Genomic DNA, 144,179 nt, shown 5'->3' with positions numbered 1-144,179 from the left:
GATATTGGGCACCCCTGCCATGTCCCTTTTTCAATAGGTAATCCATCAGTAACCACATTATTTACAATTAACGTTGCCTTTTGTTCAGAGTAAATTGCACTTATACCATTTTCAAACTTTTGGCCTACCCCCATCCCATGGAGATTCTTCTTCATAAATTTCCAAGAAATATTGTCAAAGGCTTTCTCCGCATCTACAAAAATTAAAACTGCTTTTGTGTTCTTGTTCACTGTCAGCATTTCTATGATATCAATTATATTCCTTACATTAGTTGATAAATGTCTACCCGGGAGAAAGCCTGCCTGATCTTTATGAATCTCCTCCAGCAACACCCTCTTCAATCTTTTTGCCAAAATGTCTGCAAATATTTTGTAATCCACATTGAGTAATGATATAGGGCGGTAGTTCTTAATTTGTTTTTTATCAACTTCAGTCTTTGGTATAAATGTAATGAAAGCTTCTTTCCACGATTCAGGTGCCTTTTTCCCTTCTAATATTTCATTGCATACCTCCTTAAGCGGCTGCATTAACCAGTCCTTCAAAGCTTTGTAGTATCTGGAGGTTAATCCATCTGGTCCTGGGGATTTCCCCAATTGCATATTTTGAATGGCACCCTCTATTTCTTGCTCAGTTATTTTCTCATTCAAAACCAACATACTTTGTTGCGAAATTTTTTGTAATCCGTGTTTCTTAAGGAACTCTTCCATTTCTTCTTCGTTTTCCGGCCCTTGTGTGTATAATCTTCTGAAATAACTCTGAAAGCAGTTACTGATCTCATTTGGTCTAGAAATGTTCTTTCCGTCCACCTCCAAGCTAGTAACTGTATTCAATTTCTGTCTCTTCTTCAATTGCCATGATAGAAGTTTCCCACATTTGTCTGCCGATTCAAATGTCCTTTGTCTCATTTACTTGATTTTCCATTCAATCTCCTGGTTCATCAGTTCCATATATTGCTTCTGATAAAGCTTAATTTCTCTCAAAATCTCATGAGACTTTGGTTTAGATCTCAATTTCTTTTCACTTTCTAGGACTTGGGAAAAGTTGGCCACTGTGTAAGATGGAAATAGGGTAAAACACAGTGGCCTGACTACTCACAGGAGCAGGTTACTGGCAACATGCACTGAGAGTGCTGCATGGGGTGCTTACTTGCTACTAGGCTGGGTTCAAGGTTATTGTGTTTTGGGTGGTTTCCTGTGACCCTTAGGTTTGGTAGGTCTTTAGCAGAGGTGGTGCTGTGGGTTAAAGCCTCAGCGCCTAGGACTTGCCGATCGAAAGGTCGGCGGTTCGAATCCCTGCGGCGGGGTGCGCTCCCGCTGTTCGGTCCCAGCGCCTGCCAACCTAGCAGTTTGAAAGCACCTCCAGGTGCAAGTAGATAAATAGGGACCGCTTACCAGCGGGAAGGTAAACGGCGTTTCCGTGTGCGGCTCTGGCTCGCCAGAGCAGTGATGTCACGCTGGCCACGTGACCCGGAAGTGTCTCCGGACAGCGCTGGCCCCTGGCCTCTTGAGTGAGATGGGCGCACAACCCCAGAGTCTGTCAAGACTGGCCCATACGGGCAGGGGTACCTTACCTTTACCTTTAAGCTTTTAGTGTGGCAGACCTTGCCCTTGAGGAAATCCTAGCCAAAAGAAGTTCAACCAGAGTTATCCCTGCTTTCTTTTAGATATCTTTTAAAAGTTGTATTGTTCAGACAGAATGTGATTTTAGAATATGATTTTTGTTCATATGTTAATCATGTTTTCCTTGTTGCTACTGTAGTACAGTGGTACCTCGGGTTAAGAACTCAATTTGTTCCGTAGGTCCGTTCTTAACCTGAAACTGTTCTTAACCTGAGGTACCACTTTAGCTAATGGGGCCTCCCACTGCCACTGCGCTACTGCCGCCCAATTTCTGTTCTCATCCTGAAGCAAAGTTCTTAACCTGAGGTACTATTTCTGGGTTAGTGGAGCCTGTAACCTGAAGCGTCTGTAACCTGAGGTACCACTGTAGTGTGTTTTTAGGCTGTACCCAACCTTGTTATATCTTCTGTTTAAGTATGGTTTAAAAATGTAAAGAAAGAAAGCTGCTTTTACTGAGCTTCTCCAGCTTGGACTTTGGAGATCTTTCCCTCCATTTTGTCTTTTCCTATAGAGAGGAGGAAGGAAGAACCTGAGGTATTGACCTAATGTTTTCTAATCATCCTACAGAAGGCTCCTATCAATGATCGGAGTATGACTTGCACCCCCCCAGTTAAGCAATTGGTACAGACTGAAGCAGAGGAGGCTCACCCCCAGCTCAGAGGCCTGATCTGTCTCCCCCTAGACATCCCTGTCCCTCCCAAGACTCCAGCAACCTTGGCATCTTTATCATACCCCCTCCTGTGAGGATTCAAACTGCCATCATGACAACCCTCCTGTCCTGGTCATTCTTAACAACTCTGTGCTGTGGTCTAAACCACTGAGCCTCTTGGGCTTGCTGATCAGAAGGTCGGCAGTTCGAATCCGCACAATGGGGTGAGCTCCCACTTCTCAGCCCCAGTTCGGAAGCATGCCGGTGCAAGTAGATAAGTAGGTACTGCGGTGGCACAAAGGTAAACAACATTTCTGTGTGCTCTGGTTTCTGTCACAGTGTTCCGCTGCACCAGAAGCAGTTTAGTAATGCTGGCCACATGAATTGGAAAACATTCTGTGGACAAACTTCGGCTCCCTTGGCCTGAAAGTGAGATGAGCACCACAACCCCATAGTCGCCTTTGACTGGACTTAACCATCCAGGGGTCCTTTACCTTACCTGGACAAAATCTCAAAAACTCTGCTCCTGGAGTTGATCAGGGTTGGGACATTGCTTAACAAGGTCAAGATACCCAGAACTACTGTTGGAATTCTGGCCCGTTCAAAGGTATGTGCCTATCTGTTCAGGCACCGGCTGAATTCCTTAGACCTCCCTCCGGCGACTCCCGGCAGGAAAAACATACGAGGTCCGTTCCGGCGATTTTCCTCAGGCTGTGAGAAAAACACACCAACTGCTTCTCCTCCTTCTCCTCCTTGCATATCCCCAGGGAGGGGAATCAGACACAGACAGAAATGTAACTACATGCTTTTATTCCTGTCTTTAGCAGTCATACAGTAAAAGATGTCTGCTCTCTTCAACTAACAGAGAGAAACTTCAAAACTCCACCCATGTACATCCTGTACAGGTCATATGACACACCCACTGAGCTAACATCCGGTGCTCAGTACAGAATGGACTGCCCCTTTGTTCCCATGGCAACAGTCACATACTTCCTGTTTGGCTTTCCAGCCACAAGCAGCAGACTGAGCTGCTAGAGCCTTTGCTTGCTGCAGCATTGCTGCTTTAGAATAACAAACTCCCCCTAAAGTATCAATGCGTGCTGCGAGCAAAGCGTCATCCAGAGAAGAAAACAAACAGTTGTTATACTTATAACATTTCCCTGTTGTTTCAGTTCCACCCTTGGAACTACCCGCCACTGGTTTTACCAATGTACCTCTCTGGTTGTGTGACTTCCAAGGAATGAGTGCTTCTGCATTACCTTGGTTAACAACTCTCTGTTGTGCCTTTGTCTCTGACTCAGACACAGCTTCAATTTGACCTTGGTCGTTTACAACAGCAACAGCTAAGTTAGCAAACTCTTGTGAATACCTCTTGGGTGGTACACCCTTTGTTGCTCTCTCAGACCTACGTAAGAGGTGCTGCTCTTCTTTGCTTTCTGGTTCAACCTTTGGACTCTTTGGAGAACCAGTACCAATTGTAAACAGTGGTTCATCCTCCTCTTCTGAGGGTCTAGTCATTATGTGAGATTTCCTCTCAATGACTGTGACAACTGAGCTGTCTGAGCTATCGCTGTCATCATCAGTACTACTGAACTCAATAAAATCAACATCATCATCATCATCAGAATCATCATCATCACCTGTGGGAAATGTGTGAACAATCACTCTCTCCTGTTCAGGAGCACTCTCTAGAAATTTTGTGAGAATCACCTTACCAGATTCAGACAAAATTACTCTGTAGAGACCCTTTTCATAACCCACAAAAATGCCTCTGGCATTCTTTACTCCACCTGGAGCTTCTGTCCTCACATGAGACCCAAAAACCTTGAAATGGGCAACAGAAGGTTTTCTGTGGAACAGTTTCTCAAAAGGAGAACTTCCCAACTCTTTTGAAAACTTTCTCAACCACGTATAACAAAATGATATCAGCGACTCAGCCCAGTACTCATGTGGCAGATGTGAACTAAGCAATTGCGCATGCATTCCCTTTTGCAATTCTTTGTTCACCCTAACACAGACACATCTGTTCCAAGCTTCTTCGGAACTAGCAATTTTGTGTCTTATCCCTTTCTTCTTCAGGAACCTCTGGAAATCCTGTGAAAGAAAAATTGGCTTCTCATCTGTGCAAAGACAATTTATGTCAGCATCATGCATATTTTTGACCTTGTCACAAAACTCTTTAAACCTTTCTAAGGCTTCTTGCGGTCTCTCCAAAAGATAAATCCAGACAAAACCTGTAAAAGAATCAACACATATTAGGTAATACTCTGCATTGCCTCTAGATGGTGCTAAAGGACCAATCACATCAGCATACACCCGCTGAAATGCCCTGTTGATTCTCGAGGTCACCTTCTTGGTGTTCTCCTTGGCTACACCTGCAAAAGAAATCGTGTTAGAATCACAAGAATTACATTCCATGTAATCACTTTGATCAAAAGTCAACAAATACAGTCCATCTTTCTCTTTGGCAGAAAGATACAACTCTCCATCTTTGTAGATCTCGCAGTGTTGATCATCATAGGACAGTTTTAGTCCCTTCTTGGCAATCTGCGAAACGCTGAGCAGATTGTACTTCAACTCTGGAACCAAATATACATTGTTTATAGTCAAGTTCAGACTTTCAAGATACACAGTCCCAATTCCGGTGGCTTCCAGCTCTTGACCGTTGGCCTGTTGTACCGCGAAGCTTTGCTTCTTAAACGTCGAAAATAGTCCTCTGTGTCGACACATATGCTGCGTACATCCGGTGTCTAGGACAAAGAAATTTCCTGCTTCTGGTGTGGCTTTTAGGGACATCAAAGCCTTTGCAGTCTTTGCCTTTGGCTTGGTGTGACCTTTGTCTGACGCCTCAGACTTTGTGGAGCTTCCCTTGGCTCCTTTCTGCTGACGTGGCTTCTTGCAGTACCGCTGAAGATGCCCAGTCTGTCCACAATTGTAGCATCGGACAACGTTCAAAGCTACAGTGTTTTCTCCAGTAGCAACAGCAGTGGGGGTGTCAGAACTCCGTTCTTGTCTCCCCCTGTCCTTGACTTCCAGGGCGGCAAGTCTGTCATGTTCATTCAGAACGACGGCAAAGACCCTGTCCGACGTTAGATCAGCTGCTGGGAGAGACCCCAGCTGACTGGCAACTGTTTTGTAAGTCCGATTCAGACTGTTGATCAACATGAAGCAAAACACTTCCTCATCCAGACGGAAATTGCGTTCCACCATCTGTTGACGCAGAAATTTCATTTCCGTCAGGTGCGCTTGAACATCTCCATCAGGCGCAAGCCTCAGGTTGGTCAGCTTCTCAAAATACAGCAACGCTGAAGAACCTGCATCTCTCTGATGTGTCCTTCTCAGCGTGTCCCAAACATCTTTCGCGTGCTCTAAATGCTGTATGTGAATAAGCTGAGAGTCTGACACGCACAGAATTATAGCTGTTCTGGCCTTTACATCCTGTGACTCCCAAGCACGCGTTGGTGCTGCAGGGATGGGGTTCTCAATCACCCCAAACAGTCTCTGATTCTGCAGCAAGGCCTTCATCTTAATAGACCAAGATGCATAATTTTCACTGGTCAGGAGGCTTGGAGAAGGCAGGCCTCCCCCCTTCTTGACATCCATTTTGAGTCCTTGCATTGACTCTCAAACACAAGCCTCTAAAATCCAATAGCTGGCTTGTTTACACTCTGTGCACCTGGCAGCTATAACACTGGCCGCTTTGGAAAGTCCCTTTCCAACAGTTCCTTTGGGCCTAAGTCAAAACAAAACCTTGTTTTTGCCTCTCCGAGGCAAAGCCTGACTTCCAGCCCTCTCGTGAAACTGGCCTTCGTTGCTAAGCAACATCATTCCTTCCCTTGGACAGGATTAACCACAGGAATGTTTGGAATGCAGAGCTCTTCTCTCTCGGAGCTGTTTTTCCCAAACCTTGCTCCCTTGAAGCAGAGAATGAATCAACCTGCATTCACACTTCCAAGCCCGAAAATCTCATACCTGGGCTCCGTAGCTTGGCTTTCAGCTTCCTCTGGTCAGCTTCTGGCTGCAGAGAAACAGCTTTCTCACCTCAGGCTTCCATGGAGGCCACTTCTTGATGCAGAGGTCGATGAAAACAGCAACCGGCGTCTGCTACCACTGTTGGAATTCTGGCCCGTTCAAAGGTATGTGCCTATCTGTTCAGGCACCGGCTGAATTCCTTAGACCTCCCTCCGGCGACTCCCGGCAGGAAAAACATACGAGGTCCGTTCCGGCGATTTTCCTCAGGCTGTGAGAAAAACACACCAACTGCTTCTCCTCCTTCTCCTCCTTGCATATCCCCAGGGAGGGGAATCAGACACAGACAGAAATGTAACTACATGCTTTTATTCCTGTCTTTAGCAGTCATACAGTAAAAGATGTCTGCTCTCTTCAACTAACAGAGAGAAACTTCAAAACTCCACCCATGTACATCCTGTACAGGTCATATGACACACCCACTGAGCTAACATCCGGTGCTCAGTACAGAATGGACTGCCCCTTTGTTCCCATGGCAACAGTCACATACTTCCTGTTTGGCTTTCCAGCCACAAGCTGCAGACTGAGCTGCTAGAGCCTTTGCTTGCTGCAGCATTGCTGCTTTAGAATAACAAACTACCACTGACATAAGAGGATTTGCTGCTCATAACTCTGCCATAACAATTTGTGCTCAAGCTTGATTTTCCTCTCTTCCCTACCATTCCTGAGGGCAGGGACCGTCTTAAAGTCTGTGAATTTTGCATGCTACCTAAGAGCCTTTTTAAAATAAAAGGTGATGTATAATAAATAAATGTATACTCTCTCAGTGTTGTTGTGACTGCCTTCAGGACGCACCTAAAGCTCTATGCAGGCGTGCTCCTTGCTAACCATATTACAAGGAGATTCCAAAGTATTTTTTCTCACAGTGCATAGTTAAGTTGTGGAACTTGCTCTCCTAAGAGGTAATGAGGCCCCCCAACTGTAGAACTTTAGAACAGGATTAGATAAACACATGGAGGATGGCTACCAGCCATGATGGCTGTATTCTACCTTCAGGGTTATGTCTCAGACTACCAATGGCTGGGAATCAAAGGTGGCAGAGTACTGTTGCAGGTTGTAAGCTAGATGGGCCTTTGACCTGATCCAGCAAGCTCTTCTTACGTTCTTACATTGATTGAGGATGGGCATTGTAAGGAGCAAGTGACTTTAATTCCAGCTCTTGAGTGGATATGATTTATCCAAAATCTAAACAGAAGGGAATTTGTAGAAGAAAGTTGAACTCAGTCCTGTTCAAAAAGCTACTGTTTTATAATATCTCTCTCTCTCTCTCTCCCTCTCCCCCCCCCTCACACACACACCCCAGTCCCATTACCTTCTTCACAACCAATCTATGTGAATGCTTCTGAAGTATTTGGGTTCTACTATCTGCATAGAGGGTAGGTCAAAGGTGAAAGCTTCAAGAACTCTGGGGATTGCACTTGGGCAATTTCAATGCACAGCTTATTTTGTATACAGATGTGCTCATGCTTTCTTTATGCGTGGGCTGGGAGTCTCTTTCTAATTTCGCTCATAGCGTTAATATCATTAGCGGCAGCTTGTTTGTATACTGTAGATAAGTAATAATTTAAATCCTCTGTGTAGTTAAGAAACAATATTTACTTAATTACTCTTTTCCATAATGGTTTTCTTCTTCATTACTGTATGCAGAGAAAAGGCAGCAATACTGCTGAATAGTCATGCCAGCTTAGAGGAAGCCACCATGAGCCAAAATTTAAAGTGGGGGGGGGGGAGGGATGAATGCATTGCACAACTTAATATTCATTAGTTGAAAAGCAGCCGTAGGTTCTAAACTGAAGGACATATGGAAAGAAATGTCATCAGAAGCTCCACAAAACATAAATAATCTGAGGTTCACGGCCATAGGATACAAAACACATGGACCACCACCCCAACCACACAGACACAGTATACCTGAAGGAGCATCTCCACACCCATCATTCAGCCCGGACACTGAGGTCCAGATCCGAGGGCCTTCTGGCGGTTCCCTCACTGCAAGAAGTGAAGCTACAGGGAACCAAGAAGAGGGCCTTCTCGGAAACCGCCCAGAGTGGCTAGGGAAACTCAGCCAGGTGAACAGGGTATAAATACATAAAAATAGTATTAGTATTCGTATTACTATCTTCTCTGGTGCCAGAAATGTGACTGCTAGCACTACCCCAAAAGCCATCTTCCAATTTCTTAAGTTTCCCTTAAAAAAAGACTTCCATTTTTATGTCTCTTCCCCCAGCCCTGCAATGTATTCATCCCTCCTCTTCCCCCATTTTAAATTTCGGTTCAAAATGAGCGAATAGGGCACTGACCCAATAACTTCAGTCTTCTGTCAGCTGGTCTCTCCTGTCTGCCTTCTTTCCTACCATCAGCCCAGGACAGGACATGGCTTGGTATCCTCTGCCTCCTTGGTCTCCCTGTTGCTCTCCGTAGGGAATAGGATGGGGACAAAACTAGAATTATTTGGCTTTGCGTATCATTGGCTCTAGCTGCACCTATTGTAATTCTTCCTGCCTCCCACCCCACCTGCCCCAGTGGGTACCAGCCACCACTGGCTATTGCCATGCTTTCTCCCATTGCTCTCAGGATGAGGCACCAGACATCATTAGTCTCCAAATGCAGCTTGAAGAGAAGGTGTGCAGAATGGTCTGTATACATTGCTCTCCTTTGTCACAGCACCATCTGTCCCTACTGAGAGGGGCTTCGATATCCCCCTTATTTTCATAGCTCCTTTATCAATGTTATGGGAAAGTTGCTTTTCGCTTTTATCACAAAGACAGTTAATGGTTTCATAAAACTTTTTTCCCCCTTCCTAAAGGACACGTTTTCTTTTCAGGTGTCTCTGTGTGACCCTGAATGTGAGGCAAGATCGATTTGCCATCCTCTTTCTGCCTTTTCTCTCTTGTAATGCCACTGCACATCCAGAAATCTTCCAAGGGCCTTTTTTCTTTGCCGGTTTGTCAGTGGATCATCACTTGCCATCTGGGCCTCTGAATGTTTTAACACCTTAAGAAGGGGGGGGGGGTATCTGCTTTGTTAAGAAGAAAAAAATCTGTTTCCTCCCTGTGTCTTGTCTGGATTTCTTTTCAGTCAAATTATTTTCACTTGGCTGAGCTTAAAATCTCAAGTCTGCTTTACTGCAGATTCTTTGCTGTGACGTCTAATCTATCATTCACAGACATCATCGTTTTACATGCTTTTACAATGTGTAAACATTAGTTTATGCCGTTTTGTAATACCAGCGTATGTCAAACACACATTGGCAAGGACTTGCTTTCTTCTTCCAGCTCTTTTCTTGCATATTGCCTTGGAATCATGTTTGGTTTTCCTCCTTCCATCCTTCAGCATATCTGAGCTGCTTCCTTTTCCTCTGTTGTACAAAGTTCTGCCCTTTGCTCTCTGTATTTTCCCCTAAAGTTCTTTGCAATGCTCTAACCATCTGTGATCTAAATCACTGGAATTTCTTCCTCACTGGCCTGCTTCCTTTCTTTTCCATTCCATTCACTTTATCCTCACCCACCTCCCACCCCGCCCCACATTATTTAACTCGGACACTGAGATCCAGCTCCGAGGGCCTTCTGGTGGTTCCTTCACTGTGAGAAGTCAAGTTAAAAGAAGTTACAAGAAACCAGGCAGAGGGCCTTCTCAGAAGTGGTGCCTGCTCTGTGGAACACCCTTCCATCAGATGTGAAATAGATGAACAACTGTATGGCTTTTAGAAGACATCTGAAGGCAGCTCTGTATAGGGAAGTTTTTAATATTTGATGTTTTATTGTGTTTTAATATTTTGCTGGAAGCTGACGAGAGTGGCTGTGGCAACCCAGTCAGGTGTGCAGCATATAAATATTATTATTATTATTAATCCAACTTTAGCGGACTATTACCAGGCTGCCCTGGCTATTCCAGCATTTGAATCTATGATGGACCCAGGAATTAGAAGGGTGTACAGGCATTCAGCCTACCCCTTGAAAAAAACCCTCATAACATTATCATCATCATCGGTGACTTTTTGAAGATAGATACTTTTTTCTTTCTTCATTTTACTTATTCTTTTGCTTCTGTAATATAACAGGTTCAATCAACTTTGATGTGATAGATTGCATTACATAAAATGCACTAATTGAATGTTCTGTGACACTAGAAAATTTGAGATATAATTGGGTCACTGAACTACAAGAAGCGCAGCATAAGATAAAGAAAACATGTTGCAAAGCTTGCATAAGACAAATGAACATAAAAAGAATCATTCTCTAAGGGGTTCTGTTAATTGAATACATTTAATATTTTCGGAGGCAGTTAAAGCTGACACCTGCTGTTTTATAGACTGACATGGTCTGGAGCTATCTAGCTCTTTCCAGTAAGCTGAAGAAGCAAAATATCTAATTAAAATGAAGCAGGAAAGGCATTTAGTCAAATTGGTTAAAGTGTTGTTTTTAACGCATAGAAAAATGGCTATTTCTATGACTCTCTGTAGTTTGTCAAAGCTAACAAGTACGGTAAGTATAAAGTGCCCAGGATAATGACATATTTGCAGGGTTTTGTTTTTTGTTTTTTACATGCGGAAAAGTCTGAACTACACTTCAAATTAATCTTAAGTACCAGGAAAAAATATAGTTTTACAAATATAATTATCAGAACCCTGAGATGAGGCAAGCAACAAATTCTGAAAAGTTTGGAAAATAAACATCTGTTTTCATTCATCTGGAAGCATGTATTTTATCAGAAAGTTGTACCTGCATCTGCATCTAGGGGCTTGCAAGAAGTTAACACCCCCCATTTATTGAAATTAATCAACCTAACTTAACTTCAACTCATGTTGAAAACATTCCTGCTTACCTAGGCATTTGGTGGCTGACGAATACTTGTTCCTGGCAACCTTACGATTATTCAGTGGAAGTATGTTTTTTCATTGTAATTGCTTTTATAATGTTTTTAACTAACTGTTTTTACATAGGTGTTTTTCATTGAAACTGTTCTTAGAATGCTTTCATCCGCTTGTCTTTATTTTTGTTTTTAATTTGTGTATCTGTTTGCCGCCCTGGGGATGAAGGGTGGGTTATAAATTCAATAAATAAATAAATGTGAATTTTACTGGGTCTATTCAAAATGGAACTTAGCTGACTGCCAGCCAATGATTCCCAGTCAGTAGTGAGGAAAACACACTCTGCAGCAGCAAATTAAGTCCTTCTTTATATTCTTCCCCGGGTGAGTATGAGGCAGATAGTGTTTTCTTCTGTGGTACCACAACTATGACATGCCTTCCCTGAAACATGTCATTTGGTACCTTTAGGTGCCAAGCAAAATGAATGACTGTCCTGCCCCTATTATATGCATTGTTAATTCCTGCATACAGAAGGGGGATGAGGTGGCATGGGTGAGAGCCCATCATAGGAGGAATTCAGCTTCACAGTGCTCTGATCATTTTATCAACATAAGCATTTCTGTTTGCCAAATGGACCGGTCCCCCATCTGCTCCCCCAGCCTGCTGTTCCTGGGGTTCTCTCAACCACAAATAGCAGATTTAGGGGAGGTATGGGGATGAAGGTGAGGAGGGACAAGCCCCATTAAGATAGCAGGGGCTCTCGTTCTGGCTTCTGCTAGCATGCCTGGTTGTTTGATTCCTGTCTTATACCTTTAAAGCACATCTGAATGAAGCACATTGTTTCTCACAAAGAATTCTGGGCACTGTAGGCCACCAAGGGTTTCTGGGAATTGTACCTCCGCAAGGGGTGAATGACAGTGCTCAGAATTCCTTTAAATTGTACCTACACAGTCCTGCATGCACACTTTCCTCTTGGCTTGGGAAAAACCATGTTGTGAGCATGTGCTAACAAATTTGCCAGGGTGTAATTGCAGGGTGTAACTGCTCAGTTAAGTTATTAGGTTCTATGTGGTCTAAACTGAGTAGTCAGGACTCAACAGATAACATACAACTGCCTGCAAACAAGCAATACACAACTCGATGTGTAACTTTATGAAAGCATCAACTGTTCTATTGATTCTGCATGGGCTATGATAATCTTGAAACATCAACATCAACATACACATTGCAGTAGCATAATCTTTTAAACCCAGAAAACAGAAGATCCCTTAAACCCAGTGAATAGAGTCTTTCCAAGACTCCAAAAATAAACACAAATGGTAGCATATATCCTATAAGTAGGATTCTGCATGTTATCCCTTTGAATGACATTGGTCCATTGGAGAATAAGAGCTTTTACATCCTTGTTCTCTAAATCCAGCACCTTTTTGTTTTAGCGGGCACTAAATTAATCACTTTGAAACCCATTAAAGGTTCCAATGAGAGAAAAAGATCAGAAGGTTTCACAATCTTATGTGGTGCTGCCATAAACCTTTTCCTGACCTTGCATGCACAAGAAGACAGTCTTGGCTCGGTTTAAGAATTACTGTGCCAGATATCACAATGCAATACATTTGGTCTTAGGTGAGAAGCATAAGTGACAGTCATCAGACCATAGCCGCAGAGTAAATAAGCAGACAGACAAATAAATAGTATTAATAGTGCATTAACAAGTGGATGAATAACTATTAGAAGAGAGTGTTGCCATTTATAACACTAGGGAGCATGAGATTGTAACGGGCCACTGGATTATGTCAAGAGGTCTGACACAGAAGCAGACCAGCATCATAAAACGAAGAAGTGACAATTGAGGGGGCTACGTTATTTACTGCACTTGGGTTGACTTATTACAGTTATATATGGACTTGTCATTAGGGCACCATCTCCTGTAACCATCATTGAAATAAATAGGGAGAGCACTGCCATGCTGCCATTCATTTCACTGGCAGGTGGGTAAGAATGTCGGGGGAGCTCTGACAGATCGAAAGAGGGATACATTTCACTTAACATTCTAAGGGGGAGGGCTGCAGCTCAGAGGTAAGAGCATCTGCTTTGCATGCAGAAGGTCCCAGGTTCAATCCCCATAGAATTGTAGAGTTGGAAAGGATCCCAAGGGACATCTAGTCCAACCCCCTGCATTGCAGGAATCTCAACTAGGTCATACCTGACAGGTGGACACCCCACCTCTGCTTAAAAATTTCCAGTGAATGAGATGTGACCACCTTCCAAGGGAATCTGTTCCACCGCCAAACAGCTCTTACTGTCAGCTGTTTTTCCTCATGTTTAGTTGGAATCTCCTTTCTCATATCTTTAATCCATTGGTTCAAGTCCTAGCCTCCAGAGCAGCAGAAAACAAGTTTGTGGCATCCTCTATGTAGCAGCCCTATTTTAAGATGGTCATCATATATCCTCTCAGTCTCCTCTCAGTCTCCTCTTTACCAGGCTAAAGGTAAAGGAAAAGGGACCCCTGACCGTTGCGGACGACTCTGGGGTTGCGATGCTCATCTCGCTTTATTGGCCGAGGGAGCCAGCGTACAGCTTCCGGGTCATGTGGCCAGCATGATTAAGCTGCTTCTGGCAAACCAGATCATTGCACAGAAACTCTGTTTACCTTCCCACCAGAGTGGTACCTATTTAACTACTTGCACTTTGGCGTGCTTTCAAACTGCTAGGTTGGCAGAAGCAGGGACCGAGCAACGGGAGCTCACCCCGTTGCGGGGATTCGAACCACCAACCTTCTGATCAGCAAGCCCTAGGCTCTGTGGTTTAGACCACAGCGCCACCTGTGTCCAGGCTAAACATACCCAATTCCTTCAACTGTTCCTCTCCAGATAGGGCTTGGAATGACTCCCTGTCTTAAACCCTGGAAAGCCACTGCCAGTCAGCATAGATAACCCTAAACTAGATGGGCCCATGGTCTGCCTTGATGGAAGGCAGCTTCCTATCTTTCCACCAGTAGCAAGCTAGATGCCTGCAGGAAGTTGAGTGTGAAGGCAACTCCACCACCCAGTTGTTTGGATCCAGCTTCTGATATTTGTTATTGTTTCATTATTGCAGCTCTATCCTGCTTTATCTCCAAGGAGCTCAAGGTGGCATACATGGTTTCCCCCTTCTCATTTTGTCTTCTCCACATCCCTGTGAGACAGGTCACACTGAGAGACTATGACAACCTCAAGGGCACCCAGTGCACTTCATAGCTGAGTGGTGATTTGAACCCAGATCTCCAGGTTCTCATCTGACACTTCAGCTACTACAATGGCTCCCTGCTCTAATTCACCCGCACAGGTACATTGCCTTTGAACATGGCAGATTCTTACCATTACAACGGCAAATAGCTAACAGTTGGAAAGTCCCTCCGTAGGTTCTGCCTTAGACCTTTTTGTGAATCCAGATGCTCATTCCCAAAGCTGTGCTTTGCAAACAAATCTAATTTATACGATGACAGCCCAGTAAAACACATCCTCTCCAATTTGCTGTATAAATAGAGTTCAAAACCAAAGAAAAGGAGTCAGAGATGATTGCTTCATGACGTCGTGCCTCCACCTCCTTGGGAGATGGTTCTCATGACTTTCCACAAAACAGTCAAGACTTTTGTGTGTAACCACAAAATAATTATCACTCTTTGCAAGGATGGCTTTGGAGGAAACCTCACTGAACAAACTCTCTGCTGTTCCCAATGACTGATTTACCAAATATAGCCTACCCATAATTAAAAATGTGAAATTTGCAGAAGTCACATCTTTTATTAAAATAACAAAAAGCCCTTTAATCTCTTGTTCAATGAGGAATATATATATATATATATATATATATATATATTCCTTCAAGAAAAATCTCGGAAAACTTCTATAAGAAAAATAGATGGAAAATATTGCAAAACCTCTGCCACTAAGGATGTACAAATGGAATTTCACTTACTTGAAGAGTTGAAGTTGGACATGCTGCGGCAGGATAGTTAATTTATTTCATTCCCATTATCAATCCCTGACTTTAAAATATTGAACGAATGGATTCAAGTTGCAAGAAGTTCATTTCTTGTAACTTGAATCTGTTGGTTCGAATCTGAGAAACAAGCTTGCTCCATCTTCCATGTAACAGCCCTTTGAAGATGGCAATCTCATTTTCTTCTTATCCAGACTAAATAATACCCAACTCCCTCAATCATTCATCATAAGTCTTGGTTTCCAGATCCTTGATCATCTTGGTTGCCCTCCTTTGCACACGCTCAGGATTGTCAATATACCTCATAAATTGTGATGCCCAGAACTGGACACAGTAGTCCAGGTGTGGTATGACCAAAGCAGAAATATTACTTCCCTTGATCTGAACACTTTACTTTTGTTGATGCAGCCTAGAATAGCCGCAGCTTTCACATGTACTATTGGCAAGCCAGGTATTCCCAATCTTATATTTGTGCAGCTAGTTATTCCTGCCTAAGGAAAGAACCCTACATTTGTCCCTATTGAAATTCATTTTGTTAGTTTAGGCTCAGTTCTCCAATCTGTTAAGGTCATCTTGAATCCTGCTTCTGTCTTCTGCATCATTAGTTACCCGTCCCAAATTGATGTCATCTGCAAATTTGATTATCATCATCTCAATTCCTTCATCCAAGTCATTTATAAAGATGTTGATCAACAACGGGTCCAGGACAGAACCCTGTGTCACCCCACTTGCTACTTCTCCGGTCCGGCAACCAGCTACAAATCCACCTAACAGTAACCCTGTCCAGCCCACATTTTACCCAGTTTTCCCCAAGAATATCATGGGGGACTTTGTCAAAAGCCTTAGTGGAATCAAAATACACTACATCCACAGCATTCCCCTGATCCACCAAGCTCGTAACTATCAAAAAAGAAAAGAAATGAGGTCCATCGGGCATGCGTTGCTTTTGAGAAACCCATGCTGTGTTTTAGCAATGACAACATCATTTTCTAACTGCTGACAGATCATTTAATCTCATTCTATGACCTGGTACTGATGTTAAGCTGGCTGGTCAGTAGTTACCTGAGTCTTCTTTTCCCCCTTTTTTTGAGTTAGGGACAGACAACATTTGCCCCCCTCCAGTCTGAAGGCACCACACCTGTTCTCCAAGAATTGTCAAATATTATAGACAGAGGTCCTGGGATTACACCTACAAGCTCCTTTGGTACCCTTGGATGTAGTTCATCAGGCCCCAGAGATTTGGATTTATTTAAAATAGCTAGGAGTTTCCCTCCCACCTCTTTTCTGATCTTGGGCTGCAGCTCCCTCTTGCATGATTTATTCTGTTAGTATTGCGTTCCTTTTTGGTGAAGACAGAGGCAAAGCAATTCTGCCTTCTCTCTATCACCCAACAGCATTTCTTCATCTTCTCCATGCTGAAGACCTACCGTATTTTTCGCTCCATAAGACACACTTTTTGGGAAATCTTAAAATCTAAGGGGAAATGTCTGTGCATCTTATGGAGCAAATGTGTGGTCCCTGGGGCTGGGGGGTGAACCCGGGCTTCCCTTGCCAGCCCCAACAAGCTCGGGGAGCTCCCCAACCTGCTCTTTGGGGCTGGCGGTGGCTTTCCCCAAAGAGCGGAAAGGCTGCTCCCTGAGCTTGTGGGGCTGGCGGTGGGGGAAAGCCGCGCTTCCCCCACCGCCAGCCCCAGGGAGCAGCGAGAAGGCTGCGTGCAGCCTTTCTGCTGCTCCCCGACCTGCTCTTTGGGTCGAGCAGCTCTGGGGTAGCCCGCGAAGCCTCCATTCCACTGCCCTGGGGAGGCTTCACCCTGGCTTTTGTGGGAGGTGGGCTCTCTCACTTCCCCTACCTCCCGCAAAAGCCCCCAAGAGCCGCATTATTTTTTTCTGGAATCCCCCCCCCAAAAAAGTCGGTGCACCTTATGGACAGGTACACCTTATGGAGTGAAAAATATGGTACTTCTTCCTTGTTCTTCCTCTTGCTTTAAATATGTCTGAAGAAACATTTTTAAAATTAGTTTTAATCTTTTTTTCAAACTGAACTCATTCTGCATTTTGGCCCACCTGACCTTTTCCCTGACCTTCTCCCTGCAACTGTTGGCTATTCATGTCTACTCTTCCTTTATGATTTCGCTTTACTTCCATTCCTTATTTCTTAAATCTTCACCCATCTATAAGCTGCTTATGCAGCCACATCGGTTTCTTTAGATGCCTCCCACTTTTCTTTCCTGTTAGAACTGTTTGTCTTTGTGCCTTCACCTTTAAGAAACTCCCATCCATCTTGGACTTCCTTCTCTTTGAGTATTTCTGACCATGGGATCTCACCCAGTAGTTCCTTGAGCTTTTTGAAATCAGCCTTCTTAAAGCCTAGAGTGCATGTCAGACTACACTCAGCTTTCCCTTGCCTCTCTATCAGGAAACCCAAGAGGACATGGTCGCTTCCTCCCAAGGTTCCCAGTACTTCCACTTTGTCAATCAGTTCTTCCCTGTTGGTGAGGACCAGGTTCAAGATAAATGGTCTCCTTCTTGTTTCTTCCAGCTTTCGGGAGATGAAATTGCTTTATTAGTTGATTCTGAAAGCTATTTATAAGTACACAGTTCCTGAGAGATACAAAAGTGGAGAAGGCTCTGCACATTTTGATGTCATGGACTGAGGTGAAGGTAATAATTCATTAAGCATTGATCAAAATAAATTTCCTGTAAGTGCTACAACATTTAGTGAAAGATAACTGACAACGTGGCACATAATTTTCTTGCATTCTGAATTTTAAAAGACTAAAATATACAAGAAAAGATGAGAAAAATATAATAATCTTTAAGCCACTGCTTAAAACAAAAACCCATCAAAGCCATTAAATTTTAAACTTGACATTGTTCAATTGCTTTAATGCCTTAAATAGCAAGCAGTTACTGGCGTAATGATGTATTTGGTGAGTGTTTCTTACTTTTTGACATAAATTACTTTGTTTTATTTGATTTTTTAATGCATCTGGTAATAGGAGACGCATTATGCATGGTAAAAATGCCATTACAAGGGGTGAGTTGAAAGTACCTGAACATGAATCTGAGAAAATGTGCTTAATGTAAGAGATTTTAATCAGATTTTTATCAACACTCCTCATGTCATCAGTGGCGGGCAGAAAGTTAATGTAACCTCATTAAACTGTTACTCAGAGGAGGGAAATGACCACTGAATATCAGAATCATTTTGCAATCTTGTACACTTTGGCCCAAGGCATCAGACAAAAATTAGCAAAGATGATTATGTGTCAGATTAAGAGTCACTCCAGAAGTTTCTGAAAGAGAATAACTTATTTGATCATTGTGTCTTTAATCAACAAAATGGTCATAGTGGTGATAGGAACAAGCAGTGTTGAAATACCCAGACATATTCCTAATGAAGTTTGACTCATACACTAGCGCTTTGCTGGTATTCTTCCAGTGCATGGAAGGAACAAAATTGTGCTCCCAGTCCTGTTCCCAACCTCCCAACATTCAGATGAAAGAGTGCAAAGGGTAGGGCCGGGGCATTTTGTGGCCCTCCAGATGTTAAAGGGCCCAACTTCCAGTCATTGGCCAATACCATCTGGAGGACCACACATTCCCCAGTCCTGACCTACAGTCTATATGCATACAACTTTAGATGCCAAGCAAAAACTTTCTTCTGTAACTTGACCTTTAACTATCTGTGGCTTCTTAGAAGTGTGTGGGATGTCTGCTCCCCAGGCCGGTTTCAATGCATTTATGTGGGGTCTTTGTTGTTGTTGTTGTTGCTGCTGCTGGTGGTGGTGGTTGGTTGTAGATCACTTTGGGCTGCCTTGGGCAAGATGAAGCGACTAATGAATTTAAGAAATAATAAAAAATAAATGTATGTGCATAGCTGGGATAGGTGTTTTTTCGACAGAGGATCCCTGATTTCCATCATTGGATCAGAGAACTGAGGTTGGAAGTACGGGAGAGTAAAGATGATGTTCTTCTTTTCCATCAGCAAAGGCCTGGTTCCTGATATTATTTGAGATCTGCCTGGTCAATCTAAGCTACCAACTTCCAAGATGATGTAGCATATTCCTTTTCTGTGCTTAAAGAAGCCTGTGAGGCCTGAGTTGTCCTTGGGCTCAATCTAGATGAGGGATAGGAAACCCTTTTCTGCTTGAGAGCTGCATTTCCCTGTGGACAAGCTTGTGGGAGCCATCTGCCAGTGGTGGATTAGGCCAGAGACAATGGATAAGATTCTTACCTCTATACAGTTGTCTACATTCTGAACATCCATAATTCTGTGGTTAGTACATACCTAGACACCTCTCTAGATCTTGGCCAGCCAGAGGCATTATCACAATTCAAGAGCACATACCAGGCAGGTGGAAGCACTCAAGGAGGGTTGGGAGCAGGGGCAGTGAGAGATGTGACTTAGAGTAAAGGGTGGTGACCAGGAGATGGGCATGGTGTGGGGGGAGTCCCAAGGGTGAGACATAAAGATCTGGAGGACTACATTTAGCCTCAGTGCCTGGGGCTCTCCAGTCCTGGTCTAAATCAAGCCTCACATACTCTAAAACATATTGTTTTATTAGACGCATTTGAATAAACACCTCCATATGCAATGTTTTATATATGAACATTTGAAGTTGCCATGTACTGAGTCATACCCTTGTCCCATCTAGCTCCAGATTACCTACACTGACTAGCAGTGACTGTCTGGGATTTCAGACAAGGGTTTTCCTATCCCTACTGCCGCAGACGTCAGGAATCTTGGAACTTGGAAATTACTGCAGGCAAAGTGTGTACTCTGCTGTTGATCTATACCACCTCCGCAGAACAGCAAGCATCAAGTGCCATTAACTAAATGTGTGGGATAGACTTTCACAAAACTCTTATCAATTTAAAAAGAAAACAGGCAGATTAGCTATCTGGATAGGAAAGGGTTTCTTCTTATGCTGTTAATCTGACAAGCTTCCACGCCGAGGACAACAGCCAAAAAAGGGGATCTTCATATAAAGCTTACAAGTATGTTTTATTTTATTCCAGTTGTGAATTGCTTCCTCTAAAAGATTTTGAAGAGATCCAACAAGAAAAACATAGACAACAAAAATGACTTCAAATATAAAAACAGCTTCAAAACCAGTACAGATTATAGACTGGGATAAGTATAGCAGGACACCTTTTAGAGCTCTGCACAGGTAGTTGCAACACTGTTATTGCTGAACATTGTTCAGAGGGGCTTCTTACTTTGGTGATGCAGATGCACTGCATCCGAACAGCACTGGCCTCCCAGCTGCCTCATCCTAGTAAGCCAGAGCAATACTGGTGCTAGTAGGTCAGGTGTAGACTGACACCCCTGTCAACCAGCTGTTCCCGTTCAGTAGAAAGGAAGGTCTTCATATCATTGTCCATCCAAGAAGGACCTTCATGGAAAGGTAAGTTTCTCGGGTATTGTGAAGGCGTAAGTGATAGAGCTGGGCTTTCTGGAGTAGGGAGCAATGAAAGTCTAGGAGAATTTTTCTCCCATGGTCCAACATTTTCTTTTCAGGGATATGTTTGACTTATACTTTCGCATTAACTATCAAGATGCAGAATTGCTTTCAAGGGAATTGGAATAAGGCTAATGTTGTGCCCGTAATATATAGATAGGTATATAGAGAAATAGGTAAGCTGGAATGACCTGGACCACTACAGATTAGGTGGCTTGAGTTTGATCCTAGGTAAAATCATGGACAAGGATAAAATATAAGTGCAATCACCAAAGAATTAAAGGATAATTAATGCCAAGCATCAGTCCGTAATGGAAAATAGATCTTGTCAAACAAACCTGATATCATTTTTTGATGAGAATATGCTGCACTACTTCACCTTTACACCGAGAGATCTACATTCCAGTGTTGATTTATTTGACTAGAGAAACCAAGTAGGTGGAATAAATATTGCCCAAAGTGCTAAAGATGAGTTGGGCTGAAGAAATATACTTGACAATATTTTTAGAGGCAAAACCTTGAATAATACTATTTTGTTTACTAGGTTTTGCTTAAACCAAGATGCGACCAATGTGTAGCTATGCAAAGTGGAAATCAAATTCTTCTGATGCTTGACACTTAAACTTCATTAATTTATTACTAAAAGTTTTCAACATGAATAGCAAATTTTGGATATGGTCAAAAACTGCATAAAGCTTGGGTGGATATGCATCAAATTTCATGTGAATAGAGAATTCTTTCTTTTGAATGTACGGGGATGTTCTGTATGTCCATTCCTATGACATGCACATGTAGTGCATTTCTATTTAATTCAACATTATTACTTATGAAATTGCATCTATAAATTAGCATACGCAAATATTACAGAAACCTGTGCCCTCATTTTTGGATGGTGCATGTCTTCTTTGGTTGATGATGAAGTAGTCATCTCTGCTTCCCTATGCTGAAGACATTATCAGAGTATTTTCACATTGAGAGCATTTTCTCAACATGAAAGCTTTCTACAATATACAAGAAGCCCTTTCAGACTCTGAAAAGCAGCTGCTTCTGTGCACAAAAGTTTCTACTCTGTTCTTCAGCTCTGGGCCTAGAATGATCACCCACCCAATAGGCCTCTACCATTTTAGACAATACGTACGTCTGTTATCTATGAGTCAATATATGGGCTAACCCATGAGATCTCAAGTTTCTTAGACATATCTATTATTGAAAAGAAAACACATCACACTATCAACTCAGCTCACACTGTGATAATCAGGAAGAAAAGCAGGCGCTGGCTTACTGGCATGACTTGTCCCTGGATTATTCATATGCAGACACTGTGTTGGAGACAATCCCCCAGCAGGAGCCTTCATGTTTACCCCCGGCTACATCCTAGCTACTGTGTGAAGAAATTAAGCTAGACTCAAACATACTGGTACAGTGGAATCATGGTCATTCTGTTTTATTATGGTACATGCTGTAAGCCTGAAAGAAATAAGGAATCTCTGCTCTTCAAAACCAATCAGATAATCACCTCTGAAAAGGTTGCAGGTTGGTGATTAACTGATTTCAAATGTTGTCACTCATCCATTCCGACTATTCTACTGTATGAGTTAAACGGAGAGAAACAGAGGTGACCAATCCAAGTTAGATGACAAAATCACTACAAAGGCATCATCCTGGGAAAAGGTGGATCTGGTAACAGTGAGATGGTATTATTAATTTAATGATAAAGATAATAACAAATAGATTTCTATCTTGCAAATCATCTGAGAGGAGTCTAGGGTAGGAAACAATCTTTGAAACAATTCAAACAATTCAAAACATTCAGAAACACCCTTAGTCGCCTCTCAGTTAGATTGCTGCAATGCACTTCATGTGGGTCTGCCCTTGAAGAGTGTTTGAAAGCAGCAGCTGACACAACGAGTGGTAGCTTGGGTGGCTTTCGAAGGGGATTAGACAAATGCATAGAAGAGAAAGCTCTCAGTGGTTACTAGTCAGGATGGCTTTATGCTGCCTCCCAGGATCGGACGTGACATGGCTCTGGATACCAGTTATGGGGAGTAACAGCAGAGGCCACTGTTGTGTTCATGTCTTGCTTTGGGGATTCCCATTGGTTAATCACTGAAGGTACAGGGTTTAGTTGTTGTTGTTGTTGTTGTTGTTGTTGTTGTTTTTAAAAAATGTTTTACCATTGGAGTGTCTGGGAGGAAGGGGGGTATATAAAATAAATAGATAAATAAATAAATATGCCCTTGGTTTGATCTAGCATGGCTCTTCTTATGTTCTTAATGGGGCTTTTTCCCAGGACTGTACTGTGCACAAAAAGAATTGCAGCCTTAGTTTTCAGATGCTACAGGTCTCTTTAAGAACCTTGATTTTCTAACAAGGTATTATTCAGATATATTTCTTAAACTATCTGAAGTTGATTCCCCCCCACACACACACCCAATCCTGGACTATTAACTTTTTTCTTTTTCTTTTTTTTTTTACTATTTAGATCACAACTCTTGAAGACTTAGCTATATTTTGACAGGAGCTGACAAAGAGTGCCATGGAATTGTGACTCAATTGTCACCTTCAGCGTGTTCAAGCTGAAAAACTCTGGATGACTGCTAGGTACTAATTAGAACTGTTATATTAGGAAAGCAAATACAATGGTGTCTAACATTAAACAAAGCAGAGTTCTCATCACAAATGGTTTCTTTTGTGTTCAGGTTAGTCTACAAAACCATTTTGCATGCTAATGAAGCACAAACAATTATTGCTAAAGTAACTAGTTTCATGCAATTACAAAAATCACATAAAAAGCCCCATTGTTTGTTGTCTTATGATTTTTTAATGCTAATTTTTGCACTTGATAATTTGAGGATTTCATTTTGCACTGCAGCATGCAATTAGGTTGTTATATCTGTGAAGGTGAAGGCTTTTAATGGAGGTGGGGGTAGATGAATTTGTGTGATGGGAGAAGAATTAATGACTTCCTTTAAACAAAAAAAAATTTTAAGTCATCCTTCACATAAGAGGGAGTGGACAGGATGGGTAGATGGAGGTAGGAGGTGTGGCAATTTTTTATCTAGTGAAAATAATTGTTTCTGTTAAAAAAAGAAAAGAAAAAAGAGGGAAAACTTTTAAAATGAAACAGGAAAACCCAGTATGTACATAAAAGCATTGCACATCACATTTCTATAGTGCAAGTCTATGTGTGTTTTCCAGGAATTAAGTCCCACTGTGATCAATGGCATTTACCTGGAACTCCCAGGTGTATAAAATTCTAGGCAGCTATAATTAACTTTCAGTTTTAATCTGCATTTCCCCTTACCACAGAAAGTCCAATAAATAAAAATAACGTCCTAGTACACATCTGCAGTGACCGCTGGTCTAAAAGCTCATGTGCACAGTTTCTGAGTACGTGGTTTGTGGTGTGCTTGTGGTGATGTTTCATTGTAAGATCTCTATCGCCACACCCATTCTTCCATTTGCTCCTCACCTAAGCACAACATAACCATTTTGGCAGCCCCCAATAAGCTACCTATTTCCACTGGCAGCCACATGTTCAGTTCAGAGGAAATATTCACTCAAGATCTCTCCACATGGTAAATGAGCGACTGTAACTGCAGTACATATGTCAGGATATATATATACAGTTTTCGAACATAATCCATTCCGGAAGACCGTTTGACTTGCAAAATGTTTGAAAACCGCGGTGCAAAGGGCTGTCAGCAAATTCGATTGAGAAAATTGAAAAACATGCAGCAGAAGCCGTTCGACCTCCGATGCGTGTTTGAAAATGGAAGCATTTACTTCTGGGTTTTTGGCATTCAGATTCCAAAACATTCGTCAATAGAGACGTTCGAGAACTGAGGTTCCACTGTATATATGTATACCTAGAGATATAGAGATAGAGAGAGAAAGATAGAGACATTACACGAAACATAAGTACAGTGGACCCTCCGGATACGAATTTAATTTGTTCTGGGGGTCCGTGCACACCCCGAAAAAATGTAACTAGAGGCGTTGCTTTTGCGCACCCGTGCGATGCACAGAGTGCTTTTGCATACATGCACGCAGTGACCTGAAAGTTACGTAACCAGAGTGGTACGTAACTGGAGAGTACACTGTATTATATTTAAATAATAATAATATTGCCCCTACCCAGAAGTGGCTTATGAGGTGAGGTGGAGCCAACGCCCTAGATTCTTGTAAGGCAGGTCCTGTTCATTATGGGAAGGGCAGGGGCAGGGAGGTTAGTGTGGTGTAAATACACTGCCAGGAAAACTGGGTTGGCTCTGATGGTGCATTTGCACCAACCTCCCTGCCCCCTGCCCCTCTCTCTCCCATTAAGCAGCAAAAGCCCACCTGTTGGGATGCTAAGGCAGTGGCTCTGTATCACCTGGTAAGCCACTTCTGCCCTTCCCGCATAAAAGCACAACCCTCTGTGTTGCCTAATACTACTGTATACCCACAGAATAACTGGCTAGATAAGTCTGGTAACATTTGCTCTTGAGCACTTATTGGGATGTTGTTGTTGTTGTTAAGGGTGTGTACAAACTGGTATAGAGGGACTCTCACACGTGCCCAAAATTTAGAAGGATATTGGAGGGTGAGGGAGCAGTGGTTGAAGGGAAGGACAGAGTGTGGATGAAAATTGGCAGACAAGCAATGGACATTATGACGGTAAAAACTGGGAGTGTGCAGATGCTAACTTGCCAAAAAGAGTAAGAGCGAGGAACAGAAGCATTCACTTGGCTCTTCTTTAAGACTGGAATAATCATTAAGCTAAGTATGCATGTTCAAAGCTCCTGGCTTAGCCTCCCTTTGATACACTAGTCACATAAAAATATATTTTAATGCAGGGGAGGGGAAGACACTTTAGAATAAGAAGTTCCTCCCTTGTGTATCGGAGGTAGTATAAAGACAATACTGGTGCAGAAGTTCTGAATTGGCTCCAAATTTGGGGAGTAGGGCTAAGAGGTCAGGGAGTGATGTGGCCACTTGGTGAGTTTGAGTTTCAATGTCTCTTTCATGAAATTAACCTCTGATTCCTGCCAGGCTGCAATGCATATTAAAGGGCTAAGCAGTTTTGCAGGTCTTTTCCTCGGACTATTGTGTGTCCTGTTAGTAGTTCTCCAACAAGAAAAAAACCTGCAATCAGTATACAATGATATTTATTTGCTTATAGCACCCTGCATGCAAGCTAAAATGAGCCCAGGTTTCTTACCCCCTCATCCAGCCTATATACCTTTTCTGATTCTGTTGTCAGTTTTTCCCATGTTATCCTATGCCTGCTATTATCGCTTCCCCATGTTATTCCTCTTCACTCTGCATTTTTGTATATGGTTTTGAAGAAAAAGAAAATGTTGGACGTCTGCAGAAAAAACATTTCCTATGTTTGCCTGCTGCTGTGAAGAGTTCTGTTTTGTTTTTAAATTACCAATTGGTATGTGAATAATTGATTCACGGCTGTCACAGCATGGAGGTGATATTGTACCTTCTTATCCTGCTTCCTCCACCTCCTGCTGTCTGCTTAACCTTTCCTTCTTTTTGTAGTCTTTGTTGAAAAAAGGCCATGTAGATTTGGTGAGCAGTAGTTTCCACTTGTTCAGGAACCAGGAAGCAAAGGGAGGTGGGGAGATCTGTATAAGGAATGTTTGCACCTTGCATTGCATTGGTACAGTTGTTGCTTAAAATAGTGCAAATATTGCAATAATTTAGAACTGCATAATCAAAACATTACTTAACCAGGTTGGTAATTTACCTGTAAAAGACTCTGTTTGAGTCTCTCAGGAATGAATTGAGTTGTTTATAGAAAAACCAAGTTGAACGTGAAGGATGGAGGAGAGGAAGGAGGAGAAATAGAAGATGAAGGATGAGAGAGAGGAGAAGATAAAGAGAAGAGGAAAGAAGAGAGAGAGAAGAAGGTGAGGATGAAGAAAAGAGAAGATGAAAATTTCTAGGAAAGTAATATTGAAGCGTCTTACTCAGTAGTAGACGCAACATTGTACAGTGGTACCTCTGGTTACGTACTTAATTCATTCCGGAGGTCCGTTCTTAACCTGAAACTGTTCTTAACCTGAAGCACCACTTTAGCTAATGGGGCCTCCCGCTGTCGCCGTGCCGCTGCTGCAAATTTCTGTTCTCATCCGGAAGCAAAGTTCTTAAACCGAGGTACTATTTCTGGATTAGCGGAGTCTGTAACCTGAAGCGTTTGTAACCTGAAGCGTATGTAACCCGAGGTACCACTGTATTCATTGGAACTTCCTGATATGCTTCAGACCAGGCTTCCTCAACCTCGGCCCTCCAGATGGTTTGAGACTACAATTCCCATCATCCCTGACCATTGGTCCTGCTAGCTAGGGATCATGGGAGCTGTAGGTGAAAAACATCTGGAGGGCTGAGGTTGAGGAAGCCTGCTTCACACTATAGCTCTGATTTATTCTGAATACTTTCAATTTACTCTACACGTTAGGTTCATAATATGTGGTATATCATACTGAATAATTGCAAGTTAATTTTAAATCATTCTTCTGTTCTATCTGTTCTGTAATAGGAGATACGTTATTAAATAATGCTATTAAGTGTTCTTCCCTGAGCAATGAAAAGTTCAGGGGCAGTGCTAAAGAATTTCGTTTTACTCGGAAGAGAAAGAGAGAGGGCTCACATCAGAGACTTATCTCTGTATGTACAAAAATAGACAAAGAGCATAGCGAAAGAAAAAAGAGTCCCAAAGCCAGCAACACACCTGCTGAACCTGAATCATATTCCTAGACTGCAATTGTTTCATACTGTTACATGCCACTGCAATCTCCACAAGTGATGTCAAATTACATGGTTGCTGGAGTGCTGACTGGGGTCTGTGTGTCCTTTTGGGACAATGAGGCACCACAGAGACTGTGGTTTCTTTATGATACAGGGTTTCTTTACACATATATACAACCTGAACCTGGATGAAGGGATTGCAGACCATTCACATCACAAGAGGGGCTGGCCTCCTCCATAAGCACAACACTGGATTCAAAGGACAGCAAAAAGCCATCCTCTGCGCCTCTTTGTTCCAGCACGTCATCCCCAGCTCATTTGGAGTTCTGCCTCTCCTTCTCACCAGTAACTGACTCCAAAGACCTACACCAGCACATGCCATTCAAAGATGAAACCACAAACCTGTTTTTTGCCTCTGCCAAAATAGATAAAAGAAATTAGAACAAAAGTTAAAGGTGATACATTTGGGCAGGATTCAGTCATATACTGCACTCACAAATTCTAGCTGTGCAATTAAAGCTAGTTTGGTGTTAGGTAACCATTGAGGTCCTTTCCAAATCTACAATTCTATAATTCAATGCAAAGTGGAGGGGAAATGAATTTGAAAGTGTGGGGTAACAATTGCCTGATGCAATGCCATGTAACCACCCTACAAACAATCAGAACGAGTGATCGATAAATAGCCAGCATTGTCTTAGCCTCTCCACAAAGTTCATGCAAGCAGATCAGGATAGATATGTCCAGACAGATCTGGAAGCGACCCCCCCCAAATAACCCTCAGGTTGGTTGTCATCTGTCTGTTGTCAGGAGATGGGGTGAAGTCAAACTGTTGGGACATTACAGCTCCTACTGTGGCTGTAGAGACCGATATGGGAGAGACAGCTGGGGCAGATGAAGGCGTCTGGTTGCGCTGTTGCAGATGAACCATGTTATTTCATCTCTCTGTATTCCTGCCTGAGGTCATTCCTCCTCTGGTCATTGCTATGAGTGTCCTACCTATCTGTCTCCAGACACTGTGGTCATCTGCAATGGATTCCTACATGGATTGATGTCTTCATGTCATGCTTACAGAGATCTTTGTAACACAGAGTTGGAGATAGTTCCAAAAGCCAGGTAGACAGTTCTGGAAGGCTGTATCCAACCCTTTCTATAAGCTTCTATAACACCTTCAAAACCTAAATGGCTGTGACTCTCTATGGATGCCATATTTCTTGGTTTTGAAGCTGACTGTAGATAAAAATTAGCCACTGTCCACAACTACCCCCCCCCCCGTTTTGCAGTTTCCCCTCATGCTTATTTCCAATTTTCTAAGCATCCTTCCATCTGTTTCCCTCTTGTTCTCTTCTGCTGGGCATACCAGTTCATTTGTCACATGAGCAAGGTACTGTTGTGCAGTTGACACAGAATACATTGGCCAGAAGATGCTATAAAAATGGCTCGTGTCTCCTTTCTTCTTCCCCCATCCTTCTGCAGTGATTGAACATATCACTTTGTTCCATGTCCAAGCTTCACCAGTCTAGGGGGCCTGAGATCATAATTTTAAGTCCTTCACTGGCCTTCCAGCCAGGTTCTCTATACATCGTATGTCTGGGATGACTAGTTCTACTGTTTTATTTATGATGCAATCAGATGCTGTGAGAATGTCAGCAGTAACTTTTTCATTGCATAAAATACCTTTTTTAGTTTTATGTTGTAAACATTTGATCTCCTGTGTATGCTTCCTTCTTTTTTTGTCCTTCCACCCCCCCCCACCCACTCACCCACCTCACAACAAATATGAAGGAAAATGGATCAGCCCTTTAAAATTATGAAGGAATGCATAGAAAACACACATGGGGGGGCTGATCTGCAAAATTTAAGCACACTTAAGTTTCATTAAAAGCAATGGAAGAAAATTGTTCCAGTGGAAGAATCATGCTCCAAATATCTGGTGTCCTTTCTTTTCAGCGCATTTTCTCATTTTATATTTTTCAGACATTACCATGCCACTTATCTCTACAGTGAGTGTTAGAAATTTTATGAGTGTTTTAAAATATTTGAAGTAATAAGAATTTATACGAGTGTCTATGTGTCAAAGAAAAATTGGACAGGAAGAAGCCATGTCTTTGATTAATTTTCTCTCTCTCTTTCTCATACGGTAGCCACCATAGATAGGTATTTAGTTTTGTTGTTGTTTTCAGTCTGCAAGCAGGACATAACTGATGAATTCACCCACAATTTACATTGCATTTCCTTTGCATGGAAATGAATGAGCTTTGCATTGAAATGAATGGTGTAGGATAACTTAGTGATAATGTAATTAATTATGCAAAATTCAGGCACAGCAGACAGCAAGGTGGATAGTGTAACTTTTGTTGAAAGCCGATCTGCAGTGGAATAGAAACAGCACTGCATTTGATATGGGTCAGAATGGAAACTAATGCCTTCTTACACCCATACTAAATATGCACTAAGTTCTAAGTAAGTACTCACTGTTTGAACATGAAGATGTGAATGTTATTAGATGAGCTGAAGTAATTGGATCCTCTTAATTGAGGGTCCGCATTGCGCAAGGGCTATAGGCGCCCCCCACTCATCCATGGAGGGGTGAGGCTTGATCCCGAGTCCCATGTGTCGGCCCCACGATCGTGCCATGGCCTGTTGGCCAATCATTAGGGTGGCGTGATCGAGGGGGGCCTATAAAAGGTGGCGACGTGAGGCTGTGGCGTTTTCCTGACTTCAAGGCGCCAAACACCCAGCCACCCACCCTAGTGTTTAGATTTTGCTTTGGCCTTGCTCTGGACTTTGTTTGGTCACCTGTTTGGGAACAGGGGACGGGTAGGATTTTTTTTCCATTTTTTCATTTGGCAGATTGGCACCAGCCATTTGGTTTTTGCCTACCTCTTAGGAATCTTCACAACTTTGTAAAGTTTGGCGATTAGGCATTGGCTTAGTGAGATGTGGGAAAGGGGAGGTGCGACCATCACCTGCCTCTCCAGGTACAAGGGTATTCCATTAAAGGAATCCGTGGGTCTGGATTTTGTCCGAAGCCTGCTTGGAAAGCTAGGGCCATGCCAGGACCCAGCGGGAACACCGGGGTGAGCTTCAGTTGGTCGCCATTGATGGAGCTCCCTCTTTTGGTGGTTTACCCTTCTAGACTTCCTGCAAGGCGGGCAGGAGTCAGATATAGTTATTGCCAATGCCTAAGCCAATACCACTCACATTTCTTTAATCCATAAAGTGGTGGCCTAAATTTTGTCCATTAACCTTTAAACTAAACTTCTGTGTCTATGTGTTTTCATTATTCTGGGGGTGCGCTGGGGCCTTGATGCGCAACTGACCCCCCAAACTCTTTGAAAAATTCACTGGAAAAGAAGTAACATTGTAGCTACTGAAGTTGTGATATGCCCTGAGACCTGAGGGTATAGGGTAGTATACAAATAAGCTGCAATTGTGCCTCTCAGCCCACATTGTGCAGAAGAGGGTAGCTTTGCAGGGCATGTCCACAATGATGTGTCTTTCAGTTCTATCATCCAAGATGGCTGCAACATTTAAGATGCTCATGTCTGCTCTCTTTTTTCCTCATCATTTCCCAAAAGGGTAGGATTAGCCATTTGCCACTGACCTGAGTGGAAACATTTAGATTTCATTCCATTTTAAGGCAGGGCAGACATCTTTTTGCCTACTCTGCCCTGTTGGGGGTCATGAGGTTACTACCTGGTTATGTTTGGGGAGAAACTTTAAATAGGCTGTAACTGGAAAATCTAGCACAGGTGTTCTGAAAGGTGAATAAAACTTTGCAGTGCAGGAAGCCCTGGGGTAATGACCTCATTGACCTCCATAATTTCTGGGCAAGGCTAGTACAGTGGTACCTCGCAAGACGAATGCCTCGTAAGACGAAAAACTCGCAAGACGAAAGAGTTTTTCGTTTTCTGAGTTGCTTCGCAAGACGAAAAATTCGCAGGACGAAAAAACTCGCAGAACGAATTAATTTCGTCTTGCGAGGTACCACTGTAAAGGACTTATTACATATATAACTAAAGTGTGTGTGTGTGTAGAGTCCAAATTTTAATACTGATCCGAGGCTTGGTGCTTGGGTGGAGTCACCATTCAAGGTGGCAAAACTGAAAAGCTATTCAGTCCTTGGTAGGCGGTACGCTCGCATTGATGTAAGGCAAAAGGCAATTTATAAACAAATAGACTCAATTCCCCTTAAAATAGCAGAGCAGCTCTTTATGGTTTAATTAAAGTCAAAGGGGGGTGTTGACTTATTCTTGCCTATGTTGGAATTATAATAAACCAAAGGTAATAATACTGCTATTTTGTAATACCAGGAATATTTCAAGGAATGCAAATTCAGGCCCACATTACTTACCCTGAACCAGAAATACATCCTCTTTCTTTCTTTCTTTCTTTCTTTCTTTCTTTCTTTCTTTCTTTCTTTCTTTCTTTCTTCTTCTTACTGAGCACTAGCTGACTTCATTTTGCTATTACAAATGAATCTCTTCTTGGACCCTTTCTTCCCCGGACAATGTCATCTCGAGCAAACTAAATACATCATCAGTGAGGCTCATTCTCCTGTATTACACTAATATATCACTGGAATGGCATCTGCTTCTGATGATGTATTACATTAATACATCATCAGAATGTGGGGCTCCTATGGGGTATTACAAACGTGTGCTAACAAAGGGCTAGCAGTCTTGGAAACCAGTTTTGTTCAATTATCAAATGAGGGCAGCTCTGCAGCAAGGTGATACGTAATACTGGAGCTCTTACATCATCCAGAACAGAGAAGAGCAATCTGCATCCTCATTACATTACCCATGCAACTTTGCACAGCATTTCCGAGGGCTGCAATTGCTGGCTCCTTTCAATGTTTCACAAACCATAACCACCCCAATATTTTACATTGCTCTATGAATAATTCAGAGACCCTTCTATTTATTCTGCCCACCTCACCTTCTCCATGATAGCTAAACAGCACATCAAATATGTAGCTATAAACCATGGGTCTTTTTTTATAAAGATATTCTTTCTTCATATAACGACAGGGACCCTGCAAACATTTGCATTTACTTTTAGCACCAAAAAAAGGAAGAAAGAGGGTAGGGAGATGGTTTATTTTTTTGCAAGAACTTTTGCAAACCTCTTCATAGCTGCTGTTTGTTTAAAGGATGCCGTTTCAAATAGGAGGAAAGTACAAGACACTCCTAGTTTGGAAATATATTCAGAATTTGTTTTTCAGAGGAAAGTTGTCCATTCTTTGGTTCTTTCATTAAATTTACAAGCTGCACTACAATGTGCTCATAATGAAAAGTTTTGCATGATGAAAAACGGACCACCATGACAATTTTCATATAATATACCTGTTTCCTTTTTACTCCATAATCCCGTCCCATCCCCTTCTCTCTATTTTAGCGTCACTGTGGTATTCGTTATATTCTTTTGTACCCTTTGAATCAAATGGTCAAAAGGACAGCTAGCGTTTTGGTTGTGTTTCAGTTCATGTTTATTTAATTGTAAGTACATAGCATATTTAAAAAGGGGGGGAAGCAGCAGAGGGTATCTCTCCAAAAGGCACCGTTTCAGTTAAGTCTTGGACATCTTACTGTTTTTAATACTGATTCTATAGTTACGCTGGAAGAGACTGTTTTGTTTAATAAGCATTTATCTATTGTTAATGTCTTTGGAGAATTCATCTTGGGGTTTATACTGAAGATAAATGCAAGCGTGTGAGGGTTTATGAAAAATGTCTCAGCAAGTGACAGGAAGCCTGATATGAGTTACCACAGTCCGCTTCACATGTGGGGCAATCCACTACTTGTCTTGCATTTATTATATCTGTGTGCTCTGTATCTTCTGGGGTTTTTTTATTTTTTTGCTTCTGAATCTCTTTGATATTAAATACTTTTAATACCAAACACTGACAGTAAATTTGAAAGGAATGTGTGATGTGGAGAAAGAGACAAAACGTCTTGATGTAAAAATTGTAGCTACAGTAGAGCCGAAATGGCAAAGATGTTTTTGGAGGCAGGCTTTTTTCTTCTTCTTTTTTAATGGTGTGTTCATGGGGGGAAAGGATGGAATATAAAAGGAATTAACTGAAGATTGAGTGTTCTAGTCCCATGAATCGTGCCAATTCATCCTGATAGTGTGTTGCACATAATTATTGGTAAACCATCCAAGGCTCTTTTTATCACAGTGTATAGAATTCTGTCCAAAAATGCTCATTTTTATTGGTGTTTATATATGTGTGTGGAATTGTACATGGGTCTGGCTATATCTGATCTCTCTGATATTTCTAGAATGTATGAAGGTAATAAATAATACACAAATTGGGTGTGGTGAAAGCTTGTAAAAGAATTGTAAATTAGCAATAAAACTCCACATGAACTATCAACTGTGGGAGAGACACACACACATTCTAATTAATAACCTCTCTCTCCCTCTATCTTTCAAATTCCTTTCCCTGACTATACGAATTGAAGAGAGATCTGATACAGATTGCACTGCTGGATATGTAGAATAACAGTAGTAACCAAAAATAAATTAGATTCCAAGCCTTGCAAATTAATCAGTTACCCAGAGCTGTTTCACTATATCCTGTATGTCAACAACTTGCAGGGCACTTGCCACTGGGCTTGGTGGATTGTACCTGCAGCGTCTGATTAAAGATCTATATGGAAAATGGTTCACTATGCACTTTATTTATTAAACTGATGTCCATTAAAAACCACCACCCTATGCTTCAACTAGTTTCATTTCTAATGTGCTTTTTATGTGACCAGAGTCAGTCTGATAAGAGATTTTGTGCGAGTTTACTCAGAAATAAATCCCACTGAGCTCAGTGGGACTGACTCCCATGTCAGCATGTATAGTACATACTGCAGTCTTACTGTACAATCTTATACATGTTCACACTGTTTTTAAGTGTGCATAGTATTGCATCCTTAATGTGAAAAATCAAGTTTTTGGAAGGTAAACAATCTAATTCTGATACAGGCCACAGTGTGATGAACTATGCAGCTAGCTCCATGTCCCCAGCTGGGCTTTTGATTATATAACTCAGGGAGTTTCAAAGCAGTTTGTGATGCAGCATGGGGTGGGGCTATTGTTGAAAGGAAAAAGTCAAAGAGCCTGCTGGGTACACACACAAATCCTTGGGAGAACCTAAAAGAGGTATATGTATTGAAGCTACAGTCTTCTAGAATTCAATAGATCTATGCCAAACTATTCACTTCTACAATCATTTGACCACTTTCCGGAGCAAATATTAGGGGAGGGTTAAAAGCCTCACTTTAGTGCTGATTTTCGATCTAGCTTAATCTGGACCCAGTCTTATGACTGGGTCGTTATTTGTGGAGCCGCTCCAGAATTTTGAGCTTAGTGTAAAACTTGGTCAGTGTTCCTTCAGTGGCAACAATTGTCATTACTTGATACACCACAGCAGTGTGGTGTATAAGGATGGACAAATCTGTCCATTTCTCTGAGCCTCTCATTTTTTCCAGTTTCAAATTGTCACATTTCTACACCAGTGTCTATGTAATTACAGTCCTCATGCAAATTCGTCAACATTTAGTGCACATTTCTTTTGGCATATATGTTTTCCTTTTTTAAAAAAAATATTTATTCAGGGTTTTTCAAATACAATATAAATAAACAAACAAAGGTGTTACATATCATCACATATTTTCTTAATTCCTTTGGACTTCCTCGCATCTCCCGCTCCTGCGTTCCAAGTTATAAACATTAAACCAGCAATTTATCCCCTTGTTTCCATTCTTTCTATCTGATTTTCCATTATTATCTCTCAAATTTTAGAAACAATTTGTTTCAGTCCTTAAAAGGAAAATTTAATTTTAGCCTAATCATTGTCTAAAAGTTTGTTTTTTCTTAAATTTAACTTATCTTCATATAACACTTCATCTGTTTAAGTGGTGCCAAGTTAATTATAATCAAGCATCCTATTTAGCATTCATACAATTTATAATATTTTTGCAAATAAATCTTAAATTTTTTTCCAGTCTTCTTCTGTCGTCTCCTCTCCCAGGTCTCGGATTCTGCCAGTCATCTCCGCTAGTTCCATGTAGTCTATCAGTTGCATCTGCCATTCTTCCAGTGTGGGTAGATCTTGGGTTTTCCAATGCTTAGCGACGAGTATCCTTGCTGCTGTTGTTGCATACATAAAAAATGTTCGGTCCTTCTTTAACACCCCTTGGCCGACAATACCCAAAAGGAAGACCTCTGGTTTCTTAGAGAAGGTATACTTAAATACCTTTTTCAGTTCATTATATATCATTTCCCAGAAAGCCTTCACTCTAGGGCAAGTCCACCAAAGGTGAAAGAACGTTCCTTCACTTTCCTTACATTTCCAACATTTGTTATCAGACAAGTGGTATATTTTTGCAAGTTTGACTGGGGTCATGTACCATCTATATATCATTTTCATTACATTTTCTTTCAAAGCATTACATGCAGTGAAGTTCAGCCCAGTAGTCCACAACCTTTCCCAGTCCTCAAACATAATATTGTGCCCAATGTCTTGTGGCATATATGTTTTCCTATGTATCCTTGCCCTGTGTGATGTGATGTGGGTGGCCACAGAGCCACCCTCCTGACACCGGCATCTCTGCTGCTTACCTGGATGAGACTGGGGCAGGGGAAGCGGACAGTGAGATGGGGCCTAAATAGGGGCTTTAGCAAGACCATTGATGCCAATCTGGAGGTCTTGCTGGTCCCAACCTCACATGGTCCCAACCTCACTGCTGCCCTGCCTGCCTGGCTGAACCCCATCCACATAAGTGGAGTCATGGGCAGGTCAGCAATAAAACAACCGGTGTCAGTGAAGTTAACTCTTATTCAAAAAAACCAAAGCAATGCAGGTCTAATGCACACAACAACTCTTCCTAGTACAGTGGAACCTCGTGTTATGTACCTTCCTCCTTGCAAACGCTGTGGGTTATGAGCTCCGCTACCCTGGAAGTAGATGCCCCTTGTTGCAAACTTTGCCCCAGGATGTGAGCAGAAGTCGCACGCCGGCAGCAGCAGGAAGCACCATTAGCGAAAGCGTGCCTCATGATACGAGTGGTTTTGGGTTACAAACAGACCTCTGGAACAAATTAAGTTCGTAACCAGAGGTACCACTGTAGGTCTTCCACAATGAGGCAATTGTGAGGACTGAAGATTGAGGAGACTCCCTGGTTTCTTCAGCAGCCTGCCTCCATTCTGTCTCCTGACCCCTCCCTCCTCTGCTTCTGCCTCTGCATTTTGGACTACTGTCTGCCACAGCCTTTGCCTGCTCACTAAATCCTGTTACCTCTTCAGCTTCTGACACCTTCTCCTCCCAGTCTACTCCCTCTTCTCCCTCTGACCACTCATCGTCATCCCACCACCAACCCCTGGGCTCTGAGCCTTCTTCCCCTGGTGGTTCCTCCGCATCCAGACCCCTAACAACATTAATAAAGAATGTGCCTTTGTTTACAAAATGTAAGGTTAATCATAAAAAAGTCAATGGGGTACAAATAAAATGAAACTACAGTGGTACCTCGGGTTACAGACGCTTCAGGTTACAGACTCTGCTAACCTAGAAATATTACCTCGGGTTAAGAACTTTGCTTCAGGATGAGAACAGAAATTGCATGGCGGCAACAAGGTGGCAGCGGGAAGCCCATTAGCTAAAGTGGTGCTTCAGGTTAAGAACAGTTTCAGGTTAAGAACGGACCTCCGGAACAAATTAAGTACATAACCAGAGGTACCACTGTATCAGTAATCAGATAATTTGAGATTCTAGTTGAGATTCCTGCATTGCAGGGGGTTGGACTAGATGACCCTCGGGGTCCTTTCCAACTCCACAGTTATCTGATTCTATTATTATAAGCTGACTTGACTTGGTTTCTTCAAGAGCTATTGGAAACAGACATTTTAAAACATGGTTGCTTTTTAAGATTAAAGTTCCACTGAATTTGATCAGGCAAGATCAGGGATTGTACACTCTTACTGCCAAGGCTCAAGAACTGCCCTGAGCTGTAGCATGGCCACATATTCTATTACAGAAAATGTCTTGCCTGTGAAAGGAGACATATCCAGTTGCTTCACCCACCAATCTAGGACCCAACGTGGACATGGTTTTTGTGCTGTATTTTAAGAGGACAGCCTTCTATTTGAAGAGCTGACAGGAAACTATGGCCTTTATTTGAAGGGCTGACCAGCATGGTGTGGTGGTTACAGCGCAGGACTGACAGGAGCAAGCCAGCAGTAAATCACACCCAGCAAGTTGGAGTTAACTCTTTATTAGCAAAAACAGAATCTGCAGAGGAATGTCAGGCCTAATGAACACAGCAACTCATCTCCAGTATGGTCTTGCCCCATGAAGCAGTTGCTGAGACTTAAGGTCCCTGTCTCCCCACAGCTGCCTAATTCCACTGCTCTCCAGTGATTATCTCAAGCAATCTCGGACTGAGCCTGTGTGAAGCTAATGTCTCTTCCATCCTTTTCATGCGTCTCCTGGTTTTGGGAGCTTGTCACAGCAGAAGGGGAAGGTCCCCATGGCCTCCTTCCCTGCTTCCACTTCTGCCTCTGATCCTGGACTTCTCTCTGCCACAGATTTCTCCAGCTCATTAAGCGCCTGACACCTCCTCCTCCCAGTCTGCTCCATCTTCTCCCTCTGACCACTTATTGTTGTCCCACTACCAATCCCCTGGCTCTGAGCCTTCTTCCCTTGGAGGTTCCCCAGCTGGTTCCTCTCACCATTCCTCTGCATCCAAGTAGTCCATGACATGGACTAAGACATGGAAGAGCAGGGTTCAAATGACCACTAATTCTTACCTATCTCACAGAGTTGTTGCGAGGATAAAATGGACAGAGGGAGAAGTGTGTACGTCACCTTGAGCTCCTTGGAGGAAAAGGTGAGATATAAATTTAATAAGAAAAGTAAATCTGGTTTAAAGAAGGGAAAACAGAATGGGCCTTGAAGTTGCCCAGCAATGGTTTGACAGACCAGGCACACAAGTCTCCTAATTATAGTCTTATTCAGTTGGTCAGATGCATAGTGTCTTGATTTAAATTATGGTAATTATTTCAAAATGTGCATCTATATTTATCTATTTGCATAGTGAAATAGTATGCAAAGCAGTGCTTTCTTTTTGTCCTTTTTCATGATGCCTTTCCTTCTTTCAGCAACGCACAAGTGGTCACTCTACTTAACTGTACTGTGCACCAGTACCTGGGGGCTGCATAAACCCCAAGAACCTTTGAACATCAACATTTACATAGTTTTTTTTTAATTTTTTTGCTTTGATTATGATCCAAGGTGTGGAGAAAAAGCAGAGAAACACTTTTCATTTCCATGCAGTTAGTTTGCTGAGATCTTTAGTGAACAATTCTCCCTCACGGAAAGCATGCAAATTTCGGTGATAAGGACGAAAGTCATGAAAATTCGTTTCAGCTGTAGCAGCTTTAAGATGCAAGCTGCAATGCATTCACACGGAAATATATTCCAGTAACCCAAATCCCTTGTCCAACATCATCTTTGTTTCTGAAGTCTGATTAGTTAAGATATTCTATCACCTTGGGAAGAAAGCTGAGGTAAGCGGCTTAATTTATAGATGGATGAAGCAAACTTATTTAAAAATTCTCACTATGTTATCATGAATCATGTAGGCCTATTAAACTAATTGCTAAGTAAATTTAAGCGGTATTACAGTAGAATTCAGAGAATTTATCATCAATCTAAAGAGCTCTTTGGTGGTCTCATGCTGCCCTCCACAGATACATCTCAGAACATTCATTATTCCATAATTACAAAGTCTCTTTGAAGAGGCTAAAAATCCCAAGACTCTTCTCATCAATTATTTTCACCTGTTAATTCATTTTGTGTGAGGTAATAACCTCCGCATAATAACAAATGTGCAAGTACTCCGATTTTGCAATTAAAAGCAGCAGGGCTCCTATTTTGATCATACAGACTGTGACATCCATCATAGAAAACAATTTGGGCCTAGCAGGATGACAGATGCCACACTGATGGCTCTACTAACTAACTGCCTGTCCTGGTGGAGAGAAAAAATGGCCCAGCTTCAGCTGGCAGCTGCAAGCTATCTGATAGCTTCTGACCAGCCAGCTGGGCGGGGATACGGGAGCAGTGAGCAAATTACTGACAAGTAATTTTATTTCACAAAATGAAGATTTGGGTGCTCTAGATGTATGCATTCCAGTGGCTACTGTAATTTGGAAACAAATAGCCCTTTTTCATTTTAAAATGACTGGAATCACTGCCAGCGTTCAGAGAATATTGCTCCTTTCTGCCTTGTGCCTGGCGGGTGGGGGAAGCAAGGGAGAAAGACAGAACAAAACAACAGAAAATACAGTGCAATACTCATTATTTCTTCCCCTTCACATCTTATTAGCTGCAGAAAGCAGGGTGGTTATCTCTGCTTTCTCTGGCTAAATCTGCACAAGTGGGATTTCTTCCAGCCTATGGACAGGTGCCTAAATAATAGAAGAGCACTCATTTTAGCCTTTCACTTTGTATCAAGGCTGAGTGAGCTCTGTCTTGGAAGTGATCCCACCAAGCCTTAAAGTGATATCTATGCCCTCGTCTCCAGCTCCTTGGAAAACACTGGAGCAAAGTAGCTGCACAGCGGATTTGCTGAGAAAATAATTTGATTTTTTTTAATAAAAAGAAAGAAAGAAAGAAAGAAAGAAAGAAAGAAAGAAAGAAAGAAAGAAAGATGCTATTGTCCTGAACAGGAAGAGAAAATGGATGAATTCTGACCAAAAAAGGGCTAACCAATATGTTTTAGCAAGTTTTTATAAGCTGCAGCAACAACTCATCAGGTGTGATCCTATTGGAGCCCATGGAATTTTGCTTCAAGCAAATATCCTTAGGATTCAGAATCTAGTGAATTTTTAGGTGTTTCCTTATGGAATATTTGTGTGGTGAAAAATATAAGCCAGTGAAAGTCCCTAATCTGGAAATGTATATGTATGTTTTTCCTTCATTTTGTTCGTGTCACTTAAGGATCTGTGAACTTTTCATGAAAAGATCAGAACCAGCGTGGGGTGATGGTTAGAGTGCTGGACTAGGAATTGGGGAGAACCAGGTTCAAATATCAACTCAGCCATGAAGCTCACAGGGTGGTTGTGAGAATAAAATGGGGGACTTGCATATGCTGCCCTGCATTTCTTGGAGAAAATGTAGGATACTCAGATAATACATAAAAGCTTGAAATATTTAAGAACTACCATTCAAGTGTTTTCTTGGGGTTCAAATGTTGCCATTGTAAACACACACTGAGTCAGAGAACTATAATTGCATGCACATTTTTAACTAGGTCTGTGACTATATAATAAAACTTGTATATTGCATCTGCAACATGTATGTATGCAGTATGTGTGTATAACCATCAGCAAAATGTTTCAATAAACCTAAAGTCTATTTATATTTAATCCACTCAGTGAAAAAAAATGGTTGCTAAAGATTGTAAAACATGAGCCATCCACTGGGTACAGTATCTATAAGGCTTAAACTACAAAGGGAATCAACAACCTGGATATTATAATGTATTATAAAGACGTATCTCTTGGATTTCATTGCTGTACTCTAATGCCAAGCAACCACCACCACCACAAAAAATACAGATGAGAGGTTAAGCACAACACCCTTTTCCAGGTTGCACCTTAAGATGGTGAGATAGCCCTGAGTTGGTGTCCTTTTAAATTATAAGGCTTATCACTTCCGTCTCCCACATTCTTCGCATACTGTATTCTGTTCTTTGGAAAATAAAATTTCTAAACCCTGTCCACAAAAGGATGATGGGGGCAGGAATGGAGAAACTGTGCTTACACTATACCTTTTCTGATATTTTGGGCACTGTAGTTTGTCCCGCACAGAGTCACAATTCCCAGCAACCCATAAAAAACTACATTGCCCAGAATTCTTTGAGGGAAAGGATGTTTTCTGAATGTGCTTTGAAGAAACAGTGTGTACACAGCCTACAGAGAGAGAGAATGTGTGTGTGTGTGTGTGTGTGTGTGTCAACGCCAGATACCTGGGTTTTCATTCCCTGTTTTACTTCCTTCTTAATGAACTCAGACATATCAAAGATCGTCCTTAATCTTTTCCAGGGATTGGGAAAAGTCATTCACATAGGCAATTCCTTTCTCTTTTTAAAAACTGTGTGTTTCTAGCCACAATGTCTTGGGCATTTGAAACCAGACTACATTAGCAATCGTCAGAGATGCTGCCCATTTGTAGGGTAAGATGGTGATTAGGTAAAGGTAAAGGTACCCCTGCCCGTACGGGCCAGTCTTGACAGACTCTGGGGTTGTGCGCCCATCTCACTTAAGAGGCCAGGGGCCAGCGCTGTCCGGAGACACTTCCGGGTCACGTGGCCAGCGTGACATCGCTGCTCTGGCGAGCCAGAGCCGCACACGGAAACGCCGTTTACCTTCCCGCTGGTAAGCGGTCCCTATTTATCTACTTGCACCCGGAGGTGCTTTCAAACTGCTAGGTTGGCAGGCGCTGGGACCGAGCAGCGGGAGCGCACCCCGACGCAGGGATTCGAACCGCCGACCTTTCGATCGGCAAGTCCTAGGTGCTGAGGCTTTTAACCCACAGCGCCACCTGCGTCCCAAGATGGTGATTAAAAAGAAGCAAAAACAAGTGAACAGCAACAAGTAAATCGAGATGATCCCTTTTTGATCCTCTTGAATGCAGTGTCGATTGGACTTGTTCTTTCTGCCTCCGCTCCCACAGTAACGAATGTGCAGTGGCCATCAACAAATTACAACTCATGACACTTTTGCTGCTGCGGTGTTAAAGCCCAAAGTCCTACTGAGAAAATATATGTTTTTTATTACCAAATTGTTCTTGTTTACAATTCTAATATCCTCTTCATTATCTACTTTTCCAGACATTTTAGGCAGTTCTGAAGACCTGGGGCAGCACTAGCCCTGTCATAAAGAGAAATTAATGTTGTTAAGGATGGCCTAGCTGCCCTCCAGGACAGCTGAAGATGTGAAAAATATAAGGTTCTATTTTAAAGATGAAAATGATTAAAGGCGCAGGCACCTTACGCTTAGTGCAGCCACTAAAACTTTTAATAAAATACTTCAGCACAGGAGGGGGAGAAAGAGAGAGGGGGGGGGGAAATCCGCTTTACTTGTTCCTACTGTAAGTCTGAAGGGTAAAAAAGGCAACTTTGTTCTATAAGAAGAGGCTTGCTTTAAGGACTAATAAGCGTAAAAAGGACTTCATCATTATAAAGAACCCTATTCGTCTCAGCAACAGCTCACTTAATAAAGACTGGATGATAGAAAAACCAGTGATGCTTTCTCCAAATAGCAAGTAAGCTAATTAGGAGCATGGTAACAGGTATCTTTTACCAAAAGGAAAAAGAAAAAGAAAAAGGACAGGCTTAAACCAGCTCGCAGCAAATGCTTAAGAACATTGTAGCAGCTGTACAGTAGTTATTGTACCCTCTTCAAGGCTGTTACAGCTGCCACAGTTTCATAAGCTTATGCACCTCAAACCCCTTACAGAGGCTAAGAATAGGCTTTCATGGAAGGAAGAAAAACACAAGGCAGCCACAGAGACGGTGAACTTTAGGGGCCTCAGACCAAAGGCAGCGTTCAAGGGTGGGGAGAATTATGGTGCAGCTATTTGGAGGGAAAACGGAGCAAGCATTAAAAAAGGAGAGCATAACCTTTGGCCTGGCATGGAGAGGGAACAATGACGACCATGAATGCCACCTTCGTAATATTACCCACCTCAGTCATTTTTAATGGTTCTGTGAAGGTTAGTGGATTTGCCCTGAAGGCAGAAAGTCTAAACACCCACCCACACCCTTTTGTACTTTAATTACACGCTGTCCATTATATACAGGAGGAGTATGAGAATGAACCAGTTGCCAACTATAGAAGGATTTGGGGGGACAGGACCACTGATCAGAAGGTCACATTAGGGCCTTCAGAGCCAAGTAGCTTCAGAGGCAAGTATGCGGCACAAAACGTCTTGGCAGCAAGAGACAATGACAATATTTCTTTTATTCAGAATTCAAATCTCTTTGGCATTTTTTTTAAAAAAAATCATATAAAATGAAAAATCTTTATTGCTGTAGCTGAGCTCTCCTCCCTTATTTATTATAATCTATTCACATTGTTTATTTACCCTGCCCTTTGACACCTGATGTGCATGTGATACACACACCCACACACCCACACCCTGTTTTTCTGATTGTGTTTTTTAACTGAGGCTGTGCACACGTGACATTTTATTCTAGAATCAGTGGTGTGTGGGTGTGTGGGTGTGTGGGTGTGTGTGTGTTCGACACTCAATTTTGAACTACTGGACATATTTTTTTGCCCCTGAAAAGCACTTTTTGATAAACTGGTTTCATTCTAATCAATAAAATAAAAATCTTACTGCAATGTGTCCATTTGAAAAAAGATTAAAACAGGTGGAGGCAGTGCTAGCAATTGGACTCATCTGTGCAATGGCATTGTAGTCTGCTGTACACCAAGGTCACAGTCATTGCTTTCTTCATTCACATGGGGGATGTGCAATTAAAAATAGGGGGTTTATAACCCAATCAAGTGAGGGGTTGCCCTTAACACACACACCCTTGTAGACAACAGGATCTGCAATCTATATGGAAACAGTAGCGGAGAAAGGGAGGTGCAGTGAGTGCGGTCTGCCCCGGGTGTCACCACTGAGGGGGGTGACAAAATGCTGGGCGGCACTCAGCACTGCCCCAACAGTCCGCCTGCTGCCCCCCCCAGCTGTAGGGCGGCTGAGTGGGAGGAGGCAGGTAGACTCCGGAGGCCCCTTGATGCACCCAGCCCCTATGGCGGCTCACCCCGCTCTTGGCTGTGCCGCCACTGGCACCCGAGCGGCTTCCTCCGTCTCTGGATGGAAAGCAGCGTGTTGAGTAAAACCATAAATGATTTTGAATTGAAATTTTTTGACACAAGGGATCAGTGTGCACACAATCTGAATTGAATATATTTCTATATTGTTGTAAACCATCCTGTGTTCTTATGGTGCGGGCTGGGTAAGAAATCCAATTATTATCTCTGTGGCTGATCTGTGGCTGTATTTATGTCACCAGGGTGCTGATACGAACAGCACGCCTTTGCAACCACTGTCTAGTACTGATGCAGCAACAGACGTCACACCTTACAGATAATGGTCATACCATAGATTTCTATAATGCCATTATGATATTGCCAGGTCCACCCCCACCCCCCAGTTCCTTTCCTAACGATCCTGAGCATAGAATTTGCCTTTTTCACAGCTGCCACAGACTAGGCCAAACATCTTCATAAAGCTATCCAATATGACCACAAGGTCTCATTCCTGGTCAGTCACTGTCAGTACAGATCCCACTACATGAATTCGAACACTGTTTCATTTACAAGTTAGAGGCCAGTTAAATCAACACATTGCCTGACTTTCTCTATGTTTGCCCATAAGGGCTGAATCTGCAAGTACTTCTAGATTGCTTAAAAAGCCACTATGGTACAGTCATTAGATTGCCATATTAGGACCAGGGAGATCCAGGTCCACCCAGACTCAGTCATGATGCCCATGGAATGTATTTGGGCCATTCACTATTGCTTAGCCTAGCATGGCTCACAAGGTTGTTGTGTAAGTAAAATGGGAGTGGGCAATTCATGTACACTGTCTTGACCCCCCTGAAAGAAAGATGGATTATAAATCAAATTAAGTATAAACATAAGGGGGGAATCATGTCTCCATGTTATCTTTATTAATTCAGCAATGTTATGTATGTTTAAATGGTCTAAAACCAAAAAAGTGTATGGAAAGAAGATGACTTTTAAAAGTGAAAAATTCAGGAATTCAGCGAATATGGAAGTTGGGATTACTCGGGGAAGAATGGAGGAGGAGAAAAGAGATGTAATATACGTGTGTGTGTGCATGCGCCCACACTCAGCAATCAGTGTAAACACTGAGCAAAAAAGAATTCTCTTGTTAGTTCATGGAATAAGAGCTGCTGACCTCAAACACCACACACTGGGATTTCTAAATCTCCTGCACGTCTTATTGAAAATATATCATTCAACAATAATAGGGCACATTTTATAGGCTAACTAGGAAAACCAGTATGTTTGCTAGAGCCAAAATATATGTAGACAATCCTAGCCATAGTCCAAATAGTGCTTTTTGATTGATGTATCACACTCTTAGAGTTTTCGCTATTCAGTTTCAAAATATTGATTTAAAGTGATTTACATATTTTGATTCAGGGTTTAATGTATTCCAAGCATTGGATAATGCTTAGAAACGCTCATTCCCACCAGGGACCCTTGAAAATGGCATTTTCAATGGCCTCTGGCTCAATCTATTAAGCAGAGAAGCATTGGCTCAATTCTACTTTCCAGGATCCTTGATGAAATGGACATGTTGCATGGACCTGTTCTGAAGAATTCAGTATTTTAAATATGAGATCAGACAAGTTACTCCATATAAGTTAACTTTGCCTCCTCCCCTGCATCATGAGAGTAAGTTTTGGATAGAAGGAAGTCTAACGGGGATGGATCACTGGTGGCAGGAAATGTAGGTGGTGGGGTGGACCCTTGTGTATCAAGTGTGAACCCCTTTGAGGCTCAGTTCCTAATGGATCATTGTTTTCCAAACTTGCACCATTTAGAAAACCAGTTTATATGCATGAAGTCCTATCACCTGCACCCATCAGCTCTGGATTTCAGTGCCACAGCAATGTACATAAGAACATAAACAGAGTCCTTCTGGATCAGACCAAAGGTTTATCTTGTTCAGGACCCTATTTAATCCACCTCCCAAGCAGGATCCTCTCCTTCTGTTGTTTCTTAACAACTGGTATTCAAAGGCAAGATTAGTGGAGGCAGCGTGTAAATGGCTTAGCTCTTCAGTGGAAGGGTCTCCCTTATCCAATATACACAATTCAAGACAAAAATCAAAACTCATGAAAATTCAGTTCATCTCTAAGACCATTGAGGGGAAAGGGCATCCATTCTTTTCTAGGCCGATTGACATCCAAGCCAATGAACCATTCACAAATAGGTTTCCCTCTCCTCCCACGTAGGGAAGGTTGGCCAGGTAATGGGGGGTAGAATCCTACAGCCTATCTGCAGACTAGCAATGCCCACTAGTACAAGTCCAACAGGGGGGTGGGAATCAGGTAGATATGCAGTAAGCAAAAAGCAGGTTGTCTCCTGAAAGAAAGACATTACCTGAGAAAAACAGGCTCTGACACGCATTGCATCTTTCTTTTAGATGTACTTCATGCTAGGTTTGCCACACTTGGGTGGTTATTGTTGCTGCTGCTGCTATTGATGATGGTTGTGTCTCTGGAATGACAAGATTCGCATGAGACTTTATTTTTTAGCTTGCTCCCTGCATGCTTTAACATTTTTAATGCTATCCTTTTGCACATTTATCATGCCAGGTTTGCCTTAAATTAGTTTCCTTTTGCTCTCATAGCTAGAACTTTATTTCTGGTCTCCATATCCCAGGTATAGGAACCCTTCTTATGTTTATCCCTCTAACATCTTGTCCTTTTCAGTTGTAAGAGATGCTGTACAATATGGTATTATCAGTGTTTTTTTATTTAAAAAAATGTTTAGGGGTACTCTCATTTTGACTCAGGAAAATCACCATTTTGTAGTTCAAATTGGGAAAAATAAATACAGTAAATGGACAAAAGTACAAAGATTCACAAAATGTTTAGGGGTATCCATACCCCTGCGTAACCGCAGAAAAAAAGCACTGGGTATTACGCTTTGTCATTTATTTATTCCTTGCCTTCCAGACTCATTTCTAGAGGCAATGTACAAAATGGAATAAAACATCTTTAAAAACAAGTTTTAAAAAACACAGAAAGTCACAGTCCATGAATTTAAAAATAATACCATATAGACCCCCATGGTAGAGAGCTATTCATCCTGCTGAGAAAGCTTGTCTTTGAAATGAATAGTCGTTTACTTCCAAAATTAGAAGTTGTGGAACGGATCACAGCTCATTTTTCCTACATTTGGTTTTAGTGGCCATCCCTGCAAGAGCCATGCCCCAGAGGTTGCTTCAGGACTGCTATTAAGAGCACCATTTGTGGTGGTGAGTTTCATCTCTCATCCAACTATTTGTTGATAAAGTCAAAACAGGAGTTTCAACATGTTTGCCTGCTTCTAATTGTGACATCAACAACAGCAATAATAATAATAATAATAATAATAATAATAATAATAATAATAATAATAGAGCCCTTTTGTCAAACACCATAAAGGATTGCACGAACATTTGAAGTTTGGTTCTGCAGCATCTCAGGACTTAGGTCTGATTCAAGATGAGAAGGAAAAGGAGGATTAGAAGCTTAAAGAGAAGATAAAAATAAGTTTGAAACAAGCTTACCGACAGAAAGGGAAACGAGTTTGTCATGACCTTGCCATGGGGAAAAGAAGCGGTTTACCAAAGGTTTCCAGCAAAGCAAAGACAAAGGACATTTTGAAACTGTGATCCAGTTACCACTTTACCCTGCCACTATTTCAGATGTGTCAGGCATTGCTAAAGTATTTAGAAAGAGCAAGCTTTGATTTCTCCCTTAAAAGTGCCAAAGTGCCATCTGTCCTTAAAACAAATACTGGGAAACACACACACACACACACACACACACACACACGCGCAATATGGCACACTTAACTTTATAGTAGCTGCAGTTGCATGGCTCTGTGATGTATAACCACAATAAAAAGCAGGAAATATCAATATTCTACATTACTGCAAGCCAGACCTTAAGAAAATAGCCAAGGCAAAAGGGAGAAGGGAGAAGACGTCTCATTCATGTTATTATGCTGTTGGCTGAGGTTTCTGTTGACTTAGATTAATCAGCTACAGTTGTTGTATAAACGCCAAAATGGGAACAGTCTTTCTGACTAGACTTCCACACTCATCTTGCGATAACCACGGTAAGCTGCTTTGCCAGGAGTAAGAACAAATAAGGTCTAGGGTTTTACCGCCTCCTCTTATGGTGACATAAGAAAACAAAACAAAACCTTGACAGGGAGCACTGCATTTCCTGACTCACACTTGAACTTGGGTTCAATTTGAATCTCTTCATAGGTTATAGGTTTTTTTAATATATATCTATATAAAAGTTGCCTCTAAACTTTGCCCCTGTCTTCTTATTCCCCTCAATTCCCCTCAAATAGTACATGAGAGGCCTCCACCAATGGCAGCTGTGATGTGTAGTGGGAGAGGGGAAATGCGCGAAATGCGCATAATGACACCACAAAGTGCAATTCTGCTTGTTAGAGGAGAAAGGAGTAACAGCTGACATGCTGATGCCCTAGTTATCAAATAGTTCTTTAGTCTGCTCAGAGCACTTCTCATATGTCAGAGGCCCCCTCTGCCCTGTACATTTAACACAGTGTCATCCCACTTAAAACAGTCACAGCTTCCCCCAAAGAATCCTGGGAACTGACATTTGTCAAGGGTGCTGAGAGTTGCTAGGAGACCCTCTATTCCTTTCCCAGAGCTACAATTCCCAGAGTTCCCCTGAGAAAGGGGATTGGTTGTTAAACCACTCTGGGAACTGTAGCCTGGTGAGGGGAATAGGGGTCTCCTAACAACTTTAGCAGCCTTAACAAACTACAGCTCCCAGGATTCTTTGGGGGAAGTCACAACCATTTAAAGTGGCATGATCCTGGTTTAAATGTATAAGCTTGATGGGGCCGCAGTCCTATGCAAGTCTTTCTCCTTGTAGGGTAGAACTGAGGACATACCAGAGCTTTTGCTCCTGCCCCTGCTATTAGGTCGTTTTCCTTTAACTACCTTGCATTATGCCCGATTGTGTGAATACAAAGGCCAGCATGCAAGCTCCTGCTCATGCATAAGGGTGGCCATGTGATTAGGACATATGCACAACCAGGTGTTCCAATTATGCAAAGCCACTGCATGCAAGGAGGACCCCACACATTGGCCTTTCTAAATAGCAGGGGTGACTAACCTGCAACCTTCCAGATGCTTCTGAAAACAACTCCCTGGCCACTGGTCATGCTGGCTGGGACTGATGAAAGCTGCACTACAACAACATGTGCAGCGCCACATGTTCACCATCCCTGATGTATAGACAACTGTGCCCAATGCACAGTTTATAAAGAAAGAAGTCCTCATGTTGGTGGTGAGGGGCAGGGACAAAGTTCTCGAGCATAGAAGCCAACGCCAGAGGGCTGTGGGTACTTAAAAAGGTAAAGGGACCCCTGACCATTAGGTCCAGCCGTGACCGACTCTGGGGTTGCGGTGCTCATCTTGCTTTACTGGCCGAGGAAACTGGCATACAACTTCCGGGTCATGTGGCCAGCAGGACTAAGCTGCTTCTGGCGAACCAGAGCAGTGCACGGAAACACCGTTTACCTTCCCGCCGGAGCGGTACCTATTCATCTACTTGCACTTTGACGTGCTTTCGAACTGCTAGGTTGGCAGGAGCAGGGACCAAGCAACAGGAGTTCGCCCCGTTGCGGGGATTCAAACCGCCGACCTTCTGATTGGCAAGTCCTAGGCTCTGTGGTTTAATCCACAGTGCCACCCATGTCCCAACAGCGCCACCCACGTCCCAGTGGGTACTTAGGCACCCACAATAATATAATTGTGGGGGCCGGGCATCTACAAAGTCAATGAAGAAAGCTGGCATGGAGGAAAGCAGTTCAGCTCCATCCTCCACAGCCAGCCAGTGAGGCATCCTTTTCCGGGGATGAGGGTGGGGCTCGGGCACGGAGGCAGAGTCCCTTTGCCTCCAAATCCAAGTCTGAGCCCCTCACCATGAAAAAGGGTGTCTCGCTGGCTATGTGACATCACACACATGCAGGCATCAGTGTGTAACATCGCACATCTGCATGTGGCGGTGGGCACCCACAATCCTGAGGGCAAGATGGTGCCCCTGTTCTCGAGCACATTCCAGTCTGCACTGTCATGCCTTACATGTAAATAGTGCACAAAATAGGTGTCGTGTTAACCATGCAATCTCAGTCAGTATCAGTGCCATTTTTCCAGAAAGAGAGATGCCGAAGCTCGCCATGAACTTCTTAGAATGGCAATGGTGCCCACCTGAGAGGCGCTGGAACTGAGCATCAGCTGGGGGTGGGGGGAGCCCTGATCAGTATTATTGTCCCCATATTACAGAGTGAATGGAAAAATAATTTTAAAAAAACAACGACACAGCATATAAAAAAATGCCTACAGTTGTTGATTGTATCACTGTTGTCAAAAGTTATGAAGCCGTCTCTGTTGTGTAACCAGGGATGTGATAGCACCAAAATTTAGGCCACAGCCCTTCCAGACATTTTCTCTAACGATTAACATAATCTTAACTTGTGATATCAATAGGAGAATCTAATTAGAAGGATCATTCTTTGGGGAAGCACTATCCATGATGATATATCTCCACTACAATTCCCTAGCCATTTCCTTTTTACTAGCTTCTTGAGCAGAGGTGGGCAGGAATCTTCATGCATGTCTGAATCGATTACATTAGTGCAATGTACAAGGTCCTTGTAAACTGTCTGTTCATACAGAGGCTGAGGTGAATTAATACATTATTTAACAGTAATACACAACCTTTTTATCACATATTTCAGATTGTTTGTGTATGTGTGTGTGTCCACACCAGACAATTCTTTTCTTGCTTTTTGCCTTCTGTCTGTTAACATTTTGGCTTTCTTTGGTCCAGAAATAGTATGAAAGAAAGCATAAGTAATGGTAATTTATTGTAATTATATGGGCAGATTCATAAACAGTTACAAGAGATGCTGGAGAGCTTGGAGGAACATTGTATGTAGATGTCTAAGCCAAATGATTTCTTCCATGACCAGCTGACTGTAAAACCAGGTGCAAAATAGGATTTTTGAAGTCTGTTGCTTCAAACTTCCGTACTGTAGCACCTGCAATCTCTTTTATTGTTTGCACCTACATCCAAGAAACCTGTTTAGAAGAATCTAGCTTCTTATTTCCTACTTTTCTGGCCAGCAGTGGAAAAGAAATAACTGCCCTGAATCCTTGATGTTGAAGCTTAAATTTGGTCCTGACTAGCATGTTTCTACTGACAAAAAAAAAACCATATTTCACAAAAGCTTAACAAAAAATTAAACCATACATTATGAAAACAATAAGCATAACTGAAATGTCTAAATTTACAGCAAATAAATGGCCTAATATATCACCTTTCAAGTAGTGGGTGATTACACTTCTTCAGAAGCTAATAAACCCTTCCTAAATTCAACAGCACTTTCAAGCTTACAAAAGTATGTTTTATCAGGAAACTAAGAAGAGCTTTTAACAGTGTGCATAATTAACCTGTGGAACTCATCGTGTCAAGGTATTATTAAGACCAAGAGCTTAGCAGGTTTTGCAAAATGGTTAAGACGTTTATATGGGAACATCTGAAGTTACATTAAATAGGATAAAAAACATTAACAGGGATAAAAACATAAGCCAAAAGCTAACTGACTGCACTGACAATGAAACATCTCCTATATGCCATGTCTGTTCTGTCTACTTCAGAATTTTTCAAAAGGCTCTTTACAAGCAGTTGAGTATCCACCAAGAGAAAATAGCAGCCACATTGTTTTGGAGCAAGGGATAAGCAACCAGCAGCCCTCCAGAAGTTGTTGAACTCCAGTTTTCATCAGGCCCACCTGTATTGTCAATAGTCGGAGGTAGTAAGAGATGTAGGTTAACATCCTGAGGGCCTTTGTTTCCCCATCCCTGTCTAACAGGCTCTTCTTATGTAGTGTTTTGGATTCTTGGTTGCCTTATGGTAAAAGCCACTGATGATATTATGAGAGCCAGTGTGGTGGCCTTGGACCTGGGAGATGAGGGTTCAAATCCCCACTTTATTGTGAAGCTCACTGGGTGACTTTGGGTCAGTTGCTGTCTCTCTGCCTAAGCTGCCTCACTGGGTTGTTGTGGAGATTAAATGGTGTGAGGGGAAACCATGTGCCAGCAAAATGATGCATGCTGCCTCCATCAGTGTTAAAATGTGCTTGAGTATTGCCACACTGCAGAAAACAGCCTACTGCTAGGAGCACAGAAGCTGCCTTTCACCAAGTCAAGAGTCCTAACCCATTTAGATCAGTATTGTCAACACTCAGGGACAGCAGCTCTCCACAGTTTCGAGCAGTATTAACTCCCAGCCCTACCTTGAAATGTCAGGTATTTAACCTTGCATCTTTTGTATGCCAAACATGTGGTCTACCACAAATCTATGGCCCTTTCCTTTCTGCACAGAAACTTCATGGAGGTTCTGGAACGGGGTTTCTCCTGTAGTCACCAGTGGGTGGACTATGTCATATTTTCATTGCTTTAAAACAAGCAACCAGCTCGTGCAAAATCTCACAGAGGAGTGTATTTTTCAGGCCTAGGTTCACATAGACCAGTAGGCAATTTTCCAGGGCATGCACATGTTAGCGGTGGACAGGGCCAGAAACAGATACAATGCTCAAGGCAGTTAGCCATTGCCTTGGAGATGACAAGGGGCACTGGCCACCAAGGTACAGCCTTATGCATTGTTAGACAACTAAACCACACTGGCATGTATCTATAGTCCTGTAGAATAGAAGGAAGGGCAGGACATATGTTAAATATAAATATAAGAACAACAAGGAGAAATCGGAATTGTACTTGTAGTGCCTGGTCCTTTGCTCAGAGCATTCAAATTGAATAAGCCTACTCACAAGTTGTGAGCATGTAGAATCTGCATGTGTAATCAAGACTAGATCATGATGGAATGGAGAAAACCTTTGTATGTGCAGTCAGGGATGCAATAATGGAGCCAAAGTACAGTTGCAATTAAAACGTCATATTTGCATTTACTAGCTTCTGCAACTTTAGTATCATTCCTAATGTTATATTAGTAGAGTGCTTGCTTTATTATCATTGTATAAATTGATAATATACAATTGTTTTATATCTGTCTGATACATGGTGGTAAGATGCATTACATTAAGAATTCATGGGCCTCGAAATAATGCATTGTAAAAATGAGGGGGGAGGTAGCATAGACTCATCCGCTACTACGCATCTCTAGATATGGCTGGTCTCAGATCAATCCAGTTTCGCATCCTTCACAACAATACCATATAGTTAACATCATGCAGTGTTTGGAAATGTAGACTGGTTTCAAATAACCAGCCAATAATGTTGAGTACAATTTGCAAATTCTCCTTCATATCCTCTCTCATCAATGGGGCCCAGTCTCTCATAGGAAACTTGTACTGATTCAGATAATTGATCCATCCAACTGACTGGCAGAGGCTCCCAGCCCTACCTGGAGGTGCTGGGACTTTCTGCATGCAAATCAAATGCCCTAACACTGAGCTACAGCCCTTTCCTTCCACTATTCCCGAAGCTGCTTTTTCTCTCCAGCCTCCCATTTGACTTTTCCATGGAGCTGTCTTCCCAGCCCCCTAACTCTAGAGTGTGCCCACACCCCTCTACCCTTAGACCCAGTGTGAGGTCTGGAAAAACAACAACAGCTTTTTCCATCATATTTTCGGCATTTAGTTAATGACCATTTCTTCACAGCAATTAGGACTCCCTGTGAATTGAAAAACAATCCCTGGAAGGCCCTAAGAGATTTCTGAAATAATAGAGAGCTGGAGGATGGAGGAGAAAGTTTGAGCCATTCCCAAGCCTTCCACACTGCCTGAATAGATATTTCTGGTCCCATGTCAGCTGGTGCATGTCTTATGTACATTCCAACTTTCTGAAGGTCTCCAGAAAATACTACAAATGATGAAAGACATGGGGTGATGTGCAGTAAATAAGCTGATGAAAAGCCAAGCAGAAGGACTGCGATTCAGCAGGTGGTCAGCTGCCCTACAGAAGCTTTATGTCAGTAGGCCTTGTTACCAATCAGAGTAATAGAAAGATGACATATAAAAGAAAAGATTCCTGTGTGAAAATTGCTTGGGGGAGAGTTCCAGCTTTGTGGCCCTTTGCTACGTAGCTGCCTAGGCAGCAAGTGAGGCTTGCAAGCAAGGTAATATTGAGGCAACCATCACAGATTATGAGACAGACTGAGATGTTTCACAATACAGAAGTGGCTTTTGTGGTCCTACCCATTTCACACTTCTTGATGTCCTGGGTTGTCCTAAGTTATTTCAGCATGAACCAGGATGAAACACAGAAACCAAATGATTTGGTCAACCACATTAGGTTCCTGTAGACACAACAGAGGGTCAGATATGTACATTCATTCTGCCCAGAATGCTTGAAAGGGGCTGTGATTTTCTCCAAAATTCCATGTAAATTGACTATTGCTTGTCGAAAGGTTTGTGGGATAAAAACATCACCAGTGTGTGTGTGCGCGCACACACACGTTTTGGGCTCCAGATGCCGTGGACTTCCACAGAAACCCTAATACAGGCAACAGCTGACCGATTGGAAGCGGTTTTCAACAGGTACTTGGCTTTCCGTCTATTAATTTGCTACAGGTTCACTTTCAGTGTGACAAATCTAGCCTAGTTTTCCTGTCGCACTCACTAAATCTAGGTCAGAAATAAAAGGTCTAAGTGACTCTGAAAGAAGAAAAAAAGCAGGTGGTGATTTTTCAAGCAGTTAATCGAAATCCGGTTAATTGTCTCTATTGTGCTCTCAGGGAAGGAGCTGGGTAAAATGAGAAGCAAACTACTTAATAGTACCAGTGTGTATAAAGCCATTTCCTCAGCAGTTTGCCCTGACACTAAGGAAGGAGGGGGTACCCTTCTCACTGTTTGGAAGGCTACACTGGTTTCAGCCATTAGGTAGTTCTCCGGATTGTATAAATGCATGGGTCTGAATTCCGTCCACTGCTTAGACAAGTAGAGAATTGACTCTAAGGGGGTTGTTTTGCATCCTACCTATGTAACTGAACTTCTAACAATTTAATATGTGCCTTATTCATCATACTCTGAAATCCTCCTTCAGTAATGTGACCAAGGAGCAGGAGGAAGATACCTTCTAACTAAGATCTTCTGCTGTGTTAATTCAAAGCCTTTGCATGCTAAAACTTCCATGCCCATGATGGGTAACCCAATAACTTATTTGGGCCACATTAATACAGGACATGACTATGCATTATTGCTAGTGCCAACTGGATGCACACCAGGGTTGAAGACAAGAACCAGGGATGAGTCATAATGGCCTCTCCACCTTTGCAACTATGGCACCACTAAGCAGTGAAAAATAGTAAACAGAGTGTGTGTGTGGAAGGTAAATATTGCATGTGAAAGAGAGGGGGAGCTTTCAGGAAATTTGGGGGGTTTCCAAAGTTTCCTTTTGCACCCAAAGTGTTTGTTTAAGGATGCTGATATGTTCTAGTGGAGGGAGCTGAGAAGAGAGAAAATGGTGGAGAACTGTTCTCTGGATGGATGTCATTACCTGGGCATTCTCCAGGACTATCTCCAGGACCATCATAAGTGATCAGATTTGTTCATAAGGTCCCCTGAAGAATTGCTCAAATAAGGAACCCTCTGGGAAGGCTGCAAGCAGGACAGAGAAGTTAGGAAGAATAAGAAATGTGTCCTCCATGGGACCCTGCCCCTTTTCTTGTTAGAAGAAGTCTCCACTATGCGTCAAATAGAAAGGTTTCCCACATATTTCTGCAAATCCCAGGCAAACAATTACAGAAGATTCAGCAATGCAGCATGGTCATTGGCCATGGGAGCTGTGGTCCAAAACACTTGGAGAGTACTAGAAGAAGAAGAAGAGTTTGGATTTGATATCCCGCTCTATCACTACCCGAAGGAGTCTCAAAGCGGCTAGCATTCTCCTTTCCCTTCCTCCCCCACAACAAACATTCTGTGAGGTGAGTGGGGCTGAGAGACTTCAGAGAAGTGTGACTAGCCCAAGGTCACCCAGCAGCTGCATGTGGAGAGGCGGAGACGCGAACCCGGTTCCCCAGATTACAAGACCACCGCTCTTAACCACTACACCACACTGGCTGTCTAGATTAGGGAAGGCTGTTGAAGGATAGATGTAAAGGTAAATTGACGCTCAAAGCTCTTAGATGAATGGTGCAACTCAAATATAATAAAGAGCATAAATAAACATTTCAAACTACTATTGAAACTTAGGCCTTAGTTTTTGCATTCAATATTCTTTTATTTTAGCTGCTATTTTAAATACATTTAAATGTACCTGCTGTTTTATTAATTTGATTCCTGATTTCTAAACACATTTCATTTAAGTTTCATTGTTTATTTTTATTGATTTTTTGACAGCTACTTTGGGGCTTTTTGTTTTAAATGGTGGGGCATACATTTTTTAAAATTAATGAAATTTAAATTTTGGTATGTATGAATCCTCCATTAAGGTTTATAGCTTCCTTCTGCTAGCTGCTTTTCATACCCAATTCTGCCTTGTTTTACAAAAAATATAAAGCATGATAAATGATTAAGAATAGGTGATGCACAATCATATTGCTATTTGACCAGTCTTATTCAACCACCATTAAATGAAGATCATGTAACAAAATGAGTTACTTGCTATGTATCATTCTTCCCCTCAGCATCTATCATTTTCATCCAGAAGGTCTGCTCTACTTGTAGTCCAATCCTTAAACTTTCAGGAGAAAGTAAATAATGAATTCAATTAAATACATAAATGAAATACTATTCCATTTATTTTAGCATGAAACAAATTACTAGATTTAAGACTTCAGTGTATGCAGAGCAATATATTAGGAAAGGTGACAGAGGAAGGCAAAACAAAAGTATGGAAGGGAGGGAAATACTGTATTTTAAAAGTACCATAGCAATGCATTCACCCAGCATGTTACAAATAATGCTTTTTATTTGGGGGGGGGGGGTTGAAGGGAGGACTGGTTACAGAGACAGGTCATTTTTTAAAAATGTATACACACACACACACACACACACACACACACAAGTAAGGAATACAGAACAGTCAATATACTAAGAAAAACACAGACGAAATATTCAACATGTCACAACCCCCAGCTTAGCTTTGTTTTTGGTTCTTCCTCTCCCAAACAAATATAGACATTTGTTGTCCCAATTAGCAAACTTGCCGTAGGATACCTTTTAAAAGTCCATATTATCCAGGATCTGGAGATCTTTCATGAAGCATGTAAATGCGTGTGTTGTGGGGAGAATGTAAGAATAGCATCATTTCAATAAAATCCTCATAGACCCTGTTATTTTACATATGCCAGAGTAGTCTCTCATTCTTCTGTCAATCTGCTTGCTATAGTTAACAATTAGTTTGATACACACGCTCCTTGAGGACAAAAGGCAGGGGGGGCTGCCAATTTTCTGTACGGTTGGTAGATCATTCATAGCCTCAGGCTAATGAGTGGTCGTTTATTTCTTTGACCTCTTCCTGAAATGCCAGTAATAGTGTTTCAAGTGAGGTTCTAGGGTTGCCGTCATCCATCCCCGATTTCACATTTCTAATTAGGCCAGATGTATTTCTATCAAAATGAAAGAAATGTGGAAAATATTCTGGTCGGAGAAGAGTGGCCACAACCCAGTTCGATCAAAAATGATGCAAACATAATAGCAATGATGCTGAAAATGGAATTCTGCTTTCCAAGAAAAATCCCAGTAGGCTCCTGTTTGTAAGTGAGTTGGTAAATAAATAAATCTGGCTACCTCACTAAGAAGGCTAACTGGAATGTGAACAATAAGTAGACTCTCATTATGGCATGAAGAATGTTTGAAAAATCTGTGCTAAATTACACTGATGCTGCATTGTTAACATGTCTGGCAGAGCCATTTACTAAAAATGTTACCTGACAACCCCTTAAAAGGCAGACCTCTGAAACAACTTTTATTTATTTACTTCTCAAAACATTTCTGTCCTGCTGTTTGGCCTACACGGGGCTGCTCAGGGCAGCTCACAACCACAGATTAAAAAGAAAAGAAAAAGAAAAAGCTAAAAAGTAGGGCCAGATGAAACACACTCATCCAGCAGCCAGTGAGAAAGCTCAAATCGAAAACAAAAGTTAGCAAAAACAATTTTTAAGAGTAAAAAAAGGTTCACAGCTTGCCAAAAAGTCACTAAAGAGAGATATACTCAGACCTCGTGAGAGAGAATTGTTCATCAAGCTGGACTCAACCAAGGAAGACACTTCAGCAAGTAGATGTGGATACATGTATGATCATAAAACATTATTCACATGCTTGAGGTGATGTGTGTGCTTGGTAAGGTAAAGGTAAAGGGACCCCTGACCATTAGGTCCAGTTGTCACTGACTCTGGGTTTGCAGTGCTCATCTCGCTTTATTGGCCAAGGGAGCTGGCGTACAGCTTCCAGGTCATGTGGCCTGCATGACTAAGCCGCTTCTGGCAAAGCAGAGCCAGAACTATGCAACTATGCAGACCACCCAAGAGACCATAGCACCATGGATAATAATTATGGCAAGCACCTAACTATAGGAGACATCCATAGTGGTTTCTACTTTGGTCTGATGATAAAATCTCAGGTTGTTGTTGTTGTTTAGTCATTTAGTCGTGTCCGACTCTTCGTGACCCCATGGACCAGAGAACGCCAGGCACCTCTGTCCTCCACTGCCTCCCGCAGTTTGGTCAAACTCATGCTGGTAACCTCGAAAACACTATCCAACCATCTCGTCCTCTGTCGCCCCCTTCTCCTTGTGCCCTCCATCTTTCCCAACATCAGGGTCTTTTCCAGGGAATCTTCTCTTCTCATGAGGTGGCCAAAGTACTGGAGCCTCAGCTTCACGATCTGTCCTTCCAGTGAGTACTCAGGGCTGATTTCCTTAAGAATGGAGAGGTTTGATCTTCTTGCAGTCCATGGGACTCTCAAGAGTCTCCTCCAGCACCATAATTCAAAAAAAAACCAAAAAAAAACCTCCATGGACAAAGACAACAGGCATATAAAAATCTCAGGTAGAACGTTCATAAAGATTTCTCAGATACAGGACTGTACATGTGTTAACATTCATTATACAATTTCATGCTACCTCATTACTTGGCTGCGCAAAGGAAACAAAAACTACTTGAAACAAGTAGTATATGTAGATATATACGAAATTTTACTTCCACAATGACAATTTAATTCTTGTTAGCAGCTTTCAGTCCCATGGGAGACCAGAGAATGGATCCAAGTTCAGAGGTGTGGATTCTGAGGAATTTCTAGACAAGAAATATACAAAAAGACTCTTCCATTTATTACCCTTAGGCCAATTGGAAAATAGAATGTTTTAATCAAGTTTTAAAAACCATTTGCAAGGTTCTGACCTTGAAGGAAAGCCCTGGAAATAATTTGCTATAGATACTTTTGCAGCACTATCAAGCAAGACAGTATGTCTGAAACCAGATGTGTTTGGCAAGACTCTTGTATGAGAGATACAAAAGAGAAAATCAGAAAGCAGTGCTGGGTATTTTTGAAGGAGACATCCCTAAAGAAACAGAATAATCTCGAATATTACACAGAAGTTGATGCAATAATACTGAACATCTTCTGAATATGCAGTATAAACTGTTCTAACCATGTCAGCTATAAGAATAAGAACAAGTTCAGGATCCTGCATGTTCCTCACAGTTCCTCACCTACTTCCAGGAAGCCCCCAAACAGGTCTTGAATGCAATATCCAGTTCTGAATGTTAACCCACACAAACGTCAGCAACTGCCATTCAGAACACACAGTCTCTGAACATGGAGTTTCTATTTCAGTCCTCTCCAGACTCATGCCTTCCAGGTGTTGTTGAACACCAGCTCCCATCATCCCTAGCCAGCATGGCCAATGGGCAATGATGACGGGATCCGAAATTCAACAACTTCTGGAGGGCCCCAAGTATTGGGAAGCCTGTTCTATTTAATAATAATTGCTGTTGAAAGACTTGTCCTGATTGCATGGTTGCTCAGATAGAGGCAATATTTTTATTTATTTTTTGTATACACTTGGCCTATCCTAAAATATAAACACTTGCTCCTGTCACAATTCTATAATTTCATCTGTATATTGAAAGTCCTCATCTTCACCATCTTCTCCAGTAGCACCTTATAGACCAACTAAGTTTGTTGTGGCAGGAACTAGGAACTTGTAGTTAGGTGTTTATTATATACAGTGGACTATTTACAGGAACAGAACACGGATCTTTTGCTCTCTGTCTCTGACATGACTCACAACTCCTACACTGACACACTGAACTCCATAACTAACACATTCCAGTTAGTAGGCCATTAATTATCACTCCCTTGAGAGAGCTTGACCAATCAGGGAGCTGTCTCCATGTCTCTGTTATCACCAGGCAGACTTACTCCTTCAGATTGCCTTCTGGCTGTCTGCCAAACCTTAATTGACTCTGTGTGAGTAGCTGCACGTATTCAGATTCCCAACAGCTAGAACAGTTCATACTGCATATCCAGAAGATGTTCAGTATTATTGCATCAACTTCTGTGTAATATTCGAGATTATTCTGTTTCTTTAGGGATGTCTCCTTCAAAAATACCCAGCTCTCTGATTTTCTCTTTTGTATCTCTCATACAAGAGTCTTACCAAACACATCTGGTTTCAGACATAGATGAGGGAGGACCAAAGCACTATGTCCGCTCACCCTTAACACTTCCATGAGCTGGAGGAATAACCCCTGCTGTAGGAAGCCTTTTACATTGGGACATAATAAGCTGGCTTACACTGTGTCAACACCTTGGTCCATGTAGCTCAGTATTCCTTACACTGACTGGCTCTCAGGCAGGGACTCTCCTAGCCCTACCTGGGGAATGCAGGACATTGAACATGAGATCTTCTGCATGCAAAGCAGATGCTGCCCAACTGAGCAATGGTCCTGCCCCAGTGTAGATCCTGATTTTTTTATGTTCTGAATTGCATGGGGAGCCTACGCTCTCAACTTCAAGTTATCCCTTAATCTCATAGAAGGTGAGAGCTAGTGTGCTCATCCTGACTCTTCACTAACATAGCCTTAACGTGAACCCCCTCAACGGCTATTTTTTCAGCTGGAACTCACAGGAACTCATTTCCAGCACCACTCAGGTGGGCGCCATTGCCATTCTGAGAGAACAAGGGAGGCATTCATGGTGAATTCTGGCACCTCTTTTTCTAGGAAAATAGCACTGCCCCTAAATATCTCTGTAATTGTTATATTTTAAACTCACCCAAAGTTTACTTAGTTGAGAGTGCTCAGAGAGGTTGATTTAACTTTTCCTTTGTGCTAGGAAAGGTAAAGGTAAAGTGACCCCTGATCATTAGGTCCAGTTGTGGCCGACTCTGGGGTTGTGGCGCTCATCTCGCTTATTGGCTGAGGGAGCCAGCGTACAGCTTCCGGGTCATGTGGCCAGCATGACTAAGCCACTTCTGGCAAACCAGAGCAGCGCACGGAAACACCGTTTACCTTCCCGCCGGAGCGGTGCCTATTTATCTACTTGCACTTTGACGTGCTTTTGAACTGCTAGGTTGGCAGGAGCAGGGACTGAGCAACAGGAGCTCACCACGTTGTGGGGATTCGAACCACCGACCTTCTGATCGGCAAGTCCTAGGCTCTGTGGCTTAACCCACAGCACCACCCTGTTAAAGTCATGCCCTGCGGCAGTTTCCGAGCATGTAATCTAATTTACCTGTTGTTGTCTATAGGCTTTGGGTGGCGTCTCTTTGTCTTTCTTGATTGCAGGGTGCTTTTTACAACTGCCCTATTTACTATTGATGGGGAAGGCATTAAAAATTCCAGCACATCTTCCTTGCCCTCCCCCAGCCCAGCTATCTATGGTAGGACAGTCACTGGCTTCTCTGCAGTTTCTGTATTTGGCTTTGCAGCTACAGCTGGGTTCGCAGGAACTGCCTGTGGAGCTGATAAGAAATCTGCTGATGAGCTACCTTTTCCTGAGTGCAATTTTCCTGTGAATGACTGTTGATTGGGAGGCATTTCCTTTCCTTTTTATTTTCAAGACAAAGGTCTTCTGCAAGTGTCTCCTTAGATCTATCTGCCAGCCACTCTGTATTTAGGAGGAAGGTACATTTCCCTAATATGCACGCTGCTTTGATATGCAAATGGAACTTTGTTGCCCTCTCCAGCAACCCTTCTCCATATGGATGATCCCCATGCCCCAACCCCAATACAGTAAGTTTGTTCTGGAACTAGGTAAAAAATATACAGATTCAGTCCACATATCTGAATATCTGTAAATCATACTGATTGTTTCCCAAAGCAAAGGATCTGCTTTAGTTAGGCGTAAAGAACATATTCATGTCACAATATAACATAAAAGAATATCTTGCATGCATGTAATCATAACGAGCATCGCTCATCTTCAATCATGGTTGTCTTGGATCCTTGTCAATCCAATGGTTGTCAATCCATAATGTCTTGGATCCTTAGATAAGTTTTCAGATACTCACAGAAAGAAAATTCTCATCCCTTCCTTCCCCTTGCAGCCAACTGTGCCCCCTGCTCCCCAAAACACATTCTCTGGAGTGTCGGGTACTCTTCTGAACAATGTAGGATGGGGTGTAAGTGAGAGTTGCTGAAACAGAAGGAAATGGTACAAACTTGGGAGGACCTCTGAACAATTTGACACCTTTCCCCTCTCTCATGTCCCATCCCAAATTGTTCAGAAGCACACATACACATGGGTGCAGGTGATGGGGGGGGGTCAGAGGTCAAAAAACCTTCCTTCTGTGAACTTCTTTTTACCTTATTGTCCAATATTGTTACCATGATGATTTGATAGGAAATACTGGGTGGGATTCAATGAACATCAGTGGACGACACCCTGAACAAGGACTTCTGCTTACACAATGAGACTCCCTGCCTCTCACCCCCCCCCCCCACTCCCTGAAATTGACTTGGGAGAATTCCCAGGACAGTGTGCAGAGGGAGGGAGAAGGGGATCGTTTTGTCTTGCAAGCTGAAGATTCTTCCCACTATCTGGTAGGTTAGCTTCCAATATTAGACTCTGCTGTTTCATAGGCGAGGCTTGACACATGAAACAAACATTAAGAATTAAGCCCCAGTAGGATATTTTAGTGTGTGTTTTATTTTTATTCTTTTATTAACCACATCCATTGATATTTTACGTTCAGAAAACAACCTACTGACGAGATGAAAAACTTCTCTTTTTTCTAGCAGCAGAATAGATGGTGGTGACATTATGCATTCTACATACACATGAAGAGTGATGTCTGCACCTGGGAATTAATAATAACTAAAACTGTATATAATTGCAATCCACATTCCACCTGCCTCTTATGTAAACACCTGTGGCAGTCTGGATTTTGCACTGATGCAGAGAAGCTGTTCACACTCAGCACAGGTGCATCTGCTATTAATTAGCAAATCAAGTCCATTACAGTTTCAAGAGGGGCACTCTTGACCAACGGCAAGATATAAGCTGGGGGAAGATTTCATTCATAAATCTTTATGGAAGCCGAATGATGGAAACGTGGTCTTCTGGGCATTGCTGGACTACAACTCCCATCTTCTATAACCATTAACCATACTGGCTGGGACTGATAGGAACTGAAATCTAGCAGCATCTGAAGTGTCACGGGTTAGCTACCTCTGTTTTGTAGATTTCCCTATTCCAGCCACCCGCAAAACAGATTTTTCTGTGAAATGAATACAATTCCAGTCATGGGTAAAGTTTAAACATAACCAGGCAGGTATTTATTTACTTAGTCATTTGGAATTATAATTGTTGTTGTTGTTTTATTTATACCCCACCCATCTGTTTGGGTTTCCCCAGTGACTTTGGGTGGCTTTCAATGCATATAAAAACAGTAAAACATCAAACGCTAAAAACTTCCCGAATATTTGCACCCTGTCTTTCTATTTTTGGTGGGAGGGAAGAAACCCTAAGGTGGCCTCCAAACAGAATGGATAAGATAAAATGTCATCATAACATTAGCAATTCCAAATACAAACTCAATAAAAACAGCAGATCAATAAAACCAGCATAAAACAACAATAACATTACTGTAAAACCATATAGCAGATAAAATTCAGTAGCTGCAGTAAAAAAAAAATCATAAACAATCATTAAAGGCATCAGCACATAAAATAGTTTTAACTTGGTGTTTGAAGCCTAATAAGGCTGGTGTCAGCAAATGTCCCCAGGGAAAATGTGGCATAGCTGGGACTCCTTCAGAGAAAAGGCACTCATTCACATCTGACAACATTCAAGGGTTGGGGAACTTGGAAAAGGGCCTTCGAGGCTGATCTTAAAAACTTAGCAGGTTCCTAGATTTCCTTCCTATTCATTCTTACCGGTAGCTGAATCTCTGTGTGGGTAGTTGTGTTGGGTTTAATTTGTTCATGGACACTCAGTGGTTTTTCTGGAGAAAGATCATCTTTGAATGTTGTAGTTCATGGGTGAAAGGTTTCCCCAGGCTTTATTTACTAGTGATTCATTAAAACTATCACAAGCTGACGAGCGACTTGGTTGTGCGGTGAAGTACAGTGGACGCTTGGGTTGCAAACATGATCCATGCGGGATGCACGTTCATAACCCAGAGTGTTTGGAAACCCGCAGCGGCGTGTCTGCACATGCATGGGTTGCGATTCAGTGTTTCTGCACATGCGCGACCCCCAAAACCTGGTTCCGGTACTTCCAGGTTTCGGCAGGTCCGTAACCCGAAAAAACGCAACCTGAAGCGTGTATATCCCGAGGTATGGCTGTACAGTGGTACCTCGGGTTACATACGCTTCAGGTTACAGACTCCGCTAACCCAGAAATAGTACCTTGGGTTAATAACTTTGCTTCAGGATGAGAACAGAAATCGTGCAACAGCGGCACAGCGTCAGCAGAACGTCCCATTAGCTAAAGTGGTACCTCAGGTTAAGAACAGTTTCAAGTTAAGAACAGACCTCCGGAACGAATTAAGTACTTAACCCGAGCTACCACTGTAATCCAAAGATCACTAGAACCGAGACAAAATTTCAGAGAAGATGTTTTCCTGAAAATGTTGAGGTTTTCTCTCTTTGCAACAGCTTCAATCAGTGGTGGGTCAGTTCAGCTGCATCTGGGACCACAAAGAATCTACAGAGCTGTCAGGAGCTTGAGGAGAGTCAGGGTTGTGCAGAGGTACAAGTTGTATCGACTGGTACTTCTATAGAAGTAGGGATGGAGGAGAAAGTCAATTGACCCACATTTTAATGTGAAACAACGTAACAATGAGTTGAAACACAGCTATCAGTTGGATACACACATCTCCAAATTTTACAATACAGTTTTGGTTTTTTAAAAATGCATATTTTGGGGGATGGTGCATTGTAAAGCATACAAAATTATGTCACTAAGAGGAAGAATGCAAATGACATGTCTATAGAATTCATACAAAATGTGATATATATCTTTTAATCTGCCAAAAAGTGGTGGAACAGACTTATGGTTGAGCACACATGAAACAAAAGTAGGCACCCAAAAGATGCACCCAACCCAATTTAGCAGGTGGGTCACTGGCTGCTGTGATTTTCATGATTGCTCCTCCCATGGGGAATTACTTGGGGTTTATGAAGCGCTGACCTAGTCAAACATGCATTGTGTCTTGCACATTCTCCCACATGAAAATGTTTGTGTGCAGCACCCTACAATGTGTTAGATCCTAGCTTCAATTTGAACAAACTCTCCCCCTAGCTAGTACCTAGAGTTTTGCCCTGCATGCTGATTGAGGAGGAATCCAGCAGGATACTACTTCAGGATGCCAATAATGACTACACGGGAAAATTACTTCCTAGAGCTAAGCCTTCCCCAGCTTGGTGCTTTCCAGGTGTTCCTGAATCACAAGTCCTATCACCCCTTACCAATGACCAAGTTGTCTGGGACTGATGGGAATTGTAGTCCACAACTTCTGGAAGACACTAGGTTGGGGGAGGCAGGTCTAAATAAAAGTGCTCTTGTGCTCAGGTCCTGCTTGCAGGTTTCCCACAGTCATCTGGTTGGCTACTGTGAGAACAGGATGCTTGACTAGGTCATTGGTCTAATCCTGCAGGGTCTTATGTTCTCTTTCTCTCTTTCTCAAAATCATTTCCACCTTTCTCTCTCTCTCTCTCTCTCTCTCTCTCTCTCTCTCGTGGGAGGTGGTGAGGATCTTAACTTAGGATGTTTGAAGTGGGAGTTCTTCAGTACATAATATACAAATCATTTCTCTAAGTTATAGCATGCCCTTTGGTAAGGCAAAGAACTGGGCTGCTGTCATGAAATAATCATTTTATATCTAATGGGTGACACTGGAAAAAATAGCACCCCATAACCAGCAATATAGGGGCTATGTCTTACAAGTGTGGAGCTGTGTTATCCTATTAATGTATTATGCCACAGTAGCATATGAGAATTTATGATAAATTGCAAAACAGCCACGGCCTTTGAACTCCAGATGCGGGTTCTTTCTTTTTATGGGTTGTGGGAAATCTTGGGATTGTGACTGGAATAACCACAGGGGAAAAAACCCACATGTGTCTCCTTCATTTACAACTGAAATGCAAATCTGAGCTTTCACTGCTAGCTGTGTAAAAATAGCACATAGATATTCCCTTAAGTTCAGGACATAGCGTTCTTTTTCATGTCGTTTTAAAGACAAAAAAAAAAGACAAAGGCAAAAGAAAACAGTTTTGAAAGAAAGAAAGAAAACCCACCAACTACATTCTTTAAAAATTTAAAAGAGGACTCTAGGATTCTCTCTGTGTGTTGTGTGTTTAAAAATTTGAGAATGCTGCCTGTTAAAAAGAGAGCAGGAAAGAAAGGGGGGAGAGAAAAGAGAGAGAAAGGAATGGGAGGCAAGGCTTTTGTGCTTTCTTGAACACATACAGGGGCAAAACAGGAATCAAAATATTTGGTAATTAATATGAAAGATATCTGGCTCCTGGCATTTTCTTTGTGGTTTTTTTTTTTAAAGATGTAGGGAAATAGTTTTAGAAATAAATCGCTACAGGCTTTTGTTCAAACTGATATTATGTAGATTGCTGCAGAACTGAATGTCCAGCAGCTGTATTAAAAGGGGAGAGAGAAAAATGTAGTCATTTTGGCATGAGCTTTATATGCATAGCGTTATTTTACAGCAAGCACTTGCATGCAGGCAGCCAAACACCACACACCGCTCTCATGACTAGCCTTAGAAAAATGTAAAAATTGGTTTACTATTTTCTGCTCTGCATTCTCTGTGTTGTTCCCTCTCCCCTTGTCTCCCTCCTCCCTTCTTTTTTATAGGCCAGCTCATTTCTTCAGCACTGTGAAATACCTTAAAAGGTAACGCAGCATTCTGACTCGGGCAATAATTTATTACACCAGTTAATCTTGTAAAATTGCCCTCTGGATGTAATAATTTGTTATTCTTTTATTAGGCCTTCTTCTGCATACCATGTTTATCATAAAGATGTCACCATTGTGATGCCTGGCAACCAGTACAATTTTCTGGAGGTGTTTGCATACATTTTCCTGAGGGAGAGATCCGCTCCGTCCCTGCTTGGGAGAGCTGTCAGTGTATTCTGATGTATGAGGGATAAAAGGAGCCCCTGCTGCAGACTCCAATAAGCTGAAGTCACAGGCCTGAAAGCAGTGACTTGGGCATCACTATCCTGAGTTAGAAAATGTGTCAATTATCAGATGGACTGCCTAAGGGGATCGCCTGGGTCCAGGTCATAAAACCATCAGGACTGAAGGGGGAAGAATTGATGAGGAAGTAAGTTGAATTAATTGATAACAAGTAGGATTCTGTGTGAAATATTCAGTATAAGCAGCAGCTCAACATTCTCTCTCAGAGGCTTTATTTCTTTCAACACGTATTAAAAAAATAATCCTATGCAAAATAGCATTCTCCTTCTTATCACTCCCCCACCCTCCACAACCCCATCCCCACGCAAGACATGAACCGCTCTTTGACATTTTAGTCATTTCCTCAAAATTGGTTGTCGTCGGGCTAGTCGGGGAAAGAGTCTGGGTGAAAATGGAATCATGCTAATATTTTACAGCTATTTGTCTATTATTGCATTCTTAATATACTGTGCAACTGTTTGTGTGTGCAAATGCAGTGGGGACCACTTAAGCGTGTAGCCTGAGGCCTGATTCATAAAAGCTTTATATGCCATTTATGTAGGTTTCTGTGGAGTTTACTCAGAAAAGGGAACGGATACATATTTTCATTGTTGAGTGTATTCCTGTGTTGTCTTTGCCACGTACATACAGATCCAGCTCTTAGCCTAGCAGAAATAGAGGAGCTCTCAAGAGAGCTTTGATTAGGTTAAGATGGATAATAATTGCAATAATACATTGTTTTTATAATTTAGTAGCAGAATAAAGGACATGCAGCTTCTACATGTCTCAAAAGGCTTGCCTACCCTGAAACATTTTAAGGTGTTGAAAATAATATAGCAAAGGAGCCGCCTTGATGTGAATAGTTAGTTCAAAGTACAGGTGCTGCCACACTAAAAGACAGATTTTTTTTGGGGGGGGGAGAGAAGTGTAGAATATTATGTGGTACCTGTAACTGTGCCAGTTCTGCAGATCGAAGCACTCAAGTAGGCATATATGAGGTAACGTGATTCCACAAGTAAACAGGCTCCAAGCCGTTAAGGACTTTATATACCAAAAGCAACACACTGAACTTGGCCCAGTAGTATATTTAGGATTGCAGCCTCAACAACACAGCTGCCTGACTAAAAGCAAGCTAACTGTGATGTAATCCACAAGATGCTAGTACAAAGTTTACTCTTACTCTCTCTTTTTTTTTACTTAAAGAATTTGATATGAATTGTCTAAGCCACAATCACAATGTAATAACTAGTAAATATGGTTGCTATTTTATAAAATATCAGTTTCTTTGACTTAAATTTACAGGAATTCTTTGAATTTTCTATCAGGGACTAAATTTATAATGGAAAATGATGTCTGATGGTGTTTAAATGCAAAGTGTGTCACTTTATAAAGCATGGGGCTCTTTTAAGTTGGGTGTGGTTTTTTTGCTTTTTTTTACTTCTTGACATGTGTCACAATTTGGAATTCTGCTCTCATGGGATAAATGCCAGATTACATGGTGTAGTATTTTTATCCTCTGTACTTTCACTGTAGAAGCATACAACATCAAAGAAGAAGCAGATCACTCACATCAGCAGAAAATGGAATAGGACTATAATATGCTTGCTTTGATCTTTCCTTCTAATAATTATCTTGGCTACATGCATACATTGAAAGTAAGATTTGAATTAATAAGGCCAAGAGACCCCAGCAAATGTAAGAAGGATCTTTGAATACTAACACGGACTATCTTTAACAAGATAAACTGCAATTGAGCTTACAAACTTGCAGATTGTTCTTTTAAAGGCAATAATCTTGAAATGTTATTCTTCCATGAACTTCTTGGTTACTGTGTTCAGTAAATGCAATCTATGTGTATAGGAAATTGTTGCTTCAAAGTCCACCTGTAGTATAAGGGAGTATTTAGCTAGCATTCCTTTGATTTAGCTATGATCACTCAGTAGAAATTCCATATCAGGAAGCAGTATACCTCAGAATACCTGGCTGCTTGTGTGCTTCCCTGAGGCATTTTGGGAAATGGTATGCTGGCTGGATGAGATGGACCATTGGTCTTGATCCAACAGAGCCCTTTTTATAACTTCATATAGATTTTCAAGAAGGGTAGCTTTAGGTTGGGAAAAAAATATTACATCTCTTTTTAAAGATGTAATCACTTTGCACTCTGTTCTATCATTCAAACCTATTCTGATATTACCCTAAGAAAGATATTGCTTTTGAGATGAAAAGTAAATCAAACGATCCCCATCTGTGTAAGATTTATATGCAAAGGGGGAAAAACATATTGCATTCTGAGCTCATTCCCCCCTCCCCCCTGGCTTTATGGTGCTTATTGCTATATTGTGTTGTTCAGGCAATCAAATCTTTACCCCTTATGCACATAGAAATGAAAATATAAACAAGGTGGACATGTCTGAAAACATCACATGATTAATACAGCCTGGAATAGAAAAGTGTAGGGTGGTATATTGGTCTCAGGGTAGGAACATTTATTATCCTTTTGTTTGGTCATCATCTTTACAGGCCAGTTGTATCATGAAGATTGCCAGAAAATCTGGAAATTATTCTGTGATAAGCTGCAGTGATACATTGTTGGCTCTATCATAATAAGATCACTCAGAGGGGGAAACTGTACATAAGAGAAATGTGCAATCCACTAGCCAGATTGACTCGGAAGACAGCATGAATTAAAGAAGTGTCTTCTCTTAATACAATGAATGCAAGTCTTAAAAAAAAAAAAAAACCTGAACAGGCCTTCCCTATCAAAACAGCAGATGCTGCCATTTCCCTTAGTATTCCAGCCAAAGGTTAAGAAATGCTCCTTTAATATGAGGTTACCAGGGAATGAATGTAACAGACCCAGCATGCAGAAAGAGCTTTGAAAAAATGCTCTCCACATTGACAAGAAGCTCTGTCTCTTTAATCTTCTGAACTTACCTGTCAGTGGACAGGGAGTTGTAAGAGAGAAAGGGTTGAATCAGAGAGAAAGCTAGAAACAGCTTTGTTAAGTAGTCTTCACTTCTAATTGAAGCAAAAGGTAGAACTAAACACTCCATGCATTTCAGGGTTTGACCAGACAAGAGGAGCCAAAGGAAGAATGTTTGGGCAGCGGTGGGGGAGGTTGTGCAGGTGTACAAGCAGCAGCAGAAATAGTCTGACAAAGAACACATGTTGTACTAAAAGTCTGATATTTACAGAGACATAAAAATGTGCCTCGGCAATCCTAATTGGCCTTCTGCCCTGTTTTTCAAATGCTCACAGTAGCTTACAGACTTGCCAACCCAAATTCAAACTCTGGAGGGATTTCCTCCCCCCAACCCCTGGCTAGTCAAGTTCCTTATAGCCGTAAGTGAAGAAGAATAAGGTCACTGGAGTTAAAGTCCTTGACTGGGATATCTTCTCATATAAGCAGCAGCAGCAACAGCAACACACGCAATTTCAATCCAGTTATTGTTGCACATTCACTTTTTCTTGCTATACAGTATCCAGCAGGGGTAGGCACACGTTTAGGTTCTTGCCAAGTAGCTTCAACAAAGATAACAGAATGAGGTTGGGGGTGATTTAGGGTTGCTGTGTATCAGACTGGAAAGTTTACTTGCACCGTTTGGCTTTAGGAGGTAATTGGTCTTAAGTGAGCCTTCTGCAAAGTAGAATTTAAAAGTCCCAGATTTCTGCACAGCTCCTCTGAATTACTGCATTACCAATATCAGGAGGCAATGTAAGATAGGCAAAAAGCAAAAAGCTGGGGATCAGAAAAGGCTTCCACTCAAACTTAGGCAAACTTCAGTAATATCAAATACACTGGGAATTATCCTGGGCTAATCTATTACAAACTAAATGGCAACAAAGAGGTCACTTTCTCTCTCTCAGTGGAATCAGCAAAGGAAGATAGATCCTAAATGGGAGTCAGCATCTTTCTCTCCTGGTGAAGATAAGGAGCGGTGGAAGCCCATTGCCACCTCCTCTATCTTTTCCACACAAACTGGGTGACATCTCTGGTGGTTGCTGATGTTTGGAGGCAGCCTGCAGAACCAGAGTCCTGGACCTGAAAGCAACTAGGCCAGATAGAGAGATACTTATTTATTATCAGCCAGCAGTTTTTGTAATTTGAATATAAAATGCAAACATGTACAAACAGCTAAGCAGGTAAAACTACCAAACTAAATTAAAGCACCAGCAATTGAGATTTTGGTGCAAATATAAATGTAAATATACAATTGCCATCTTAATTAGAATTTAAAAATCGGTTCTAATTAAGCCTTGCTCCAGTGAAGGAACTGGGGCAGGCTCTTTCCTTTCCTTGAATTAATCTCACCTTACCTGTTAGTTATGCTACTTGGTCTATGTGGTTTAGACCTGTTGTTTGCAAAATATTTCTTGTATTATTTATAGCTGTCCTTCTAAACTGGCATTAAAGGAAAGCCTTGTCAGGGTAACAGCAGCCATAAAAGTTTCAAGGCACACGTAAAGTGCTAACACCTATAGACAACTTGTCTATAGCATTCTTTATGATAACCCCATAGCCACGTTTCCAGAGCCTTGACCCTTCTAAGACTATATACAAAAAATGTTTTTAACCAATGTAGAAATTATGGCTTCAATAATGTTTGTATGTCTTTGTATTTTTCATATGCGTCTGGGAAGTGTGAGGCGGGGTGAGAATAGGGGGGCCTTTTCAATCTCATTGACCATGAGCTGGGGAAGGTACGGTCCTAGGGAGAGACAATTTCATTATAAGAGTTTGGATATCATGTGCTTGCACAGTTACCTTTTCAGTTTTCTCCCTGGAGACTCAAGTTCCTGGTTCCTCTACCACCAAAACATCCTTCCATCTGACTGTTCTGTTATTGAATTCCAGGTCTAATTGTACCAAGATCTCACTCATCCACAAATTGATGGTGGGCAAAGGAGCTGGTCTGGCATTTATCACCCAAACCTGGCTAGGCGAGCTTGGAGGAGTGGTTCTTACCCAGCTTTGCAGCACCACTACATATGGGGTGGGGAGGGTTTGTCTTGGTCCTTAAGCCTACATACTAGGAGACCTCTCCATTTGGGGGTTGCCCTCAGTGTCAGGCCAAAGAGACAGCCTGGAGATGCTACTGGTCTAATGGTCATCCTGTTCTCCAGTGATCTCTGTGACCAACATGGTGGAGGTGGACTCTGGAGTGGTGTTAGAGAACCCTAGAACCATTGTCCTAGGGGACTTCAGTGTCCATGCTATGGATGCTTTCACTTCTATAGCTTAGGACTACATGTTTTCCATGGCAACCATGGGGCTGTCTCAAGTGGTCATCAGTCCTGCACATAGTATGATTGGTTTGGGTTTTGCCCCTGGTGATAAGGTTGAGGGAAATGGAGGATTTGTGACCAATCCTCACTTTTAGGAGTTGGGAACCAGTTAGGATGTTCCATTCTTGCAGACTCATTGATTTTAATGGATTCCTTAATAGAGTGGTAGTCCTGCCAAGGTCCTTGTCTTGCTGTAGAGCTGCAAGATGCCAAGAGCCACAGATATTATTGCTCCTGAGCTCTCTCTGAGGCATATGACTGTACAACCTCTGTTTAAATACCTCCAATAAAAGGCAGTCCACCACCTCCCAAGGGAGTCCAATCCACTGTCAAACAGCTCTTACTGTCAGGAAGTACTTCCTGGTGTTTAGTCAGAATCTCCTTTCTTGTAACTTGAATCCGTTGGTTGAAGTCCTACCCTCAGGAGCAGGAGAAAACAATTCATCTTCTACGTGACAGCCCTTTCGATATTTGAAGATGGCTATTGTATCTCCTCTCAGTCTCTTCTTCTCCAGGCTACCTCAGACGATGATGGAATCACCTTCATTTTAAACAGAGGTTGGATGGCCACATGTCAGGGATTGTTTAGCTGAGATTTCTGCCTTGTAAGGGTTAGACATGAAGACTTTTGGGGTCTCTTCCAACTCTACAAATCTAGGACTCTTATTTTTTTCCCCATTCCTCCTCCATTCCTGCTGAAGTTTGACTTGAGGAACATGATCCATTTGGCCTGTTCTTGTTACAGTTAAATGCCACCTTTTTAATTTTCATTCTGACTGAAGATATGTGACAAATGACATAGTAATTTTCCTCTTTCTTCATGTTCATAAAACATTGATAATATGATTTTTACTTTCCCTTTCTTCTCAATTAAATGAAATGTGCAGATACAATTAATGTGCTCTTTGCAATTTAGCTTTTCTTTAGAGGTTTCTCTTGTCTCTGATTAACAGCGTTGCCTACCTATTCAGAGAACCCCTCCCCCTCCCCAACTGCTATTCAGAATGTTTCATTATGCCTGCCAGCTATAAATACAATTGTGAACCAATACCATTTTAATTGTTTCACTAATAACTTGTTTTAAATGATTCAACAGTCATCAGGAAAGATAAGTGCTCTTGTACCCTGCAGGCTTGTAGGGATGATGGCATGAGGCAATGTAACAGAGTGCTGTATCAGAATAATGAAACCGTATGTGCAAGATAATGACAAAGCACTTACATTGCTGTAAAGATAAATGAAAACAGTAGATCTTCTTTTTACTGTAATATAACATCCATTTCTATCTCCCATTTCAATCATTAGGCCTTCCGCATTGATTATTGAGCAAATACGTGTATACAATGTGTCCCATCGTAATAACCGGATGCCCCTATCTCTCCAGAAGGACGGTGAATGATGGGCTTAATGAGCTTTACAAATGCTCTTGTTAATTAACAAAAATTGTTACTTTCCTATTTAGAGGGAGATGCTTATAAATTAGACTTAATTACACGAGGTAATTGCAACTGATGGCTTGTGCACAAATGTTCTTGCGTTCTTTAGTTTCCTTTTCCATTTTTTTTCCAATGGCAAATCAACAATTGCAACCTTTGCCTATTTATGTAGACAAATTTAATAAGCAAACAGCCCTTTTATGTTAATGGTTTACTGGCATCCATGGGTTTGGCAGGAGAAATGTACTGGGGGAGGGTTTGCTAATGGCAGCACATAATCACATTAATTAAAATATAACTGCCATTTAAAGATTTGTAGTGTGGAATTAGAGCATGTTGGGAACTGAGAAAATCAAGCTAGAGTGCATATTAGCACCATTACTCTGTGCTCCCTGCACAGCAGTCAATAACCTCATGTGTCATAAATGTAATTTATGAGTACTGTTTTCTTTGAAATATATGTTTTTAGCCCCTTCATTAGAATGTAAAGTTTTGCAATGTCTGCTTCAGAAGGTTCAGAATAAATTTACTAAAAGCTGAGACCCACAATCTGGTTTTAACAAATCCCCCAACAATGAATTTTTTATTACTTGCGTAATTTCTTACAATCAAACCATGTATCCCTTCCTTTTGAAGAGAGGCTCCATGCTTTATTGCAGAGGGAAGTCACGATTTTGCTATAAATTCTACCCTCTTAGTTACTCCTATAATTCAGTATAATTTTTATTAGATTTCTATTAAATACGTGACTTAATTTGATCACTTTGGTTCTGGAAATATTGGTGAGAACGTTAATGGCGTCGGAGTAAGTCTCGTGGCCCTTCCTTAGTGACTGCCAGAGACCCTTTACCCACCTTCAAGGTATGCATTCAGTTTATAACAGCTTTTATCCACAATTTATAACTCATGCACTTGTTTAATCTTCATCACCGTGTGAAGCATCCCCAAAGACAGTGACACTATAGGCTGGCTCACTCCACTACATCTCCCTAGCGCCACAGCCAAGTCTCAGCGGCACTGTGGCCTGCGATGGTGGTGCAAACCAGGCTGATAAACCCAACAGCAAAGTGTACCTCTTTGCCTTCTATGCACAGCACAAATTGTGGCTGCGTACACACATCCGAAGCACATCCCCCCCCCTCAAAGAATTCTGGACCCTGCCGTTTGTTAAGGCTTGTTGCTGGGAATTGTAACTCTGTGAGAAGTAAGCTACAGCACCCAGAATTCTTGGAAGGAAAGAATTTTCTTCGAATGTGCTTGAAAGTTGTAGTGTGCACACAGTCAGCGAGAGGGGCGAAAGGTTATGAAAGCCACGCAAGGCGGGGCTAACTGCCTCTCCATACTTATTGTGTGCTTTATACCCTGGGAAGACAAACAAAGCCCAGTATTAAACATAAAGGGATACACTGTCAGAACAGAAATATTCAAGCTATCATAAAGTAGGGTTACCAGACATCCCTGTTTCCCAGGGACAGTCCCCGGATTTGTGAATAAGTCCCTGGAGAAATTCCATCCCCGGAATGTCCCCAGATTTCATCTAAAGTTCCTGGTAAACACCGCAGCGGCAGTCTCAGCAGGCTGGAGCAGTTGGCTCTGGCTGGCTTCAGGAGCTGCTCAGAAGTCCCCATATGATGGTGGTGCAGGGGCTATAACACGCAGCTTCCAGGCTGCCACCACCTTCCCTGACCCCAGCAACTGAGCTGTGAAGGGAGGCTTCATTCTGCCTATTGGAGCACCCTCCCAATTCCTACTTGCGTGCAAGCAGGAGCAGGACGGGGATCTCTCAGCTGGGAAGGGATCCCTGCTGCCTATCAGAGCTTGTGTGCAAGCAGGAGGGGGCAGGGATCTCTCAGGCAATGGAAAGCCTCCCTTCCCAGCTGAGGGATCCCCACCCCTTCCTGCTTGCACACAAATAGGAATGGGATTGGGGCTGCTCCGATGGGAAGGGAGGCATTGCGCTGCCTGAGAGATCCCTGCCCCCTCCTGCTTGCACGCAAGTAGGAGTTGGGATGGGGTTGCTCCGAAAGGCAGTGTGAAGCCTCGCTTCCCAGCTGAGGGATCCCCACCCCCTCCTGCTTGCATGCAAGTAGGAATGGGATTGGGGCTGCTCCCATGCGAAGGGAGGCATTGTGCTGCCTGAGCCTTGCCGCCACTACCGCTCTTGGCCCTCCTTCTCCGGCTTCCATGCCTGACCCACCACACACCGCTTCACCACCACCACCGAAGCTGCCCAGGCTCATGGAGAAAGGAGAGAGAAGCCTCGGAGGAAGGGGAAACGTGGTGGTTGAGGTCAAGGTGGCAGCCGCCCCTCTGCCACCACCATTGCTGCATCATCAACATCCTGAACGTTGTATGTATGTATGTATGCATTTAATTAAAGTGTCCCCGGATTCATTGAAAAAACTTTATCATAATCTGGTAACTTTATCATAAAGAGATACAACTAGCTTTCCTCTTAGTGACAACTTCATACACAATACCCTGCAAGCTGCAAGGGTGGCTCTGCTGGTGTGGCTGCCAGTGGGTGCTGCTCGGCTGGCATTGCTCCTTCTAGGTAGTGGCTCCTTGTTTGCAGAATGTCCTCCCTGGTGAGGGGCTTCTGCCTCCTTCATCACCACCTTTCAGGAGGGAATTCAAAACATTCCTGTTTACCTAGGCATCTGGTGGCTGATGCTGTTAAGTTGTGGGAGAACATATCAGACGACACAGCGATTCACAGGCCAGAACAGAACTGAAGGGTTCAGCCAGCCTGCTTATATAGAGCTCCACTACAACGCAACTGTACCACTTTCTGTAACTATCCAATCACTGAACGTCACATTCAATTCCTTATTTGCATATGTGGACCTGAGTGAAAACTATCTACAGTATTCCCCTGCTGGCCCAGGGTGAGAACTTCAGTACATAACAGATGCTGTTCTTGGTAGCCTTGAAATTATCAGGTGTAGGAGCATAGGGCTGTTTTTAAGTAAGTTTTGTATTTTATTTTAAATTGTATTGTTTTACCACTTTGGTATTGGCCACACCATCCAGCGCTCCAAATCATTAGATGCCAGCGTTGGTGGAGTGGGAGTATGTAGGACTCTGGGATATATGGGTATGTTTTACAAGGCATGATTGTGGGGAGAAGAGATTAATGTGGTTGACATTTTCAGTCATTAATGTGACATCTAGCTTGGCGCCAACATGGCTAAGCCAATGGACTTGAACATGATGGCTTTGCATTGTTCTGAGAAAAATGTGACATGGAGATCTTTTGCATGTGTGTGTGTGTGTGTGTGTGTGTGTGTGCGCGCGCCTATAAAAGAAGCTGGACATCCCTTAAGCATACAAATGGGCTGGGGAAATATGAACTGATCATATTAAAATAAGTCACCACTCTTCTCCAAGCACATTATCAGAGATCAAATTCACAAGCAGAACACTAGCTCCACAAATATGCACTAACAAGCTAATTAGCACAGAGAAATCCTGACATTTCTTCTTCTTTTCCTCTAAAAAGAAAAAGTCTGCAGTTCACGAACATAGAGGGGAGTGTTAACAGAGGAAGCTCTGCAAGGTACAATGGTTTTCAAATGACCTGCATCAATGCAGAGTACTGGAGATATATATATATCCCTAACTTTTGGTTCAAAATGTTAAGTACACTTTAATGAAAAGGATTCTAGAGCAATGGCAAAAAAATTAGCCAACCCCTACAGCCTTCCATTTGGTTGGCTTCTGGGAGCTTGTTTTTAATTGCATGTATGCCCCCTGATACTATTTTTTGAAAGGTCATCAGTGCTTCTAAAGCTAAATTTTCACTTGAATAAATATTTGTGGCTACCTCTTTAGCAACTTTAGTGTAGTTCAGAAGGCTGGCAGGTCACTACCCGTTGTCCTTTTTAATTTTTCCTCCTGCTCTCTCTTTTGTGGAAGCTATTACTATATGGCGGGAAGGCTCTTAAAACCATGACTGGCGGATAAAACCACAGTAGAAATGTTTACAAATGAAGAAAAGGGAAGTGCTTGCAGAGTGGCCAGTCATTTGATTAAGGTCTTCTGGGAAGTAATTGAAGTTACTTCCCTGCAGAAACTTTAAAAGCTGGAAGCAGAGGCAGGCACCAACGTTGAGAGACATCAAGACGAGGACACAAACAAATTAAACATTATATTTTGGCTCATTAATTGTCTGGATTTTAAAAGATAGCACCAACATCTTGAGGCATGAAAAGATGTGGGTACCTGTACAAATGGGAAAATGTCAGGTGCCAAAATTAACAAATTTGCCTATTTCTAGTTGAACTACAGATGCAAACATGACTGGGAGTCTCTCTTTCTCTCTCTCTCTCTCTCTCTCTCTCTCTCTCTCCTGTCTTTGGGTTATCAGTTGCATTTAATTTATATTATTTCGACTTCACTAGTTTCTTGTTTTATCATCTAACTTTTAGGCTTCTTTGAACAGGATTGTACAAAGCAGTACAGAAATAATTTTATTTATAACCGCAACCACAGGGGATGAAGTAATCTGGATCAGGATAATACCATGGAGAAGGCAGGTTAGCCCTTGACCACTGAGCCATTTTGGTGCTGAAGACTCAATACATACACATTTCTATTTATCCACAACCATGCCGTAGCTTAGCAGGTGTACATATGAAGATTTGTTTTTATTAGGTATTTTGTGTTTTTATATTGTGATTTTACGCTGTGAACCACACTGAGACATGTGAGTATAGGGAGGTACACAATTGTTGTTTCTTCATGTCCTAGTTACCACTATCTGCTTCTCCAATTTCTTTGTGTGTGTTCTTTTTGCATAATTCATATCCATCGTCCACATACTCCCTGGAATGGATGCAGACTTAATCACACTTGGAGAAGTTCCATTGAAATTAATGAAACTTAAAGTTATGCGTGCTTAACCTGTAACCCTTCAGATGTTGTTAGATCCCAGCTCCCATTACCCTCAGCCAGCATGGTCAATAGTCAGGTAGGATAAGAGCTGGAGTTGAACAGCATCTGAAAGGCCACAGGTTTGCCACCCCATGACTTCAGTTACTGATTTCAAGGGGCCTGTTCTATGCATGAGTTAAGTAAGGAGCCAAAAACAAACAAACCCCACAACAAAGTCAAAATGCAGCAGGAGCATTAACAAACTGGAAGGAAATGCACTGTGTTCCTCTCAAATGCCCACAGTGCTCCCATTCTGGCATTTTACCCAGTTTTCCTCCAGGAATTCTTCCACTTCATTTTCCTGGCGTCTTGCCTGCTCTACCATGGGGCACACTAGAGGATTCTAGTCAGAGTTAAAATGCTGGCATGATGTCTACTGTGGCGCAGATTAAAATGAAAGCTGCAGTTAAGCTGTTTATTTCTCTGTAGAGGGCTGCAGAGAATAAACTGGTAATTCCCTTTCACAAACATACATTGATACAACTCCCCGACATACCAATGCTAGCCGAGATGTGAGATTTCTTTCTTTAAAAACAGAAGAAAAGAACATCCCATAATGGGCACAGACTGCTGGGGAATTCTCTTGGGGAAGCCCTTTTGAAATGAACCACTGTGTAGGCCTACGCTCTTGCTCAGTCCAGTTTCTAGAGGATCGTGCCCACTGATAACAGCAAAATATTGAATACCAACAGCTGAAAAACAATGTTGACTTTAAAAACCATTAATGAATTTGGTTTAAAATCCTTGTTCTTTATTAGCCGTAAATAGAAATAATAATTCAGTGAGCAAATAAACATCCCTTCCCTGCTTTCAGGAGAACATAAAAGCCATCAAGAGAATTGTTGCTTTGCATTCACTTCTGCACCATCCATTATCTCTGTTACTGCAAATACCAATTATATAGAATTTCAACTAAATACTGTAATACCCCCCACACACACCTCTTGCATTTAACATTAACCAAAAAACATTTAAAAATACTTAGAGGAGTACATTTCCAATTATTTATCTCTAAACACTCTCTAAGTTATTTCCCAGCGCATCCTGTTTACTGCTCACATTAGTGCCACATACGTAGTCTTGTTGATATACTCTAATCTACTTACTGGATATTTCAAAATCTCTCTTCCCTAATTTTCGAATTTTGGTGGAACGCAACGTAAGGGATATATTAATGATTTAATATAAAAGGCTACGCTGGAAATATAGAGCTACTATAACTGTGTGCATTTCATGATTCTCAGCAAGTAAAAACAAAAACCCTGATATTGGCATCCTGAAAAATCTCAGCTGGGGAAATTAATCTATTATACATAGAAAGGGGGGAGATAAGTTTCCCTCCCTCCCTCCTAATATTAGGCTCATCCAGAGAAAGTGACTGGCAGAAGATCTAAGTCAGACAAAAGAGAGTAATTCTTTCCGTGATGCATAATTAATTCATGGAATTTGCAGCCACAAGATGTGTTGATGGTCACTAACTTAGATAGTATAGCAAGTAACCGGACCCTGTATGTAGCAGTAGCAGTTCCATCTGAAAGCGCTAGATCTGAGCTCAGGGTTTTTACAGGGCTCATTCTGCCACAACTTGCCTATCTGTTTAGCTGGCAGGAAGCTCAGGCAACTGAGTGGTACCCTTGAAGCCTAAAACTCATTCCAGCAAGCTTGCAGCAAGTGCCAGCTAGAGCCTAACTGCTTTCACTTTTGGTTGGAGACTGCCTCTCCCCGGGCACCTTAGACTGAGCAAGCAGTGTTGTTTCTGTACGCACACATAGCCTGGTACCTTGAAAAATGCAGGTTTCCCAATCACATAGAAAGAAGCTTTCACGTATACATGCAAAGGCTCTGTTCCAACGATTGTATGGATGTTGGAATCAGTGTATGTATTTAATGCATTTAGTACCCCTAGAATGGAAACATTGCTGAATACAAGGTCAAACATGGAGCAGGAGGAGTGGGGAGCATTGGGGGTATGTGTGGCATTGGCTGCCCTGCGCCCCTACACAGGTTGGCTTTCCCTATTCAGACATGATGCTAGACCAGGGCTCATGTGAGCAGTACTAAGGCTGCACTACTGAGTTGAAGACTGAGATCCTCACAGCCCAGGGAGCCCATCAAGAGCTCCAAAAGCTCCCCAGTGACCCGATGGTGGTGATGCAACAGGAAGTGAACAGCTGTGCTGACACCTGAGCTTTCAGCTTCTTTCCAAAGTGGCAGCAAGCTCACCAGGTTCTCTCTTGGCCAAGGGATGAATCAGAACAGTGAGGGGGTAGATCAAGGGCTCTTGTCCTCATTCTCTTGCCACTCGGAAACTCTCATTGACCCAGCAACCCCAAAGGTGGCATCTGATTGGCTAAGCTACATTAACACTAACAGAATTATCCCTTAGCGTACATAGTGAATGATCTCTGCTGTGGCAATTACAACACGGAGGAGGGTGGAATATTAGCCATAATAAGAAATGGTGACTCCTCTCTACCCCCTCTGCACCCCACTGCAATCTGAAACAGATCCCCTACTAAAGTGCTTTTCTTTATCAAAATCTGGGAGTCTGTGGCTAACTGAAGAACAGGTGGCTAAGGGTGTGTGGAAGTCTGTTTGCAAAATGTTTATCATTCAAGCTCTTTCTTTTCTGTATGCCATAACAGACAATGCTATGTGCTGACACAGCACTTAGGGAGGCTACAACAACAAAGCTAAATATCCTTGCACTTCATTTATCAAAGTGCTTGCTGTTTGTACTTTAAGGCAAGCAAAATGGTAATATATAATAAGCAAAGCAGCTTAATTGGTATACAGAGTGTTCCATGAAATAATTTTTTTTTTAAAAAAAAGGTAATAACAGGGAGAAGCCTATTGAATCATACGTTTAATGGGGAACAAGATGCAGACTAAAGGCACATTTAATTGAACTGGTCGCTGAGGTTGGATCTTCAGGTTTGTTTCCTTCTTAGGTACAAAAAAGTCATCTATCTGCCCATCACCCATTCCCACCACCCTTCTGAGTAATACCCCTCCCCACCTTCTCACTATATAGAAGGGTCTGGAAACTTCTGTTTCAGTGTATCTGAAGAAGTGTGCATGCACACGAAAGCTCATACCAAGAACTGACTTAGTTGGTCTTTAAGGTGCTACTGGAAGGAATTTTTTTTGTTTTGAAAAAAGTCATTGTTCTTCTTTCTCTTCTCCTCATGCCACTATTAGAAATAAAAAGAATATCTTCAATTTATAGCAGGAGTGAGAAATCTTTTTTCAGCCCAAGCTCTACATTCTGCTGTGGGCAATTAGTGGAAGAGTTATGTCGCACAACACCACTGTCTTTTTGTTTTAAGCCATGCCCACCCCCAGCGACCATTTTGTAGCCGGTGTCTATGGAAGTTTTGCTAAATTCCAAATGTGCCCATTGGCCCCAAAAGTTTGGCAACCCCTGCTTTAGGCACTGGACATAATGGTCTCAGAGGGGCACTCTTAGATGGTAACATGCATAATTTCATTTTACTTCATATGATAGTAATTTCCCCTTTCTTTTCCCTAGATGGTGCTGGAGGAGACTCTTGAGTCCCATGGACTGCAGGAAGATCAAACCTATCCATTCTTAAGGAAATCAGCCCTGAGTGGTCACTGGAAGGACAGATCCTGAAGCTGAGGCTCCAATATTTTGGCCACCTCATGAGAAGAGAAGACTCCCTGGAAAAGACCCTGATGTTGGGCAAGATTGAGGGCAACAGAAGGGGATGGCAGAGGCTGAGATGGTTAGACAGTGTGCTCGAAGCTACTAATATGAGTTTGACCAAACTGCAAGAGGCAGTGGAAGACAGGAGTGCCTGGCGTGCTCTGGTCCATGGGGTCACGAAGAGTCGGACATGACTAAACGATTAAACAACAACAAATGCTTCATAACTGGTATTTCCTTATATGAAAGGTTGGCAACCTTGATAAAGAGAACCAAAAATACTGATCACGTGCTGAGTTTAATGTTTTTAAGCTCATCCATCTTCTGTGCCCTTAGTTTACTCCCAACTGCTGTTTACATAGGGAGGTTGGGCTCTAGATATACTTCCACTGTCACCACAAGCTCTGATTATGGGTTTTTTGTTTTCTTTTTCTTCCACATCTATAGCATAGATTGAATTCTTTTGGTTTTTCAGAGTCACTGTGACACCCCCCACCAGGTGAATCCAGTGCTTTGGTCATTTTCAAATCATCAACATAAGTGCATTCATTCCTTATGTGAAAAACAATTCCAGTTCATGAATTGAGGGTGTCTGCTTCATTACTTTGGGGGAGCAATTTCTCAAGCATTTAACCAATCTGTGGGATGCTAAATTCTCCATTGTGACTGCCATTTCCCAATTCTATATGCTTTCAGTGACTGTGGAATAGAACCGAGGCAGCAATAAGAACTATTTAGAAAAATAAAAAGAAAAGAAAATATAGCTAAGTGAGGCATCACAGCCCATGAGCTGAGCAAAGGCTTTTGGCAGAGATTTTGTTTATACAGTGTTTCATGTTGCCCCCCACAAGGATCTTTAGGTGGCATACATGGTTCTCAGTGACCACTCCCCACTTTTTATCCTCACAACAACCCATTGAGGAAGATGAGCCTGAGAAATAGTGACTGACTGACCCACACTCACTCTGTAAGGGTTTCATGGCTGAGTAGAGATTTGAGTTCAGCGGCTCATTAGGGTAGAATCAAGTGATAAGATAGGCAGGCCTTTAGAAATATGCCATTTTAATTCTTTCCCAGCACACTGAAATCAAAATGATACCTGTCTAAATCTAGAATTGCTCTCTCAACCCTGCTTTCATCCATAAGGTGCAGCGGCACAATCGACATTCGTACATCTGGCATCCAAAGGAGCTGCTCCTGCACTACCAGGTCTTCCATGTGTGGGAAAGGAAGTCCATCTTCACCACTGCTCATCCCTGCTGTTGTTGTTTTTTAACACTACCTCCTGGAAGAGACAAATAGCTCGTTTCTAGTAGCCCTGAGCTGCTGCCAACTGCGCTTCTGGAAGTACACAAGAGCAGGCTGTAAGGGACAGAAAGTGGTAGTTTCATGCTATTGGAGTAGCAGTCTGAGCATGTACAAGTTCTAGAACACCTTCTCTTCACCTTTCCCATGAAGCAGCTGCCCTGTGAAAGGCACTTTGCAAAGGGAGGAAGCGATGTTGACATTTCACCTTAAGGAACAGACATGGGATTGTTATGTGTCACATGGGATTGTTATGTGTCTGTTTACATTCCAGCACAGCTTGCTGGGAACTTCCGTTGTGTATAGCTTTTGCTTTTGCTGTTCTCTCTGAGACAACATGAGAGAGAGACGACATGTTTCTTTGTCCTGATTTATGATTAATAAATCTGTAGTTGTAGTATGCTTCCGCAAGCCTCACACCTATTCTGTGTGCACAGTTCGATCTGCTGATAGTGTGCCCTGGCTGTGAAGCCCGGGTCGCTGATTTACATCGGAGCAGAGGAGATGGTCTTCGCAGCAGGACGGCTGGAAGGGAACAGCCCAGCCAGGGCTAGCCAGCTAGCCTCCCAGCCCTCTGCATACCAACAGGCAGCACAACGACATTGCCCATGCCAGTCCATGCATGTGCCAATGTCCTGCTTATTTCTGCAGTGCCTATGACCTGACACTGGCTCTGGGGATCTTTGGGGGTAATGTGGCTCCCTGGACTTCAGCCCTAAAATGCTGAAGGCACCATTGCCTGCAATGTTCCACCTCCACTGTCAGAGGCAGTGGAATCAAGTGGGCAGTGTGTTGCTGCATTCATGTCCTGCTTGCAGGCTTCCTTCAGGCATCTGGTTGTCCACTGTGAGAACAGGATACTGGACTAGATGGGCCATTGGCCTGATCCAGCAGGCTCTTCTTATTTTCTTATATTCTCTGTGTCATACATGAGAAACCCCTCAGTGTATTTTGGGTCTTCGTTCATCCCTTCTGACTGTTTATGAGGAGAGAACCCCAGGGAATAGATCACAACATGCAAAGTTGTCTGAGCACAAAAAGGTATAAAAACTTGGCAGCCCCACACCACACCACACCTGGGGAGACTTAGCTTGAACAAATGAATCTGAATTGGGATTATTTGGCCACATTGTGCATAACTACAGAAACCTGCTAGTTAGTTAATGTAGCAGCTGTCAAACTGCATGGGATTTACACTCCTGAGAACCCTTTCTGGTAGCAGCAGCAGAACACAGCTGAACAATATGCCCAAAGCATACGGCACATAAGCTGACCTATTTTCCAAGGTTTTAAAAAGCCTTTTACAATAGGATCACCCAATTTTTCTTTGTCTTACAATTAATTGTTCATAAAAAAACAACAATGACGAAGGGAGTTGGAATAACTGGATTCTGGGATGCTGGCCAGAGGATACTTGAGGGAGGGGGGAATGAGAGAAGGAACAGGGAGACAATGATGGGAAACAGCACAAAGTACCAACACCACCCACAAAAAAAAACCCAGTCTGAAATATGATACGGCCAAAGGAGGCCATTTAGAACCACACTGCTTGAGCCATAGATTTTTTTTTTAACCACTGACATTTTACAATAAACATCAAATGCAAGCATTGTTGACAACTTTCAATACAGAGTAATTTTGTTATTTTAAGATCCGCTTTGCTTGTTTTTAGGAACCAGGAGGTTCAGGGAGCTCAAAGAATTTCATACGATGGTTCATCTAAGGAAATGCCAAAGGGCACTGACTTCTGCATAGCATGATTATAATACAGCAAAGGAGGAATAAAGGCAGGAATTGGGGTGGGTGGGGAGTTTTGTAATTTGAATGAGCCCTGTTAGGAGTTTTAGGAACTGTAAAAATACAACCCCCACCAACTGCAAAAGAAAGTCTAAGGCAAGAGAAAGAAACCTCTTTTTTCAGCCCTTGGAATGCATCCCCCCATCAGCAATCATTTTGGGAGTAGGTAAGTTCTAGTGGTGGGTGGGACCAGAGAAAAAGGAATAGAGAAGGGTGCAGCACAGGGGGCTGTGAGGTGCATGGCTTGGAGAGATGCTGCTGGAAAGATACTGTAGACACGTAAGCATTACTGTTTTACACATAGGGAGCACTTAATAATAATAATAATCTTATTTTGGTTCAGAAATTTCTTCTCTGTTGGGAGAAAAGTTGTGTGGCCTCCACCTGCTCTGAAAAGGCAACAGGGTATCAGATGGCAGTGGTGGTTGCTCGTGAGTAACCAGTCAGGACTCAGACCTGTCTTTTACAGGTTTTATTTCGGGGCAAAACTATTTACAGTGCAGAGCCACAAGTTCATGTCTGCCTCAATCGCTAGCAGAATGTGGGAGTGGTTGTTTCCGGGTCCTCCCCCAACATAAGAGCTTCGTCACCCCCAGCCTTTTCCTTCCTTCTGTGCATTTTACACCTCTGCACAGGGTGGGCAACAGAAGAGGCGTGCTTCCCTCCTGGCCGGCTTGGCCAGGAGCGGTGCTGAGGCTCCTAGCAGCATCCTCTGGTCCTTTCCTCCCTTCTCCACTGGAGGTGTGGCTTTCCTCACCACAGGAAGAGGAACTGCTTCACAAGATTTTCGGAGGTTCTCTGTAACCCAACTGCTCCTCTGTTTCCCTACCCTGTTCCGATGGCAGTACCCTGACTTAGTGAGCTGGGAGGGTCTGTGGCAGAGACAAGTCCAGAATCAGAGGGAGAAGGTGAACCAGGAGGGTGGGAGGAGAGACCAAGCAGCAGAGATGAATTAGGCTGGTGAAGAATCACAACTGTCTCCCCCTCCTGCAGGGTCAAGCTTCTCTCTCCCATTGTCTCTCAGAAGCAGAAGAGGCATGCAAACGGTGGAGGAGAGATTAGTGACATGCTGATGCAGCCTCTGATTGCTGGGGGGGGGGGGAACCCTGGGGAATAGGGGACAGGCGCCTGTGGGAAGGCAGGGACCTTCAGTCTCGGCAACTGCTTCATGGGGGCAAGGCCTACCAGAGATGAGTTGCTGTGCTCATTAGGCCTGACACTGCAGTGGAGATCCTGTTTTTGCTAATAAAGAGTTAACTCCAACTTGCTTGGTGTGATTTACTGCTGGCTCGCTTCTGACAGCTAGCGAAGATGCACAGACAGCCAACATTCTAAATCATGCATAGGATAGCACTCCAATAGCATTTCAGGGGCTGCAGTCCTATCTGCTAAGACTATAGCAACGATAGCTACCAACTGCTGCTTATGGACCTATTATGCATATTCACTGCTAGGGGGCGGGGAAGTGCCAATTTTAAACAACTGCATATTTGAATAAAGCAGGGAGGGAGAAACACTGAGAGGAAAAAGTGATTTTAAACAACGGCAGAGGTTTGAATACAGTGAACGGTGGGTGACACTGAGGGGTTAAAAGTGGCCATTTCAAGCAGGGTTGAGTACAGTGAGAAGGGAGTTTGGAAAGACACTGCCGTAACTTTTTGGTGTAAGCAGAAATACGTACAACACAGAAGCTATTTCTCCTTATTAAAAACTGACCAAAGAACCCAGCAACCCCTCACTGCCTCATCATCCCTGCTTTAGTCAAACTTGTGCTGTTGCTTTTTTTAAACCTCAGTGTCTTAATCAGAGATACATACTTGCCCTGCTTATCCTGAACTTTTACCCTACATTTGTATCCGAGGCTGTTTTTGGTTGCTTTCAGCTCTAAGTGGGCAAGATTTAAGTGGGCAAGATATCACAAGCAACATTCCAGGGCACTCTAATGCCAAGGTCTTCTACAGGGAGGGGATCATAGAAAGAAAGACCTAAAAATAACTAATAACATTCTCAGTCAGATTGCATTATTGATAATATAGGGCCCCATGAGATGCAGAAACGCAGACACAGGCCTATCTTTCCAAATATCTGGCCATATAAGGCTTGCTTTAGAAGCTCATCTATTCCTTCTAAATGCAACAATATTTTCCTCATAGAATAGCTGTTGTCTTTTAAAACCTCACCTTATTATATTCCTTTCATATTGCATAGGTTTGCAGCTATGGTATTTACATTTTTATGGGTCTTTTGGCATTTCAACCGATGGGCCTCTCTGATTACAGTTTTCACTCTTAACAACTCTTTATTTATATCTTCCCTGACTTCTAATGTCTTTCAGGCCTGACCTAAGTACATTTTACCACATGGGCATGGAATTTCATTTACTCTTGAGAGTCCTGATGACTCATTAGCCAAGATGGATCCCTAACTCTCATTAATGTACTTCTTACTGTAATTTGCAGACGATTAGATAAGTGTCTTTCCCTCCTTTCTTCCAGAGCCCACGCAGTCCTGTGATGAGTCTGGAATGATTATAACAGTTGGATGTTTTAAATAATCCTTTCCTTCCACCCTGCTCATTTTTATGTGCATTTCTTTTGCCTTTCTCTCCCTCCCCCCCCCCTTTTAAAAAAAGAAATCTAATGTGGTTACTTTTTAAGTGGGTAATCATTTCTCACCATGGTGCCTCTAGCTTATACAGAATGCTGTCTCTAATTCCTTTAATACTCTGAGACTCACAACACATTTCAGGATTCACTAAACTTTCTGCGCAGGAGCCCGCTTATAGGAGTAGCTCAGGAACAATGTATTTTCTGTTTGAGAAATCAAAATATGCATTCCGCTTCACCATCCCTGATTTCTGGGCCTGTTTTTGATTACTGATTGAAAATCCCTTCTGTTCTTCGTTAAAGTCTGAGATTCTTTTAAAATGCTTATTTACGGTGGCAGTCTTAAGGGATTGGCCATGCATTTAACTGCCTACAGCTCCAAATTTCTTTCAACATCAGGGCCAGCCTCTCTACATTGGGTCAGTTGATGAGTGAGCAGTTGCCACATTCTGGCCCTGCCTATGCTTAGTTAGCTCCTAAACCATCATTAAGGATAATGAGCTTTACATGTACTGAGCGGGGAAAGGAGACCGGGGGGGGGGGGGGACCTCCTCAAATGCAGTGCTTTTTTTAAAAAAGGGTTTTGTTGCTGGCTTTAGATAACCTTTACGGAGCCAAATCTGGATGGCTACAGGTTTAGCCAGCGAGCAGAAAATATACACTGTAGTCAAGGCGGCAGAAACTTCATGTGCCTCAAACTATGGAGGCTCATAAACTGACATAGGGAACTCCCCAGCTGCCATGGACTGGCTACCTTTGCCTGAAGCAAACAGTTCTGTAAATCTGCCATAGGGTACATAGGCTCAGTCACTGCAGGCACCCCGTTGTACAAGTCACATTCCTCATTGTATTATATGAGTCATCAGGAGTTGTCAGGAGCTGCCGGGACTCAAACTGATAATCTTTGGATCCCTGTGCCAATGTGTTGGGAATGAACAGTAGGTTGCAGACTCTACCTCTATCTCCTCTATCTCTAACTCTATCTGTTGATGGAAAGCCATCCTGACTCGGCCCCAGACACACTGATCAGATGTTTGGAAGCTGAGGCTGGATGGTTACGTGGGAGCCGGTTGAAGTTAAATCCTTCGAAGACAGAGGTCCTTTGGCTGGGTCAGGATGATATGGGATTGGGGGGAGGGGGCAACTCCCATCTCTTGCGGGGACGCAATTAGTGCTAGCACCGCCGGTTAAGAGTTTGGATGTAATCTTTGACACCTCCCTTTCCATGGAGGCATAGATTGCAGCTATAACAAAGGCGGCATTTTTTCATCTCCGCAAAGCTAAGCAGTTGGCTCCTTACCTCTCTCGCCCTGACCTAGCCACTGTGATCCATGCGATGGTCACCTCCAGATTTATGTGTTCTGGATGAGCCTTACCTGAGCAACACGTAGTGAGGAATTGAACTGAAAGTTTTGGAGCCTAGTCACTGAACCAAATACCGTACTTTTCTGTGTTTAAGACAAGGGGTTTTTTTATAAAGAAATTACGTTAAAAAATGGGGTTGTCGTACACGGATAATGCATAGTGGGAATGTGGGACTGGTTGGTGCCACGAGCCAGAGATTGTCAGCGGCTATTGGGTGTGTTGTTGGTGGCTGCGGCAAGGGCTGTTGTTGATTAGCTGTTACCGTCAATTGGGCAGGAGATTGGTGGCTATTGCTGGCGAGGGGACAGGTGATAAGATTTTGCGATGCGTGCGAGTGGCAGTGTAGGTCAGGCTGGTGAGCGAATTTCGTCAATCCCCCTAAAAAAAGCTCAACAACTCTGGACAATCTCCCCCCATTTTCTTAATTTGGAGTCCCCAAAAATAGGGGGTGTCATACACAGGGGCAAGTTATACATGGAAAAATATGTCATTTTGTGACACACACACACACACACACACACGCCCTCTGGTTTACAAGCCTTTGTCCTGGAGTAAGACCTCTAACACCCGATGTCAGGTTAACAGGCAAGCAAAACTCTGGTGGTAATGAACGGCAAGTTGGCAGGACACAGAAAGTAGCAGGACAGGGCATGCAGAAGAAGCTACTTCATGGAACACAGCCACAAGGATATAAGAAGACATCCTTCTCCATTCAGCCCTCTATTTGTCACATGCAGAGGTGTTTCCATTCCACTGCAGTTCATGTTCTGCCAAAAATTATTTGTTTTGTCTGCTGTGGCAAAATTGTGTAACTTACATAATTACATAATTAATTATGTAACATGCATAAGTTACATAATTACATTGTCATTACTTACATACCCTTCCAATCTTTCTCCAATGAAAACAGGGACATCCCATTCCATAATGATATTTTTACTATTTATACCCCACACATCTTACTGGGTTGCCCCAGCCACTCTGCACAGCTACCAACATATATAAAAACCATAGTAAAACATTAAACATTTTTTTTAAAAAAATCCCTATACAGGATTGCCTTCAGACAGCTCAGGGATTGGATAACTCCATACCCTCCAACATTTTCCCAATGAAAATAGGTGCATCCTAAGGAAAAGTGGGACATTCCGGGACTGCTTCTCTAAATCAGGGATGTCCCTGGAAAATAGGGATAGTTGGAAGGTCTGTACTTATTTCATCCCATTAATTTCAGAGCAAATGAACTTTCATGACAACGGATCGGGAGATGTAAGCAATTACATATCATTTGTGGACTGAAAGCAATAAAAGTGAATACTGATCATATTTGCTGGACTGATTTCCATTCCTGACACAGGGCAGATAAGTGAGGCAGATACATTTCCACCAGGATCCTCCTACATCCCTAATCTTGAGCAGGAGTTGTGGACCAGTAGCCTTTCTCTGTTTCTTTTAAAATCTATATACATGGACTACTAGGAGGCTGCAGGTAACAAATGCGTTTGCATTCCTAGACAGGGATGGGTTGAGGAATTTTCCCTGCCCCCCAGCAATAAGACATGAGTTAAATCCGCGCCTTTGCATGGCTCTAATCTGCCTCCACTGAAAACAACAGAGTCATTTGGCTGTCAACTGAGGACCAAAAAGTTCTGATCCAGCAATTTCAAGGACGCTGCTAATATCCCAGGGTCATCATGAATGGATATGCACTGAGGAAACAATACCTCTGTATTTTGCATGGGAAGCATATGAAAGGTTAATGGAAAAACAAACACTGCAAAACACAATTATGGAAGTTAATTTTCTCATTTTTTTAATCTAAAAAAATAAATAAATGAAGTTCAGGTTCGGGGGAATCCAAGCACTATTTTAGATTATTATCGCTTTGATAAGGATTTACAATTCAAGATGCGGTGCCCAACAATGCTTGAAGGATGAGGTCATTTCTTAATTATGTTAGTGTGTAGTGGATATACATCAATCCCACATCTTCATATATTCAGAATTTACTGTGCCCCTTACTTGACCCTGACATTTTTTTCCCAGGCAGCAGAGAGAAGAGAAGAAATATTCAAAGCAGATTTTTCTCTCTGATATTCACTGGCAATTGAAATACAGAAGACAGGGCTTCAGTTCAGCCTTATTTCTAGCTAGTTGCCAAGCACTGTGGTTGCAGTGGGATGTGCCCTGGAAGATGGCAATCTGCTTTCAGCCTGCAAAGGGAACAATGACCCGCTTCAACCTAGGCAAAATGGAAGCCAATAGAAACAGCACAAAACAAGCTAATCGAAATAATTTATGTTCTATGTCCCATTCATCCTTGGAAAGCTCAGAACAGCTAATAAGCAGTTCCTAGAGGACTGATCAGACACTGACCTGTGCAAAGTCCACATCTGTTGAGCTTCAACAACGCTTTCAGGCCCAATGATTGGGCCCATCCCCATAAGCTTCTTCCCTAGGGAGAGATAAAACATTTGTAATTTTGCAGTGCTTCCCAATCCCTATTCTGCTAGTGCATGCTGAGTTCTTACATGGTTTGCTTACAGTTTGCCTTACCTGAAGGCCACTGAAATAGAAATGCCAAGAGACTGAGCTTTAAGTAGATGGTACCTGGGTGTCGCTGTGAGTTAAACCACAGAGCCTAGGGGTTGCAGATCAGAAGGTCGGCGGTTTGAATCCCTGTGACAGGGTGAGCTCCCATTGCTTGGTCCCTGCTCCTGCCGGTCTAGCAGTTCAAAAGCACGCCAAAGTGCAAGTAGACAAATAGGTACCACTCCAACGGGAAGGCAAACAGCATTTCCGTGTGCTGCTCTGCTTCGCCAGAAGCGGCTTAGTCATGCTGGCCACATGATCCAGAAGCTGTACGCCGGCTCCCTCAGCCAGTAAAGCGAAATGAGCCCCGCAACCCCAGAGTCGGCTGCAACTGGATCTAACGGTCAGGGGTCCCTTTACCCTTTACTCTTGCTCTCAGGAACCAGCAGTGACACTGCCCCCTCTGCACTGCCCCAACAACTGCTACTTAGTTCAACTTCTGCTGTTGCTTTCTTCCTGTTTGTTGTGGGTTAATGATGAATGGCAGACAGATCCATACCTTTTTCTGGGGAGGACTGTTTTTTATTCTTTTATTTGTAAAAGAACTTTCTCTGGATCTCCTGAAGGCCCTGTGACCACCTGCAACTCCCTTGGTCTCGGGCAAGGGAGAAAGGACTGCCATATTTCCACTAGCCACACTAATACCTGAGAAGAGGAACCTGGCTGCTTGCCATATCTTAAGGAATTAAAGTGTATCTTAGAGAAACATCACTCAGGTTGCTTTAGGAACTTGGGACAAGGGACATTCATAACAGAGATGGACAAAGATAGCCCCTGTCTAGGGCTTTTGTGTCATGCATGGTCAGCCTCTTTCATGCCCAGGTCAGAAATGGAAATATGGAAATTTTGAGGTTCAGGCTTTTTCTAGCAGAACTTGAGAGACGAGATGAAATGCTAGGGCAGAGAGGTAAGCACCTGAAGATGGATTAATCTGCCTGTTTCAGTTTCTTTCCCTTTCTCATTTTTCCATTTCACCTGTAGTTTTAAGGTAATTGTATGTCAATAATTATATGTCACTACTGAATGGCTTAGTATCCATAAAGAAAAAAATCTGCCCAAACCTGAAATGGACCTATGCAAATTAAGTCCTCTTTTCCCTGCTGTTGCCTGAGTTGTTTGCTTTGATTTGTATGCCATTAATGAAACATACTAAATACCAGATGTTGTTTGTTTTCTGTAGCAAAACACAGAAATTCTGTAGCAAAACACTGAAGACACTTGCATATCTTTTTCATGTACTCATGTAATTTTGATACGGCGCACTAATCTTTCCCCCAGATCGAACCAGATGGTAAAAAGCAAAACTTACAATGCTTCTACGTTCTAGATAAACGGCCGTGGCTATCTCTGTGCAGCACATTCTGCTCCACCAGATGTCCACATCGGGTCCCTGGGACTTTGCCACATTCAAAGTACGCACATCGGATAAAAGGCTCCAGTGTGGTTTAATCTCCTACTGTTGTGCTCCTCTAATTGATGTCATGCCACTAAGGGGAACAATGCAGTCAAACACAAGTACTTCTAACTACCATCGATCAGTTTCTTGTGGGACAAGAAAGGGACTTCTATCTTGGAAAGGTACCTCCATTCAGCGGGATTTGTAACCGGTCTTATACAAGAACAGCTGTATAGTTTGAGACATCTTGACTTGAGCATTCTGTATGTCACACAATCAAGACAATTTGCCTTACAGCTGTGACATTTGGCTCAGAGAATATACCTCTTAAGGGGTATAATCATGGGAGGCTGGTCACCAGGGCATGATCGCAAAGGACCCTACCAGCATTTTTTACTGCTGCACTGCTTAAGTCTCCATTGTGTCTTGCAAGGGAGGAGGATGTTGTTGGGGGGACAGAACAAACTGCCCACACCTCCCTTGGCTGCTTCAGACAGGTCCAATGGTTACCAACCACCACAGGCAAGAATCTTGGCCGATTTAATAATAATAATAACAACAACAACAACAACTCTGTGTTTTAAGTCTAGGAGCGTAAAGACTTTGCAGTACTTTTCTTCTCACCCAAAACTTTCTCCTTTTGCCATTTTAGATGGCTTCAGCAATTGAGGGTGATTCCAGACATCTTTTTCTCATTTGTTGAAAACCCATGGTGTATCCCTGTTACCACATCTCCCAAGTTTTAAATGATAAGTGCTCTCCTAACACAGGAATGATGAATCCATGGCTTTCTAGATGTTGAAGGATTGCAACTTCCATCACCCTGGCTATTCACCATACAGGCTGGGACTGAAGACAGCTGAGCTCTAACATCACCTGGAGGGCCACAGGATCCCCATCTCTATCCTAGCAAATATAGAAACACCTGTGAAGTAGGTCTATTGGCGCAAAAAAGAACTGCTGGCAAATGCAGCGTGTTGGATTAGCCGATGTACCCATCTTCCTATGTTGAAGAGTTGCATTTGTAACTTCCTCCCCCTCTCTGCATTTTGGTTTGTGTTTGTCACGACTCTTAAACCAATAGTTTTTTTCAATCCTACAATTGAATGTAACTGTCCAATTTCAATGAGAACAAAGTCCCATTGATTTCAGTGGGAGAGCATGTGCTTAATTCTTTCACTTAGAAATCAACCATTTTACTTTTCTTGGGCTGGGCTCAAAAGACTACATACAGGAAAATCACTTTCTTCCACCTAAGACTGAGAACATCTGATGCCAGCTGATAGGTTTTCATCAAGAGTGACAAGGAATCATTTCTAATCTATGGCCAGTACGGAAGGTGTTTCCAGTAACATAGAGAAGCAACCTTCATATAGCAGTACAAGAAATGGTACATGTAAGTTGTAGCTGCACACTATCATATTAACTAAAAAGAAAATTATTCTCAAACAATGAAAAAACTGCTGCATTCTGGGACTAGAAGTAGTATTCCTTGCCAGTATTCTGGAAGATTTTATTTCCATGCAGCTCTGCCATATGACACGTTTGGATGGTGTTTAAACTTTCCCTCTGTGTATGTTCATTTAGTGTATTTTTATTGTACTTTTAATTATCTGCACATACATATTAATTCCAGAAAGTACAAACAGACGCTGCTGTCGTTCTTCTACCACACTTTATATTATAACATCGCTCATGAATGCTGGTTACAAGTTTCCAGGCAGACGTGTGGTTGATCTAAATTTGTGGGACAACAACATTTGGAATATCTGCTTTCAATTTGTGTGCATGTTTTCTCCTGTTATTTTCTTTTTATGGTGGTATTAATTGCTGCCAGACATTCCTCTGAAGCCAACCAGCAAAATACAGCAAATCAGATATTGTTGTTTTGGCTGCTGAAGTTGGAATCAACAGACCCAAGTTAATAATCTTTAGGTCCATACCTGGAGAAGAAGTAACACACCAGATCTAGTTAAAGATTAAGGCTCTGACTGCATTAGGCTAAATCCATGGATCAGTTTTACACTGAACATGCTCTGATGGCAACCAGCTGTACAATCTGCGTTATGCTGTGGGTTGACTGTACATGAAATACGCATAAATGTGCAAATGAGCCACACACTGCAACATGAACAGGTGTGATTGATGGTGTGATCACTGGATCAGATCCTGCTTAGAATCAGGAGCAGCATAAGCATCACATCATTTCACACTATCTTTTTTTTTTTTTTGCAGATTTACGAGGTACAGTGAATGTGAGAGTTGTGTGCAAATGGCCTCTTGAAATTCTCCACACTATTTGTGGACAGATACATTTTCCGGGTAGGAGGAGAGATTTCACTAAATTAGTCCTGGGGGAGGAAGAGTTTTCCAACAGTTTCTCAGGGATGGGTAAGACCATTAGAAATGACAGTAGCACAGCTGCTCCCCACCTCGCACCCCATTTCCCCCCTTTCTTTTCCCCACTAGTGCAAGTGGCAGCAGCAACAGCTGTGGCACCATTTTGCATTCTCCACAATTATTTTGGGGACATTGTCAGAGTGAGGGGCAGAAATGATGGCTACCATGCACCTAAATGGTGATGAATAGTCAAAGAATGTGGGGAAGTGGCATTTTTCAAGGAGGGATGAGAACAAGAACAATTCCATATTTTTTTCTCAGGGCAGCGTCTTCAGAGACATTTCAGCTCAGCTCTCGAGTCCATTTTGACCATTTCTCCCACTCCTCACAGTATCAGATGTCCAGTCCCACAGGATGCAATCTCAAGCTGTGATGAAACTACCACCCAACTTTTTCACAGTCCCATTTACAGGCTGCCGAAATTTCTCCTCCCCCAGAAAACTGCATTTTTGAAAAAATGCACAGATATAAATACAAGGCAGACCTTGGGGCCAATGCAGACCCCTATTATCTACTTAATTATTCATTATAATTCTTTTAAGAGCCTTCTTCAATCATACTCAGAGTAGCTTACAAAACAATAAAACAAGCTTATCCATGGAGCACCTGTATCACATATTCTGTATGCCATTTTGTGTGTGTGTGTGTGTGTGTGTGTGTGTGTGTGTGTGTGTGTGTCTGTGTGTGTGCGTATGCTGCTACTCTCCAACCATACATGACATCTTAAGTGTGTGAGCTTGTTCTAAGACAGATAGGACTCTTTTTCTGAATGTAGCTATTTGGTATCGGATATTTCCACGCAATTGGGTTGTACAGCAAAATAAAACTCTCCCAATATGTGGGAAGGGAAATTTTCTCCAATTCTTTCTTTTCTTTTCTTCAGGTGCCTACTTCCCTTTCTTTAACCTTAAGATATGGCCAAGGGTTTTCTATTTAAACACCCAGATTTTTAAAATGTGTGGGTTTTTTTTTAAAAAAAAATCTCCACACCACTCTCAGTGGTGCAAAACTCTTGTTGCAGCTTCCTGCCAGCAGCACTTCCTGGGATGCCTTGGAAGCCATGACACATCATACCACATCACTCCCAGAGCATTCCAGGAAGTGCAGCTGACAGGAAGCTGTGCAAGGCGGTCTCCAAAATTTTCCTCCAGCTGCATTTCTTGGCAAAACCCAGTAGAGTTAAGCAACAACACTCTCCCAAAAATGGTGGACAAATTTCTCACTACCACCAAGAAAGCTACAGAAAACCAATCCCCATTTTTAAGTGGGTGGGACCAGGCCTTTTTTTCTCTCTCTCTACTGGAACTCAGTTCCGGCACCTCTCAAGTGATTGCCATTCTAAGATAACAAGGGATGCATTCATGGTGGTGAAGAAGAAGAAGAAGAAGAAGAAGAAGAAGAAGAAGAAGAAGAGGAGGAGGAGGAGGAGGAGGAGGAGGAGGAGGAGAAGGAGGAGGAGTTTGGATTTGATCCCACCTTTCACTCCCCTTAAGGAGTCTCGAAGCAGCTAACAATCTCCTTTGCCTTCCTCCCCCACAACAAACACTCTGTGAGGTGAGTGAGGCTGAGAGACTTCAGAGAAGTGTGACTGGCCCAAGGTCACCCAGCAGCTGCATGTGGAGGAGCGGGGAAGCGAACCCAGTTCACCAGATTACGAGACTACCGCTCTTAACCACTACACCACACTGGCTCTCTGGACTATGTTAAGAAAATGTGGGGATGAGAATCTTGACTGAGCTTTAGATAATACTAGACCGTAGCTCATTTATAGAGCATCTGCTTTGCATGCAGAAGGTGCTATGTTCAACCCCTGACTTTTCCAAGTAGGGCTGGGAGCGAACCCTGCCTGGAATCCCTTTCTGGAGAGAGACTGCCATAATCAACGAAGGCAGTACTGAGCTAGATGGAGCAATAATCTGACTCCATATAATGTTGCTTCCTATGTTCCTATACTGCCTAACTTTTTCTAGTAATGTTTTGTTGCAGGAATTATCAAACTGTGGCTTCTTAATGTAATTCATCTCCATTAATCTAGCTCCAAGGGGAAATATATAAAAATGATACGGACGGATACACAAAAAATGAAGTGCTGAGCGCACTTCAGATTTTGGCCAAGTTTTGACCAAGCCCAGAAGGGATATGGATTATTATTTAGTTACAGCTTACGGTTTGTGGTGGGAAACTTTTTTTTTAAAAGGATATTTTCCACTCAACACATTTAAGAATTTTACCATGCTCTTTGAGGCATTTCCCACTCTAAATATAGGAAATTGAACTAATGCCACTGTAAAGTTCACATTTTACAGTGCCACCTATATAGCATATTTAAGCCTATATAGAATATTTAAGCCTGTATAGTTTCCCCCTTGAATTGTTTCAGCTCCACAATAATGTGGAAAAAAAGGGAATGTGTGTTTCTTTAAAATAGAGATAGCAAACAATAGTGCAGCCAGACATCTACATCTGTTGAGCATGGGTTAACATTAAATGCGCTGTGATAGTAACAGCTTTAACCAAGCCATGCAAGGAGGAAGCTCTTTTATTTTTGTTAAAATAAATCTGAAGGAAAACGACGGCAAAGCAAACACCGCCAGTGGAACTGCAGCTTGTGGGGAAGGGAGGGGGACGGGGATCATGAATATTAATTGAGGAAGTCAAGACAGAAGATGTACAGTGCAAACTATTTACAAAAGAGGCAATAAGCCACCAAGGTGCCGCGGAGACACTTGCAGAGCAAACACAACAACGGCACAATTCAAAGATGCAAAAGAAAACAAAGTAAAGAAGAGCCTGTTTAAAAATATGATCCTCTTGTACTGTTTCCTGCAATTCCTCAGCTTCCTGCAATGTGCTATTTCAGAAAAGCTTAGATCACAGCAGATCTCTGAATGTAGATCAGGTTTTATCAAAGGCCCTTGCTTTGTCTGTATGTTGAACAGGGAGCCATATTTTAACAAATGCAGAAATAATGAGGGTTTCAGATTTCCAGCGTAAGCACAAAAAGGGACACCCCGCTCTCATCTTTCAAAGCATTAGAGTTCACAACTTATCGTGCTCCGATGCAGCACAGAATTCCTGTATATCGTTGCCAAGGTTTGTGAAAAGTGCCATTCTTAGCCACATCTATCTTTTCCCCTCTTCCCTTCAAATATAACATTGGGACACAGTTTTTTTAAAAAAAAATCCTCCGAATGTATGACAGCAGAGAGAATGTCTACATAACGTCTTTCAACTAGCCAACAGGTAGCCTTGTAAAACCTATACAAACTATATTGAGGGATTTTCAGTTTAGAATAAATGAGCTATATAAGAGATGCTCCTTCTGTGACATATGGTGCTTTGGAAAAGATACCAGAGTACAAAAATGGCTCCATTTGATGACTTGTCTCCTATAAGTCACCAGTAGGGATGGAGCGAAAAGCATGAACCTGCTCATTCGCATGCCCACCAACAACAAACGGTGGAAATCCTCACTTCTGAATTTGTGATGAAGTTCTCCAGGCAAATAACGTATATAAAAGTTCATGTATCGGGGAAAAGGGTGTATAAAAATTTGTATATCAGCGCAAACAGCATACAAAATGCATTATGTTAGAGCAGGGGTGTCCAACAGGTCGATCGCTATCTACTGGTCAATTGCAGGGTGTCCGTGGTTGATCACGGTCGACTTTGGCTGCCTAAAAATAGCTCAAAAACAACTTTGGTAAATCCAATGGGTAGATCACTGCAAGTTTTTTAATAGTGGGAGTAGATCACAGTATCTTGGAAGTTGGATATGCCTGTGTTAGAGAAAATTGCTGGTCAAATACTGGTGAATTTTTTTTTTTGGAGGATTTAAAAAAACACACAGCAAAGTGATGTTGGAAATGTGGCAAACTGAATTTAAGACTGGAAAAATGAGACATTAAGAAAAAACAAATTGTCGCATTCAGCCATTCCTAGTCACCAGTAAATCTATACTGGTGACATCAGGCAGTGCACTTATCGCCATCTGCTGAAGACACTTTTGTTTAGGCAAGGCTATCCAGACACATAGATGTTGGCATCTCTTAATCTTCCTTCACCACACGATTGCTAATTTTCATGTTTTGAATATTTTTAATATCTGCTTTTAACTGTTTCTTAATCGACAATTGTAATGTTTTATTTCATATTGTTGCAAACCACTTAGAACAGTGGTTCCCAAACTTTGGGGACTGCCACCCTCCCTTGGTTCCATAAATTGATCCCCAACACCCATTATTCAGAATAGTGGTTTGTACAACCATTAAGGAAGATAATAACACAATTAAATTTCAAACAGTAACAATCAGTTGTACATTTATTTAAAATCAAACTAAAACTATTTGGTTTAATTATTTCAACCAAATTGATGAACTTGATCGACTGATACCAACTTTTCAAAGTCTGAAAGCTGATACCTCCAGCTTCCCTTGCTGCTCCCTTGTCTCTTAGCAACCCCTAGGTAATTCTAGCCCCACCCCCAGGGAGAGGTACCACCCACTTTGAGACCTACTGAGGAACTGATGATTCCTGGAATGAAAATGCTTTCTAATGCAGAAAGCAATGAAGTGTGGGGGAAAAGAAATGGGGGGGGGATTATGAAATATTCCCTCGCCAAAAAACACCCACCATTTTTACAGGCATATTGCCATATTAGCAATAGGAAGTACATTCAGTCAGAAATAACTCACACTGAATTAAAAGGGATTTGCTTTGGGGTGCATATCAAAGGATGGCCGTGTTCCAATTCATCTAATGCTTTGGAAAGTTTGAATTAGGCCATTAGGTACCACAAGAGAGCTAGTGTAGTAGTTAGATTATTCAGGAGACCAGAGTTAAAATCCACACTTGGTCATGAAACTCAGTGAGGGACCTTGGGCAAGGCTCTGTCCTTCAGCTTAATCTAGTTCACAGGGTTGTTGTGAGAATAAAATGAAGAGTGAGAAGAACCATGAATGCCACTTTGAGCTCCTTGGAGGAATAATAAAGAAATTACCCAATCCTTTTCTTTTTTAAAAAAATGCAGGCAGGTGAACTTGATTAGTAATATCTAATATTTAATTGGGTCAACTTCTTCAAAACAGAGAGGGGAAGACACCTGGTCACATCTACGTCAAAGAACAGCACACATTCACACATTCAGATGCATGTGCATCTTTATAGTTACACACTTGCAAATTTAAGTTTTATTAGTGCAACTGTTCCTTCTAAATGAGCATGACAGCTACACAGTCAATCAAGAGCTGTCCTCCAGACCACTTGAGTTTTCAGTCGGGAGCTACCTCCCACAGTGCTGTTATTCATCTTACGCTCCACACTCTTCCAGCAACAAAGGCAACAGCTGCAGCCCAAGGCAGTCAACTTTGGCAACTGCAATACATGACAACCTCTGGCAGAGCTCTCTTCAACCACGGCAGCAGCATCTGGAGGGCTTGACAGCCCTATCGTTTCTCTATTGGCTAGAAGCCCTACAGACAGCTGTGGAACTGTCTCTATTGCTATCCAGAGATTTGGATGTGGTGGGAGTGACAAGAGTTTGCCTGTCCTTTCCCTCTCCTACTAGAGGTCTAATCAGTCGCTGCCGACCTCAGTCACATTACATTTTGTCAGCATCATGCTTTCAGCTGATTGCATATATTTTGCAAAATAATCAGTTCTTTCACCCCACTATTAGATGGGGCCACTGATGAATGTGGTCCTCCTTGATTTCTAGGAAGACTTCTGTTGCCTCTGGTAGATAAATAAGTTCCTGCTTATGATTTCCAGCATGACCCTTAAAAGAAAAATATCGTTTTTAAAGGCACAAGCATCATCTGTAGCAAACTTGGAAGCCAGGATCAGGGTAGCTCATGACTGTTTTGGTATAACTACAACTTGGGGAATGAACTATCCTTGGGGCCAGTTCAAAACAGGGGGAGATGTAAAGATGTAGATAGCAATTCCACATTAAAAGTATTACTCATTAAAGCACATCCATGATCATGTAGTAATAGATGAGAAAGAGCTTTTGGAGCTAACCACTGGTCCCTTGGTGGGCTATAATGTTCTTGGGAGAAGGATTTAAATGTTCAAATAGAGAGATCAAGAATGGAAATCACTGTAGTTAGCTAAGCCTTATAAATCTGTTTCATCATATATTGGGGAATGTTCCTTCAAAGTCCTGCGTAGATGGCATCATACACTTCCAGAACTTTAGTTGAATAAAGTTTGGTATGCATCTCCACATTATTTGCAAACTGACTCTTTTCTGGAAGCAAATAGGACAGAAATGAGTGCTAAACTTGCTCTGTATTCCACGGGTTTCCAAAACTGGATTTTACATTGTATAGAAGATCAAATATAATGCAGAATGTAACAGCTAGGGGAAATGCCCAGACATAATGGCAAGAGAGGAAGAAAATTTGGTATTAATTAATATGATTAAAGTGACACTTTGGGAACGATGAGGGGGAAATTAAAGAAAGAATAGTAGTAGTTATAAAAAAAAGAGGTAGAAAAAAGTGAATATTGTAAAGCAATAAAAGATAAGCAGAATTATATTAATACATTTTAATATAAAACAGGGGGAAAGGGAATTGAGTTTTGCAAACTGTAATAATAATTTAGATGAACTGGCATGTAGCATTAAAATCACACAGCTTTTACTGAGTAGTGAATTACTGCATGTTATGATACTTGCTGCACTGCCATTCTAATATTTTATATTTGTACAGGATTTAGATTTTCATTCTAAGCATAGTTGTACTCAGACTATAGCAAAGGTTCCAACTTCTGGGTGAAGGTCAAGAATTCTCAAAACAGAGGTGAAGACAATCAAGCTGTATTTGGGCAAAATAAAAAAATTCCTTCCAGTAGCACCTTAGAGACCAACGAGCTTTTGTGTGCATGCACACTTCTTCAGATACACTGTATTTGGGCACACAGCTTTTGAGCAGAAAAGGCAGGGACAACCCCCACCACCTCCACCCTCCAACTCATGGAGAAAGAAAGTCTGAAGTGGGGATCCTCATGTATGGTAGAGGCTCCTTGTATGATTAGAATCCTGAATATGATCGAATCACATGGTGAACCTCTGCCAGTAGAGAAATTTCACTTCTTTGGGCCTTTGATTTCCACCCACAGAGGGGTGAAGCTTGGCATGTTCATCCCAGCTTTCTCTGCTTGCATGCAGATTTTACATGTGATCAAAATGCCCAGATAGGGTATGACTTTCCCTAAGCCAAGAAATAAAGAGTTTAAGGCTCTGCAAGTGGAAGCAAATTGTGTAATGGCATAATCTGAATGTCTCATATTATGTGAGGACTAAAGCTAGGGATCCCCCCACTTTCCTTAACTTTTCTTCTCCTGTATTGGGTTCACCAACTAGTAATTAGTTTCATATTGAATACAAGACTTCAGATTAACTCCCATTCCTGGCCAGATACTTACTTTACATAGGGAGAGAGAGTTCAAATATTCTGGGATCTCTCCTACATTCAAACCAGGTCAAAAAGTACACAGTAAGCATTAAAAATGTTGTGTTCCTTGTAATTATATTTCCTTTGTGGAAATGTTAATGCCCATAATCAAAACTATACGTAATTGCCAGTTAGTGCCTTAAGCATATTGATTTGTGTTTTTTATATGGAGACACCAGTCCGTTTATAGTGCAGCTGCCCTTGGGAGACTCCATAAATACCACATTAAAAAAAATAACACTTTTCCTGACTAGATGATCCACATACATACAAATGTTAAGTTTTAGTGGGATTCTGTGTGTGCGCTCTCTCTCTTTCTGGTTAAATGCAGCGTTTATCCACATGATTGCTCAAGTTGAAATTCTAGGGGTTTTGACCTAGGGTGTGACTGAACACAGAGACTGTTATTAAGCCCTGTTAAGGGCTTTATATCACTTCCTGGATATTTCTGGGCCAAAAGCCTGAAAGCCACTGTGCTCTGATGAGGGCTGGATTGCCCATCGCACTAAGTACGCTATAAAACAGCACTGCAGTCAAACTGCAGGGCATTTTACAATATAATTACCAGTGTATGTGCTTCTCCCATCTATACACAAGTCTTATTCAAAACCCCTACAGTGCATTTCTGGGTAGCTCTTCATGTACAAATGACGGGAGACTGTGGTCTTGTTCCCAGCAGCAAAGAACGTAATCTACTGGCAGCCTGCCCGTCATGACTGAGCAGGATGAGTACTATCTGGTGAATGGTGCCTGACTCTAACACAAGGTACATGGTGCAACTATTCTGGCATGGATGCACTAGCTACCTAATAGTTCCTGGCCTAAATTCAAAAAGCTGATTGTTACCTTTCAGGCCTTGTAAAACCTAGGTTCAGCACAGTTTGTGGAATATACAAAGTCTCATAAGAATTATTCCATTCGCTCATGTGACCTGGCATGGTTTGCTCCATGTTTCTTCCAGTTGCCAGGGTTGGAGCACTGCCTTTTTGGTGGGGGCTCCTACGCTGTCAAGTGATCTCTGCAAGGAAGTCTGCCAAGCACCATCATTGGCTGATTTCCATCATCAGGTTAAAACTTTCATTGCCAGGTGAATGGAAGCATGAGTCTTGGACCACAGTTAATGGATCTTCGTCTCCATCCAACCTAGGAAGCTTGAAGCAGGTAGCATTGTTTTTTAGTGATGTCTTCCTCAGAAATAGTTCACACCTATCACCAATCTGGACACAGAGGGCACACACTAGAACAATGAGTGTGCGCTATGATCTGTGCATCTGCTGTGACCTGTGTGATGTAGCTTCACACAGATTTGCATGTGTATACAAAATCAATCCCTCAAATTCATTTCTAACCATGGAGGATTGCATTATGTAATTATGGAACCCTGGACAAACAACTGCATCACAGATTAAATGTGTCCATGGTGGTAAATGCACCAATTTATTTTATTTTAGGTTATATCCCATTCTTTGATGGCTCCCAGAACAGTTTTAAAAATAAGGCTGTTTCTATAGTTTATGAAAAGGAGAAAGATCCCCAGTTCCTGAAAGGTTTTCAGAAAATGTTATATTTTTGCTTTGGGGGGATGTTATTGTTTTATATTGTACTTTGGTTTTGAATCATATTGTACTGTTGTTATTCTTTTTTAGTGTGTGTTTGCGTGTGTGTTGTTATTTTTGTAAGCCATTAGAGAGCGATTTAGTATTAAGAGCTATTATTATTTATATGTGTGATGGTTATGGGTGGGTTACTCGTGTGTAAACTGCCTCCACTTCAGTTAGATCGTTTGCTCAACCATGTTTAGGGTTAGAGCTCGCCCTCCGTGACCTGTTAGTCACTTGCAGAATCCGTCAGTGGGCGTTTCTTGAATCTCTTCCAGCATAAAAGCTGTTTGACCCCAAGTCTCCGCCTGTGTTCCCTGCGCGGAACGCGCCTGCACAGGTAAGGGGACGGCAAGGGCGTGCCAGCGCTCTCTCCGCTGGTCTCGGTTGAAGGGTCTCGGAGCCCTGACACCGATTCCTCCATCTCCCTCTCCTCTCTATTGGTGTCACACTGAATTCCTTCCCCCCGACTGGTTCCCTCTCCGGCATCGCTCTGGAGCCCTGCCTCCGCTTTTCTCTCTGATGTCAGTTCCCTGACAATATGAAATAAATAGGTAAAGGTAAAGGACCTCCGGATGGTAAAGTTCAGTCAATGGCGACTATGGGGTTGCGGCGCTCATCTTGCCTTTCACGTTGAGGGAGCCAGCATTTGTCTGCAGACAGCTTTCCGCGTCATGTGGCCAGCATGACTAAACCACTTCTGGCGCAACCAGACACCATGACGGAAGCCAAAACACACAGAAATACCATTTACCTTCCCACTGCAGAGGTACCTATTTATCTACTTGCACTGATATGCTTTGGAACTCCTAGGTTGGCAGAAGCTGGGACAGAGCAATTGGAGCTTACCCCACTGCGCAGATTCAAACTGTTGACCTTCTGATCGGCAAGTCCAAGAGGCTCAATGGTTTAGACCACAGTGCTACCCACTCCCACATGACATAAACATATGTATTTAAAATGTAAGTGCTACTTTTCCACCCCCAAAGGGCCTTCAAAGCAGCATGTAAAACAATAAAAATCACTCTCGAAAATTCAGTGCAATTAAAGCAACCAACGGTAAAACAAAATCACTATATAAAAAAACCACACCAGAACAGCACAACACAAAGAACAAATACCAGCAACAGAGCCAGCATAAGCAACAATGATGACAGCTGGCCAATACTGAAGGCCACTGGTCCCAACTAAAACACTTGCCTTTCTTCCATAGGAGAGAATGTCAACCATTCACTTATATAAGAAAAATTAAACAGATGCTCAGCCTGGGATACCATTTGAATAGGGGGATAAAGCCCACTGATCACAGCTAGTAAGTGGTATTCAGCTGAGAGTAGACCCATGAGCATTACCAACCATAAATTAGTCATGTCCATTCATGTCAATGTGTCTACCCCAAGTAGGGCTAGTTTTGAATGCCACCCTGAGAACTTACCTGGTTCAGAATAGAAATCTGGCACATCTAGAGGAGATGGCAGATCTCTTTTGCAGATGGCAAAGGTGCTTGTAAAGCACAACCATCTGTCCCTTTTCACTTTAGATCTACAATCCCTTCTCTGTGCATTCAGTAAAATATGCACAATCAGAAACTCATTGGTCCAGGCATTCTACATCCCAGTCACTCAGTTTTGGGGTCAGAAGACATGCTTTCCCCTCACCACAACAGTGATACTTTACATCCCCTCCCATGGAGTGACTGTTACCTATGCATAACTGAAGGACAGCATTGGAGGACAGTACTAGCATAATCCTGCCTTCTGTCCCAGTTGTTCTATCCATTGAGAATCTGCTCTTACATAGCACCGTACCTTCATTTGCATAGCTGCATCCTGCATTTTTCTTTTTTGGTTATATCCAGGTATGAGAGAATGTTGGAAGCTGGTCTGTTCAACCATCCATCTGCCTGCCTGTCTGTCTGTCTAAGGCTCAGTGACTGACTCTAGGCAAAACACATTCACAGCCTCAGTCCTCTTTCTGTAAAATGGAAACAGCATTGTTGTAAGGATAAATGAGACAGGAATTGTGGCCGCCCTCCAGACACATCGGAAGTCCTTTGTAAAACTGAAACAAACAGGATGCCGATTTCTTCACACTCATCCCATTTATTAATATTAGAATTTACACCTTGTATGACTCGAGAAAGGCCACATGAGTAAATATTGCTGTCAAGCTGATAGAGACAAACACAGGCTGAGAAATCCATTTACAAAACAAAGGAATATTTACTTTCTGCCTCATAAAATAAGTCAAGAGGCTCACTTGTTATACCAGTTTTTGAGCTATAAAGAAGAATATTTAGCATAGAGCCCATAGTGGGATGATTAACATTTAAATCTTCATACATGCATGCACATATACAAAGCAAGGAAGACAAAAAAGGTACAATTTCTCCTCCCCTCTCCCCAGCATTTCTTCTAAGACGGGGGGGGGGGGCGTATATAGCATTAATGCATCATTTTTATTGCTGAGCCTTAAATAACAATTCTACAGGCATTGGTGTGCAGCCCCGTGAGAAGTGCTTGTTTATCACTCTATACTAAACCTTGAGTTAAAAATAAAGCTCTCTTAGAGAGAGATTGAAGTAACCCTAAACCAAGCTGCAAACAAGATTATAATGAGCATATATTAAACTGTCTTCTTTGACATTAACAAGGCAAGCATTGTTAGATTTTACTCTGATCATCAATGTATAAACCATTGTGGCTTTGCGAAATCAGTCGCTACCTCCTACAGTCTAAAACATACAATCATGCATATGACTTAAGTTGTATCAACGAGGTTGTTCGTGGCATGTCACAGTAGGACTCTTAATGATCTTCTACAAGGATTCTGTTTGTCTAAGTCGCCTATTCTCTGCCTTGTGATGTGTAGATGTGAACTATGCTGAAAATAATATGAGGCTAATTACCAGCCTTGTCAATGGCAATTCTCATATAATGATAAACCATATTTCTTTTATTTTTAAATCTCCCAATGATAATGACACTCCAACTAGAGAGGATTTCAGACTCGGTGGAGTTTCTTTGTTCCCAACAGCATTGCTCTCTTTTTCTCCCCTCTAGGCATGTGTCAGTGTGGATGAAATTAAAATACGGGAAAGTCAGAACCTAGTCATTAAAAAAGACTTGATGGAGTCCAACTTTATGCACACCAAAAATTTCTTGGCAGAGAGTTGAGCTGCAATTTCGGGGTCAAAAAGCACACCATTCTTTAATGGCTAATGTCCCCTTGCTTCCTCCATTCTGTTGAACAAAATAAACCCAATTCCGCTCTAGTCATGGGCAACTGGTTGCACAAAGAAAATCAGGACTAGAGTTAAATGGGTCTGGACATGTTTCTGATGCACATTGATCCTCGTACTCATGAAAAATGCATCCAATCAGTTTAATGGGTCCCCACAGGAGCATCAAGATGCAGATAGAGCTGCCCATTCAGATACCTGCCTGCATCCATATTCGCTTTGCTTGTGGAAGGCCGATTCTGTGGGCAGATCTCCCTTTCTACCCATCAGAAGAAAAGACACTCACATTTCTCCACCACTCTGTCCTCTACACTCTTGCCTCTCGGGCTCTGAACGTTTTCCCAGTCAACTTGGGTTACATCTGCACCACACATTTAAAGCCCTCTCCTACTGCTTTAAGAAACATGGCTTCCTCCCATGAATCCCAAGAAGTCTAGTTTGTTAAGGTACTGGGGGTTTCTAGGAGATCCCTCCCAGCACCCTTAAACTACTGTCCCCAGGCTTCTGTGGGGAAAACAGTTGAAGTGGTTTAAGAGTGCTTTTAAATGTATCCCTCTTTAGTTCATTTCTTGGAATAGAACAGAGGAAAAACACAACCAAGGGCAATAGAGCTACTTGGGTGTTTGGGTACTTCCTAATCCACCCAAACATGTCTTGTTAATGGGGCGATCCAGCTCAGCAATGTAAAAAAAGGCTACCCTGAATCACCCCAATTCACTTTATTATTTTGAGGTAAACACAGAGATGATGCACCACAGCAGGAGATTGTGCATCCTGTTATCTTAGAGGTCATGCTACCTTAGTACATCTTTCCCAGAACAAATACAAAAATGGACACAGTTTTGGTGCACAGGATAAATTTGGTTGCCTTTATTGAATTAACAAGGAGGGAGGGAATCAATGGAAGTTGACACATCCATTTCACCGTGGTAGGGTCATGCACGCTGTAAGAAAGGAAAGTCCCGCAAAACAAGGGCTAAAACATTCAGCGAATTTGGAAATTATGGTTCTTAGAACAAGATGAGCTCACTCCATCGCTCACCTCCCAGAAATGTCCCATGTTGCTCTGTGAAGCATTTGAACCTCTTTCTGAAATTACAGTACAGCCAGTTTAAACTGGATTTGTTCCTGCTTGTTATCCTGGAATTTACGAATATTCTCAACATCAACCAACTGTGGGCTGGTTGTCAGGCTGCATTGCTGGTGAGACATGGAAACATGGCTGCAAGATCTGTCATTTCCCCAGTCCATCCATTAAAACTTCTGGGTGACACATCCTCTCCTATTATTTAGCAGTAAGAGCTTCACATTTACTGAACACATGAAGTCATTTAAAGAGCACATGAGATCACTTAGCATCAGCAAGGCTTTCCCATTCATGGATCACATAAGGCAGCATGAAATCATCAACTGTAGGGGCTTCTCTGAACAGGCAAATTGGCAGTAGGCCTTGCTGTAATGTTCAGCCACAGCATGCCAAACCAAACATACAAACAGAAGCCTGGGTGTATCAGTCAGGTGTAGTCTGCCATGGTAAGCATTTGGGAAAGGCTCCGTGTGATTTTGTTCCATGCGTAGCACAGAATGCTTCTAAAAGATGCCTTGGCTGTTGCAGAGTGCTGGAAGGAGAAGAAATGAAGGTGTATGATCCACTCCTTCAGCATGGATGGGACAACTTATTTGGCTTCACCTCTGAGCCAGAATGGCCTTCAGACAGTCCTTTCATCTAGCAGTACCAGAGAAAGATGTGAGACTGCATGGCCATTAGCTACAGTTTGGCCCCATCTTTTCCAGAACCATCTCCCTTAGTGGCCACCTGGTCATTAAACATGTGTTTAACTGATATTTGGTTGGAGTGTGCATTGGCTCTTGGTGTGCCCTAAATTACAAGGTGACTCTGTGTTTTGGGGAACGTTTCCACGTCAGAGTGCACAGTTAACAAGGCACCCCAAAATAGATCTGGGAATCCCCAAGTTTTGTAGCTGCTCTGTGGTAATAGTTATTATAAAAGGGGGGGGAAATGTGCTTGAAGCTCAATAGCAGAGGGGAACATTTGCTCTGACAAACAGATCTAGCTTTTCATCACAGGGGTTATTTTTTTCAGGGCAACCTAATCACAGCGATTACAATGAGAGATTTATTTTTTTTCACATGAATATATGCCTTGGCCTATGTAAGTCAATGGACAGACCTCCATTGTATACATAGGGGGTCATAAACTCAGCACCACCATCACCCACTGAGGTAAAAGGGAAGTGATATTTCTCCCAATCCAGAATTTCCTGTGGATCCAGTTTCTTTTTGCTCATGTGACCCCCTTATGTCTCCTGTTGTACTCATTCCAAGAGAACAATCTGTTGAGGCATGTGCAGAGTGTCCATTCAACATGCCAACAGACTGTGCAAATGGAAAACCCAGAATAGGGTTGTCAAAAACACCAGGCAGTTCCTTTACTGAAAGGTAGCCCAAAGTACAATGCTTGACAGTTTCATACAGTTGCAGCATAAAGTAATCCTACCTCAGTCCGTCCCAAAAAAATCATACAGCAAAAGTAACAGAAGGTATTTCCAACAACATGTCCTCCTTGCTGTGTTCCAACACACATTAGGTTCTAACCGAGAGGCGGCAGGCCGATGCAAACTTGATACAAACACAAGGGTATTTTTGCTTTCGACTGTGCTGAGTCACTCTCTGACTCACTCTCACAAGTTGCTGACTCACACTTAACCAGCTGCAGATGCAGGACAAGCACACCTAAATTAACCCTTTCTTGTCCCTTTTCTCTGCATGCATAAACCCACATACACTAACAAAGTCTGGAGAACCTTGTTGGAGAACCACTGCAGCCATCGGTCTGAGATTGGGCAGGGTTCACTTCCTCAGCGGTTGTGACCATGGCTGTGAATAGCATGCAATTCCGGAAGAGCAAGAAAAAAATTATACCCTTTGCACCCACAGAAGGGTTATTGATTTAGCAGAGGTAATTAGTAATGAAAAAACAGAGGGAGGGCATTTTTGGCCTGCATTTTCCCACCTCAGTGCCCCCTAAAATCAGCTCCAGAGACTTAGCTGTCTTTCCAGAACAGGCTAGGAGATGGCAAAGAGGGGAAGGCTGCAAAGAGACAGGGTAATGAACAGGGTAATGACCAAAAATCTCCTTTCTTCTTCCATTAGCAGATAGCTCCATGTAGCCAGAGTCATTCCATGAACGCTGGGCACCTATGTTCCGGCTAATTCAGTGAGCCTAAGCACCCTCCTAAATAAGGAAGGACCTGGTTCAAAGGTAGAACATCTTCTTTGTATCTAGAAGGTCCAAGGTAGGGCTGGGAATCTCCCTGAAATCCTGGAGAGCCACTGCCAGTCAGTGAGGACAGTATTGAGCTAGATAGAGACTAATGGTCTGACTCACCTTAAGGCAACATCCTATGTTCCTATGTACAAATAGGTACATGCAATGTTAGCATGTGGGTATTGGATGGACGTGCAGTCATATATCTCACAGAGGTACTACAATAGTAATACTTTAGAAAACTCTGTATCTCATGAAGCATGGCAGAATGCTGTGTTAATTCCGTCAAACCATTTTGTTTGCTCTGGAATACATTACACACAAACAGCTGTATTACAGCTATTAGAGAAAGTGCCTCCTTGATATTCAATTGAATTAAAGCAGCTGCTTTTATAGCCAACGCCTCTGTAGTATAAGCGAGTTTGGTGACAAAACAAAAATGAGGGCTAGAGCAATTGAAGCAGATGTTCCATGAAACTCTTCCTATAAAGAACACAAGGGTCTGGTGTATAGCTCATCAGTAAAACATGAGGAATCTACTTGAGTAGAAAAATCACAATCTGGTACCCACAGGCAATTGCCTGCATCTCATGTAAACTAATAAATTAAAGATGCGGCACCATTTTTCCTTGTCTTTCCTTTGTCAAATGCAATCATTTAAACATGCATTTTAGTGTGGCTGAATGTATGAAATAAAAACATACTAGCACACACCTCTTTTATATGCACAGCTTTCTTCCTGCATTATAATTTTCTTATCAACTCTCTGTGTGCGTGTGTTTAGACCTAGAATAATACTGTTTATTTTGCCCTGAGGGTTTTCGCTGGGGGAAAAGAAGAAGAAGCAAGTTTCAAAGTCTGACTGCTCTCAACTCCCCGTAGCAAAATATATTCCACTGTGTTTAAAAAAAAAGAAAAGAAAAAGGATCCTTTGTGGTCATTTTGTAAGAAGATATTTGTTTTGGATCAGCTTTTATGAATCTTTCTTCAGATATCATCTTAAATATTACACACACACACAAACACCGTTCCATCGGACATTAAATTTGAACACAGGAAGTCCAAGTGGGAAAAGGATATGATTATATCACATATTCTAAGCAGTATTGGGGAGACCAAAGTAATCAAATAAAGGAAGCTACTAAGCCTTAGACATTCTGACAGACTAGAAAACAATATAGTGATAGCAGATATAAGGTTAAGAACAATGCATGAATGACAATTTATGTTTTTAAATGTTTAGATTGTATTCAAATTTACAATATCACACAAAATTGGAAACTTTTAGGATTCCTCTGTGTTGATAGGGGTCAACCTTAACAAGCATACAGATGAGAAGAGAATAGGCTTAATGTGGCCAATGTTGCATATAGCAATATAAATTCTAGACACCGTTTCTTCTTAACCAATTGATCCTCATTGTTTTCCTTCCACCTTCTATCCCCCTCTGCCCCTGAATTTTAACTATCATGCAAGTGTTTTAATGAAAATTTAATAAACTTTCTTTCCCAGTGTAAGGCAATTTGATGCTAAGTGGGGCAAAATGCAAACAGAGCATTTCTCAATAAAATTTTAATGCCACATCCCAATTTTCTAATGGAGGTATCAGAATTGCAAAGCAGCACAACTCCACTCAAAGTAATAATAAATCAGGTGCTAAGAGCAGCACCTCCTGCAAATGGTGGACTCCAGCCAAGCAATGGGAGACTTACAAGGACACTTGGTCCCTTTCATTTAAGAGCAGAGCGCTCTCCTCCCAAAATGGCTGATGAATGGCTGGGACACAAGGTTTCCATTGTGTACCTTACATTGTGCATTACAGTTTGTGGCAGGATTTAAATTTGCCCACTTTTAATAGTTGACTAAAATTAGAATCCATTGCTATCAGCCTCCTTCAATATAAATAAAGACGGCATTCAAGATATATGTCATGATTTAAATTGATGTAATCCTAATCTATGTCTTCTGTTTGCTGTTTCTTTATGGGCACTGCTTGTGAGGTTATTGAAATATGATACTGAAAGTCATGGGTTTGCTTACATAAATAAGACTATGGTAGCTCAGGTCCGTAAAGCAACTGGTCAAAATATTCCCATTTTGAGTAGGCAAAATATGGATTGTGGACTGTATTTCCTAACTCTTGATCTACTATTATAATCTAGCTATTTTATGGACGTAGCTGTATATAGTACCAAGAAAAAAATGCCCATTCATACAATCCAAGCTTTTTGTTCGTGTGCTTTTACTCAAACCTTAAGAATTAAAGCAAATGTGTTTTTTATTCCTGTTTAATGTAACTTTACTTGTTTGGTAGCTAAACTTATCAGTTGTACGTTTTGTGAATATTACACAACCATGGGAACTGAATGATACCAAATAACTTATTTGTAACAATCTAAAGAGCTGGTGAGGAATAGACAGAGAGATCTGCTTCTGACCTAGGGTGTGTGAGATAACTGTGTATGCTACCTTGAGTTCTTGAATGATAAGATAAACCTGCCATTGGTTCTCTCATTGTTCCATTCACCTTATGGTATGGGGGAGGGACCTGAATGGGAAACCTGTGACCTCTCAGATGTTGTTGGACTCAACTCCCATCAGCCTCAGTCAGGCACGATGGAAGCTATAGGACTTCAGGTTCTCCATCCTTGCTTTAGGGTGATTTATCACCTACTGTGGCCAGCAAGTAAGTTGCCATGGAAATGTGGACAACAGGCCCAACAAGAAGAATGTGGGAGTAACTGACTTGCTACTGCTTTAGAGGAAGATTATTTTAAAAGATTATGCCTGGTGTCTTGTGCAAAGTAAGAGTTCTACATAAGATGACATCTCGGTTTTTCCACATGTTTTATATCACCGCATAGGAGAGAGGCAGGTTAGGTGATCAAGCAGCAGTGAAGTAAACTGAAAATGGGATGTGCATGTGAACATTTTGAATGAATCCTGTAACCTGAGAACATTCCATGCAACTCTGTGTCTATCCCCATGGCTATCCCATCTCAGGTCCAATCCCCAGCATCTGTAGGTAGGGCTGGGAATATCCATTGTGTGAAACCCTGGAAATCAACTACCAGTCAATGTAGACAATACAGAGAAAGATGGACCAATGGTCTAACTCAATATAAGCCAGCTTTCTAGATTCCTAAGATATTTTGCTGCCTGAAGCAAAGGAGGAAATGCTTTCCTCCACCAGTTCCATAAGAAGAATTTAACCAGACTTTCAGATAAATGTTATTTCAATACTAGTAGCCTCCACCACCCTTGAGGGAAGCAGGGATCACAGGGCAGCCTGTGGCCAACACAGCTCTGTCCTCCAACACCTCACCCCCAGTATCTGCTGCCTGAGGTGGCCTCACTCTGCCTAAGGATAGGGCTGGCCCCGTTTAATCCATCCTACAGGTGAAGCATATTTTTTGCAACTCAGCTTTGAGGACCATTCATGAGAGATGAAACCATCACATTTACCTTGAATTGCAAGGTAAGCAAAAATTGACTGACCTTTCAAGTACTATATTAGAACAAACGTATAGTCTCCAAAGACTTGCGATTAAATTGCATCTTGGGCACAACTGAAAAATGAGTTTTTCTACCTTGTGTTAGCTGTCAGACATCCATTTTTCAACACTACCCCCATTTAAAACGGGGTGTCATCTTCTCTAAACACCCATAACCGACAGAAAAGAGGCGCTGCAGGTCAGATCTGAGACATATTGAAAGAGATGTGCGAAGGAGCTGTCCTTCACTTTCATAAGCATTAAATTCACTCAAGATTTTTTAATAATAAAAAATGCAGGGTTGTCTGACAACATTCATATTTTTTTCATGAACCTGTCTTTTCAAATTCTCCAACTAATGCTACACGTAGTGACAAAGTCAGTGTCACTCACAACAGCGCTTACCTGCATTGCAACAATCTGAGCCATCAGTCAGACGACTGCAGTTGACAAACTGCCCTTTTAAAAACAAATGTATGTACAAGCCTAAGGATGAGAAGATAGATATACATACGTAAATATAAGGACACCTCAGGATTATTGGGGACAGAGAGATCAAACAGCATTGTGGCAATCCAGAACACATTTCATATCATCTGAAAAACTGAGGAGGCTGTTCACAGCAAGCATTTGACTGCAGCAATAAGTAAGGAGTTGTAGTGATGACCAAGAGCATTTTCCAACAATCCCCACCTATTGAGAAGACTACACCCCTTCCTTGCATTTAGGGAGAACCTATGTCCATCATTGATGTCCCCACAATCAGGGAGTTATGCCACAGCAATACACTCTTCTTGCGTTTGGTGGCATAACATTTGAGAAGATGTGGCTGGGACAGAATGCACTCGCAACTCCAGAAATGTCTTCAAGACTCTGGTTGTCTAACATGTTTTTGAACCTTGTTTGGTTTTTTATTTCTATGACAGAACTCTAAAATCTTTGTGGGCCTTTCTTTAGGTCCCAAGCCAATTAAAACTATATATCTATAGGTCCCAAGCCAATTAAAACTATATATCTAGCAGAACTATATATCTGTGTATGTTCCTAAACCTGAAGGTAGTGTCTGCTTCTGCTTCTAAACCCATTTTTGGTTGGTTTTGTACTGTTTTAAAAACTATTAACAGCTGTTTTTATGGTATATTCCTATAAATTACCTTGAGACATATGTTGTAGAAGTAATAGTAATAATAATAACAATGGCCAGCTGTATGTAGTCATGCTGAGCATTTTAGGGCGAAAACAGGTTTGTGTCCCTGTTGGCCGGCACACTGGCCACTGACCTCTGCACATTCAGGTCAAAGGGGCCCTTTCCTTTGGGCATTGCTGCTGTACAGTGGTACCTTGGAAGTCAAACGGAATCCATTCCGGAAGTCCGTTCGACTTCCAAAACGTTCAGAAACTAAGGCACAGCTTCCGATTGGCTGCAGGAAGTTCCTGCAGCCAATCAGAAGCAGTGGAAGCCACATTGGACATTAGGGTTCCAAAGAACGTTTGCAAACCTGAACACTCACTTCCAGGTTTGCGGCATTTGGGTGCCAAAATGTTCAACTCACAAGGCATTTGGGATCCAACGTACAGCTGTACATGAATAAGGCCTTTCATGAAAATCTGTATCCAGTGTGATCACAATTTCAGATTGTGTGAAGTCCAGTCATGAATTCAGCTTTGCATGCATAGGCACTCTTTTCAGATCATCCACCTAATGTGTGAATCTGGGATGTGGCTGGCACACCCGGTCGCCTCAACAACAAATCATAGAATTGTAGATTTGGAAGGGATCTCAAGGGTCCTCTAGCTCAAACCCCTGCAGTTCAGGAATAGAGGGGGTCTTGTATCTTCCACCAGAGAGTAAATAGATTTTTCCTCAACAATGGGAGAAACAACTAGTGGTGTAAGCAGAAAAGGATACACAATTTGGGGTGCACTAGATTAGGGGTTCTCAAAAGGTGGTCCATTCAGGTGGCCTTCAGCATGTCTGTAGATTTGTGCTTGAAGATGGGAGATGGCACATCCATCACATGAAATATTCATATTAATTTTTAATTGTATATTTAATATTTCTTTTCTTACATTGTATTTTACTGTATTGCAATTTGAATTCTATGGAATCAAATTGCACCACAGCAAAGTACAATATGTAGCAAAAAGAAGAAGCAATAAAAATATAATTAAAAGCCATACAGCATCTAGCACAGCACATTACAATTCCTACCACAGGCAGAAAAATCATTAAATGGTCCATAAAGATCCTCAGCGATTTTCAAGTGGTCTGTGGCAAATAAAAGGTTTGGGAACTTTTATACGAGATTGGTTGATTATTTATTTATTGTGCTTATATGCTGCTTTTCAGGGCAAATTCCTCCCAAGGCAGCTTACAAAAGATACTTAGCTTCATAGCAGGATGATGTAACTTTTTAAAAATTTATTTAATTAGTAAATTTGTATACTGCCCTTCATCTGAAGATCCCAGGGTGAATGAAAACAAGCCAATAACACACACACACACACACACACACACACAAAATAATAATACACATTTAAAAGGAGATAGAATGTTTCATACACTTCATATACACAGCTGGGATAATATGCTTCCAAATGATTGATTGATTGATTGATTGATTGATCCATTGCAATGCAACACATGGTTAAGCTATGGAACTCACTTGTGCAAGAGTCAGTGATGGTCACCGGCTTGGATGGCTTTAAAGGAGAATTAGAGGAATTCATGAAGGGTATCAATAGCTACTATCCATCATGGCTCTGTTCCACCTCCATGGTTGGAGGCAGTAGTACCAACTGCTGGAAACCGCAGGTGGGGAGAATGTTATTGTGCTCAAATCCTGCTTGCTGGTTTCCCACAGGGATCAGGGTGGCAACTGTGAGAGCAGGTTGCTGGACTAGATGGGCCATGGGCGTGATCCAGCAGGCTCTTAAGTGCTACTTTATGACAGACAGACAGAAACCTTTGTAGGTGAGAAAGAGTCCTAAAATATGAGTGCTCCACACATGCAGCCACAGTCGAAAACTACCTGCTCTGTTTAATTGTGCAGCAGATGCTCTAGAAGTGTGGCAGAGCCCTCAAATCATCCATGGTTTAAAATAAAAACCTAGAGCAGAAATTGAGGGAATCCATTTAAAAACTCTAAGATACATTTCATAAAGATCCCACAGATGAAACTGATGTTGCTAGACAAGGAGTCAAAGCTTGTCCATAAGAAAAGTATAATGACTATTTTTACTAATTAGTATTTTTATTTATTTCTGTATCTTTTGCAAAGGGTGGTGATCCTTGTTGAGATCTTAACATCCAATCCACTCACAATGAACTGTTCAAGTGAAACTTCATAATATGCTGATAATATGTCTAAATTAAACTGACATTTTTTGGGGAGCATTCATATTCACTGTAAGTTGCTGCTTGCTTCATTGTGTTACATTATACACAGACCCATTATTCATGGCTGGACTTACGTACATTATCCTCTGTTAATATCCCCCCCACCCCCTCAAATAAAGCCAGGTTGTTCAGTTCTGTGAAGTTTTTGATTTATTTATTTTTAATAGAGCTGAACTCGGTTCGCTCAAAAATGCTTTGCGTCTCACAAAGAAAGAGAAGGAGATGTGTTGAACGTTGCAACAAGGTCTGCTTGTCTTTTTGTGCGTGATAGAGCGTGTGTTCTTTGAGGTGAGACTTCAAAGAAAGGTACGAGGTTGCACCAACTGCAAGGAGACATGGCTTTGGAGATGACAGGCCTTGCACACAGGTTACCGCCTGCGTTCTTTCATATCCCCTCGCTGGATCACATGCTCTCTCTGACTCAGAATAGCAGTGTGGCCTTCAAGTGTCAAATGTTCTCAGGCACTATCAAGCAAAGCAACTCACCACATGAATGCAGAGCATGAACGAGTCTTTTCCTTTAGAAGACGTTCCTTTAGAAGCACTGCCCCTGACTTTCACACAAGGGGACTTTCCAGACAATAAGAATCTTGTGGAGCATCACTTGCAAAAATAAAAATATAAAAAAATTAATAAGTAAGGCTGCATGAATCAGGCCATTGATTTATTTTCCAAAATTCTAGTACCTAACAAAAGCTAGGCAATGCTCTCCTAGTAAAACCCTGGCTAGTCTCCAAGAAATATTTATTTGTTTACTGTGGTACCTCAGGTTACAGACACTTCAGGTTACAGACAGCTAACCCAGAAATAGTACCTCAGGTTAAGAACTTTGCTTCAGGATGAGAACAGAAATCGTGCCGCGGCAGTAGGAGGCCCCATTAGCTAAAGTGGTACCTCAGGTTAAGAACAGTTTCAGGTTAGAACGGACCTCCAGAATGAATTACATTATTTTTTGCTCTATAAGACTCACTTTTTCCCTCCTAAAAAGTTAGGGAAAATGTGTGTGCATCTTATGGAGCGAATGCAGGCTGCGCAGCTATCCCAGAAGCCAGAACAGCAAGAGGGATTGCTGCTTTCACTGTGCAGCGATCCCTCTTGTTGTTCTGGCTTCTGAGATTCAGAATATATTTTTTCTTGTTTTCTTCCTCCAAAAACTAGGTGCGTCTTGTGGTCTGGTGCGTCTTATAGAACGAAAAAGACGGTAAGTTCTTAACCTGAGGTACCACTGTATTTCATGTACAAAGGACTTCCTATGAGGCACCCAGAAAAAATCTTCAATACAGTGGTACCTCGGGTTACGTATCCCTCTGGATACATAATTCTTGGGTTGTGAATGTGGCAAACCCGGAAGTGTATACTTCCAGGTTTCGCCATGTGCACATGCACAGAAGTGCTCAATCGTGCTGCGTGCATGCGCAGAAGGGCGCCTCCGTTTACAGACTTTTTGGGATATGGTTGGACCTCTGGAATAGATCCCATCTGTAACCGGTGGTACCACTGTATCAAAACAGTTAAAACAATTTCATATAAAACTGTTTTTGAAAACAATATAGACGAATAGAAACTGTTTATGACAGCAATGGTACATAACATAAAATCAATGGAAATCCAGTACTGATACCAGCTAGCAAAAAGATCTCCATCTGGAAGTTTTCTTGAAAGAGGGATGTGATTAGCATGTGCTGAAAAAAGAGGAGGCTGCTGGCTTAGGCCAAAGGCCCATATCCAGCATCTCACAGATGCCTGTGGGAGACCCATGAGCAGGATCCAAGCAAAAGAGCACTCTCCCCTCCTGCAACTGTAGCCCAGAAACTTTTATTGCATCTGACTGTAGAGACGGTGTCTGTCTAATACAGGCACCTCCTGGTTTAGGCATGTCCAAATAATGTGAGATCTCACATATGCGTACAATGAATCCTACTTTTCAATGACAAAGCATGACCCCCTTGGTGCTGCAGTCTAGGGTCAATTGTAATTGAGATCTCTTTGGCAAGGGGAGCCTCGCATCCAAGCTCTGATCCAGACGCACACCTGCTTACCTTCAGCAATGTGGATGGTTCAGGTGCCTTCCAGCCAATCTCTTTCAATACCCTCCAACATTTCTCCAATGAAAATAGGGACGTCCCATTCCATCATGATAATTTTACTATTTATAGCCCACAGATCTTACTGGGTTGCTCCAGCCACTCTAGGCAGCTTCCAACATATATAATAACATTAAACATTTTTTAAAATCCCCATACAGGATTGCCTTCAGATGCTCGGGGGTTGGATAAACTCCACACCCTCCAACATTTCTCCAATGAAAATAAGGACATCCTAAGGAAAAGTGGGACATTCCAGGATCCAGTCAGAAACCAGGATGGCTTCATTAAATCAGGGACATCCCTGGAAAATAGGGACACTTGGAGGGTCTTTGTCCCCCCCCCCCTTGCCAGGTAATACATTGTGAACGTTGAGATCCATTGCACCCAACCTAGTTGGTCAGTGTTTTCATGCCCTCTATAACTTGTTTCTTAAAATGTTAAATATTTTTCAGTTACTATCTACATCCCCCCTCCCGCCAAAAATGATTGTCACAGAAAACTGAGAATCAATAGACCTACAAGGGAATTCATTTCTACAGAACCGAGGTTTTGTGAAATCTTTTTCATCAAATGTTGTAACCTTGTGAAGAGGCCAAGTTTGACGTCAGTACAAACTCGGCAACCTTCTGTGAAACAATCCCTTCATCAGTCTTCTATGAAACAGTGAAAACTTTAAAGATAAGTGTTTGGAAAATGTTGTGTGAAGCTATTTGACATTCTGTAAAGGCCTACCTGTTGCTTTTGAGGGACTTTGCTTTCTCCCCCCCCCCTTTTTTTCCAGAAAGAAGTGCCAATAATAGACTACCTCAGTCAGAAATAAACTGGAATAAAATATAAATGATAGCATGTATGTTTTTATTTTATTTTTACTCCTCCTTTCCCCACCCAAAAAACCCCTGTGCATTAGATTCTGTCTTTAAGGCTACTAGTCATCCAAGTCTGAAATTAGCCTGGGTATTACTGGTCCATCTCTCCCCTCACATACTTTTAATAGCTTGTCAGCCTCCAGGACTGTTCCTTAGAGCAGTGTTTCCCAACCGGTGTTCCGCGGCACACTAGTGTGCCGCGAGACGTTGCCTGGTGTGCCGTGGGAGGGAGGCGGGCGAGTCGGGCGGCGAGAGGCGAGGCGGCGGCGGCGAGCACACACGGGGCGGCGAGCGAGCTCCCTCCCACATCCCATCGCCGCTCGTTTCGGCCGGCCTACTGGGCTGTCGCTGGCGGAAGGCCTGCGCATGCGCGAGGTTTTCGCGCCTTCGGGATTCCCTTCACGCCTTCCTCCTCCCGGGTCCTTGAGAGCGCGGGAAGCGGCAGCGCGAGACCGGCGTTGAGACAAAAACGCAAAGTTCCATTCAGGGCTCCCCTTTCCACGTGGAAAGTGGCAATCTTGAAATGTTCACACTCACCAAGCAATGGCAAGGTGTTCACACTGCTGCACTGTGTGAGATAATAGGTAAACATTTAAAAACTCTCGAGGGGAAGTTGTCATTTTATTTCTCTTCAGTCTCCACTGAATGCCTTGACTGGGTTAGGGACCCTTATAGCTCAGCATCAGTTGGTGGAAAGGACATGACTTTACAGGAGCAGGAGGAACTAACTGAACTGAGACAAAATCGTGGTTTCAAGCTAAGATTTGCTGATCTACCTTTGGACAGTTTTTGGTTGGAAACTGCCAAGGAGTCCCCCTTCTGGCAAACAAAGCTATTTTGACATTGCTCCCATTTTCCACTACATATCTCTGTGAGTTGAGCTTTTCAAGCATGATTGCTATAAAAACTAAATACAGAGAGAGACTGAGAGCTGTTGACAAAGAGCTACGTGTGTGTCTTTCTTCGATTCCAGCCAGAATATCAGCTTTGTGTTCAGCCAAACAGGCCCAGGTTGCGCACTGAATAAAGTATTTTATAATTTTTCATATTTCTGTTTACTTACTATTTCATAATAAAGTAATTATAAAATACTTTCTTTGTGTTTATTTGATTCCTATTAAAGAGAGTTACTTTATATATAGTCAATATAGGCACAGAGTTAATTTTTTAAACATTTTCTAATGGTGGTGTGCCTCGAGATTTTTTTCATGAAACAAGTGTGCCTTTGCCCAAAAAAGGTTGGGAAACACTGCCTTAGAGCCTCTCTAATTGTCACCTGAAACTTCATTAAGTTTAAAGCATGAACACATGTATAGAAGATATAATTCTACATAGCATACCTTTAGAAGGGCATCTTCTTGCCATTCCAACTCCTTCACCAGTTAATCATTCATAATTGGGAAAGACCGATAGGTTTACAGGTAATAGGCCAATTATTATTTTATGGACATGCCAAATTGTTTTCTTGTACTTACTTATGCTCAAAATAACAAGCATTCATTAATTTCTTCATTGCCAGTCATGCTTATTCCCATGCTTTATCATGGCTCTAACACACATATTAACCTAATTTATTCATTTTTATCACTCATGGGCACTAAACTGATATTTCACCAATGTAACAAACCCAAACTATTATTTCAATTTCAATGAGCTGATTTACCTGAAACTTTTTACAACTCATCAATATTTAAAGCTATTTCCTGTTGTATATTCCATTTAAAAACAAAAACAAAAAAACACTGGCATTTCAAACCTTTGTTTCGCCCCACTTTTGATTTTTCTCCCAACAAAATGGTAGCTTGTATGTGGACCCATTTGCAATAGCTGCTCAGTGTGTGACACCAGGGAGCTGCCCTGGATAATACCATAAATGCTTTCAAAAACACCCTTCCTGGGGCCTCTAGGTTCACTCAGCGAGGAACTAGAAATGCACCACCTGGTTTGTACAGCCAATCCAAACTGTCCAGCATTTAATTAATTTTGAATGTTTTGTGGTATATTTCTATTGTTATCCCATGATGCACCAGAAATATTGGCTAAAATGATATTTGAGTCCTAATAATTATTAATAATAATAATATCAACTTATTCATTTGTGATCTGCAGTGGTGTGGTCACTTGTGCAGTGTAGGAATTCGTCCTGTCAGCCTCTATAGACACATGCCCAGAGAAAGTTCATAGTCCTGTTCCCAAGCCTGTTGACCCAGTATATAGAAAAGTCAATGAGCAAAAAACATTTCAGCTTAATGTTGTGTTAAGGGCTTTCCATGTTCTCTTAAGTGCCAAAATACCAAGAGATTCCTGCATTGCAAGGGGGTTATACTAGCTGACCTTCACAGTCCCTTCCAACTCTACAGTTCTCTGATTCTATGATTCAGTCTTTTGGAGTCTGAAGTGGCTAATGTTATTATTATTATTATATTTATTCAATTTATATACAACTCTTCATTCCAAGTTGTTGGGGTTGCTACATTCAAGTGCTTTGAATAAAGTTGAGGGACAAGTCCGCCTGGGAATGATGAAGCAGGAACATGTTCTATCACTCTCAGAGGGAATTGTACCGTCAGAATGTGGCTCACTCATGGCCTCAGAGTGGCTAGATGACTTCTGTAGAAGTCATCTGACAATCACTGAACCGCTATGTACAGGAATCTTCTGGACTGCAGATTCTAAAGTGGACTCATGCTGTAATCTAGGTCAAGATGACGATGGGACTGGCTCAGTTATATCCACTTTATAATCTGAGTTCTGCAGATTCCTTGCCCTTCACTTCATGTACATTAAATTGGGGTGGACAACCTGATCCTATGCAAACCTGAGTGCTCCTGAGCCAGTTGAAATCAGTGGGCTTGAGCACTTTTCATTGAGCACAAATATAGATGCCTAACCCAGCAATCTCCCATGAAAACAAACTGACCCCTCATCTCAAGTCAACAAGCTGTGGCAGGGTTTCTTTGTGTGAGAGAGCAGCCCCTATATCCAGCAAAAGACCTCTTCGTTTTAAGAAACTAAGAAATCAGAGAATAAGTAGTTTTCTCACATACTTGAACCTGGTTCTGACAAACTGAAAGCTCATTTACAGAAAGGCTGCTAATGAAATCATAAGGAAAATATGTTGGCTTGAAAGCAAAAATAAAGACAAATGACCAAGGAATTGCTATTTTCCATAAGTTCTTGCTGCATGTGCTAATTACAGGGTATGAGGGTGATTCAAGTATCTTTAAATCTATCATCTCTCTCACTGCCAGGAATTTTACAAAGGGTGTGAAGATAGAAAGGACTGGGAGTAATTTCATTTATGATTGAAAGAAAATAATCAGAGTAGCCAGCATATAATATCTGGAGCTGGATGATCCTATTTGCACGGCTTTGAAGGACAAATACATTATTATCAGTGATGTTAATGAAAGGGAAGATGGGATCTCAAGCAGATGTATTTATTTATATCTAGACACAAAATAGTATCATCAGAGGAAAAAACTGACACAGGAAAGAAACCCACTGGGATATGAGCAGATAGTCATTCTGTTATAAACTATCAAAGTTATTCAGATGGGACAAAACCAGGACTTTGTAGCCATTAAGGTAGGTCAGCTATTTGATGCACAGACTGTGGATACAGGATGGTTTCCAAATGCAGGTCAGTTGCCTGACTTTTAAAAACAAAAACAGAAAAGAAGAAGGAAATGTGCTTTGGCAACATTAATTATTGCAATGTGCAAAATATCACGGATTGGAATCTCCTACTGTACTTTTTATCAGACAGATCTTTAGCGTCCTAATAGCTGATAGAAATATATTGAAAATTAGTCCTTCTCCTACTTTTGGTGGCAAAAAACCAGCCCCACCTTTGGGAAATGGAAAACTGAAGTTAAATACAAGTTCTGTGTTGCCCATATCCATGGGATAAGATCCACATCAATGTTGCAATAGCTTTAAAAAGATGCCATTTGTTTTGAAATGCTCCTGGCCCCTGGTGACTGATAAGATGTGAGCTGCCGGTATTTACCAATAGGATATTATCCCACAAAATCTAATTTTGTGGAGCTGCTTCTTGGATAGGTTTCTGTATCAATTTCTCTCAGTTCAGAGTGCTGCAGCCGGAGCTCTCAATTGTCTCGGTATTAGCTTTCCTTAGCGCATCACTCTTGCACTCTGGTTTCTGCCCTGGGTACCCATTAAATCTGGCATTACATATGGAATTGCATGGCCGACCTTCAAAGCAATGCTTCAGTTTAGTCCTGCTTAACTTGCAGACCTCCAATATAACTATTTGCTTAGTCATGCCTTGAGGTCCTACCCTGCTGGTCTCCTGTCAACTCCGACTTTTAAGGTGAAAGCCTTTTGTTCTCAGGCTTTTCAGTTTCTGTGCCCCTTACACTTGGACTTCTTTGTGACTAAAGAATTGGAAATCACTATGCTCCTTATTTGGCTCCTTTCTTTAAAAAAAAAAACACACACACCATGCTTTAAACTCTTGTCTTCTCTCTCTCTATCTCTTAGTTTTCACTCGGCAAGCTTTGAACTCGTGATCGCTAGGATTTATTTTTAAATACAAATAGCCCTCTGAATGCTGGAGGTGGCGAGGCAGGAAGGAGGCTGACTTTGCTACCATCTTGGCATTGTTCCCAAATCACTTTCAAAGCTGTCCTGTTCACTCAAGGAGACGATCACCTCAGGAAGCGCGGAGGCTAACACAATTCCCTCTGCAACATTTCTCCTCCTCGCCAATCTAACAGGAAAGTGGGCAGTTAATTTCTAACTCCCTCTACAAGCCTTCACATGCTTCATTTGATAGGTGTTCGGTAGGGAAAACGTGGTGGCATCTGCCGGCTTCCATTGGCCCTGCCTCCACCACCATGGTATGCTCATCGTAACTTGCGAAAGGGCTTATATGCACACAAACTGCAATCATCTGGGCTCTATGAGTAACTGGGAATCCAGCCTGTTCAACAGTCCCCATGCATGTTTACAGAGGCTACATACATGCAGTACAGTGGTACCTCTGGTTACGTACTTAATTAGTTATGGAGGTCCGTTCTTAACCTGAAACCATTCTTAACCTGATGCACCACTTTAGCCAATGGTGCCTCCCACTGCAGCCGTGCTGCCACCACACAGTTTCTGTTCTCATCCTGAGGTAAAGTTCTTAACCTGAGGTACTGCTTCTGGGTTAGCGGGGTCTGTAACCCGAAGTGTTTGTAACCCAAGGTACCACTGTACATGCCAAATACACATTGGGAAAGGGCTCGGCCAACAGACAGAACCCCCACACCACCCGGTGCATTCTTTGTAGCACACAAAAGGTCCAAAGTTATTCAGTACAACCTTGCAGCAGCTGTAAATAGACAATAAAATAGCATAAAGCTATGTCTGGGAATAAAATAGCATAAAGCTATGTCAGGTGGCGCTGTGGGTAAAACCTCAGCACCTAGGACTTGCTGATCATCAGGTCGGCGGTTCGAATCCCCGCGGCAGGGTGCGCTCCGTTACTCGGTCCCAGCGCCTGCCAACCTAGCAGTTCGAAAGCACTCCTGGGTGCAAGTAGATAAATAGGGACCGCTTACCAGTGGGAAGGTAAATGGCATTTCCGTGTGCTGCGCTGGCTCACCAGATGCAGCTTGTTACGCTGGCCATGTGACCCGGAAGTGTCTTCGGACGGCGCTGGCCCCCGGCCTCTTAAGTGAGATGGGCACACAACCCTAGAGTCGGACACGACTGGCCCATACGGGCAGGGGTACCTTTACCTTTATGTCAGGGAAGCCACCTGGTTATGAAGCTACCAAGTATGAGATGCCCACAGTGCCATTTCTCTAGAAAAATAAGTGCCGGAACTCACCATGAGCGCCTTTCTTGTTCCCTTATAATGTATTTCTTATCAATAAAAGATCTGATGTGGCATGAGCAAATTTTTATTCTGAAAGTGTGGCCCAGAGGAAAAAGTTTGAGAACCACTGATGCAGAGTCACCTCTGCAAACAGGTTTATCTCCTGCTAGCCGAGGGCTGCAATGAGGAGGAGAGGAAATGCTGTCTCTTGGTCTTTGTGGATCATGCCACAAAAATCAAGACACATCATTTGCTCTCCTCTAACCCATTTGTTGCAGGGCTGTGTGTGAAGGAAAGAGTGTGAAAGAGAGCACACACATGCATGAGTTGTGGCTGTGTGTGAGAGGGTGTGAGAGCGAGAGAGAAAGCCGTGTACCTACATGTGTGGGGAATGCTGTCAGTAATAGTGAGAGAAAGGGAAGGAAGGAAGGAAGGAAGGAAGGAAGGAAGGAAGGAAGGAAGGAAGGAAGGAAGGAAGGAAAAGAGGGAAGACAGAGCAAGAGCAAATCTGGAGACATAACCCTTCCTTTTGCTCTCTGTGTGTGCCCCTACCCCCACTGTGATTCATGTGTAGGATTTGATTTTGCTCACACTTGTGGGAAAGATTGCCACAGGTATTACCTTCAGAAAGATCCAATTAGACCAACAACTAATGTTGCAGAAGGCAAAGCAAATGCCCTAGCTGCCACCCTGTCCAAGCACAGGAACCATTTCCATTGTACAACTCAGCCTGAGTTAAAGGTGGAGGAACCGCCTTCGCTAAGCCAATTCTAGTGCTTGCTTCCACCTTAACAAATAAACATTTATAAATGAATGCAAGCATGTGTGGGTGGAGCTCATTTTCTAGACATGTGATTCTTGATGAAAAACATCTGATTTATGCTGGCACATGTGGGAATGCTTTTAGAAAGCCCCCATTTTCATGTGGAAATTAAATATAGGCAATGGGAAAACACTTTCTGTATATACAAATCTTGGCTGCATGGTTAACATCTGGAATACATTCCGTTTCTGTAAACTATACTTGCCTCCCTTTCTACCACATTTCTAGAGCAGCAAGCAGCAAAGATGTACATGGATATTAAGCATGCTTTCGACGAGCTTCTTCCCATTTTAGACAATCTGCCATATGCCAATGGGATGTTACTGGGCATGATGTAATTCAAATCTCCCTAGGAAATCTGAAAGCGCTCTTTTTACTAGGAATCAGGCCTCACAAACAACTTGGACTTTAAATCCTCTTTGCTGGGTTAAGTAAATATGATCTGGGTCAACTTCTCCGAAGTGGCCTTTGGCACACAATTATAGTAGCCACAACTGGTTTTACAGCTGCATGGCCTAATGCACATCTGACATCCAGCAGGCAGGGGCAGATCTTTGCCTCTTACCAAAGCCCCCAGATTCTCCATGAATGCCCAGAATGGAAATGTAGAGTTAGGTTGCCAAGGGTTGTGCTTTGATCTTGTAAACTTATATCTGGGATAGTTTCTCTGCATCATTCTTAAACTTGAATATGACATTCATAGAAAGGGGAGTTTAGAGGACACACACATGCACACATTATCATCTGAGGATAGAGAAGAGTTTTGGGTTTGGGTTTGGGTGAGCTATCTCATGCCACTAATATGTCTAGCTACTGATATACCTGTTAACCTTACCATAGCTAAGAACTAAACTCTAGAAGGCTTATTCCAGTGACTGCTATATTCTGAATTGGCTTTTGGTCTGTTTATAAAATTGCACCCCACTAATTGAATGCACTTGATCTTCTTCCCCACCTAATTTTATTTCTCTGCCCAGCTCTTGCTCGATACTACTTCTAGGCTATAGATCCTCTGTCTACTTTCTTTCTGTGCTACTTCAACTCCAGCCTATAACAACACTGAAAGCAACAGTTGACCAGAACCAGCCCTACCATTAGGCAGAGTGAAGCAACCACCTCATGTGGCAGACGCTGAGGAAGACAGCAACAGCTGCCCCTCTTGAGTCCCCCGTCCCACAACCATTCTGCTATCTTATCACACAGCCCGTCCTGAGGCTCCTAATCTGGGCTGCTGCCTCAGGTGAGGTGGGGGATACTGTCGTGCCACCAGCATTAAAGTAGAGCTCAACTGCCATTCCAATTGGCTTCTATACATGAAACGGGGAGGGCTCACCATCTTGTCTTTCGCCTCAGGCAGCAAAATGTTTTGGGTTGGCACTGACAACAGTGAAAATGGATAATGTATGGCTCCACTGAAAACAAGACAGCCAGCTTTATAAAACAAACGGGTTTGCCTCAGGATATGAGGGTTGGCTCCCAGTCCTGTGGGACAGGGGTGCGCAGGAAAATTAACATAGAAACATGACCTATGTTGTCATGCCTACCCTCACAAACAAGGAAGCTGTTAAAACACATTTGCAAACAACAGAGCCTAAGTCCATGACACATAAAAAAGAATCCTTCATAAAACCTTTCAGTGTTTCCTCTTGCAGCTGTTCCAGCCTGGGGTCAAATTTTGAACAAGGGCCTGGTCCTTTGTCTAAGAAAAAGCAGGGTGGAGAAGTATTACAGAACTTTTTTTATGACACAAAATGAAAAAGTAAAAGCGAGAAGCAAGCTTCCTGAAACATGAGTAATTTATAAGAATGCAGTAAATGTCTTCAAGAGGTATTATCTGGCTCACCACCATCACCACAAAATTAAGGCACTGCCGTTAGCTGTGCCGAGAGAACTTGCTGAACTCTTGAGGCGCTCCTCCAAAAACAAACCATCCCCTTCTGAGGCAATCAACTCAAACTGAAACAGCAACAAAGGTTTTGAGCCGCAAATGGAGGAGCCACAGTCTGCTGCAAGGCTTGTCATAAAATTTGCTTGAGGAAAACTCAAGGGGTCATGTGGCGGTACGGAAATAATGGATAAGCCCTGCTGATTCTAAAGCATGCCTGCACAACTTGTAGGGTAACCAACGAACCAGAAAACAACTGGATCAGCAGAGCATCTTGGGGGTGCCCTCTACCTCCATTTCCAAAATGGGAGGGGAGAAACTGAGATTCCTGCCCTTGTCTAATTTTCCTCATTTAATTGCTTTCTTTTCCTTATGTCCACGTTTTTCAATTGATTTGTTGTAAGGAACGTGTACTGCTGCAGCATTATCCCAAGGCCTGGACCACCCCAGGCAGCAGACTTGAGTGCGGCAGTCTTCACTCAGGTACATTCCCGCCCCATATAATATGGCCGACACTGCCCTCGGCAGCACTTTTGACCAGGAGCATCAGAGAAGGAAGAAATTTAGGGCATATATCAGGGGAGAGGAATCTGTAGCCCTCCAGATGCTGTTGGACTCAAACTCCCATCAGCCCCAGCCAACATGGCCAATGGTAAGGGAGGTGTCACAATATCTGGAGGGCACCACATTTGCTATCCTTAGCATTAAATATTTCAAAAAAGATACTAAAAACCAATTTTGATGGCTTCCAGGTACTTTGCTGAAACTACCATCGTTCTTAAGCATCATATCTCTGAAGCGGAACTTTTTCTTTTTTCTTTTTATAAAGATATTTGTTTTGTGGGTCACTTCACAGCAGATCACACTGAATAATTTCTTGTTCTGCTCAGTATAGCAGATTCTTATATTTCGGGGGGGGGGGATGCACAACCACAGTAGAATGTGTTTTTCAATAGTTACCATGCCCTTGGGTGGCTGGTCATGTAATCATTCCAGTGTTTGTGGTAGTGCATGTGTTATTGATCAGACCAGAAGTGGCTTAGGCAGGGGCATGCAAGCTTGGAATGCATGCTGTTCGGCCGCGCAAGTGGCTGCAATGTGTTTACAATGAAATGTGAACGTATGCTGCCCTCCGATACCATGGGAGCGGTAGCATGGATAGTTCCACTTTAATAACTGCTCCTTCACATGCCATGCCAAGCCTCACAACAGGGGGTAATTCAAAAAGGAGAGGGTAGGAGGCTATCTGGATTGAGAGAGGCAAAAGTGTAGGCAGCTGGAAGTTTGGGGAAGGGAAAATGTCATGTGGACAATGGATAATTAGTGGATGTACATGTGTCAGGGACTGGGCAGAGGAGGAATGGTGGAGACCGCCTCCCCATCCTGACCTCTCCAGGAAGAAGGAAGAGGAAGACAGTACAGTGGTACCTCGGGCTACAGACACTTCAGGTTACAGACTCCCTAACCCAGAAATAATACCTCGGGTTAAGAACTTTGCTTCAGGATGAGAACAGAAATTGTGCAACAGTGGTGCGGCAGCAGTGGAAGGCCCCATTAGCTAAACTGGTGCTTCAGGTTAAGAACAGTTTCGGGTTAAGAACGGACCTCCAGAACGAATTAAGTTCTTAACCCAAGGTACCACTGTATAGGTTTACAACAGTGGTTTGTGGGAGGTCACAGCTAAGAGGCAGATGAGGGGGAAAGCTGGGAAATAATGGGAGAGGAGGAGGCACAAATGGAGTGGCAGCTGGCTGACACGGTGTCTTCAGAAAGTATTCCAGACCCCCATCTCCCAGAATCCAACGAGCCTTAAAAGTAGGACAGTAAAGAGCTCAAAGACAGATGGCATGTAGCAGCACCCGTAGAAGTAACAAATGAAGAAGTGGGAGAGACGGGGAGGGGTGGAGGTTCACTTGGGACAATGCCATTATCCATAGTGTGGGTTCTATAGCCTCTCTCTGTAATATTGAAATATAAAAGGACGGTAAGAAACTTTTCTTTGTCTATATATTTTCCTGGGCAACCAGCCGGGAGCCACTGACAGCCTCCTGACAACAGGAAGGTTACCAGATTAAGCAACAGCACAGCGCTATGATAATAGGTTAATAAACTACTGAAGACTGAAGAACTAATTGACAGAAATGAATCTGCTCCCTTCTTGAGCTAACGTGTAATTAGATGGTGAAGGGCATGGCATTACAAACCATAAACATAAAACTGGTCATCTAAATGCTGTAAACAAGGCAAAGCAAAACAAAACAAAAGCCACACACATAGATATGCTTATATATCTTGATCCTAAATTAGCCTTCCCCAACCCGATGCTCTCCCCAACTTCCATCAGTCCGAGTCAGCAGAGTCATTGGTCAGGGGTGATGGGAGTCTGGGAATACCAACATATGGAGGGCAGCAGCCTGGGGGATGCTGTCATAGATGTAGCACTTTAACATCTGGTGGTATGGTCATGCATTTCAATGCTAAAATGCTACATTTGATGCTGGGCACCCATTCCCAACTTTTTCACCCTAAAACCTTGTAAAACCTTTATTTTATCGTAAATATCAGAAAATCAATAGGAAGGAACAACAGCAATTGCAAATATGAAATTCAAAGTAATGACAAAATATTTCCTTTCACAGCGCAGTCGATGTAATGTGCATTCCAGAGCTCAATAAAATACTTCAATCTGTTGAAATCCTTCTCTGCATTCCACTTTCTCTCCAATTGACATAATAGTCTAGTTTACACATATCTATATCATCTCCTATACTTCGTTAGACTGTATTTAACCTTCCAGAAATGCCTTTATATTGTCTATTCTGTCCATCTCCTTACCACAAAAATATTCTGTTAACATATTGCTAATGAATTTTTTGACATGGTCTCTCTCTCTCTCTCTCTCTATATATATATATACACACTGCAACAATATAACTGTGGGATCTTGGAAAGTGATAAGTTATGGGGGAGGGATGGAGAACCCGTGGCTTTCAGAAGTTCCTGGGCTCCAACTCCCATCGGTCCCAGAAAGCATGCCCAACTTTCAGGGATAATGGAAGCCGTAGTCCAACAACATCAGGAGGACCACAGGTTCCTTACTCCTGCTATAGATGAGTTTTGAATCAGAGGCCTCTGTATCCTGGTGCTATGGCTGGTGATGAGCTACGTGAAAGGTCTGAAGCACAAAACCTAGTCAGGCATTCTTTGAAAGCCTGTGGAAATAAATGTAGTGGGTGAGCAGAGCTATGTTTTCTGTTGCCATTTGCTAACATCCCTGTCTCCACTAGTTCCAACCCCAACCTTTGTATATTGAGTGGTAAGGTCTGAAATGGAAGGTTATAATGAGAATCCATTGTGTACTTAGAATCATTCTTGTGATCATTAATCCCTTCAGACTTTCCCTCTCAACATGCAGGATTCAAAAGTGAAGCTGGTTGGGTAGTTAGGGATGAGGCAGGTATACACAACCCTGCTCCCCCTCCACATTTATTATCCCAAGGTATAGACAGCCATGGTGATGCCTTCAAGACGTTTTGGACTACAACTTCCATCTACCATAGACAGCATGGTCAATAGTCAGGGATTATGGGAACTATAATACAAAACATCTAGAGACCACCGCATTAGCTAGCTCTTCCCTATGCTTTCAGTGAATGCATGAATAGGACTACTGCAGACCTGTCTTCTGTTCCAAATAAAGTCTCACCTCGGTGCAAAGACATCTAGATCACTGTTGGGTGGGTGGCAGTTCTCCTCTTGCTCCTGGCATGCAGACTGACTGCCCTTCACTGATCCTGATCTGAGCCTTAACCAATCCTGACCTATGCTTCTGCTTGCTGATTCCACTCATTCCCATCTTCTGACCTTCTGACTTGACCCTTACCTAGACTCATGTTAAATTTTGCCTCTCAGAAACAATTCACATTTGCTCAGTGCTGAGCTCAGGGATCAGTAAAGTAAGACAAAAGCTGAAAATTGTACAAAAGTGGGGGAAAGGGTTTTGGTTGTTTGGTTTTCAAAACTGAGATGGAAAACACAAACGTGTGAATGGAAGGCTGAAGGCAGAAAGAAATACTCCTTAGTTTGAAAGTCACCAATCATGCAGCAAGTCTTGAAAAAAACATGTTGGCGAGATGATTTCTTCTGCATTGTATACTTAATTGCTGAAGATCTGTGATGTTATTTCCCACATGGTTTTAATGCAGTAGCAGTTTAAATTCTCATTAAGGAAAAAAACAAAGCCTGATTCAGTAATCTAATTTAAAGGTGTAGCAGAACAACATCTCCTTCATCTCGCTCTTAACCTTCACATTGGGAAGCATTCCATATGTTCAAAGTGTCCTTGATATAAATGAATAATTCCCTTCTCTCACAACATAATGTACTGGCTTGCAACCTACTTCCTTTAGAGCAATCCCATGGACTCTGGTGCACTTTTCAAGAGCAGAATGTGCAGAGATTGCAGTCTGCTTTGGTTAAATGTAAGATGGGGTGGGAGAAGCAGTAACCAAACCTCTGAAGCTAAGATGTCTTCCTGATTGTCCCATTTCAAACTCATATATAGCCTTTAAGAAACATACTTCAATGATTTGCATATGATTTTGTATGGTGGTCAGTAGAGGGAAAAAACACAGGGCTTTTCAGGGACACCTAATCTTAATAAAGTGGTTATTTCAAACATCTAGTTTTGTTTATGGAAACACATCATTTAAAAATAAAAAGTGGCTTGAGGTTTTGATCTTCTGTTTCAAAGGAGGGGAAAAGAGAGAGAGAGAAATTCAATGGAATTAGTAACACTTGCAGCATATCAGCCCACTCACTTAAAGAAATGCAATTTAGCAAAATGAGTGTGGTTGGAAAAGCAGGCCAGAATAACAAACTACTTACTTCAGATCCACCCAAGACTTGTAAGGGGGCCATGGCAATTAACATAATAGTCGTGTTAGTTGGGATGTGAGGTCTTTGTGCTTGAGATGCTTCCCAATTAAAGCGCTCTGTTTGAAGTGGGAATTAGTTTTAACATTTGCAATGTCAGAGTATTTATTTCCAGAGATTGTTCTTATTTCAAGTGATGCCAGCACTACATTTTCAACTCAGTAGTGCTATCACCAAGTTTCTCCACTGTTTTTATTTATGGAAAGTGAGTGACAGAAGAATGGTACTAAGCCAAAAAAGAGAAAGAGAGCAAATTTTCCCCCAAGTTTTAACCCTAAATAATATAGGCCTTCTGGGATGTAGATTTGTTCCAGGCAAAAAGACCCATTATCTTTATTGAGACTTCCTTGGGAAAGGACTAGGGCTGTGTATACAAGGGCTGTGTACACGCAAAGCCTTTGAAATGCACAGGGATCATTTTTCACAATGCACTTTTGCACATAGTGGTCTGCAACTGTACACTGAAAGTTTTTAATGTTTGATTTCTCACTGTTGTTTTTTATGTTAGCAGAGGGATTGGGGCAACCCAGTCAGATTGGCGTGGTATAAGTAATAAATTGTTGTTGTTGTTTTTATTGCATAGCGTTGCATGATAAGATCATCTGAAGCAACAACTGCCATATGTCCAGTATTTGTCTGTTGGAAATAGCATCTGAGTGGAATAGCAAAAATTGGTAAAAATGGGAAAACCCGGGTGTACAGTGGTACCTCGGGTTAAGTACTTAATTCATTCCGGATGTCCGTTCTTAACCTGAAACTGTTCTTAACCTGAAGCACCACTTTAGCTAATGGGGCTTCCTGCTGCTGCTGTGCTGCTGGAGCACGATTTCTGTTCTCATCCTGAAGCAAAGTTCTTAACTTACTATTTCTGGGTTAGTGGAGTCTGTAACCTGAAGCATCTGTAACCTGAAGCATATGTAACCCGAGGTACCACTGTATGTCAACACATGTCAGAAGTGTTGATTTTTTGGTAAATTTCATTAGAAATAGCTGGAAAACTTCATATTTTGGGGAAAGATTTTGAAAAAAAAGATCAACAACAGAGATGGGCATGTTTTTACAAACTAATCCACTGTGTTATTTTCTTTTCTGCTCCCCTCACAGAGAGTCAAAATAGAGAGTCTAAAAACTGGTGTCTTAGTATACTGATATACAGAAGATATATACATATTTATATATAGGTATACAGAGGCAACTAGGTTATTGTATTGCTTCCTGTTCTGCCTAATTCATTCAGAAACAAGTTCAACGTGATGAAGGGGAGGGGCACAGCCCTGAAGCACCAGGAGGTCTACCTCAAAGGGAGTCCAACTTGAGAAAGGGCTCTCTACGTACACATGGATGCAGCAAGCACTTGAGAAGTGCATTGCCAGCACAAAACGGATTGCAAGCGTTTCAGCAGAATGTGCTTTAGATGTACTAATAGTGTGGGACAGGGATGGCATGGAAATGACATTGTTTGTAAGGCCCCCACCCCAAAAGGCACCTGTATCCAGTGCTGAATGCACATTATCACACAGTGTGTACATACCCAAGGTCATCTTGTTTGTCTTTGTGGTGTCATCAGATACCAAAATCTGATTAGCTGCATTATGTCATGGGGAATCTGATTTAGAGTGAGGTGCTTCCTGCCCTTGCTTTGCTTTGGCTGTGTGATAAGGGATGATGTAATATTATCACCTTGCCTATGTGACGCCCGATTGGCTAGAATTGCCTCTGGAAAATCCCCTGGGGAGGGGGCTTAGAGTACTGCAAAAAAATGGACCTGGAAACAGCAAGTTAGCAGCACAAGAATAAGAAAAGCAAAGAGGTTGCTGTGAAATGCCCCCTCCACAGTTTGTGTCTCTACCTTAATCAACATCAGTATAACACCACTGAATTTAAAAGGACACTTGAAGCCCCAAAAATTCTCAACCCATGTTTATTTCTACTTGATGGGATGAATAAAATACGTATTCATATATACCAGATGGGTGGGGTATAAAAAATAAAAATTTTATTACATATATATACATATTATATTTTTTTAATTCTCAGAGGCACCTGGTGTAAAAAAAATGATATTAATATTAATATCTGAGTTAAACTGAAGGTGGAATGCTGTCTATATTTCTATAATTTGACTAAAAGCATTTAACTAAAGCAAGGGTCTTCAACCTGCTACCTGTGAGCGCCAATGACTTTATTGAACCACACTTTTCTTGTAATGCTACTGTTGTTAAGGGCCGAGGTCTCTGAAGCTTCTCATCTCGGCTTGGGAAGCCAAACGATAATACCATTTTCTCTATGGGTCTTTGATGAAAAAGGGCCAGTGTGACAAGAAATCAAAGGAAGGCCCCTTGACACTCCCTGACAAGTAGTGCAAAGAAGGTTTGGTGGATTTTCTCTTCAGGTGGTTGCAGTATATTGGGTAACAGTTTGCTTGCCTTTAAATGGAGTCACCCATGGATAAGATAGCTCCGTTGGATAAAGCATGGTGCTGATAACACCAAGGTTGCAGTTTCAATCCCTGTATGGGACATCTGCACATTCCTGCATTGTGGGAGGTGGGCTAGATGCTCCTCAGGGTCCCTTCTATAACTCTGCAATTCTGTGATTCTATGTATAGTATTACTAAAACTGTATGTGGTTATGTCCATTTTCACATACATACATGCAGAAACCTAAAATTTCATCATACATGCAAATTCATTCAAGGACTAAACCAGCTAAAAGTTTTGTCTTAACATGAAAAATGAAAGCTAAATGCTGGAAAAGAATTTGAAGAACAGGCAGGAATATGTCTAGCTCATAAACTAGAACAAACAGAACTGTCAGTCTGTCTCTTTTGCCAAGCACTTCAAAGGGTGTGTGTGTGTGTGTGAGAGAGAGAGAGAGAGAGAGAGAGAGAGAGAGAGAGAGAGAGAGAGATAATGCTCTCAGGACAAGCTGAACATGATGCCACTTCAGTTAACACAAAAGTGACAAGATATTGCTGGATGGTTGCTAATGCACTTGCATTTCTGCTTGAGAATATGGAAAAATGAACAGCCTTGAATTTAACTGGATTGTATTAATGGAGCCAAACACAGAAACTTCACAGCATTTACATAAACATCAGGGGATAAGAGTTAAAAACAAAGACTGTTCAAATGTATTACTTCTCCTGTTTGGTTGTGGTTTTTTTTTTTCCTTTTCCCTTAACACTCAAGATAGAATACTTACTTAGTTCGTTTTCTTGCACCTCATGATAGTAAGAGTAAAGAGGTGTGAAACTAATATAGTAGTGTGCTTCCCAAAAAATAAAAATAAAAAAATGTGTTCCAGTGGTTTCCTGTCTGGTTCAGTATAGGTTCAAAGTTTGCACCAAGGACTGATGCTGGCTTTTGGCACTGTGGTGTCAAAGAGCAAGAAACAGTATACACAAACATAGCTGCCGAGAAATCATTTGTTAGTTCCAGGATACTGTAAAGAATTATAGAAGTGGTGGAAAACCTGTGGCCCTCCAGTCAGCTAGCAAAAGATCAGTTTTTGGATGTGAGATTAATCATAACAGAGTACCAGCACCTCTTCTTTTGCTGCCAACGGCAGCCAATTTGTAATAACAACCACATATCCCCCAACTGTCCTGAGAAAACCGGGACAGCCCCCTTTTCCTCGTGAGAGCACAGTGGCCATTTTGGGCACTGCCATCTCATGTGATTTCACACCACAATTTGCCCTCAAATAAGTGCTTTGTTCAGGTACAGTATCCCCAAACATGTGTATCAGGCCACTGCATAAGATTGCGGCCCTGGAGAAAAAAAGATTTTTTAGCGGAAATCATCACATGAAATCATGCAAGATCACAACGTCCAAAATGGCTGCCATGGTCTCACAAGGAAAAAATGGGAAGATGCACCCCAGAAGATGGCATCCTTGTTTTTCGCTTTGATATGATGGAGGGTAGGCAACCACAGCACTTTTATCAATATATATGAAACAGCACCTCTTCTTTTCTTTTTTACAAAAAAGAAGCCTTGAGGGTCACAGTTTGCTCAGCCCTGATTTATGGGCTCCATTCTTATTGAAACCAATCAGATAATGCAAGCAAAGCTTTAGGAACCCGACTCAAAGTTAATTCTAGACAAGAGTATTGGAAATATCAATTGCTGCCACATGGCTAACACGCAATCCATGGTGCAAAAGTAATTTAATTTAATTTAATTTAAAAGGTATGTATGGTGTCCAAACTCACAAAAATTGTATGTTTACAGATGGGAAGCACAAACAAGAACGACTTGAAACCTTTCAGTTGCCCTCAACTAATTACATAAAGCATATTATATACTATGAGAAAGCTTTAAATTGTTTTATAGATAGATGATAGATAGATAGATAGATAGAGATAGAGATAGAGATAGAGATAGATATAGATATATAGATATATAAAGCTTTCTCATTGTTGAAATAATGGGGGAAGTTTTACATGCTTTGTTTTGCGTTTACATACATATATAGAGAGTTTTGTTTGTTTTATGTTTTTGTTTGTCATTGATATTGTAAAAACTGATAAAATTTTTGCAAAAAAAAACACATACATATACAGAGAGTACACTGAAAAAGTGAGGTTTGATTCCAAAGTGTAGGGTCATCTCTTCCTAATTCACAGTGATTTCTGAAGAGGGCAAAGACACACAGCAAAGTGATATGCTAAGCTGGTTTTGAGATAGTCTTTACCATCACGTTTTCTTATTATTATTCTTTTATTTATAATTTATTAAATTTGTATATGACCCTTCATCCCAAGATCACAGGGTGGTTCACAACATAAAAATAGAAAATGAGAACACAAAAATACCATCTTTGCCAGCATTTTGAGTTGCTATGCTTTAGCAAATGTCCAACCCATAATTGCAACTGCTTAGACTGATTGAAATCAATGAGCTCAGGTAAGGGATGGAGGAGCAATTCAATTCAGAACACATTTAAAGCCAGCTCTATCCAATTTGAAATTTCTAAAATAGTATATGAACCAAAATGCAGTTATCCTTCAAATTCTCACTTATCCAAATTTTACAATACAGAACTCCCAACTAAACAATGTTTATAAAATGCATATGTTAAAGGGAAATGTGGATAAAAATGAATATACCGTATTTTTCGCTCTATAACACGCACCTGACCATAACACGCACATCGTTTTTAGAGGAGGAAAACAAGGGAAAAAACATTCTGAATGAAACAGTGGATGTATCATTTTTGTGCTTCATTGGGGTGACCCAATGCCAAAATCCTGAGAATTCCTGTGGATCCATGCTTTTTAACCACATTTTTGCACCATTGCAGCCCCAGGCAACAGTGGGTGCGTGGTTTTTTTGGTGCAGGCTGTAGCCATGGACATGCTATGTGATCTGATGGTGAATTTGGGGTGACCCAATGCAAAGATCCTGAGGATCCATGCTTTGTAACCACATTTTAAGTGGGGAGCGAAGGAAAAACAAAGAAGGGACATTAGAGGGGTGTGCAGAGAAGCAGCTGGCTAAGAATGCAGGAGAGGGATTTAACAGGAGGGAGGAAAGAAAGGCAAAAGTTTTCCCCCACCCAAGCCAGCCATCTCTCTCTCTCTCTCTCTCTCTCTCTCTCTCTCTCTCTCCCTCCCTCCCTCTCTCTCTCTCCCTCCCTCCCTCCCCTCTCTCTCTCTCTCTCCCTCCCTCCCTCCCTCCCCCCTCTCCCTCCCCCTCCCCCCCTCTCTCCCTTCCCCCCTCTCTCTCCCTCTCCCCCAGCAGCAACGGAGCTTGCCTGGAGGGGAGGAGCTTTCCCTGCTCTTTGTTCCGTTTCAGCAAACACAGCAACGAAACAGAGGAGGCTGGGCAGTAAGACCCTGAGGCAGAATGCAGGAAAGCAGCCGCTTCCTCTTTTCAGGTTTCGCTTCTCCGTGCAGCGTGCAGCGCCGAGATTTGATTTTTGCATGATTTTTCGGCTCCAGGGACCACACATTCGCTCTATAACACGCACAGACATTTCCCCTTCCTTTTTAGAAGAAAAAATCTGCGTGTTATAGAAGGAAAAATACGGTATTAGTGAAAATAATGTACAAAATGCATTATATTAGCTGAAAATGCTTGCAAAAATGTGTGCATTGGTCAAAAAAATAAGGTTTTCTTGAGCTGTGACTCCTGCATTGCAAGGGGTTAAACTAGATCACCCTCGGTGTATTTTCCAACTCTACAATTCTATGATTTTATTACATTCACAGTAAAATGCTGGTGAATTTTTATTTAGAAAATTCACAAACTGCTGCAAAACTCCTAGCTCAGATGCACTCAACACTACGTTGGCCTCACACTTCAGAGGATAATGTCTTCTTATCCATCTTGAGTCAATGGTCTTGCTCACAGATCACAATAAGGCAGAGCATTAATAATAGTATTGATTAATTTTATTTCCTGCCCTTCATCCCAAACGAGCCCAGGGCAGCCAACATCAAAAGAGTAAAACAATATGATTTAAGAGAAAATAAAAACATACTATAATTTTAAAAGAAAATTTAAAAACCATCTAAACCATTTAAAATCTTTTAGAACATCTAAAAAGATATATAAGTAGAGCTTACCATGAACTGCTTTGCTCATCCAAATGTACTGGTTCCTGTTGTGCTCATCCCTGAGCTTTTTAGGCCAGCACCGGATGGCAGCAAAGCAAAGGGTTGGTTTAGCTTTTCAACTGAACCTGGGGGCATCGTCAAGGTATTTCCTCCTTATCCTATAACCATAGGACTGGAATCATAATTTGGACAACTTGCTAAGTCAAACCTCAGCACAGTTGCCACACCGCACTGACCTAAAAAGCCCGGATAGGCGTGATGTCACGAGGCTTAGTGTAATGTGCAGATTCAGCCACAGTAATTTATTGGAAGGTGTGAAGGAGGATTCCAATGGGATTGTGCCTTTCTGTATACAGCAACTGCAGAAAATGTGACCTAACAAAAGATGAAATAAATAAAATAAATACAGTGGTACCTCAGGTTAAGTACTTAATTCGTTCCAGAGGTCTGTACTTAACCTGAAACTGTTCTTAACCTGAAGCACCACTTTAGCTAATGGGGGCTGCTGCTGCTGCCGCGCCACCGGAGCACGATTTCTGTTCTCATCCTGAAGCAAAGTTCTTAACCTGAAGCACTGTTTCTGGGTTAGCGGAGTCTGTAACCTGAAGCGTATATAACCTGAAGCATATGTAACCTGAGGTACCACTGTAAATAAATTATCCAGTAGCACCTTAGAGACCAACGAAGTCTCTAAGGTGCTACTGGACAATTTTTAAATTTATTTCAACTGCATCAGACCAACCCGGCTACCTACCTGAAAGTAACAAAGGATGCCTCTGATACTGAGTAGGGGCCTTCCAGCCCTGAGTATGGAAAGCATTGTCCCACCCCACCCCCAAAAAATGATGCAGCCACCGTTAAAAAAATAAAATTCAAAATGGTGTATAATAACAAAAAAAAAATCTGTATTTTCTTAATTTCTACTCCATTGTTGCTGTATTACCATGGTTCCACCAAGACCCCCTGGGCATTTGGAAGCTGATTACAGTGGCACCTAGCGGTGGTGGTTCCATCAACTGAAGGCTTGCTGCAGCTTGGGGCCGAGCTGCTAACTTTCATTGTTCCAGAAGGCATGCTGCATTTTGTCTCCTCTCATTATGCAGCCCGCAAGGAGGCTTGTAAGATTACTCTCTGAAGATGCAAGAATTGGTTAATTTTGCACCGTTTCTCCCTGTCATTATAATCTTTGCCACAAGAATAGCTCCATTCTGTGAAATGTTCTGTTCTCAGCACAGCCATTGTCATGTGAATGAGCTATCATTGAAGCCTAATGCCCGAGATGCTTTCTTCTCACATTCATGACATTTGTATTTCAGTGACAAAGATTACAGGGTGGGGTGGGGGAGAGAAGGAAGGAGGATCCGAGTGAAAGAAATTTAATCCGAGCTCTTGATCATTTTTAAATTCTAATTTTATGGTCTATTCTTCCTCTTGATGCAGAAGCACTTTCCTTCATTTACTTAAGAAAAAAATAAAAAAGAGAAGAATTGAACACATGAAACTAAGCCTTGGGATGTTTGCGTTCTAATGGTCTCCGCATTACAGTTGCCATATCAGTGTAAATTGCTAGTGGGGAGAGACTAAAAGCCATGACATTCTAATTTTCACATATATGACATGTGCATTATTGGAGCTCTGATAGGAGCAGAGCAGGATGGATTGTGTATTGTATTATGATCGTGTGTGTGTGTGTGTGTGTGTGTGTTTTTCTGATGGATGCATCAGAACTCCATGTGCACCAGAGATTCAGGGATCAATTATATAGGAAAATATTTTGATGTATTTTTCCCCCTGAAGTGGAACAAAACAGCAGCACTAGAACACCTGCTTTTCATGTAAAAGGTCCCAGATTCAGTCCCTAGTATCTTCAATTAAGGCTGGGAAAGAATCCTGTCTGAAATCCTGGAGAACCCCTGCCAATGTGTGTAGATACTCTGGCTCTTGGACAACAACATTTCACTTGTTGCCAACAAACAACCAGAGAAGAGGCTAGGGTAGGCAAGCCTTCTTATGTTACCTGGAATCCCACATGGAGTGGTTACCAAGCAAGAAACCAAGGTTCTTATTCAGGGGCACCAACTCCTGAGGGCTGAGCCCTTTGGGGCATCGCCCCCCAATATTTTTTGGGGGGCAGCCTCTCCCCATG

This window comes from Podarcis gaigeae (genome assembly GCF_964106915.1).
Source record: "Podarcis gaigeae genome assembly, chromosome: 7".
Classification (NCBI taxonomy): domain Eukaryota; kingdom Metazoa; phylum Chordata; class Lepidosauria; order Squamata; family Lacertidae; genus Podarcis; species Podarcis gaigeae.
Note: the sequence above shows the minus strand (reverse complement) of the source record.